We start from the raw sequence: 127,678 nt of genomic DNA, 5'->3' as shown, positions 1-127,678 counted from the left end.
ATGTTCGGCGGCTCTTAAGGAGTCGTGTTCATTCTGGGGGGGGGGGGGGGGCTGATGGCTATTTTTGTTCACCTTTCTCTGCAAAGTGTCCGCATAGAGCTTCCCACCCAGACGTGCAGCAAAACACAACGAGCCCATTTAAAGTCCAAAAATGAAAACCGGAATGCCCAGTTTATGCTTCACATGTGGTGAAAACTGCAGACATCACACCCCCTGAGTTCACTCTTAATATGTTTGTGTCTGAAAGAAGCATTTTATTTGTAGAATGTCACTCTTGACCCCTCATCACAGCGCTCACTTTGGTTTGTTTGTTTTGTGTAAAACACTGCATCACCCTTTATGTTCCAAGCCTATCCCTGATGCACATGCTTATTTTGATGATTTTTTTTTTTTGGGGGGGGGGGGACTCTGCTCTCAGGTGTTTGGCCCTTTTACGAATCATAAGCCAGCCTCATGAATCCTGAAGCTGAGACACAGTGCTTTTAGTAGAAGCTCGACTGCTGAAGTCAGGATTTCGACTTGATTGTTGTATTAACTCCTTCAGATTATTCAGGGGATTGTGTCTGCAATGTTTTACTCATTACTAACCCCAGACAGGCCGTCCCTCCCACCACATCCTGCCCCTCCTATGACATTTTTCACACAAGAAATTGACAAATTAGGGTTCTTCTGTCCCTTGCTGCATCTCTGTCTTCATGTTCCTCAGCCAGACCTGCCAGCGTGTTTCACTGAAGTTGACAGGTTTGCTGAGATGTGTCTGTCGGCTCACCCTCGGCACTCGGCATCAACTCAGTTACTGCTGTGGGGGGGGGGGGGGGGGGGTGGACTGGTGTCGCTTTGTACAGTGGAGTTTGTATGAAGATTTATAGCTACACTTTTAGCATGTTCGGGAACATTTTTGTAACCTGTATCAGTTTTGTAGAAGGGAGCCGCAGAACGCAGTTGTGGGCAGGTGTTTCAGCTTCAAAGTGTGTTTTTTTTCTTCTGTTGTTGCCATATAGGCAGAGTTGAGATAATGTAGCTTCTGTCCTCTTTTGTCTACACAAATGTGTGTCTCTTTGAAATCTCAAGATTTACCCGATTGTAAAATCTGTTGTAAATTATTGCAGTCCAGACGTGTAGAGACGAAAGATTTGTAGAGCAGTAGAAACTTTATTTTTCACTCTTTGAACCTGCAGCTAAGCCTGCCTGTATATATAACTGTCTATTTTTTTTCTCTCTCTTAAAGTGAACTCTACATTTAGACGAAATTGCCCTTAATATTAAAATTGCTGCATATTGTGAGCATAAAGTTTTTGGGTGGGGTAGAGTGACACGGTTAACTCTGGTAAAGAGTTCTTTTTTTTGTACAAAACCAACCAGTTCAGCATAACTTCTATATTGCCATTGCATTTCTTGTATTATTTATTCATATCAATGAGCAGTTTTCAGTTTTCTGAGTAACATTGAAGAAACAAGATTGCATATAAAATGTACTCTATCTTTTTGACAGATTGCGGCAATTCTAAAGAGATTCTCTTTTGTACTAAATAGAGCATTTCATTCTAGGTATTAAAGTAATGTTTTTGACACCAGCTTCTCCGGGTTGTTTTCTTTAAATTGCTGCGTTGCGGTTTATTATGCGATTAGCCACCAGCCTTTAGAATGATTCGATCCATTTTTCTGCTCAGGCAGGCAGAGAGGCAGGAGATGGGATGAAATCAAATCGCAAGCAAATCCCCAGTGGACGTGATTGTAAAAAATATTCCTCAACTGTTAAAACCACCAGACAGAATCTATTTCCACACGGTTGGAAGTCTCAGTAGAGTTTATATCGTTAGACAAATTTGCTTCGAGGTCTGCAAAGCATATCTGGAGCTTAACAGCAAAAACAGGCAAATTAGAATAGACACTTGTTTATATAAAAAATGTAAAAAAAACTACTTTGCAAATGATTCCGTACAGTTTGCGTGGTATAATCCAGTTCAAATCAATTGGGAATCTGAAGTCTTGGAAGAATGGAATCATGTTTTACATTCTAAAGTCCCCATCCTCATCAGTTGTTACCGGGACGACGCGGACTTGTTTGGTTCCAGAAATATTTTGCGAATGAAGAAGCTTTGCGTGGCCCTGAGGTTGAGAAGGCATATTGTTTTTCTTCCGAAGCAACGTGTGCATCATGGTTGATCAGAGAAGGACGGGTTTACGACCCCCAACTCACTCATACAAACTCCCTGGGATTACGTTGCCACCCTGACCCCTCCGGTGTTGACCCTTTCACGCTCACACACCCTTCTCACCCCCCCCCTGATCGAATCTAAATGAATCCAGGCATGCATGCATGCCGAAAGCACCTCAGATAAAGTCCAAGTAGCGTAAATCCACCAACGTTATCTTTATCTCAACCCCCCCAACATGGCTATATTCCCACTTCCCCCTGCTCTCCTTTCCCTCCTCCTCCTTGACATCCTCTGAAATGAGGAATGTCCTCCCGCTGTGATCGTATTCAACATGTGGAGCTGGCTCCTGTTTCCTGCCTGCTTACATCTGTTCCCTCCAGTGCTGATCCCAGATAGTGGCTTCCTCAACCATGGGAACCGACCGGCCCAGCTGACAGACGGACGAGGGGGGGGGGGTAGCCCTGCCTGCATCAACGTCCAAGTTCCCAAGTCAGTCTCTTCCCCACGGAGGCCAGACAGAGACAGTGGTTGTTCAGCTCTAATTAGAGTGTCTTACTTGACGGGGTCCTTCTCATGCAATCACTGGGAATGATAATGAGGGCCCATGTTTCATTTAGTGGGCTGATGTTTGTGATAGAATGAGGAAAGGGTTGGTTTAAAGTCAAATGAACTCCTCACACGGTTGCTGAGTACAGAACAATTCCATCTTTTTATTAGGTCGGCGTGCAGCAAAGCAATGCAAGCGTTCAGTGCAAAGTCAGACTAACGTCAAGCCATGGGTATTTCTTATAAATCTATTGTATGAGAAGCGATCCCCCTGGAAAGGCAAACCAGTCAACTTCACTTCCCCTCCCCTTTATATCTTCTACTTCATTTTTCCTCCGCCTTACCACCTTCTTTCTTTGATCATGCCTAAATACTTCGAATGCTCCTTTTTTGAGTTTGGGCTTAAGAAGAGCCACTTTAATATTTACAAGTCATGTCTCCAGGTGAGGGAGAGGATTGGGTTCTTGCGAATAGAGTCATGGCTTAGTCCCTACAACAACACCCACCCCACCCCACCCCCACCCCACTCATTCAGCAAGGCCCCATTTGATGACCCATGCCTACTCAGGCAAATATTTCATGGCGGACACATAATTAAAGTTAAGATAAATAAGCCGCTCTCATGACAAGCAGTGGTCCTGTGCTCGCTCCCCTTCGGCCCTCCTCCTCCTCCTCCACTGTGGTTTGTTGTTGCTTTTTTCAGACTCTTCGTTTGCTGCCTTTGCGAACAGGAACGGGGCGATTCCTGCTCACCAGTAACGCCCGCAGTGAGAACATGCATGGATAGGGTGTTTAAAAAAAAGCAATGCCTTTCAGTGCAAATTCTATTGATCAATTTGGAGCTCAATCCATTAATTTGAATGATGCATTTCTATGGCGAGGTCCAAACTTCATACATTTCCTAAAATGTATGACGTTTTGAACTTTGGGGTCACATTATATGCAAAATCAACAGATAAAAAATGTCTCTTTCACCTTTTAAATTTCAGAACTCATGAACCAGCCATGAATGAATGAGGAGCTTGAGTGTAGTTGCTATTTTGAGAAAATAAATGGCTGAGTTGAAAACCTTTTTTTGCCCAAACATTGCAAACTTATCATGTCACATCGATTTAATTGAAGCTGCTTGTGCTTTCTATCAAAGAGACCACAAGGCAGACTTTTAGAAGCTTTACAGATGAGTGAACGATGAGCCAGGATTAAGATACGTCACACCAGTACAAAAGAATACAATAAATACATGCCCTCCGCAAAATATATCCCATCTTCTCGCAATACTGTGGGGTTGGTTATGATTTGTTCAGGTGAGCTGCAATGTCTCCTCCCCTGCAGCAGGGGGGGGCGATAGTCTCCTCTTTGCTTCACCTACATCTGGAGCGGGTGGCCTCCAGGGCTTTCTGGTGCCTCCGTTTGTTGAACCTCTTGATGTAGTTGTTGCTTCTCAGGAGTCCGTCTCCAGGCTTGAGTTTACCGCCCAGGAGGTTCAGGAGGTCACTGGGGAGATGGCGCCTCCGATGGTAGATGTGGCCCATTATAATGTATCTGGAACCTTCGGAAATGCACGGGAGAAAAGTTCAACGGGGGAAATGAAAGAAAGAGTTGTTAAATTATACTCAATAATAAAGCCCTCGGTGACATGAAACTGATTTCGATACATCTCAACAGTCTATATAGTTTCAGGCTTTCGGGGGGGCGACTCTCCACTCACCGAGCTTGATGTCAGGGCAGGGCTTGCTGCACCTGTAGGTGTCCAGAACCAGGAGACGGACTTTGAAGAAAAAGCTGTCCGGGCTGACATAGAGACGACTCATCTTGTAGAAGCCGTCGCTGCTCACCATCAGCGTGATGAGGCGTATTCCTTTACGCAACACGTCTATGTCGTGGACTATCCCATTGACAGCTGTTTAAGGAACGTGAAAAAAAAATGCATGTTGAACCGTTGACAGGGCAGCGGTACCATTCCGGTGACACCATGCATTTATGGCTCGTTAGCTTAGCAAATCATTAGGTCTGGAAACAAAGGGAAACCGCTTGTCTAGCTATGTCTAAAGTTAACTCACATAACTAACACTCAGATGTTAAGCAGGTCGCATTTTATTTGTGTAGTTTGGACAAAGACCGGATGAAAAAATGATCAAGGTCAGGGTTTCTGGTGTGTGTGTGTGTGTGTCTGTGTGCGTGTCACCCCTGCATATCTTGGTGCCCCCACTTGAGCCACCCTGGTTAGAAGCTTAGCTACGTCCCTGTATACGTCAGCCTCTCAGTGGGTACGTACCAAACTCGCTGTAGCAGTAATGCTCTCTCTCCTCCTTCTCCCTCCTGCACTCGCTCACGCAGAAGGCATCGTGACTGAAGTCAGACTCTGCAGAGAAAAGCAACGGATTTCATGATGGACGGATGAGAAGAGGAGAAAGTTGACTGTCTGACATGCCCTGTAGCCTTTTTCCAAGGGTTGTCATGATGACACCCAGCCTTCACATTCCTCTGCATGGGACTGGAGGATGGTGTATATGCATGACAATCATTGCTGTCATATTAGCTGTTAGTATATGCGTTTTTATTGTTGTCCCCAAAAATAAAATAAAAAAAATATTATTAATTTTCTTTACATATTTTTTTTATGTAATTATTATTATTTATTTTTTTGCATTAAATAGGTTTTTAATTAAATAAGAAACAGGTCAGTTACACCAAAATGTTGTATTTCGTTTGAGTTATATTCGTTATAATTACTGTAATAAATTAGCACCAAAGATGCTTTTCCCAGATGGCTAAACTCATACATAATTTGTCTTTTGAAATACATAATACCAAATGGGGCTTTAAAGTCTGATGCAGTTCAACTTCAAACTCAATAAGTTTAAATATGTGGATAACTTTGAATAAATAAACAGGTCAGGCTCCAAAGCACAGCAAACCGTACCTCGCCTCAAGATGTCGAACTGGTAAAGCAGGCTGGAGGAACGCCGGTTGAAGATGATAGGAGGGCCGCTGTGGTTCCGGCTCACCGAACTGATTCCCGTCTGATAGAGGCTGGACTTCCCCGGCCGGTTCTCTTCTGGATCCAGCCGTCGGTTTGTAGCATCTCGGCGTGGGGAAGGGGCCGGCTGGTTCGGTGGAGCCTGGTGATGATGGGTGTTGGGTGGACCCCTGGGTCTGGAGTTAGGGTGCCCTTCTGGTTCACTCTGCACAGGAGGACTCGCGTTGGACTGGCTGGTCTTCTGCACAGTTCGGTTGTGGTGCGCGGAAGCTGTAGCTCCTGTCATTTGGGTTTTTGCACCCAAACCCATGACCTGCCTGTTTTTTTCACTGTTGTGCTCCACCAGACGGTCACTCTTGATGGCCTTTTTGCTCTTGTTGTGGGTATTGTGATGACGAGGGATTGGAGCCAGGTCGCTGTGCTTTGGCCATACGGCAGAGGGGAGAGGATGGAGGGTGAACTTGGATTCGCCGGTTCTGCTGCTCTTCTCGAGCAACTCGTTGATGGGGAGGGCCGACTCTTTAACCACAAGACGACTCTGGTTGCTCAGAGCTGGATCCTGAAAGCTGATCTGGCCCTTTTCTATCAGGGTGTACAGCTCTGGGTTGACACGCACAGAAAGAATACTTACAATGAAAACATTCCTTCATCTTCACACAGTACATTATCAGACTCCCTGTCCCCAAATGAAGCAATAACAATGGATATTACTAGTTTTCATCATGACTGTGCTACAAACTCCTTGTGGGCCAACCACGTACAAAAATTAAAAGAAGTCCTTCACCGAGGGAAAGTTGTTTTCTAGTCCACAAAACATTGACAGTATTCTCCCAGATAACTGCAGAAAATGCGGACTTGCTCTTAAACATAAAACATTTGTATTTTTTTATGAACATAAAATGATGCTCTTATGGTAAAAATCCAATCCTCTTGAAGATCCAAGCTCAAAATGAATTTGAAAGGACATTTTATTTACACCCCTTTTTAAGCTGAGATCTTTACTATAGCCACAGAGCTAAAGGCTTTAGTGTGCACGCCTGCAGAGGAGCATGAGATCTAATGTGTATGCATGTACTGCTCAGCAATCCTGCTATTTCTGTATGACTCTATGTGTTTGCTGAATAGCTATAGATATCACACACAACATAGAAGAACAATTACCACTGCCGGGCTTAACATTGCAATTTGTTTTATTGTCCTTTACATTTTAAAACAAGTCTATGTCCTTCTCAAGTTTTTTAAGCGAATGTCGCAGCACCATTTTGTTTCGTAGACAAAGAAACATTAAAATCCAAATTATGTTTGCATTGATCTTTAAAGAATATTGCATAATTTAGGATCTTTCTCTGTTTTCATGAATAAAGTATATGATAGTAAGAACCTGAGACTTTATTCTACACTATGATGCTTATTTAGCAGAGCATACTGTGTTTTCAAAAGTGTTTGCCATATAGAATAACCTGGACTTGATGGATGTTACATTAGTGAGAAAAAAATGCAAACTAATTACTCCCAATGCTGGAGAGCAAATCAACCACAGCATAATTAGTAGACCTGATTTTAAAAGGTAGCAAGGCTTATCAGTCTATTACAATTAGTTTGCTTCTCCAAGACGTTAAAATAAATAAATAATTTCCAAAGGATGGATAAAATGTTTACACTCACCATTAACACCATGCTCCTGTGTCTTGTAGTGAGGAGGAATGAGGAACAAGAGAAACAGAGTAATCCCTGTCATCCTGAATGTTCTGGAAACACATTACAGTCTGCTACAGAACTGGGATTCCTGGTATTTTTATATGGGGCGGTCAAGAATGGGATGGGGTGGAGAAGGAGTTGGTGGGATGTCCCTAAAACAGAAATAAACACTGCACTCATTCATAAATAGGTTGTAAAACGTTTTTCTTTTTCATGTGTTGTTGATTTACTGTGTGCCGGTCTTTCTTGTTTACTTAGTCAGATTTTAAAATTAAATTTACTGAATATTTAATATATTCTTTAATTGTGCTTTTTTAATATATTTACTTTTGCTGTTTGGGAGGTTTAAAATTTTGATATAAATATAAATTTTTATTCTTATCCGCAGAATCAGATTATTTCGAATTGTTTTCGTGCAATGATCCTTCACTTCCCTCTGGTGGTTGCAATGGGGAACTGCAGCACAACTGGCTCGAGATCCTCGCTTCCTGCCTGTCTAGGTAATCTTCACCGTGATTCCTGTCTGATGATTCAAACACCGCCCCCTACCGGTCGGTACGTCTAAACCCGAGATGATTCAAGCGAACATATTGATTTTATTTTTGTGTTGTTAATTGTCAGGTTATATTGTAGTTTTAATTTATATAGTAGTTATTCAGTTAAATTCGTATTGGGCGTGTGGCTATTCACTTGTTTAGTACGTGTGTGCTGTAGTGCATAGTGATAACAATTAATGGTTAGTATAATTTCCATTTTATCTTCAGATAAGCACTGTGACCAAAAGCCAAAACACATTCAAGATAACCCTGGAGAGGCAGGGGTCACGAAACAAATGTCATTTGAATTAATAATTGAAGTTCAACTTCGCAATTGTTCCTTTTTAAATTGTAGTATTTTTTTTTCCTTTGCCTTTTTGCTATTTCCCTTTTGTGTCTTTATGTTTTCCTTCATAATAAGCAATTCAGGTCAATATGGATTAAATATTGCATTTAATGTTCTCGATAAAAAGGCGAATTCCCATTAAAAAAATTAAAATAAAACCAGAACTGTACAGGAAAATATTGTAGGGAGGCTTCGCTTTTTTTTACATAATAATAATGTGCTGAAACGGGGATATGTACTGATTTCCGGGATGGCCAGTAAGAAATTTACGACCCGCATTCTAACTCATACTTCGAATCAGTGAAAAGTTGACTAAATGCGACCCAGATGGGACTCGAACCCACAATCCCCAGCTCCGGAGGCTGATGCCTTATCCATTAGGCCACTGGGTCAATACGCAATAGATGGCGGAAAGTAAAATACATTAAACGAACTAGACGTGCTGAAAACATCTGGGTCGGGTTCTCTTATCCAAATCCGCAGTTGTAGCGTAACGCCTGGTTTACTCGTTACCTACGACGTTACCTCCGCATTTAAAAAAAAAAAAACATTGCTAGATATTGCTTTTTTCAAAATGTTCATTCATTACAAACAAATTACTTGACAGACTGACTTTTCCGAGGAAACCTTTCAAGAACTCAAGTCTCGCAATTAAATTACACCATTGTGCAGTGGGACAGATGAGCATCCTCAGTATGAGCTGAATGCAGGTGTTCACCAGTCTGCTGTGCCACCACAAACCCAAAATCCAGGAAGGGGCAGTCTGGATAGTGTCCAAAATCTGAGGTTATCAATGCTGGCCTGAAACCCATCCCTTTGGCAATCCTCCAACATGTCACAATGCCAAAGCAGACATGAAACAAAGCTGGGTCGTGGCAACTCTGCTTCAAAATGGTGTGGTACACCAATTTCACCATTAGGTGGCACGCGTCCCTCTCTCTCTCTCTCTCTGTTGTTTACTGGTGCAGGTTGTGCAGGTAATTATAAAATGTCTTAGTTAAAAGCAGCCTCTCGGATGTAGTGAAGCATAAAGTGAATAGATGTAGACACTATGATTGCATCTATAATGTAGCTCAGTTCATTTAGTTACTTTGTTTCCACTGTAGTGAAGATCAAACGGTTCAAAGGGCTCCATGATTCTCCTGCAACATTGTTTCCTTTACTTCCTGCTTCAATCGTAAAGATGGATCTTCCTCTCTTCCAGACCGGCGTGTCTCCATCATCAGACGAAGCATTACGCTTTGCAGGTCAGGAGGCAGTCCCAGCTTTGTTGGTGTTCATCAGTGGGTTCAGATATTTGGTTAGAATAGAATAGAATAGAATAGAATAGAATAGAATAGAATAGAATAGAATAGAACAGAATAGAATAGAATAGAATAGAATAGAATAGAACAGAATAGAGCAGAATAGAATAGAATAGAATAGAATAGAATAGAATAGAATAGAATAGAACAGAATAGAGCAGAATAGAATAGAATAGAATAGAATAGAATATAGTCTGGGAAAATAAATTTGTTGTCTGAATCGAAGATATTGATTGACGCGACTTTTATTTTGGTAAGACTGCACCGGATGTACTACCTTATTGGCTGCGCGCTTGTCTGTTCCACAGGATAGCATGAACCGTGATCACAATCTACAGAGCAGACGCGTGTGCGGATGGGGAGCGAGCTGCCGCGACCACCGGTTCAGTAACCTGGTTTATGGCGTGAACGTCGTTTCGGTAATATTGCTATTTATTTTATTTTTTATTATTATAATAATATATGCATATATATTTTTTTTTTACTGAGAACGGGGTAGCGTGTTTTTGAGCATGGTAACATTAATGTTATGTTGCTGTGCTGATGCTACAAGCTAACCTCGAGCTAGCAGAGGGACTGTTTTGGGAGATGCCCCTTTGAGCGACTCATGCGCTGACAGAAGCAGGAGACGCTTGTTTTATGATTTTACATCAGGCTGGAACACGAAGGGAATGTCTGGCCAAGGAGCTCGGAGAAATGGCCCAGTGAAGCTGCGGCTGACAGGTAAGCGACTTTAACCCCCCCCCCCTCGCCAGCATGTTAGCATGTTAGCCAAGCTGGCTAACTAGTACCTCCCGGTTGTATTTATGTTGTGTGATATATGTAGCTGTTTTTGTTTTTATTGAACTTTAATTGTTTTTATTTTACTTCATCAATGGGAGTACTATCATTGAGTAGCGCTGAAAGATCGCCCTGTCTGTCACGAACCTTGCTCATTAGCACATTAGCTGCTAATGACTTGGGTAGCTCACTTGTTTATCCCCTCTGCATCGGTACTGATGATTTAATACTTTATATAATTAAACTTAAATAAAGGTCTGTCCCAGTGCATATTAATGCCGTAGCTGTTCAGCACTCCACCAATTTTATTTTGGCAGATTAATAAATGATTTCAGTGATCATTAGTGGCAGCTATTTCAATGTAGGATGGCACACTTGACATGAATGGACTTTATCAACAGGTTTCTTTAACTCAAAAGATAGAGACTTGCAATAAGGACAAATTAGCCATCAAAGTTCTGAGCCTACCCAGCTGGCCTTCCTTCACCCCCCCCCCACAGATGGGGGAATTAGTCTAAATGGGCTGCAGTGGTCTTCAGACGGTATCCCAGGAATGTGAAACCTCAGAGGAAATGTGTCTTTTCCAGTCGTAGACACGTCTTCTGTCTGTCCTTCACGAGAGAGAGAGGATGATGAGAACTGAGTGTGGTTTTGTGTGCGAGTGAGGAGAGATCATCCAGAAATGTTCCTAATAGCATAATCTGCATCAGACGCTGAGTCAGCATGTAAGCTCGTGCATTCGTTCACACTTTGCTTGTATGTTTACTTGTGACCATGCTTGATTCATGTGTCTGAAACGAAACTTTTAAATCTGACATTTCAGAGAGAATTGAAACTGCGGACTAGGAATTGTTGTTGTGCATCACATTTATTTTTCGCAAAGGTTTTAGAGCAGCTAACTCAAAGAATTAATAAAATACACCAGAAGCCAGGAGCCCGGGTGCTGTCCATAAACACCAAGTAACGTCAAGCGGCACTCAACAAATATTGTGGATGTTACACAAGACATTGATGCTACTTTTTATACATGGCACCTTTTCCCTGACGGAATGCCATCATACTATTTAAAGTCTTGAGTTCTTGTGAGCGATGTTTGAGCGCAAACCCAGGAAACTGGTGATTAGGATAAAGTCCCAGCCTTGGTCCAGGATTAGGACGGGAGGAGAGTGCATTTTAGGAGATGTTATCAGCCACAACCGTCACGGCGTTCATTGTCAGTGCTCAGAAAGTACAGCTGTGTGTGCGCGTCTGTTTGTCTACAAGCACTTTGATGTGCACGTACGCACAGATTTACAGGATGTAATGTCGGGATACAAAGCGGAGCTAAATTAGGGCTGTGAATGAGTGTTTGAAAGAGAGTGCACTACACTTATTGGACGAGAAACCAAGAGCAGTTTTAGGTTATAATGGCCATGCCTGCATGGCCTGGCATTTACATTAGCAACCACTCAACGTTGCGCATGCCCATCAGTTTGGTACGTTGCCCAGTGGGTGCACTTATAATTGTACCCCCCCCCCCCCCCCCAAAAAAAGCAACAACGTCAGTGCGTGGGTATGGACCTATAAAGAATGCTAAAACTACAATACAGATGTGGAACCAGGATTTGACCATGTCGTAGATGTCTTTCAAATTTGACAGTATGCCTGAAATTTCGTAGACCTGAATTTAAAAGCTAATTTTCCGCTAAGAGAAAAATTCCGAACATATTATATTTTCTAATGACTTATCTACCCCAAAGCAGGATTGAATGGTGACTGCGTGTTTTGCATGTACTGGGCTTGTCTCTAAGGAATCCCTGATACTGCCGTGTACTGCTCAGACTGCATTCCTTACACATGAATGGAGACATTATGAGACACGACAACCTTAAGTAGGTTTGACCTATTGAATTTTTTTTTTTTTTCCCATCCAAAAAAGATGCTGTGTTGCCGATTCTACCTGTCTCTTTGTCTACTCGCACCTATAAAATATTACTGTGGTCGTGGGCGAGACATCCAGTTCGACCCATGTTAAATCAGATGTACTACAGTGTTGCGGATTGAGTTACTTTGTTTCGTCATCTAGCCCTCTGAATATTCGGTAGAATCTGTACTGGCAAAATGCTGCCGCATTCATAGTGGCAGCATTTTGTCAACACAGCAACGTGTTTTTTGAGGGATATTGGGAGGCTGTGATTCAGTATTGAAACCTGATGCACAATGTCTCTCCCATAACTCTTCTTTACCATCACATGCACAGAGATGAGAGGATTCTCATTGAACTAAACCCTTTGAGTACATAGAATATCTGATTTGGCTCAAAGCTTGTCCCAGCGAGAAATAAAAAAATGTTTGTGTTGTACGGATTCATTTGTTGTTCTGTATTGATTTTTGTACAATCATCATATTTCCCCCAAATTTGTTTTTTCCTCAAGATCGCTTTTGTTCGAAGGCTAAAGTTGTCTGAGTCAATCCCAAATTTTATCTGCTTTTCAGATTATTTTTGAACTTGGTGGCGTCAGTGTAAATCCGAGGGGGGGGGGGGGGGTGGAAATGGAAAGACTGAACACCTCACCATTGCATAACCGTCTCTGTGTGGGGAGGGGGTGGTCTTCAATATGCCGAACACATTAAAGTTTCCAAGTGCTTAAGGGGATTCTCCTGTGGAATACGTTGGTGAAATATCGCCTCCTTTCTTCATACGTTAAGAGAATAATATAACGGACAGCATCTGAGGATTTTGAGTGGAATTGAAACATTGCATTTCAAAAACTAATTTGCAACAAGTGAATTATCAGATATTATAATTGTCAATGTGAGTTTTTAGTGCCGTTACCCCTGCTTTTTGCTTTCTCCTTCCTATCCCTCCTCTTTTCACTGCCTCATCTATTTCTGAAGCCATCATGTAATATTTTCAGTGTCTTTCTGTTTTCTTTGTCAACAGATGTTAATCATCCCTGTCGTTTTTCAATGTGCGATAGGTGTCGGATGCAGTTACTGGGGTGTGTTTATTTAAGGTGCGTGTCGCGCCAAAACATCTAACAAAATTCAAATAACGGCCAGATTGGCTGGACTGATGGTGGAAAAAAAGGTTGATGCATTTCATTCACAGCTCAGCCAGTGGATGCTGATGCAGCATGGTTAGATTTTCCTGTCCTTGCTGTGCTGTGGGAGAATTCATCGAACTAATGGACCACAGAATGACTGCACTTGACCGTGGCGTTGGCAGCGTACAGTCATGCAATTATCTTAAGATGCTGAAGTTCCAAAGCACAAAACCTTGTCTCGGGAAGTAGCCGAGCTGTGTTTGATTTGAGGCTCGAGGGCATGGTGGTGGGGTCAGTGTGGGCGGTGCAACTCAAACTGTTGTGAACTTGAATAAAGGTCATGTCTTTTGTCTTTTCACCCCCTTTTTTTAGGTACAGTGATTTGACAGTACCAATATTTGAGATGTGAAACGTCTTCGGCCCGACTTAAACAAGTCCAGTTGATTCTTAGTTTTTTGCTCTTCGTGATGAGCCAAAGGATGTGATTTATATTTGAACCTCCTGATGTAGAATGCTTTTGCTTATCGCTAAGCTGTTGGAGCCACCCAGAAGATTAATCAAGGAAGTGATCCGTCTTTCCAGAGGCTTTTGGCCAATAATAAAAGGGAAAGAGAGAGGTCACTCGTGCATGTGGTGATATTGGATCCTTGTTGTTACCTTAATTGTGTTGGGTTTCTGTGCCGGTGCTCTTGTTCTGCTTCGTCACGTTCGATAACTGTCACAGGGTTGTCTTGCCAGCTCCAAACGAAGCATTAGCTCGCCTCACTTCACGAAGACCTTTCGAAAACACTATGAGCTATGCAGGAGAGAGATTTAAAAGACATCAGCGAACTGTCTCTGCTTGGAGCCATTAATTGTATGTTGCCGGTGATGCAACCCCACAGAGGCTTGCTTGTGAGAGGAAAGTGCTCGCCTTCTCAATATTTTACAAGGACCGACTCTTCAACTAGCTCCCCTGCTCTGTTATGAAACGGTGAAAATGGACACGCCAAAGCGTAGTCAAAATGACAGGAGTACATCAACATCTGTCAAGTTACACGGCATAGATGGGAATTGAAGAATGATAATATATTTCAGTTTTCAGGGTTTTCACTAAAAAGTATTGCCAGCGCGAAATATTATTCTTCCTCGCGTCACAACTGTGCAATCCAGCTGTAACGATGTTACCTTTTAACATATTTTTGAGTCTGATATAAACGGTGTCACGAAGATGTGAAAATAAAGATCTTGTAATGCATATAATGGTTACATAAGCAGACAGTATTATACCCTTCATGACACACTGATGAGGAGACACAGTGACCCTTATTAATGCGTATTATAAGTATAATACGATAATAAGTAAAGGGTAATGTGGCTCCTGTTTATTTTAAAATTAACTCCAAAAGTAAATGGTAAAACTGTGTACCATTGGAAAGCTATGTAGTTTTTGGCGTCCACATTTCTTTAGCCTGATGGTTTTACTTTAAAATAAATCTAATTTACGCACATGATGTAATTATTAAGCTGTCACTAACCAGACTGTGTATGTCTTCTCTTCTAGTCCTTTGTGCAAAGAACCTGGCAAAGAAAGATTTCTTCCGTAAGTAGGACCTATTTTTACACGCTGCTATTCCTGTCCCATCCCCCCCCTTGTAGTTTGGGACTGGAGTGGCAGCTCGCTGGGTTTTGAAGCCCTGCTGTAAATTAAGTCCCTAAGGAACTTCCTTTTACACACACCAAGAAGACGGGCATGTGCAGGGAGCCACCGCTCACCTAGCTTCTAGAAAAGAATGAGAAGAATGAGGAGCTTATGTTTTTGATGCCGTTTGTCTGTCTGTCTGCTCGTCTCTTTGTTAGCAGGATTACGGAAAACCTGCTGGATGGATCTTGATGGAAAAAAAACAAAAATCTGAAGATGGGTCTTGGTCTAACTTAGATCCCGTTAAATTTTGTGAGCGATTTGATTTGCAGAAAAAAGACTTCTATTTCATCAACCACTAGTTTAGTTGCTCGCGTCGGGAAGCCCGCCTTCTGCCACTGGCATTAATGGGTGGAAAGATGTATAATTTAGCGCAACTGACGGTATGTTGTTTTCGCTAAAGAAACCCCCCCAAGCTACACACATCCTCTACCTTGATTGGCAGTTTCGCTCTTGAGAAAATAACCTATTGCACCAGTAGTTGGTTTCTAGCTGGAAGGCATGGAAACAGATAATGGTGTGTTCCTACATGTTTACACACAACCAGAAAAGGAAGTAACGGAACAGGTTTGACTTAAGTTTGAGTGCCTGGAGATATATACTCTGTGTGAATCTTCTAAATTGAAGTTTCACACACACACACACCTGAGAACGCCAGATTATCACACCAACAAAAGTCCCTTATTCACTCACTTCCCATACATGCAGAAATAGAATCCGAATGAATTAAATATCAAATTTAAGTGAGTGCAATCTCATACATGTGACAAAAGGCTTCCAGCATGTCACACTGTCCTCATGCGTTTCCTCCATGAAAGGATATTGGTGGTCTTCGTAGGTTTCTAACGAGCTTTTTCCTCTCACCATCTATTTTCACAGGGTTGCCAGATCCTTTTGCCAAAGTGGTGGTGGACGGCTCAGGACAATGCCACTCAACAGATACTGTGAGAAATACGTTGGACCCAAAATGGAATCAACATTATGATCTGTAGGTTAACAAGAAGTTTTGTGAGCAGTTTTCTGCTGTGTGATAATTTATGGCTCATTAAGAAACAAAAGTTTGTGTTGAAAGGTGAGAAGAACTATCGCTTACAGAAATACAGCGTTCTGTTTTTCTGTCTTACGCTTGTCTGTGTGAAACTGCTGCAGCAACGCATCTCTAAATCCTTTGAGATGATCTACAGAACATGTAGAATAAAACTTTAGACCTTCCATATATCGGGCCTCTCTGAGACATACTGTGTGTAATGAGGTTTTATAGAGGGCACACATTCTTTCTCAAATAATAGATTCTTCCTAATTTGGCTATTGAAGACTGGGGTTTGCTGAATCGCTGTGCACTCCCGAACAATGTCCTGTATGAATTGGAGTTTCTTTTTCATATTTTTTCAGACTTCCTCACTTTATTTGAGCTAAATGTCACTTTCCATAGACCAACACACATTTAGAGTTTGAAACGAGCCGTTTTGTTTTTTCCCCCTTTCTGTCAAGGACGTGTTCCTTTCACTTTCTGTCAGTCAGAAATAGGCATATGATTAGTAATCTGGATAGCGAGAGAAATATTCAAGGATAAGTCTTGATTTATGTGTTCATTATCTTCAGCAACTATTGACTGAAACATGACTAGACCACAATGACTATTACCCCACAATTGCCCCTACGATGTTATGTACTTGAGTCCCGATAGGAGGGTTGCTTCCACTTGTGGCTGTGAGGGCAGAATGTTCCTATACTGAAGTATGTGTCGGCACTCCATCACGAGGAGTGAACATTCCCAAGGACCCACTGGCAGAAAAGCTTTATGTAGTGGTGAGGCGAAAGGGAACCGTTGGAGAAGGAGTGAGGGGGAAAAGGAATCTGAGAAAACGTGTGCAAGAGAAGGCAGGAACCGTGAAAAGAATGTCGGAAGGAGTGCATGGATTAAATGACAAATAATTAATGACAATAAGTCACTAATTATTAATCATGATTAGTCTAACGACCCCTCATGCCCATTTCGTCATTCAGAGAACCATTGATAGAAAACTGACAGAGGATTTAGTTTTAGCCCTGAAACTATTTTCCAATGTCTCAAAAATATGCACGCAGCATATTTATGTAATATGTAAATGCGTAAATGCTCCCCGTGTAGCTTTGGCAAAGGATTACGTGGCTAAGAGGGAGAATGGACAACATGATCAGTGTAGACGTTCTAAAAGATCTTATAAGCGCGCTGTTACACAGCTGTCTCGTGTCCACATGATTGTAATGGTTCATCGATCATGTTCCTCAGCCACAGATGCATCACGCCTTTCCCGACTAGGCACCTACCACTTTGCACTGCTTTTTGTGCCCCGTCAACGTCGCATCCCCTCCTCTAACATAATCCTATACCCTCTTCCTGATCCCCACTGTCTCGTAGGAGTGTTTCCTGCCAATGGCCCCTGGTCTCTCTCCGGTTCAGGAAATGGCGAACATGAAAGCAGATTAGGTTTGGCAGATTGCAAGCCGGGCGAACCCCCCATCACCTTCCTCCAGCTTTTAGGCTGCGGGGTCTTCTCCCATATAAAGCTGATCCTGCAAGGGGCCTTATTTTTGTTTTGATAGTTGATGTTCCGTTGCTCGTATGGAGGTCTGGTTCTGGCATTTCCAGACTTTTTCATACGCACTAAGTGACAACTTTGAGGTTCACCTCTTTAGCTGTTCATTTTCGGTCTACACTTTAACAAATCAGTGTAAACCGCTGCACCGCACGGATCAGAAATGCAACCCAAATTAATTTGAAAATGTTCTTCTGCTTTCCCAAATGCGCTGTGAACTCCTCCATATCGAGCCCATACGTTTTATGTTTAGTCGGGAAACCTCACTCTTTGCTAGTGATACGATACGCATAACATGTTCATGCCGTGACTGCAGGTTGTAAGTCTGTGGGTGTGCTTGTTGAGTGTTGAACTGTGTTTTCTGTCTGCGTTTCAGACGGTTGGCGTGCAGATCATGGGGACTTCCTGTGTTTTCATTCTTCAACCACGACTAGACTGGCCACAGCTTTGCTAAATCTGCACAAGCACAAGCGCAGCACACACTAGTTACTGCAAAATCAGCCGATTGGTCTGACTGCACACTGAAACATTACACCACTTACTGCAGTCGCTAGTTGGAAAAGAAGGCACAACACAAGTTCACGTTTCTTTACTTCTTGTTCTTTCATGCTTTTTTCAGTGTTGTAAATGTTGCTAATGAAGTCATTTAACATTGTTGCTTGTTTTTGTCTTTACATTGTTCTAGAAGCGGACAAAAGACAACAACACATCCTTTTATTTAACCATTTAAAATTAGATGCATGTTGTCATTGACCAGTTTTTTTTTTTCCACTTCATCCTAGATATATTGGAAAGGCAGACTCAATCACCATAAGCGTATGGAACCACAAGAAGATCCACAAAAAACAAGGTGCAGGTTTCCTTGGCTGTGTGCGCCTTCTGTCCAACACCATCAACAGACTCAAAGACACTGGCTGTAAGTATCCATTTGTGTTTGGTAGGCTTCTTGTGATTTATGTGATTAATATTTTTACAGCTATACAGTCACATGGACGAGGGTACACAAGAGTTTGATCTGGTACTCAAAGTAGTACCTCAAGGGCCAAGCTGTAAAACCTCGGACACCAACTCCTATTTGTACACTAGAGAACTGAGAATAGTTTTCACAGGGTTATAGAATCGGTGATGCCAAAGTCACCTGACACTTTTATAATGATTTATTTGATTATTAACCACAAAATTGATTGACATTTTTAATGCTTGTGTTGCTTTTCATGCTTTTGTCTGTTGAAATACATTTCTACTGAATAAATGCCCACAATTGATCAGAAATGTAAGGTTCTTTTGTCAAATAAGTTTGCACACACTTGATCAGCAACATTTATTACAGAAGCATCTTTGAGTTTCTAGGAGAGAAAAAATAATTGTATTGTCATGATGTAGAAGTAAACAATGCTCGTGTTGGGCACACAATCTTTATTTGTCTCAATATAAAACATCTTCATCAAACAATAATGATCTTGGTGCGATCTAAAGTTTGCCGTAATAAAATTTTAAGGTGTTTTGGTTCTGGTTGCATTTTGGCTTATTCCAATGAATTTTAATCTATAGAAATAATAAATTAATCTTACCATTTTCTTTTGGGTAGTTTGTGACAGCATTTACTCATGTGCCACAGCGACTACTAATGACTTTTGAATGAAACAAGGGGTGGTTCTAACATTCCTTCACAGCAGCCAGACTGTTGCCTGCAGATGTGTCTGACTCTGTAGACATTTTTGATTTTAATCAGACTCATGAGCAGATTTCTGCCAATGTCGATTATCAAATAATGCCAGAAATGTGCCTGAGCCAAAGGACTCATGTTTGCCCGCAGCTTCTAGAAATAAAGTTTTTATACTTTATCACACTCACAGGAAATGGGCAGGGAAACATGATATATGACACCAGCACTCACACATCCCTTTTAACTTATATTGCAGACACGTACACAGCGCCTAGTCTGTGGTCTGACCAAGATGTGCATACACTTACTGTGCACAAAAACAGATAAGAATACACATACAGATATTTTAGAATGCTGCCGCGGTTTGAAAGTAAATATGGTACACATAGCTCAGCTCACTGCATCATCCAACACAAACACAACTCATAAAAAGCCGTCTCATTTGTGTACACACAATTTTAAACCAGAATGGTGATACAACATGATTGTCTAGTTTACTAGAAGTCCATCTCACTCTGCACTGAGCTTCACTTCCTGTAACATTGGCAGGCACATTGCTTAGATTCTCTTTCCCTATTTCTGAACATACAAACTCACAACATGCACTCCCCCATTTCTCAAGATGTATTTTGAGTATTTGTATTGCTTTAAAAGCAAATTTTAGATACTAGTTGTTACACTTCTTTTATGACTTCACATATGGAAACGTATAAAACATTTAGAGACAGATATCAAGATTAAATGAATGTGCAGTGAAGAGACTCGGATCATGCACATCCACACACACGTTACCACATAGATTGTAACAAGTAATTTTCCTCGCTTTGAGGAAACGAATTGTGCGGTAAGAGTTTGTGGTTAAATGTCTGTAAACAGTCTTTCTCTCTCTTTCACTCTTCTCTTATTTAAGAGAAAGATCTGCTTACTATTCAAGCCATGTAAGGCTTAGACCATTGCTGTTTAGTCTGGACACGTATCCGGTACATATGCACGCGTACATGCACACGCACACACACGTTCTATCAGAGAAACTCACTGATTATGAGAACCACATGGTTGTTTTTTTTCTATCAAGCAGCAAAAACATTGGAGCATTAAAACATGGTATGGTATGTGATGTATTGTGACTGTGTGCACTCTAATGTTCATGCAAAAAAATAATATTGTGCCATCCTGTATAGCGTTCTACAGACCTGCTTAGTCGACATGTAAACTGCCATGTTTTTTAATTTCAAGTGAACAAGTCATATCGGAGAACTATAGTCATTATGAATCCAGTCTGGAAAAAATGGCCTGGCTCAAAATGTTGTTAAGTTAGCAATACTTTCAGATGCAAACCTTTACCATTGGTCCATGACTTGATTATGTGATTTATCTCGTACCTTGGACAAAAATGCTCTTATAGTTTGGCAGCATCTGTCTGACGTGGTGCATTTTATTCCTAGGAGTATTGACCTAAGTCTTCCTGGATAATTTTTCATGGCCTTAATGGGATGGCTTGCTCACATCTGTAGCTAGCTATTTGTTTTCAGATTCAGTAATATAAGAAGTGGCACATCCTTTTAACATCTCTTTCATAGATATGAATGCGGTGGATACTGAACCAATGGGTTTTGTTTGTTTCTGTCCCTGCAGATCAGAGACTGGATCTGAACAAACTTGGACCCAATGACAACGATAGTGTGAGAGGTCAAATAGTTGGTAAGAGGCCCAATGTTATTTATGCACAATTTCAGGACCGTCTTGTCACTTATCCATGTTGCAGGAACAAGGCATAATCATTTGACTTGTAGTTGATCATTTGTAATAAGAAGTGTCTTATATGAAAGGCAAAGGCCTGTGGACCAAAATAAAGTATTTCATCATTGAGTTTTATAGTTTAATTAGGACAGACGGGACATATTTTGCTTGGACAAAAGTCCCAAAAAAATAATAAGATAGAAATTATACTTGTATTTTTTACGACTCCCATGTGTTTGGAGGACTGAATCCATACATCCATATGGCAATGACTTATTGATGACGCCATCTAGAATAGCACAGAATGCAGTCCTGCAGGACTTTATAGAAATGAGGCAATAACATTTTGGGGATGTTCAGAGAAACCAGACTTTGATGGTTTGGTCATTTTGAGACGAGAGACAGGGGACTATATCGGTAGGAGGACGCTGAGGATGGAACTGCCAGGGAACAGGGCTAGAGGTCGACCCAGGAGAAGATACATGGACGTAGTGAGGGAGGATATGAGAGTGGCTGGTGATGGGGAGGACGATGCAAAGGACAGGGTGAAGTGGAGAAAGTAAATTTGCTGCGGCGACCCCTCACGGGACAAGCTGAAAGTGTATTGGCAGTCCTGCAGGACTTCCAGAGTTCATTAAGATTGCTTGAGTTCCTCTTCCAACCCTCCTTCATCTTGCCTCTGACATGAAATGTTCATGGCCGATCCTGGAGCACCTTGACCTTCTTCGCTTTCAGGAACTTTGATGTGGAAAAAGTATGAGGTGGAGTGCCATCTTGATGGATAGTTTTCCCTCTCTTGTGGATTGGAATGTGGCTTTTGATGTTGCCATCCACTCTGCAGAACTTTTACACAACCCCATACAGGATGTATCCCTAAACTATGATTTATTTATTTTTTCCCCTCCACCAAACCTGACTGTTATCTTGTTGCGATGAGGGTTCCCATTGTGGGATCAATACATTTTCTATCTTAAACTGTGTTTAAAATCTGATATTTCCGGTTCACCCAGCTTTTTTGTTTTTTTATACAAATGTAACTAATTATCTTATTATGCAAAACAAGTGTTCGCATAATAATTGTGACAGCCCGAGAGCAGAATACATGTAAAATAAAAATGGATAAAGTGCAGTATTGAAAGAGGAATCCACAATCTATAAACAGTTTAAACAGAATAATTGAACACATTTTGATCCACAGTGTGTGAGTAGGACAAATATTCTTGATCTACAGTGTCTCTTGTCTTTGTTTATGTGAAGTAAGTCTCCAGTCCAGAGATCGCATTGGGACAGGAGGACCAGTGGTGGACTGCAGTCGCCTGTTCGACAATGATTTACCTGATGGGTCAGTATTGTAGTTTTCCATTTAAAAAGGGGTTATTAGTACACACCACTTTGCTATTGTTCAAAGTCTTTCTTTTTCCGGAACTGCTTAGATCAACCTACATTAAGGACTAACTAGAACGGGTTTTTATCTTGGTGGTAAGCTGGTTACTCTGAGTGTGTAAAAATATAATTGGTCTTCACTTAACGACCGTTACGTTTGAAAGACCTCATTGCTAAACTATTTCATTTAGCGAAAATATGTCCAGGGCTGTATGTCCATTGATGAGATGATTTGTGTTATTGGTGCAGATTATAGGATGCATGATCGGTGGTGTTATGAGATGGGGATGTTTACATGGATGTTGAAAATGTTATTTTTATTATACTTTTTATCTCATGTTTGTCTTGGTTTCTCATGAAACAGCTGGGAAGAGAGGAGAACGGCCTCTGGAAGGATACAGTACCTGAACCACACCACCCGGACTACACAATGGGAGAGACCTACCAGGTAGATTTGCACGCTTGGAGCATTAGTCAACTTCATGCTGTTTATCTCAGCCAGACATTCAGTCTGGTTTCACAAGAGGAGTTGGTTATAATAAGGGAATGCTTCTGACATCATGGAATTGAATGTGATTTGAAAAAAAACTTTCAAATTTATGAAAATGAAATTATCTAACTATCTCATCATTAACATCTATCTCACATTCCCCTTCACTCATATTTCAGCAGTCTCCGTAAGACTGCCAGCCAGTGCTTGGGTCAGCATAAAGATAACTTGTGCGGCCTTTTAACAGTCTTGAGACGAGATTCTATAATTGTAAATCTGCTGCCATTCTCTATTTGTATTCGTACAAACCAAGCTTTTTGAAACCCAACTATCTAGAATATACAGGGGATGTCTGAGGGCTGTGGACCAGGAGCGATGTGTCTATCATCCATTCCTGTCAGAATAGGCCGGTTGATTTTATCCCTCCAGGCTCAGGTTTCCCAATAATAATATCTACATAAATGCACTCAGAATCTTGAATTCAATTCATCACATGTCCTGCTGATGTTATTTACAATAAGGATTTTAAGAAGTAGGGTGGATTGTTTAAAAGAATATTCGGTTGAACCCAACAATAATGTTCTAGCAGTAATGACTAAATTTCTGTTAAGTCAGTCACCACAACAAACACGCACACGCGCGCGTCAGCAGACTCGCCAGCAAGGCGTGCAGCCTGAGTTTACTTGGCCTCTGTTCCTGCAGGAACGAGTCCCACCTTCCTACTTGGCCCATATCAGTGGATCCGTTAAGGGAGCTAGCAAACATTAAGCTGGGTACTGTTCATTAATTGGCAAAATCTGTAGTGTGGTCCATGAGCTACTTGTGGGAGGGGAGAGTGTAGTTATAGATGGTGGTGGGGGGGGGTGCTAAAAAAATACCTAAAAAACTGAAAAGAAGTTTGAAATGACTTGAAGGTATCAGGGGAAACGTGGAAGAAAGAGGAAACGAGAGGGAGGGAGACTGCATGAACTGGGGAAGGGGCGTTTCGTTGGTCGACAGACAAGGGAACAAGGTTTGAGATAACAAGGCGTCGGTGACGGCTGTTGCCAGACAGTCGTCAGACATGCTGAACAGTAAACGTCAGTCTTCCAGCCTGTCTCTGTCTCTGTTTGTGTCTGCATATGAGATATCAATTGATAATTCCTGCTGTTTCCCAGCAGTCATACAAAACAATCTACTCCAGGGTGTTGTTCGATGCACTCTGTCCCTCTCTGTAATTCTCAGGAATGAAAACGACCTCAAGTTGGTATTATTTAGCTAAAATTCTATTTTAAGAGTATTCATAATTTATACTTGCAAATGGGACAGAACTTGAGTTCACACCACAATACACACATACGAGCATGCATGCTCTCATACACCTAGAATTCTCTTCCCCAGGCCAGCATCGGAGTATTCCAGCCCAGGGCGTCCGTTGAGCTGTGTGGTCGACGAGAACACACCAGTGATGACTCCTGTGAATGGGGCTGAGGCCAGCGGCCCCCCGGCTGGCCAGCAGGTCCAGGAGAGGCGGGTTCGGTCCCAGCGACATCGCAACTACATGAGTCGAACACACCTACACACGCCACCTGATCTACCGGAGGGTTATGGTGAGAAACACTTTTTTTTTTTTTCGTACTTTTGTACATGACAAGAATAAAGCAGTATTGGAGCGTGCAGCATTCAGGTCAAAACACTGGGGAGTGTCTCAAAATCACAGGTGGAACAATCAGCCAAGGTTAGGGACTTCTTCAGCACTTTCCAGGCTTGGTTATTCTGATTTATTTTGGCTATCAAGGAATAATCCATAACTATAATTATTGGGTTTCAAAATATAGTTACGTCTGACTGACCTCGGTTTGGTCTTTTTTCACACTAGATGCATTTGGTTCATAGACTTTGTCACTAATGTTCACATTTTACATATTCTACGTTAGTGAAAGTATTGTGTAATGTTGGTGGTCCAGTCATGCTGCATCATAAACACACTTCTGTCTCTCACATCAAAAAGACAAGCTCAGGTGAAGCACTGGTTCGTAACGCATCATTACAAGGTCTGCAAATTACAGACCTGATGAGTTGCTCTTTGTTTCTTGTTTATTGCCTGGACCAGTAATGGATGTTTTCTTCGTAATGAATGGTGAAGTTGCTCTTTATTCTCCCTTTCCGTTCTCCTCCTCCTCCTCCTTTGATGCTTTCCAGTGTTTTTGATTGTCAACAGATTGTTCTGCATCAAATGAAAGAGAAAGCAAGATATTCATAGCTTGGTGTTTGGTGAGAGACGGCAGTTCTGGTTATTTATTACCTCTGCCGAGGAGGTCATGTTTTCGACGGGGTTTGTTTGTCCGTCCGTCTGTTAGCAAGATAACGCAAAACGTTCCGGACGGATCTTGATGAAAGTTTCAGGAAATGGTGGGAATGTTACCAGGAAAAGATGATTACATTTTGGTGATGATCCAGAAGAGAGAGATCCTGGATTATGGATCAGTTTGAAATCTTCAGTAACTTGCAGTCAATGGAGCTTCAAAATTTGTTCCTCAATATCTCGGTTGATTATTGTACAATGTTGATGGAATTTGACAGTCATGTAGAGTGGGGGGGGGGGGGGGGCTCTATCACACCACCCAATTTCATCTGGATCTGATCCTAAATCTTCTAGTTGACTGTTTTTTTTAGCTCTAATTATTTTAGGTATGCAGAAGCATTTGGAAAATAATGCAGAACATCTCATCATTTTTTATTTATTTTTTTGGTGGATAAGTGCACTTTTCACAGTCGGCCACAATTCACTGCACAATACCCACAAAGTCTGCAAAATAAATAATTTTTCAAGTAGGTGCTGTATACCAGCAGTTTTCAATTGGAACTGTGCCCCTTCTGAAATGTTCTGCTGTGTTCACTGAGACGGGCTGAGGTTGAACAAAATGAGTGGCTGATGCCCGAATGGGTCATGAAGTTTCTTCCTCAGTTGAACCCTCTGAACTAGAGACTGGGTGTGGTGAGAAAAGAGGGAGTGTGTGCAGGGAAATGGGAGACAGAGAGGTTGGTAGGAAATTAGTTTTGCCAGAAGGAAGTAGGGGGGGTAGTGATGGATTAGAGGGTCAGTAGACGCGCATTAACACCACAACGCTGCAGCACGCAGACTCTGTGCCAACATTCACACACTTTCTCCATTCATCCTTGAGCTGGATGGGAGCAAATAGTCAACCACCCAATGAGGAACAATTATTTTCTGATTTCTTTTTGGCAGCCTCAGTTCTGTTACTTGTTTTTATTAAATGACATTTTTCTTTCCATTTCCTCTTGAGTTTTATAGATTAATAGGGAGGCGTGACTTTCAGAGCCCACATTTGTAAGAGCGGAAAGTATCTAGGATCCGTCATCGAACTCTGTGCAAGGAAAAATACTAATTGAAGTCTTTGTATTCATACCATGATGTTGTCTGCATCGTCTTTACATGAAGTCACTGGAGAGGAACTAATAGATGACGTAGATGACACTTGAAGAAACTCTCAAAATACTAAATCTCACAATACCTGTTTGAGCCGACCTGGACTAGACTAGACAAGAGCTTCAAGCGTGTTTCAGGACTGTTTTCAACTCTTTTTTTTTACATATTAATTTTAATAAATTAACTCTGTTATAGAACAAAGAACAACTCAACAAGGTCAGGTCTACTTCCTCCATACACAGACTGGAGTCAGCACCTGGCATGACCCCCGTGTGCCAAGGTAACTATTTTGTTGTTCTTTGTTTTCATCTTTCTATCTATATTTGCATCTTTCGAGCGTTTTGTTTCTTTTGATACATTTCAGGATTTCCCCTTGCAGGACTAATACAGGAATATCGTAACTTAAATGTGATGAAGAGCTATACGTCAATGTCATGTTAAAATGCCTTGTAGTGCCAGCTGCACTTTGAACGCTGATATCAATCCACAGATTTGTCCAAACTAATGACCCTTGATTTGTAAGAACATTTCTGGACCGATGCAGAGCTGAACGCACGACGGGCCAGCGGTTCTGCATTCGGTCAAACGGTTTAATTCACCAGAGGTTTCATTCAGCGATTGGATTACATTCTTAGCTACGTCTTGATGAAACTGCCTCTTGGCAATGAATAACACACATTTAACATCCGGCTAACAGCAGCGATCCGAGGGTCGGGCCGTTTTGAGCAGGGGTCCTAAGGTGAGCCAATATGTTGTAATGGCATGTGTTTTGTCCCTGATTTGTGTCCTCACTTCGCACAAAGACAAAGCGTTCACATACACAGGCAGTCGTCTCCTGCAGGCTGCGTGTTTGTTCCAGATCAGGATTTAGGTTTCTGCTGACAGGAATGTTGCCGCAAAGAGAGAAGGCGAGCCAAGAAATTACAACAAGTACTTTGTCAGAAGGCTAATGGCGATGCTTGTTGACGGTCTTGGATTTTCTGAGTTCTGGTCTAGTCCTCTAATTGGTCATGTGACCCTGCCGTAAAGAGAAATGGATACGTATAACTATGTAAATGTCCATCACAAACACCAGAACTCCTGTTTTACCCAAGGGAAAATATTTATTTGCACAGGTTTATTTGAACAGGTTTATCAAAGTTGTATGTTAAAAGAAACATTTGCTGCTTAATATTACCACTAGATCAGATGGAAATGGGCCAAGTCAAATATTTAGTCGTGCCTCGTTATCCTGAAGTAGTTAAGCTAAGCAAAGAGGAATGATCCGTGTTGTTTTGGCCTGTCTGTTTTATGCAGTTAGTACATATTTGTATTGTGGAATGGCATAAAATTTGTATTAAGATTGCTGCAAACTGTTTCTATGTTTTGGTTTAGGGACCTAAGCAATGTGAACTGCGAGGAGCTGGGGCCGCTGCCTCCAGGCTGGGAGATCAGAAACACGGCCACCGGTCGAGTCTACTTTGTCGACCACAACAATCGGACGACACAATTCACGGACCCGCGGCTGTCTGCTAACCTGCACCTAGTTCTCAAGTAAGTGCCAGCAATGTTATTTGTCCAAGCATCAAGCATGTATTGATAACGTTCTTCTGTTTCTAAAAGATTCCCAATAATGGAGGTAGAAACGCAGAAATGAGCTGTAATTGCAGTCAAATTCCATTAACTACGTATTATGACTTTGAAACCATTTATATAAAGTAATACTGCTTATAAAGGTGCATTAACATGCTCAAATTATCAAATCGCTTCTTATTTGCAAACACTGGGGAAAAAAAGTTATTGTTATAAATCAACCAGCGATGATTGTCTCACATTTTCACTTTCTTTTGTTTTGTTGCCATTTTCTCTCTCGGGTTCTCCACCAGTCCAAATCCAAATGGAACGCGTGTGGCCGTGGACGGCCAAAACACTGACCTCAGGTAACCCCAAACATGCGCTCACACACACACGCACACACACGTATACATACTTGCATGCAGACAACAAACTTTATGGAGACACTCTTGCTCTATACAATGCAAAGAATGTAATTATCATTCACAGATTTAAGGGCATTTTTATTCACTTACTCCAGCCAGCTGCATAAACACTTCCAGGCGCCAGTCATAAATCTATACATGCACATTACCAAAATAAAAAGCCTGGCCATGATACTTTTCCACAGGGAAATGTCCAGGATGTTTGTATTTGTGTAAAGAGTACTTGTATCACGTTCCTTCCATTCAAGTTCGTATCCAACGCACACAGCCTTGCTGTCCGTGTGTCTGAAGATTAGCTCCTGGCAGCAAACCCAAGAGTGGCCTGGGGAAGCCGAGCACCTCTGGAAAGACATGCTAAATATCTGTTAGCACAGCTATTATCTTTACACCAACTGGTAAATTCTCAAAGAAGACAAGCGGATTGAATACATTAGCTGTTCAAAAAACAATTGTAGCTGCTAATGTGTGAGGCTGGAATAATTTGAAGGAGAAATGTAGACGTGTAGAAATTATTCCCCCATTACTTTTTTTTCCCTACACTACCATATTTGGGAAATCAACATAATTTGGTCAAATACCATCCGTATGTGTCAGAGCAGCCACTGGTTGTGAGTTCAGGTTCAGGTATGCTATCCAGTCGACATCAACTGCTTGCCTGAGTCCTTATTAGGAGAAAATGTATGGAGTCGAGGCCTTGAAAAGGTCAAATTTAAAAAGGTCGAACTTTTGAGTGCACTTCCCTGACACAACCTGATGATTAAAAACGAAATTTAAGTGTTCTCAATATACAGTTCCTGTCACAGTGGCTTTCTTTTACCTTTAGTATCATCTGCCAAAGTGTTGGTGGAGATTCTCATTCACCCAGGTAGTGGTAATCCTTAAACGTAGACTGGGAAGCAACAGAATTCCCAGAGTTGGGTGTGTTGGAGTTGCGGCTCATGTGGTTTAACACCAGCACACGAACTCGACTCTAATTTCAGCCCACCTGCGCCAGCTGCTGTGGAATAAAGAAAAAGTAATTCCACTTATACACAAACGTGGATCCCCGGTGCCCCAGAACATGGACCCTCTCCCCCAGTGTGCCTTCTATCCTTCATTTCCCCTGTTTACGAGTATTTGTTTCCCTCTGCTCCTTCCACCCTGATATAACCATAATGAAAATCCTCTGGCTCTTAAATTTCAAAGTTTAAAGTGTGTTTGACAGTGTATTTCACCCAAACTGTCATAAAAATGAGAACCAGCTCTTTCTTTGGGGTCTGGTCCATTTTTTTTTAGCTTTGTTGTGCATGTATTTTACTTGTTTACCATAAAATATGCCGAGGTCGTCCTGTTCTGAAATCAGAGACGATGAACTATGTTGAAATGGCTTTAATTACAGACGGAAAAAACAATCCTGCTGAAATTGCATTTTATTATAAAGTTCTTAAAACTTCCAGCCAAGAGCAGCTCATTCTATTTGTTTTAATCTTTTCTTCTCCTCAACCTTCCTCCAGGGATTTTGAGACCTGCTCTTTTGCAGTCTTACTCTCTTTGACATGCTAGAAGTCCTGATATCTGGTGCAGGGATAGACTGGCAAAGGCACTGCACTCGTATAGTTTAGAAAGGCTAAAGAGATGTGGCAGTTTTCAACGATCAGAACATTTGGTTTTTTTTGGGGGGGGTCTCTTCAGATTTCCTGCTTCTTAGTGTGCCGTCTCTGATTGGCCAGCAGCAGCCTTGACACTCCACTCCCGGCAAAGGGCAGCGGCTTGTGTTAAAGAAGACCGCCGCTCTTCATCGCTTCACAGCAAAGTGAGGGCTGCTGGCTGTCCTGTTGATGGGAGAGATGCATTATGTTTCTCCCTGGCCCACCCAGGCATCCCGCCACCAACACCACAGTGGAAGAGCCTAGGGGGGCACAGATGTCAGAGCTGGGGGGATGATTTAGGATTGAAGAGGGGTTGACTTGAGAGGAGCTCTGTGAAGGAGGTCAAATACAACACAACAAGCCATCCGGTTGAGCTCGCCTCCAAAACTATCTTTTCTAAATTTACTTCCTTTGTGTGTTGCTCTCTCGCTGCTTACTAGGGATTCGTCTCCCTCTATTTATTCATGCCGGTGATGTTTACTGAACGTCTGGACAAAGGCCCAGTCTGTCCACAGGTCTGGATCAGATTTACTCTCGTGATCCGGCTTCTATTTGTGCTCATCGAGGAACTGGTTCACACGTGTGAGGCAGGTGGAGGCTACAGAGGGGAATTTCTGACAAAACGTTGGTGGTTAGAGGATATCTGAGATGGAAGGGAAATCCCGACGGGACGTAACCCTCTATTTGTTTTTGTTTTTTTATAACTGTTTCCTCCACTGGAGTCAAAGCGCTGCAGAAGATAAATGACACCAAGCAGGAAAGAGTCCGGATTGTCTGCCACAGCTGCCTTTCATTCAAGGAAAACATCAAGTTATCCCTGTTAGCTGAATGTAACGTGTGTGCTGCACTGTTTGAATTAACAGGGAATCGTACTGACATGACTCTCTCAGTTGAGCCCTTCTTGATCTCTCCTGGACTATTCATCTCCCATCTCCTCTTTGACCCCCCCCAGTCGTCCTGCAGAGTTGAACGACCAAGGCGCTCCTGGGGTTCCTCAGCAACCTCTGTCCCCAGCCCAGCTGCCTGAAGAGGCAGAGTGCCTGACTGTGCCCAAATACAAGAGGGACTTGGTGCAGAAGCTGAAGATCCTCCGGCAGGAACTTTCTCAGCAGCAACCCCAGGCCGGCCACTGCCGCATTGAAGTCTGCCGTGAGGAGATATTTGAGGTAAAACAAGCGCCTTTGTAATGCACTTAAAAACTGCAAGAGAAACACTGTATTCTATAATATGCATTGATTACAATCCATCATAACCTTAAAACCTAATTCTTATGAAATTCTCCCCTCCAGTCGTGCGCTTGTTCATCGAGAAATGATCTTGACTCTTGATCAACATTAAATGCCCTTACTAGGAATTTCTGAAGTGGTCGCTACCCTAAAAGGAAACGTTATCTAATAGTGTAAGGATATCCGAGCACAGCTGCAAACACATGGACATAAATTAGCAACACGGTACCGACCATGCGTTTGGATGCATGTCGTTCATCATATGACGTTTGTACACTGCAAACCCTGAAAAGAATAGCGGAATGCTTCCAAACCACATATCTTTGTATTTTAATGGGATTCTTTCCTCGCCCCATTTACGATGTGCAGCAGAAAAAGGGCCAGAACCGGTACTCGGAACCGCTTTACGGTTTCCAGGGAAAAGAGGAAAAGACGGGCCCACAGCGCAGGGCCACAAAAAAACCATCTCTGTTCATTTTCTTTCTCTCCTTCTTTCTCTTGCTCCAATTCATTTGTTCTACCGAAGCAGGGCATTCCTTCGAGATGATTTCAGCAGCTAAAGAGATGGGAGGGGGGGGGGGGGGCTGAGGAAAGGGACTGAGGCAGCAGTGGCAATTATTCGTGGGCCAGACATAACTTCATAACTACAAGTTGAGCATTGAAAAATGTGACTTCATCCTCCTCCAATGTGACAGCTGTGGAAAGGGAAAGCTAAGTGTGAAAGCCGGCCCTGCGTGTCCACTTGAGGTTTACATGCAGGAACCAGCGCTGCAGTTTATCACTTCGTTTGTGAGTTCCTCCTCTCACCCAGTGAACAGGTTTACGGTGTTTGGTTCACTTGAAATACAAATGTTTTTGCTCACCAACATGAGTAACGTGACCGTAGCATATCTGAAGCACACGCACCGTCATTCGGCGTAGATCTGTAGTTCTATCAGTCGCAGGGTGTTTGGTGTGCGAGTTTTGAAACACACTGTCCGACTCAAATGGAGGAAGGCATACAATTCAGACCAGGGCAGGGATGAAGCTATGAGTTAACAGGATGAAATGGCAATATTGATTATTATATCTAATACTATAATGGTCACGTTTTTGGTTTGATTTCAGGCTCGAGTGTTTCCCCTTTGTGCAGCGAGCCCGCACCAAGCCTCAGTATGTCGGTGTTCTCAGGCCCAGTCGAGCCTGAGCCGAGTTGCAGATGTCTGCTGCAGGAGTCATTTCTCATCTCTTGCCAGTAATAACTTACCGCTGTAATCCTAGAGCTTCTGCGACATTGAAGCAATGTGTTTTCTTCTCGCTCGCAACATGCTGAACCTTGATCTTAAGGAGGAAGTCGTGTATATTTCTCCTAAACCCATCAAGCCCTTCATGTTGGCTCTATAATCAAAGCATTCACCCTCGGCTCAGTCTAACTAAATTGTTGTGACACTGCACGTGGAGCCGGACGAGACATGCTGCTCGAGTTTATTTGCGTGTAGGGCAAAAGAGTTTCAGGAATAACCTCTTGGAAGTTTTCACTCATCCAGTGCTGTTCTTCAAATTCTGTTGTAGAGGCATATTCTGTGACATTACAGGTGGTGTAAATGTGTTGCAGGAATCTTACCGGCAGGTGATGAAGATGCGTCCAAAGGATCTCTGGAAAAGACTGATGATCAAATTCAGAGGAGAGGAGGGACTCGATTATGGCGGAGTAGCGAGGTACTTTGTCACAATGTTGTGTTTATATGTTCATCTTTATTCTGTGGGGCCTCGTTTTAATTGCATAATCCCACTGTGTGTGTGTGTGTGTGTGTGTGTGTGTGTGTGTGTGTGTGTGTGTGTGTTAGGGAATGGCTGTACTTACTGTCCCATGAGATGCTCAACCCCTACTATGGCCTGTTCCAGTACTCCAGAGATGACATCTACACTCTACAGATTAACCCAGACTCTGCTGTCAACCCGGTACTAGTACTAGTACCGTACTGTCGTTGTAGTAAAAACTGAAGCTGTATATTTTAAGTTGTGAATGGATTTGATTAGAGGCCCCCCCCATCCTTATACCCACTCTCAATGTGCAGGAACACCTGTCGTACTTCCACTTTGTGGGTCGCATTATGGGAATGGCGGTGTTCCACGGTCATTACATCGACGGCGGCTTCACGCTGCCCTTCTACAAACAGCTGCTGGGCAAACCGATCACGCTGGACGATATGGAGTCCGTCGACCCCGACCTGCACAACAGCCTTGTCTGGATCCTGTAAGGCTATAAGCTACACGTTATATTATTAATTATCTGTTGATTATGTGTGACACATATAGTCCTGATATTAGTAATTGGGGTTAGAAAAGTAGATGACCCAGTTACATGTTTTTCTCTAAAGTAGAATTTTATTCAAACTAATTTTCCTACTTTAGTGTTGAATCAGTAAAGATTAGAGTTACTTCTTCAGAAAGCAGTTGATGTCAGGGGGCAGATGTGTAGAGGAAATATCCAAGAAAGTCCTCTTCTCTCCGCAACGTCCTGTGTGTGTTGCGCCCCCTACTGTCATCAGAGATAATGAGCACGAGCGGTCTCCCTGGATTTGCGCATTTTCTAGCATTTTCTGGCACATGAGTAAAAAATATTTCAAAGAATGCCAACACTGCGATGACTCGTGAAAACTTCCTCTGCCGAGTCGTCTTTGACCATGTGAAGAGAAAGGACAAGAAATGTTATGTTATGAAAATTACTCTTAAAATAAATTGCAATATTATTATATGCAAAATTTTACAGTTTCTACAGTGCAAAGTTATTGCAATCAAAAACTGTTTTTTTTAGATTGATTTACATCTGTGTGTGTGTAAGTTTGCACTAATTATTTATTTGAAGAACCTTGGAACCGATAACCGATAAGTACTTAGTGAAATTAGCCACCTATCTAACCTGCCCTTCCTCTTTCAGGGACAATGACATCACTGGTGTCCTGGATCACACTTTCTGTGTCGAGCACAACGCTTATGGAGAAATCATCCAGCATGAGCTCAAACCCAATGGCAAGAGTATGCCCGTTTCAGAAGACACCAAGAAGGAGTATGTCAGGTAAGAGAGCAACACGTGCAGCTAAAGTCTAATAGCTAAAGGTATTATCTTTAATGCCGTCAGGATGAAGTGTCTATTTGCTGTCCCTTGGGTTTATATCCTGCTGTGTTTCCTCCCCTTCATTCCTCTGCCATGTTTCTCTGCAGGTTGTACGTGAACTGGCGTTTCCTTCATGGCATCGAGGCTCAATTTCTGGCCCTGCAGAAAGGCTTCAATGAGGTTATTCCTCAACACCTGCTCAAAACCTTTGATGAGAAGGAACTGGAGGTGAGAAACAAGCAGTCCTCTCTGTTATAGCCATGACACACATCTTACATGCACTCCGATATGTGCATAATTTTTTTTTTTTGCTGTTTGAAGATAATTAATTCACAGACATTTAATATGTACATTTCTGTGTACCTCTTTACTTTAGCTGATCGTGTGCGGCCTAGGAAAGATTGACATCTCTGACTGGAAGTCCAACACCCGTCTGAAGCACTGCACCCCCGACACCAACATCGTCAAGTGGTTTTGGAAGGCTGTCGAGTCATTTGACGAGGAGAGGAGGGCGCGGCTGCTGCAGTTTGTTACCGGTTCATCCAGAGTGCCACTGCAAGGCTTCAAGGCTTTACAGGGTATTTATCTGGCTCTGTGAGCAGCAAGCCGTTCTTCTGGCTGCACCACTTGTGGGATTGTACATACTCTGCTCGATGAGATGAGCTGCTCTGTTTTAGCTGCGCCCGCCTTGGACAGATTTGCACCCAAACACTTTTAGGTCATCACTGAAAATCGCAGCGTAATAAAGGGTGTAAATGTCTTTGGTTTTTAATAAAATAATTAAAGTTGTTTGTGAGAAGTTTTTTATTTATTTTTTGCTGTGAAACTCAAGAAATGGGTTCTAGACCAGGGAAATGTTACCTTGGTGTGGGGCTGATGGATCCTTTCTGTTTTGACTGCAGGTGCTGCGGGACCCAGACTCTTCACCATTCATCAGATCGATGCCAACACTAACAACCTGCCCAAAGCCCACACTTGGTATGCAATACACACGCACGCTATCTTCATGACATCGGATCTCATAGCTTTCAATCTGTCTGAGCTTCACTCCTGTGAACTCTCTCTCTTCTCTCCAGCTTCAATCGCATCGACATTCCACCTTACGAGGGCTATCACAAGCTGTACGACAAGCTGCTGACGGCCATCGAGGAAACCTGTGGCTTTGCGGTGGAATGAGAGGCGCTGAACATTTTGTGTCTGGACATGAGGAATCTCGGGGTCGTTCGGAGCGTCGCACGTGCGTCTCCAACCGGCCTGCACTCTTCCTCCGTCACTCCTGTTTGAACAGCTGCTAGAGAGTCATCCCGTCTTTTATTTTCTATTCCTTGTGTGTCCCTCCGCCCGCGTGTGTATGAAGCAGAAAGCAGAGTAACGGCTGTCACATAGGACACGCAGCATTTCTTTGGACGGCGATGAGTTTGCAGTCGGGGAAAAACAAACGGCCCAATCATCTTGCTTAAAGTCCTTTCAAATCAGGAAGTAGGAACTTAAAGTCTGACATCTTGCAGAAAGTGTTTCTTGACTTTCCGGAGACGGTTGAGAAATGGCGAGTCGCCGTTCTGTTGCGATTTAAACCGATTGCCATGACCCGTGTCGTGCTACTGAATCTTGCTATAGGTAGCCATAGTAACCATCTTAACCTCATCGAACACACCCCCCGATCCTCGTGGCTGCAGAGCGGGCGTGCTTCATCTTGTAGGAGCCCCACAAATTCATCCTACCTCAGTGTGCAATGCTTTGATATTTGAAGGGTTTGAATCCAAAATGCTATCTCCGTTCTGATTGAACATGAAAGGCAAACTCACCAGTGCTCCTTGGTTAGTTTATCACGGCAGCAGTCATTTTTAAGGAGAAAACTATGACTGTGGGTGTCTAACTTTGAACTCGTACAGACTGACTCAGATGTGCGTCTGATGCTTTATGGCGTTTATGGACTTGGTTTTGTGGTGCTTTTTTTTTTTATTTTTTTTATTTTTTTTTAAAGATTGGGGACAGACTCTGGTTCAGAAGGATATTTTTTTTTCCCCCCGCTACAGTCACAGCTCTCATGAACACGACTGTCTTCAGCCGTTTGCTCATTTGTCAGGAAGGCGGACGGTTCATTGAGGAATTTCCCGTCACCTTCTCTGGCACGGTTTCCTGTATCTGTATCTGCAGAGCTTCCTTTTGTCTTGTTTACACGTTTGCCTGAAGTAGCTAAAAAAATCCGCATGTCTATATTTTATTTAACCCGGCACACTTCCTGTCCGTGGGGCCGAGCTCGATTTAAAGCCGCGCTTGTTCAGTCACACGATCACCAGGTTGAAAAGGCATTTTCAAAGTTTCCATCTTTAAAGCACTTTATAAAATGAGCAGTGACAGCAGGAGTGCTTTCTTTACATTAGATTCAAATATGCCATGTTCCATTTGCTTTATGACTATGTTAGAGATATACAGAGTAAAAGTACCTGTATGCCTGTAATCTTTGCGTATATATGTACAAATGCATAGTTATTTTGTATATTGTTGCTTGTTCTTTCTGTTCATTTTAAATCAAAGCATGTTTGTGTCTGTCACAGACCTCTTTGCATTCTCAGGAGAAGTTGACCCTTTCTTTTATTTTATTTTGCATTTATTGGGCCAGTATAGGAGGTGGGATAAAACTGGTTTAAGGAGAAAATATATTTCAGAGGTCCAGTTTGTACTCCCTCAGTTATGTTGAAGTTGGTGTCACTTTCATGTGTTAACACCCGCATGCCTTCATAGAAGACTACAAATGGCCATATTTGCAGCCTGGAGGTCTTTGTGATCACTGTGAATACAAACAGCACCGATGGGGGGGTGGGGGGGGGTTAGATAGTGGAAGGAACTGAGTCCTGGTCATGACTTCAGGACACCCGGGAGCTTCCAAATGGCTAAACTCTTCATCCAGAGAAACGCCCTCTGCTTGAATGGATGCTCCAGAGTTAGACTATTTATTTGCTCGATGTTTATTCCCATGGCATTGTTTTGTTTTTTTTTTGATGTGTGCTGCTTGCATTTATTTTTTAACTGAACATATTTTGTCATCAGACTACCGGTAAACAAAATTGAAAGATAAAAATGGTCTTTGTATATTTGCAGAGGATCTTTTTTTATTTTTTATTTTACCTTGACCTGATGTTTTTTTGCTTGTTATGCACACTTGGGCTCTAAGCTATAATCAGACGCTTCCTTCCATTCACCAAAAACAAAACCGAGGGGCTGATTTTTGTAATGCACAACACATTTCTATTCCTCTCACTTCCCTCTTCTTCCTCGAGCTTGGGTTTTCTATCGGGCGTGGGACTCTGTGTGTTTGTCGCTCTGCTGCACAGAGACCTTGGGTGTTGTATGGGGAATGTGGTGATGTTCCTTGGCGGTGGGTCCCATTAAATCACCGGGTCTTCTAATCCATACTCGGACTTACAAAGGACCGTCCATGCACGGCCTGCAGAGCCTCTGTGTTGTCTTGTAAATGTGTTTTTTTTTTTTTTCCCCCACCCTGGTACGATTTCTTGACGCCAGCCATTTCCTCTGTCGGCTGATGATGAATCCCACGGCTCTTCTTCGTCATCACCCGCCGCCTCCTGCTGCCCGAGGTTTTCTCTTAGCAGATCATCCTGCCCTGCCGTCTTTCTCATGATGACTACTTCCTGCTTCATCCTGTACACCGATGTGAGTCTGTGTCTCTAGAGTTTGCTTTAATCCATCCTGGACCAAACTCTCATCAAACCTTTGTCGCTGTAATTCCACTAATCTTGCTTTACGCCTTTTTGACCTCGCCTTCCGACCCTCATTTACACTGTGGGGTGTGCTTTTCTCTTTTACCACTTTGAACTAAGGTTAGTGGCATTCTATCGATTCAGTGTTCTCACTCTTGTGCACGTGTGAGTTTGTCCACTGCACACTCTTCACTTCATCAGTGTCTTTATTTCTTTCCTCTGCAACTTGTTTGAGCAGCTTCATCTTTTGTCTTTGAAGGTTTTTGGGTTTAAGTACATCCAGATGAAGGGAATCTTCCAGACACGCTTTTCCCTGATTAAGTAGAAAAATGGGCTATAAACCCTCGACAATATTTCAGGTCATTGTTCTGTTGTTTCCAAGCTTTTAACATGTTTAGTGAAGCTAATCTGTGTCCAAACCTTAATGTTCAACAGCCTCTTCCCCCACACTGTGTGTAAATGACTTTTGAAATCAGCACAGAAAACAGATTTTTTTTTTAAACTGCACCACCTTTTATTTCCTAGTATTTCCTTTCAGTTTTGTATTTATTATTAGGTTGTGTGTTCAGTTTTTCACATCAGCTGCTCTGTAAGCTTGTAACTGACACCTGTGCAAATGGACAGTAAAGAAGCAAACTAATGCACTTCTTTCACCCTTGCAGAAAGTGGAGCAATAAAACGATGCTGTTTGGACTTCACGGCATTATGTTTGATAGAACTATGTGCATTACTGTCATTTTTCCTGCTGAATTTAAAGGGGGGAAAAAAGAAGAACTTCATGAAACAATTTCTTTCCACTCCAAGGTTTGATAATTGAAATTGGTAATCACATCCCTTTAATCAAGCTTATCCATAAAATCAACAAGTAGTTGTTGTGGCATGTTGGTACAGAAATACAGGTAAATGTTTTGTGGATATATATATATTTACCTGTGTGAAATAGAGCTTTGTGTGGGGAAAAAAAACTATGCCCTCAACTTTTTGCTTTATTAATGACATTTACGACCACTAGGTGTCGCAGTAGAGCTTTTGGCCCTCTATCTGCGTTCTGCCCGTCCACGCTCTAGCTGTGACGTCATCTGCGCTGCACTAGAGAGAGAGAGAGAGGGAGGGGAAACATGTCCAGGACGCACAAGCGCTGCTCTGTTGTTGACTGCACTGATCAAAGCAGATCTTTATTCCAGCTACCAGCTTCAGAGGACAGAAGGACAGAGTGGATAAAGTTTATTTTTGGTGGCGATGCTCCGGCGAAGAAAGACAAGAATATTTTAGTGTGCGCTAAACACTTTGAGCAAGACTGCTTCTATAATCACGGACAATACAGCGCCGGGCTAGCAATAAAGCTTCGTCTGAGAGACGGGGCGACACCAACTCTCCGGGGGGGGAGTGGAGGCGAGGCGGCGGTGAGTATTTTACCGTTTGCTCTCTCCGCTCGGTTAGCTGTGTTGTAGCTTACTAGCTACACCGGTACCGCTGCTACATCCGAAAGTTTCAGGTTACGAAGTATCTGAATGGGAAAATATTGCCTCTCGTTACGAAGGCGTTTCAGGATACGAAGTCAAAAATACAGTACAGTACGCGCTGCTGTTCGCCAGCTCCCAGAGTTCCCCGGACGTAAACAAACTTGTAGCTGCTCTGCCATTGGCTATCGCCTAAAATCTGCCCGGCAACCCGTTGCGCATGCGTGTATCCCAGCATGCTATTCGCGTCCCCGTCCCCGCTCTGTAAACAGTCTGTGGTACGGCACCGCTGCGAAGAGCTGTCGTTCACAATGGACCCCAAAAAAGACATGCAGAAAAGTGGACGAGGAAAAAAGAAGAAGAAGAGACTTTTTCTGGAAATAGAAACAAAGAAAGAGATAATAGGAAGGTATGAAAAGGGGATGCGTTTGAGCGATCTCGCAAAACAATATGGCCGTAATATATCTACGATCAGCACGATAGTAAAACAAAAGGAAGCCCTAAAAGCTACGGTTCCTTCCAAAGGCCTCTCTGTCATTTCCAAGAGGCGGTCGGCAGCGAACGATGAGATGGAGAGGTTGTTACTCGTGTGGATAAAAGAGAAAGAGATCGCTGGCGACGCAGTGACGGAGGCCATAATTTGCGCAAAGGCAACCGCCATCTTTACCGACATAGCGAAGGAGGACACAGGCGAAAGGAATTCGGCAGGAGGACCACGCCCGGAGTTTAAGGCATCGCGTGGGTGGCTCGAGAAGTTTAAAAGGAGGGCCGAACTTCACTCTGTCGTTCGCCATGGCGAGGCATCTGGCGCCGACCACGAAGCGGCCGCCGAATTTGTACAAAAATTCAAACAGTTGATGATCGATGAAGACTACGGTGCACAGCAAGTTTTTAATTGCGATGAGACGGGCCTTTTTTGGAAAAAGATGCCACGCCGCACCTTCATTACAATGGAGGAGAAGAAAATGCCGGGCCACAAGCCCATGAAGGACCGCCTTACGCTCGCCCTTTGCGCCAATGCCAGCGGGGACTGCAGAATCAAGCCCCTGCTGGTGTACCACTCCGAAAATCCCAGAGCATTCAAGACTCACAAAATAATAAAAGAAAAACTTAAGGTGCTATGGAGGGCAAATGCCGAGGCCTGGGTCACCCGACGATTTTTTGTCGACTGGGTTAATTTGGTTTTTGGCCCTGCTGTTAAGGGGTACCTAGAGGAGAACAATCTCCCCTACAAGTGCCTCCTCATTCTCGATAAGGCCCCCGCCCACCCGCCCGGCCTCGAAGATGATATCCTGGAGGAGTTTTCGTTTATTAAGGTGCTGTACCTCCCACCTAACACCACCTCTATCCTCCAGCCCATGGGCCAACGAGTCATTGCAAGCTTTAAAAAACTCTACACAAGACACCTGTTCAGGAGATGCTTTGACGTCACTGAAAGCACCCGGCTTACTCTTCGTGAGTTTTGGAAGGAGCACTTCGACATTGTTGTTTGCCTCGAGATGATCGACGCGGCCTGGCGGGAGGTGACCACACGTAGCCTTAATGCAGCTTGGGAAAAGCTGTGGCCCGATGCCGTCGCCCCACGAGATATTGAGGGGCTCGAGGCGGACGGTGAAGTTGACCAAATTATTTCGCTGGGACGGGGCATGGGTCTCGAGGTGGACGAGGAGGACATCGACGAGCTGATTCGGGTGCGCAGCGAGGAGCTGTCCACGAAGGAGCTGCGGGAATTGGAGGCGATGCAACGCACCGCTGTGCAGGAGGAGTTCGGAGACGAGGAGGAGGAGGAGGAGGACGCAGCCATCGTTCCACCAGCCCAAATTAAAGACATTTTAGCAAAATTCCACGAAGTCTCGGAATTTGTGGAAAAGAATCACCCGGAAAAAGTGATGACGAGTCGGGCTATTGCTCACTATGATGACGTCTGCCTCGCACATTTCCGACGGATTGTCAAAAGCCCGCAGAAGCAGACGTCGTTGGATCGGTTCTTCAAGAAACGCGTAAGTAGAGGCACCACTGTAGCTGCAGTGTCAGAATCCGCGGGGGGGGGGGGGCGTGGCTTGTACGGTATATAAAGGAACAGGAATGCGCTTTACGCGGAGCATCGCCGTTTGAAAATGGCAAAGAGACAGGCGTACCAGGCGCAGTTTAAGCTGGAGGCCGCCGGCTTCGCGGGCGAGCACGGGAATCGAGCCGCCGCCAGAAAGTTTGAGGTCAACGAGTCGATGGTTCGCAAGTGGAGGAAGCTGGAAGACGCGCTCCGACGGGTCAAGAAGACGCAGCTGAGCTTCCGCGGGCATAAGGCGAAGTGGCCCGAGTTGGAGAAGAGACTGGAGCGGTGGGTCACCGAGGAGAGGGCGAGTCAGAGGCGCGTTTCGTCGGTCGCCATCGGACGCAAAGCGGTAGCGATAGCGGAGGAGATGAACATTAAGCATTTCATAGGAGGTCCGTCTTGGTGCTTCCGTTTCACGAAACGGTGCGAGCGTTACGCCAAAACTGCGGGAGCGCACGATGAAAAGCGCCCAGAGAAACGCGCGCAGCCCAGCCGCATCAGCAAGATGGCCGCGGTCCCGCTCGCTCCGGACGTCCCGGTGAGTCGGGGAGCGACACGGGAGCGGCACGGGAGCGACGCGCACAACGGGGCACGGAAAGCCTGCCTACTGACTCCAGATTTTATTTTATTTGTTCTCATTAAGTTGATTGCTAGCGCGATCTAAACGCTCCGTGCGGAACTAGCGGCCTTCCTGGGTGAGTTTCCGCACGGACGCCTTTGAGTGTCGGAACACTATTGCCTGAGGGGGAGGAGCCGGAATCGGGGTTACAGCCAAAAAAGTTCACCTTTGAATAGTTTCCGCTGTTTCCCTCTGGGATTATTATAGTATTCTGATTTGTCACATTCAGCCTGTTGCTAATTGTTCAAAGTTCATAATTTTAAGATTTTTTTTAATTGTTAGAACACAATAGTTTTAAAATCTTTATCACCCGAATAGGCTGCTTTTATTTACACAACGCTACTACGGTAACGAGATATTTCTAACTTCTCTCTCAGGTTAAGCCTCTGCTGCAGGAGCAAGAGGAGATCAAAGCCAGAGACGAGCTGATGAAGGTGAAGGAGAGACTGCTCAAGCTGGAAAATGAGCTAGTGGAGGTGAAGAGGAAACACCGACAGGTAAATATTTCTATTTTATATTTGCGTATTGTACAAGATGGGATGGACACATTTACTCGTATTGTAATCTAAACCTCTGTAGACAGAGCAGAACGGCTACACGCTGATGGCTCAAATAAATCTGCAGGATTTCAGCAGAACCTGCAGCTGCCGCTTGGATACGTGTTCAGATTCCAATGACCTGTAATGTGTGTCCAACAATGCGTAGAAGTATGCTATTAAATGCGTTCTAATAAACACATTCAAATTAAATTAATAAATTCAGATAGCGCTCTGTTCGTGCACCCAAACCCAGTTTGTTCTTCGCATTACGATTTTGACCCCTGGGAGCAGACAAGCTGTACGCTAAAATGAGCAAACACATTTCATTTGGGAAGAATTAAGACATTTAATTGTGATTTAAAAAATATATATATTCCTAGACTGGGTCCGCACTTTCATCTACCAACCCTTTTTGAAATTGTGTCAGAATCAGACATTTACATTGATTAGCGTTTGACAGTTATAACGTACCGTTGTATTGTAGGAACAACGACGGCTGTTTCCAGGACGGTCCGACTAAATCTCCCGTTCTGACTTGCGGAGTTAAAACACAAACATTGCACGTACGAGGGTAAAGAACACAGTTCAAGCTATCTGCTCCAATATCAGCACGCAGACCATAAAAAATAAAATATTCTCAGGTATCAAGTATTAAAACCCACGGGAGGTGGGGACGTAGCATTGAGGAGGCGTTAGCTCAGTGAGCTAGCAGCTACATTTTGTTCGAGTGTTCACTTCGTTAATAATCAACGGATTAATCTGAAGAAAGATCACGAGGAGACGGTTCAGCTCAGACTCCGGAATGTCGTAACGTTAGATGCTAATGGGGGGAACGGCATCCTCCTCTGATGTAAACCCAGCTTTGATCTTCCTCCGATGTAAACCCGGCTTGGATTTAGGAGCTTATTGCGCGCCTCCGGTCAGTGCAGATGGCTAGCATCGCGTTGGAAGGAAGCCATCTTGACCCGACTGCGCAGCCTCTGGACCTCCAGGTCCTGGAAATGGTCGTCCTCGTCGTTCTGGACGATGACCTCCTGCAGCTCGCCGATCTCGCGCTCCATCCTGGAACGCAGTTCTTGCTTCATCTTCAGCAGAGCCTGCAAATGCAGGCAGGAAAACGGTGAAAGGCCTGCACAGTTCTGCCTGGAAGGCTGATCCAAAGCAGCGAGTAACAAAGCTAATATAATATTAGGCCACCGGTGAACAGTTAAAGGTTGAATTTGATGCTTTGGACTTCTCCCAGAAGACTCCTTTCATTCAGCTACAGAATGAAAGGACGGCCGTCGTAAAGTTTTACCTTCTCCTGCGCTCTTTTCTGAACTTGGAGCTCCTGCCGCTCTTGTGCAAGTTTTTCAGCGAGTAGAGAAAACTGAAAGAGAGAAATCTTTTATCAGCCGACGGTGAAACCCGATCGGGTGTGTTAAAGTGTGTGATCTTCTGGTCTTCGGCCTACTTGGTCTTTGTAGTAGTTCTCCATGGACTCGATCTGATCCTGACGTCGTCTCTGATGTTCCAGCCGCTGCTCCTTCGCGTAGGCTCGTTGCTCCCTCAGCCGGGCTTTCTGGATCTCCAAACCCTCCTCGTACAGCTGCCGAAACATCTGCACGCGCACACACACACACACACACACACACACGCACGGGTTAACGCCTCATTGATCCGATTGATCCCGTATCTGTTTCTGCACAAAGCAATAAGAGGAAAATGAGAGAAGTCCACGTGGGCAAACTTCAAAATCAATCATCGCCCGGTTCCTGCTCCGATTCTGGCGCCGTTCTCTTTCTTTGGACCCCAGAGAGAGACCCGTGAGTCGTAAAGCCGTCGGCACCCACCCGCTCCTCCTTGGTGCGCGCCCTCGTCAGCCGGGCGCGGTGCTGCACGTGGTAGTCGTTGTGGTACTTCTTGGCGCGTGCGATCTGCTGCCGCTGTTCCCTCAGCCGGTTCTGGGTGGACTTCTGCTGCTGGACGCGTTCTTTGAAGTCCCTCTGAAAGGTGAACACGCCCCGCTCGGTAACGTCTCGGCGGTTCCCTCCTCGTGTGTCTGACGCGAGTGTTGCTGCTCACCAGACGCCTGTTGTGGGCTTGCTCTTTGCGGATAATCTCCACCAACAGGTCGTGTTTCTTTTGGGCTTCCTCCACCTGGAAGATGAAGAGATGCATTTTATCCGTCCGGACGGAAATGATCCGTTCGGTTCGGACCCACCTCGCTGGAGAGTTTGCTGCGCCGCCGGCCGCCGCTGGAGGACGAGGCGGCGTGGAGCCCGTCCGCCTGCTGCATCTGCTGCTCCCACATTCGACCGAGAGCGTGGGGGGAGATGTGGAGGTGGGGCAACTCCTCCAGGAGCACAGGGAGGAGCTCGTTCTCCTTTACTTTCACTGGAGAGAAGAGAGAGGCATTCGAGTTTTTAACCGTTGCCCTCTTCTCATTTTATCCCGTCCCATCGTCCGCCATCTTGTTAGAGACGAGTCTGTCGTTCCCTGAATTAGGGTTGATGTTTTTTTGATTGTAGATTGATGATCACTACTTTTCTAAGTTATTGTCTAACACCGTTTGTCGTACTTTACAGCTAAAAGCTTCCCGGAGAGCCAAAACCAAACCGCCCCGCCAGGACGGCAGTGTGGGTGAGTGATCCGCGCCAACGAATCTGTTTTAGAGGAATGTGTGGGAGAGAGAGGAGCTCAAAGTAGCCACAGATGAGTTCAATAACGTCATTAACAGTTGTGTTTGAGGCTGTCGTTCTCTCTCTGTGCGGCGTGTTGCGTTTCAGAGCCTCATCGGTCAATAAGCGTTAGTTAAAAAAAACTGCTACAAGAATTTAAATGATGACATCGAGTATTCAAACTGTCCTCGTTTCATTCACAGAGTATCAAGTCGATGTGCCTGAAACATCCACGACGGCTGTGGAGAAGTATGTCCACAAATAAGCCACAAAAAACACACATTATACAAACAAATAAAAAAAACCCGCTAGGAATACTAGCAAAAACCAGAATGCTGAGATACCCCATCATTAACATTTCGCGGTTCTCCTTTTTTGCCCCTCAACAGGCCAGATCTGCAGTACGTTGTTGACGAGGAGGCGATCCTGCAGCTGATGAAGAACTGCCCCGTGTGCAACAGGAAGTGCCGCTGCAGCAAATACACTCACGGCTCTTACTTCATCGTTAACCAGAGCTGTTACTCCTGCCATTATCGACGCAAGTGGGCCAGCCAGCCGGGAGCGAGCGCCATCAGACGCCCGAGCAGAAGGGCAAAGGTTAGAGCGTGACGGGGTGGGGGGGGGGCGACGAACGACCTTCACGTCAATGACTCTCTCAAGATTCCAGATCATCGTTTGAGATGCTCGATGAAGACGACTCATTTTGGGATGTTCTCGGTGGAGTTGTAGCTCATAGTTTGATAATAAAGAACAATTAAAGCAAACGTGAAACGTGGATGTGCTTTAATGTGATTGAGGTTCCACAGCTCTGAATATTGAACTATATTTAGGTACTTTAGTAAGTATTCCCGGACTCGTACTACTGCAGTACTTTCGGCTTGTCCCGTCAGGGTTCGCCACGTCACTCTGTCCTTTGCATCGCCCCCCCCCTTCACTGCTACATGAATGAATGACCTACGTGATGGCGCTCTCCGGGGGGCCTCCTGCGACCTCTGACCTGCTGGGCTTCGACTGTTCCTTTGGGACTTGCGCTGGGACGGTCTGCGCGGTTGGCACACGTCCTTCAGTACGGTCTCTCTGTACCGCCGCTCCTACAACAGACCGGTAAACTGGCTCAAGCGGCCGTCACGGTAACAGCATTTTACACTCAAAGGAGTGGGAAGAAGACTTTAGCATTTGAATGTACCCCCATGGTGTGATTCTACCACGGGGGTACGGGGGGGGGGGGAGTCGTCTCCGTTGTATTCAAAGAATACAGTTATGCTAACGAACTAGCAATGACTTACAGCTTCCTGAGCTTTGAGCCGTGCCCTGCCGAGCTTTGCCCGTTCTTCGTCCTCAGATCTTCTCAGCTCCTCTTCATAGGCCTTGCTCTGCAAATACTGAGAGACACGGTCTATTTGAGAGACTCTAATTCAGAAATGGCCGACGGCAGTGTGTCGATGCGTCTCTTGTTGAACACGCACCTCCCGCGTTCTGTGTTGTGCCTCTTTTCGTCTTGAATGAGCAGCGGCCGTGATGCTGGTTTGTCTCTCGTCATCCAGACTCATGGCCTCCGCCATGGCTTCTCCTTGCAGCGAACGGCCGTCCGGCCGAGGGGAGGGGGTCGAGGAACGAGCCTGGTGGGTGGATTCTGGGCCAGATGTTTTTGAAAATAAATGTTCAAGTTTCATACGTTTAAAAAAATATATATATAATTGGTGCAATATTAGAATCTATCAAAATTCCTATATGAGGTACTATGGTTTATAATCCTCAAACCATACCAAGTTGTTTTTTTTATTATGATTCTTAATTGTGAAATAAACAGCCAGCAGTTGTGGATTATAGCTTAAATCGTTTGTCCTGTCATTAATCTTGATCCCCTTTGAAGGCGTCAGGCTGTACGGTCCGTGTACCTGCATGCCGAGTGGAGGCTCCCGGACACTCCCCGACGCCGTCGCCTCTGGCTTCGGTGGACTCTCCGCTTGTATTTAGAACTCGTTTGAGCATCTACAGGAATCACACGACACAGCTACGCTAATAACCAGTACAACCGGAAAACTTCATTTGTACGACACCGTCGACGTAGAAACTGTTTTATGTTTGGGTTCAAATCCTCGTATGAAATCCCACTCATACACGGACGCTTTGGTGTTTAACGAAGCTTGGAAATGCATCGGGGATTAGTAATGTATCCATTTCCTGCTCCAGTTGCATAAAACACACCTGATCGAGTTCCTCCAGTCGATTGGATAGTTTCTCAGATATGCTGTGCAGCTCCTCTTCGGCTTGCTTGTTCCTTTGTGTGCGATACAACAGAGGCTCCTCCGTGCGTTCCTCCTCCGGCCGGCTCCTGTTCCTGGAGACGGCATCCCCGTTTAAGATCGTTTCCACGCCGCTGCCTCTTTGAACTCCGCCTCTCTCACCTGATGCGTGTCCCGTTCCTGTGACCCGCCCTTCTGCCCGGCTGTCTTTGCCTGCCTCTCAGGTCCTCCTCATCTTGTTCCTCCTCTTCAGTGTCTGGTGGAGAAGGGGTAATGGCTGCCATCTCATCCTGCAGCGTGAGCAAAAGGATATCTGGCTGTGTGCGAAATAAAACCCTCCTGGACCCCCCATTAGTTGGCTGTGATGAGAAGAAGAATAAGGGGGGGGGGGAAAAAAGCTAAATGAGGGATAAAGACGGAGACATGAATGTGGAACGCTTTTAAAATCAAGGCCCAAAGTTTACACGAGATTAACGAGGCATGTTGAGCCAAATTAAGTCTTCTCACCTTCAGCGCCCCCCCCTCCCCCTCCCCCTTAGTCCCGGTTCTTTGTCGACTGGAGGAGGACTTCTCACTCACAGCTGGAAGTTGAACAGAACAGGAATTTAGCTATCCGTTTGAGTACTGGACATTCTGTTCTCGTGTTTGCTGTACTCACCAGGAGACTGAAGCCCATTGGTAACAGGCGTCTTTGCGGTGGCCGTGAAACTGTCCCGAACCTCATCGGGCTCCTCTGTCGTGGCAGGAGCAGCTTCCTCCGCTGCGGGCCGTGGGTCGCGACCATCATCTGCAGGGGCGTGGCTGGGTGAGTGGGGTTCCGTGCCGGGTCGGCCGCGTTTGTTGCTTTGGATTGGCGGTTGCAGGGCGACGGCGATGTGCGCCGGTTCAACATCCGGAGGGCCGGAAGCGTCGACCGCGTCTGAGGTTTGAGGAGTAACAGTAGGTCCTGTCCGATTTATCAGGAGACGGTTTTATGATTAAAACAGTTAATCAGCCAGAGAGCAGACAAATGGCTGCACTGTTTATTTTAGCTCACGCGAACGAGGTTGTGGTTTGTTTGGCAATCTCTGATTGTTAATGCCAAAATGTCTGAGAGTTTCTTTGTGGTTAAGAAAAGCCACATGACGTAGTAAACATGACCAACAACTTAAATCATTGCCTCTGAAAACACGACCTCAAAGACGGTTTAAACGGTTTGAAACAAAGAGAAGGAGATTAGAAAAGTCTGGACGGACCTGTGTGCGAAACAAAAAGCTTTAAAGCAAAGGAGAGAACAGTTACAGGGTCGTCTGCAGACCGCCGGGCCGGAGCGCACGGTTTGAGTAAAGCTGCTGCTGCTTGCCGTTACCTGGTTGATTGGCTGTGAACGTACGAGCTGAGACTCCCAGCCCAATGAGCTCATTGGCTGACGTCACCTCCTCTACGCTCCAGGAGTGGAGGGAGTGTTTACTGGAGTGGACAGAGGACCTGAACAAAAACACACGCCGTTCATCTTTAAAAATATTACATTTATGGATGTTTACTATGTTTTAAATGGTTTACATTCAAAAATTATAACCAACATACTCAGAAGTACATGAAGTTAAGATGTGTGCAAACCACGAAAGAGATAAGTCATTAGGAACAGATGTTAAAATATAGTCTTAAGCGTTATCCAGAGCCTAAGATGAGGTTGTAGGAGTGATTTTGTGCTCAGACAGATTAGAATATATTGGATATATATATATACACACAATATATATAATTGTGTTATGATTTCTGCTAAATGTAGCATGAATAAAAGCACCAGCGGTGCCACAACCTGCACCCAAACAGGGATGTCAGGTTCACACGTTTGACCGTCACTAGTTTCATCATATTTACAGTGCTGACCAGACGTTAGCCTAGCATGCTGTTGGGTCAACAGGATCCCAAGCCTGGCTGATGGGTGCTCGCTGATGGATGCCAGAGATCTGGTTCATAAGGAAGACGTTACGTTCTCTGGTTTCCTCCCACCTCCAAAAAGGTGCGCTTCAGATTGATCGATCACTTCAGATTGACTGTAGTGCATGAGTGTGTGCGTGAACGGCTGTCTGTCTCTGTGTGGAGTCGGCTAAAACGTAATAGATCCGTAGCCATGAGACGCTTTAAAGTGAGATTAAAATAAAGTAAAACATTAGCATTACTCTCTAACGTAATTCGTGATGTGTTCAAAGAATATGAAGGGAACGTCTTACTCGCCACTGGGAGATGAAAATACTCCGTCCCCTCGACTCTCCTTGTGCTCTGTGCTCATGGAATCTGTTGGCCCTTTGGCTTCAGCAGGAACATTTTGATTGCAGTCATGATTCAGTTCCTCTGAAGAAAAGAAAAATTGAATAAATACTTAGACAAACTACAGGGAGAGACGGAACCGACGACAAAGACGAAGAGAATGCACTACTTGTGATTCTAATAGAAATAAAGTGCATGAAAAAAAATTACGTTAATAAGAAAATTAAAGTTAAAAGAAAAAACCAGTCATACAAAAACACTGCTGAATAATTTGTAGTTCAAACAGCTCTAAATGCATGTTCTGGCAGTTTATTGCTGGAAAATGAATGGAGGAAGCTCCAGCGACATTAATGAAAGGCATTTCACATATTAAAGACATTATAATGACAGAAAGCTGGTTGAAAACTCAACAAATTCACCTTTAAAATACTGTATTATCACAAATTATTAGGAACAAATGTGTGCATGAAGAGAGTCATTATTCGTGTCTAAAAACACGATTCAGATCCATAAACATTAATACCTGCATCAGAAATAATTAATAAGACAAATCATATTATCTGCCGACCATCATTCTGCGACTCCTCATTCGTCTCCTCCTTCAGATATTCCAGGAGGCCATCAAAGATTTCCAGAAGGTTCTTAATAGACTCTCGGTTCCCTCTGACAACGTTCTCTCCTGCAAAGACACCAAAAAAAAAAAAAGGCTTTCAGCATCAAAGTCTTCTTTTTGCTGCAAATGTTTTGCATATTCTTTCAAGACGGAACGGGTACCGTGCCTTCCAAAAATAAACAGACCTGAAATAGTCTAGAATACCCCGTGGATCCATTTTGAATGTTCAGTCAAAACAGTGAAAATGTCAATCAATACCTGTGATGTGTGAGAGACTGATCTGTAGGTAATCCAGGGAGAGTGAATCAATCACAGACTGGACATTATGGATGTCATCTTCTTGACTGCTTGGCACTGCAATGTAATCTAAACACACACACACACACACACACACACACACACACAAATGTCTATAAGCAGATCGTGAGGTCACAGAAACTGCGATGTTAAACTTTAAACCTATACAACACTTCCTAAAATGCTTGCAAACACGCCATCGGGGGGCCGTTTTTGCTGTCGGGTTCTCCCCTGCATTGTTAATAAGTACAGGAAAGACAATTTGGAATGATAATAATCTCCGACTAATTTTTGTTAAACTAAAAGAGCATTTGCATTGACATTTGCTTTACATACAGTTTCACGTTACCTGGAACTTTCTCCCCCAGGATGTTTTCATACAGAGCGACGAAAATACTCGCATCGCAGTCCGTCAGCGTCCACACCCTCAGGCCTAAGTGACACTTGCTGAGGAGATTATTCGCCACATCGACCCAGTCTGTGGAGAAGAGGGGGAATGATCCTCTTCAACATCAAGAACTATTCTTATGAAGTAAGAACCACTTCAGCAATAAAAACTAAAAACAAAAGTTTTTTTTTTTTTTAAAGAATGACAGCTATTGACAGCCATGATAAACATGCAAATAAACACAGTGGATTTAAATCCATTTTTAAATTTACTCTCTGCAATAAGAAAAGAACAGAATGCTTGAGAGAATCTTTCAAGATTCAAGATCTTGAATCTTGAGAGAATCTTTGTGGCAGAAAGGGAAAACTTAACCTCGTCAGAGAGACAGAAATTGGTCAAATGTAATAGAATATCAAGAATCAAGAAATGTTATTGTCACTCCAACACTTGCATGAAAAGTACGAAAATTGCACTCTGGTCCCAGTTCGAGGCGTATAAGAAGGTCATTCAAACAAACACAGTCATTCAAATGCAATCGTAAAATATATACACAGTAGGAATTGCACAAATCAAAGATATTTGAAAAATGCAAGATCTTTAACAGATTAAGATTAGTTCACTAAAAGTTAATAAGGAACAAAAAAAACTTTCTATTTTTATAGGACAAATCACCTAAACAAATTTTCAAATAAATAAAGGTGGTTTTCAACACCGTGTAAGCAGAAAGAAACGAAATTATTAAAAACCTGAACACATCAGTGTACGGCGTGTGAAATTATTTTGCCTCTCATTTCGTTATCATTTTTCATGAATGAATTCCTCTCCGCGGAAAACGCGTGTTTGTGAGCGGGTATATATCTTGTGTCACACAAACTAAACACTTTAAGTTAGCGTGGCGTGAAACTCGGAGGACAAAACAACGAGCAAACCACGCAATAACGACACCTGCCAGATTTAAGACGCAGTTTAAGCCGTCAGCGAAACTTTAGCTCAGTGTTGACGTAGCAGTTGCATGCTAACGTGGCTAGCTCGGGTGTGTTGCTAACAGGAATATTACAACAGAACATGAAACTAACATTAATTACTGAATTAAGGTCCATATCTGAAATAAAGCTAGACACAAGTAGGCTATGTCGGGCTCGGCTAGCCCAGGGCGGTGACAATAACATGAAAGATTAGCTTAAACACGGGTCGAGAGAACAGCCGAGGCTGCCTTACCTCTCTCCCCCTCCTGGGTTCCCATGTAGCAGCTGTCGGCGACGAGGAAGCGGGAAGTCAAATGTCCGACTAGCGACACAAACAGTCTCGTTTATCCCAGCGTCCAGACCCGAGCAGTCGGGTGAGTCTTAATGTTATTGTTGGTCTGGGTGACGAGAAGAAGGAACTATCTGCTCTCGTTTAAAAGCGTAGTCTTCTTTGATTGGACGATACGCTCTTTCTTTGTTTCCGGAAGTTTCTGTTTGAGAGCTAGGTAGGTAGGTACTGCCCTCTTCTGGTGACAATGCTTAACGCAGGAATAGATTTGTAAACAGTGAGCGAAGCGCAAACTGTACATCTCAGCTTCGCACATGCCTTAATTATCACGAGTAGTTTTGAACTTTTATATTGTCTATTTTCCTACAAATTTGTAGAAAATAGCGCACGTTAGTGTTTTACTAACGGGCGCTAGTGTAATGTTCACAGATTGTCATAATAAATGCTGAAGCAGGCTAGTGCGGCTATCACCTTCCCGTCAGACCCGAGCAGAAGTCAGATAAGAGTTCCGCGCTAGCATACAGGCGGAGTTAGCTTGCTGTAGCGTCACGCTATGTCAGGCTGGCTGGAAACCTGGAGGCACATTCCTAAACTAAATGGCTGATGGATTAATTGGCTGTCTTCGTCTCATGCCGGCCTCGGATGTTGCAAGCGATCGTTAGTTTTCAAACGTTAGCCTGTCCGGAGAGTCATGCCACATGCTAGCCCACTAACCACATGCTAAACTAGCTTTCTGCTACCTGCTTCTAAAGAGGTTTTTTTTGTTTTTGTTGTTGTGAAATGTGGTTTGAATGTGACCCAGTTTTCTAATTTACGTAACGCCGGCATCAACCAGATCCAACACGGGCAGCGGGCACCAGAGAAACTGGAGTCAAGCAGCTCTGGGTCCCAATCGGGAATGGAGTTAGCCGGGGTGAGTAAACCTGCAGGCTGCTGCTCTAAGGTCATCACACATCTGTCTGTTTCAGGGGGGAGGCATCTATTCTTTAGATACGTGCACAGATAGTCCAAGAAAATATGTATTACAGTACATGGATAAATTATGGTAAAACAACGTACTGCGTTCTGTCTATTACTGTGAATAAAATTCTGTTCTCACGCTTGAAAGTTTGAATTAAAGTTCAGGGTTTTGCTCGAAATGAAATAAAATCCAATGTTTTTCACAAATTTTGAAGATTTGATGTGCTGCTCCATCAAACAACTAGGAGAATATGGAGAATCATAGAGTATTGATGACCTAAAATTGTGTGTTAATGGAATTCTGCTGCATTTGTGTATTACAGTATATCCATGGGGACATGTCTACATGGCTAATTATTACTAGGAGACTTGCGGCGAGGAATGGCTGTTGCTGCTTCAAGTTCATAGACAAACATTGAATGTGTTTCACAATCCTGAGACCAATCCTTTTATATTTCTCCGTCTGTCTGTCATCATCCTCAGGCTCACCCGGCTCTCAAAGCCTTTATGTGTGGCTCTGTCAGTGGTACCTGCTCCACGCTGCTCTTCCAGCCTTTGGATCTGGTTAAGACCCGGTTGCAGACCATGCAGAAGAACGCCAAGCCAGGGTGTGTGTTCACATCTAACACACAGGCACATGTGTCATATATGAGGATGCCGAGATGCACGTGCATCAGCATGGCCCCAGGTGTAATGTTTCGGACTCCCTTTGACTTTTTCTCACACGCAACATTCTCACAGAGACGCGCAGAAAGCGGCGCAGGACAGAATGTGCAGACGGTGCTAGCTGAATCTGATTACAGTGTGTGTGGCCTGTATTCAGTCACACCAGCACCGTCTAATCACAGTCAAGAAGCTCGGCTGCAATTAACTCCACTGACAGCGGGAACAGGGACTCTTCAGGGCTGAACGTGGATTTGTATTTTTAAATGCACCAGGAAAATTCAAACGCTGTTGTTTGTGTTTGAATGCCTGTATAACTTTATTTATTTATTTTTTTTTACATATGTGCGCATACAAACGTGCATCTGTAACCATTTCTACATTTTGTCCTGCAGTGCACCGAATGTGGGCATGGTTCCTGTTTTCATCCACGTCATTAGGACAGAAAGATTCTTCAGTCTGTGGAAGGGAGTCTCGCCAGTGAGTAGCTGAGCTTGTTTGTGGACATTTGTAACGTTTCCTGTTGTTACTAAATATTTTTTTGCATGTATGTACAATTACATACATTGAAATCTTGCTTAAAGCCAAGCGTGAACAACATGACTTCAGCCTGAAGCAAAATACAACTCATGTTTACCACCTCTCTTTTTATTTTTTCTCTCTCTCTTCTGCCTGACAGTCTTTCGTGCGCTGCATCCCTGGCGTGGGAATCTACTTCAGCACTCTCTACTCTCTGAAGCAGCACTTCTTTTTGGACCGGGAACCCAGTGCTGCTGAGGCCGCTCTGCTTGGAGCGGGTGCCAGGTCTGTGGCTGGCGTCTGCATGCTGCCATTTACAGTCGTCAAGACCCGTTTTGAGGTAAGCAACACTTTCAGTTTGTACCGAGAGACCTCGAAGTATGAACGTTCTTAAATCCATAAATAATTTTCAATAGGAATTCCAGAGTGACAATTTTTAATACTCTTTAAAAAAAACCTAGTAATTTCTAATCAGGTGATTATCCATTTTCTCCCTGCTTCATAAAGCAACGGTCTTAATTCTTAGAACTCTGCTAATTTGACGTGTTTGTTTCTTTTGTCAGAGTGGCTGTTACAATTATCTGAGTGTGGGAGGCGCTCTCAGGAGTATGTATGAGACAGAGGGAATCAGGGCTCTGTTTTCTGGGCTGACCGCCACGCTGCTCCGAGACGTTCCGTTCTCTGGCATATACGTCATGTTCTACAGCCAGGCCAAGAAGTGGGTCCCTCCTGGTAAGAGTAATATAATCCAGTCTGATTGGCTCGCCTCTCTGATCCATATTTCATGCATAGGTTTAAGCAGCCAGTCTTACATACTGCGCATTCTTCTGAGGTAGGCAGTTAAGACTTCTGTTAATTCCCCTTGATGTATCAAACGCGATCAGATATTTCTGCTTAAGAATAGATCAGGGTTCAGGGCGCCAATGACGCAGGCGGTAGTGTAGGTCACCTCGTGGTTCGACTCCTGCTCGCGTCCCCTTTCTCTGCATTTCCTGTCGCAAATCTCTTAAGCTCTCAGGGGAAAACTTTCATGCAAACTCCCGCCATTAGATTTAACAAACCAAAACCAGTCACATGACCTCCTTGCTGTAGGGGGGGGGGGATTGAAATGCATCGGAAACACACTCCTAGTGTTAAATGAGTAAGCGGGGATTCATGGTGTGTGTGGTGCGTGTACGTGACGATACATATGGTCTCTTCTCTCAGGCGTGGCTTCATCGAGCTGCGCCCCGTTGGTGAACTTCAGCTGTGGAATGGTGGCAGGCATCATGGCGTCGCTGGTCACGCAGCCTGCTGACGTGGTGAAGACCCACATTCAAATCAGCCCGTCTCAGAGGAGCACGACAGAAACCATCCGACACGTCTACCAGGTGGGTGTGGTTAGTTATTTCTTCTCAGCGCTCATTCTTGCTGGCAAGAAAACAAAAAAAGAACAAATTTGCTCTATCCTTTTCCTCAGATAAATGGAATTGGCGGGTTTTTTCGGGGAGCCGTACCCAGGTCCCTGAGGCGCACTCTGATGGCTGCTATGGCTTGGACTGTCTATGAAGAGCTGATGGCTCGGATGGGCCTCAAATCCTGAAGCGTGCCGGGGCTTCAGTAAAGCAGTCAAGGCCAAGAAAAGGCACGCAGCATGTTCCCGTGGAGTTCCCCCCGTGCGAGGAACGAGGAAGATGAGGAGCCACGTGGGCAAATGGGAATAAAAAAAAAAGACGTTGAATTAGCACTCCCCAGATTTTTAAACGAGGAACCAGGTTGATAAATGTATAGGGAAAAGAACGTGAAAGTGTGTGCGTGCGCTAATATTTGATTATTTGTGCCTATTTATATCTGTAGGTGAGTAGGAGAGTTGGAGATTCACCTGACAAATGACACTCTGCAGTGAACGGAACGTAACCCTCAGTACTTACTTTGGGGCGCCCTGTTTTACGGCTGCCACTAACGATGTGTAGCTGGGGCTGGTAGTCCCGTTGCTTCCGTTGAAACTGTTTTAAATGCTGTGAAGATAAACGGGACTTTTAGCAAAGTGTTGCATTAACTGAGTTGACCAAAAAAAAAAAAAAAAACGAGCACTGCAGAGAGAACAGCTCCAGCTTCTGCTATGTGAATGAAATATGGGCAGCGTCTTTATTTGCTCAGACAATCGGCCACACTCAAACCGGCTGTGTTAAGAATATCACCACAAGGCCTTTGTTGCCACACTCCATTCTACATTTGAAAACACCTGTGATGTCATAATAAAGCTATGTTTGCTTTTTAAATAAGTAATAATAGTCGCATCTTGTATTCAGTCCAGTGACAAGATTTTGTGAATTTCTGTTTTTGTCATTTAAATGTTGTTTTTTAATGGCAAATAGAAGCTAACATATATTTTTTAGGACCGGGTGAAACTAGAATATATTTTCATATTTTGTTGGAGTGAGTTACAATCTGTGAAGCAAGTTTAAAGCTTATTCTCACAACATTGTGAATTTAATCGCTGGGCGTTGTTTGTTCGATTTATTAGGAATCAGTATCGGCACTGGAGAATTTAGCTTTTTTTTATATTTTACAGCTTCTTTGGTTTGCAAATATTGTTTAAACAGAATTGATTAGTGGTTGTATTAAGGGCAATGTGCTCTTGTTGCCTGTGGAGCATGCCCATAAGCCTATATATTATTTATTTTTGGTCAAAAAGTGATTTATGGAAAGTAATGACATGTTTAAATAAATAATTGCATACAGCAAAATGTATCGTTTTGAATCCCAGACGTTTTTTGTGTTTTATTTTATTTGGTACCAGAATTAGTCACTGCTGCAAACTGAAATTTTAAACAGAAAGGTCCAACCATTCATTTATTTTCTGTCACTCCATTTCCGGCTTGCAGAAGTCCTAACTACTGACCCCCAACCTGATGGGAGCGGTCCGCATGTTTACAATAGAGAACCATGACCCCAGACAGGCATTTATAAATCAGGAACTGATTTATAAATGCCTCGGTTTTGCGTAGCGCAAAGTGTGCACTGAAGTGTGTTTGCTCAGAAGTGCCACCAGCATTGTTTATAACAAATAAATTGTCCTCTCTTTTTTTATATATATATAATTTTGTCCTTTTTATTGTGTAACTTAAGGAAGCTCTGACTAGCATTGGGTTTAAAGTAATTTTACATCAGACGTTATGAGCACAATATTGTAACGTCGGTGCAAACCATGAATCAGGAGAGGAGGAGGAACAGTACAACACAAACTCTATAATGATAATCCCCTAAGGATCATTACACTATATTAAACAGAAGTTCTACCCTTGTTGATTATTTGTTGCTTTTCCACCCTCAACTTGTTGGACACAACAACTGATAACAACACAAATAAAAACCTTAACATTTGCAAAACAAACATTTAACATTCTACCTTAAATAGCATAAATAATTTAATTTAAGAGCAGATAAAGCTGAGTTTGTCCCTGCAGTCCCAGCTCTGCAGGTGTCCGTCTTTGGTTAAGACTCCGCAGCGATTCAATGTTGGACAGCTGTCAATCAGCTGTATTTCGTCGAGCAGAAAATCCACATAAGGCTTCCCATTCATCCAGGACCAGTGGTCAGCCATGAAACGGAGGCCAATCCATACCTGCTCGTTTCTATCAGAACTCTTGTGCATGATTGAAAATCTCTTATTCACTGAATCCAGGCTGAAGATTGCTGTGTGTTTTTCTCTGCAGTAAAGTGCTGCCTCTTCCCAGGTCATCTCCTCTTCGATGATTAACAAGGCGGAGCAGAAAAAGGGCAATTGATCAGATCGTGCGACATTGCGCCAACCAGTCAAGGTGGAGCAATTGTGCCAACAAACACTACAAGCCTGTTTGTCCATATCTGTGTCCGGTTGGTCCTCACCCCATGGTATGTTTTCTGCCTTTGTTCCTCCTGACCACTTCCAGGTTGTTCTATATTTGTGAAGACCAATCCAGAACTCCCCTTCGACTTTCCCAGTTGTGGCAATTTGCAGTCTCTTATCCTCCTCGGCGGTGAAGCTGGAAAGATCGATGTAATGAGTTCTGCAGTAATCTCGAGCTTCAAACCAGTCATATGCAGTTGGCACATAGACATGCTCTCCGTGCTGTGGGACAGTCACAATAAAGAGCATGTTCAAAACCGTAGTCTGCATGATGGTGGAATATAAAAGCGCGTCTTCACCGAGGTAAAGCCTATGCAGCAATGCGATGAGAGCCTTTTGAAAGATCCTTGGTTTTGCCTTGGAAATTTATTTTCATTTGACCTTGTGGGAGGTCCTTAGAGATAGGGTGAGGAGTTCAGTCACTCGGGAGGGGCACAGAGAGGCACTGCTGCTCCTCCTCATCATGAAGAGGTGATGATTGGGGAGAAGGAGGTTTGGACTTCTTTGCAGACTTCTGCTCCTTATGTCCCGGACCTAAATAAACACAAGAATATTAATGCAGGGATAAACAAATGAAAGAAAGAAAGAGCAAATGAATGAATGAATGAATATTCTTTGAAGCATATTCTATATGTGATCAAAATCATGAAATGTGTGTGAATGATGGTGAGGCATTGCACTATTCTCTGTGCTACATAAATCAAGTGCATACATGTGTGGTGCCCTTTAACATTTTCCAGTATCTATATTTGCCATTTGCTATATTAGTGTTGTAGTATTAGTACATTTATTTAGTCACGGGGGACTTTAGAGATAGTCATGCTTCATAGCTGCATTCGGCTCACACAAACATGCCCATACCCAAAATGCATTAATAATTATCACATATTGTGACTATTGTACAGGGACCATTTTATTTTGTATTATCTTTATTTGTTTTATTAGAGTGTGCCTTCATGTTTTAAAGCTACCGTCAGTAGGATTTCAGATTTGACTGAGTTTGCAAATCATCAACTGCAGTCAGTGAAGCCAATACATTTTCTTAAACAGTTTTACTGAGGAAGTTTATTTACATTTGACCTTGACAGAGTAAATGAAAGCAAGACGTATTCAAAGTCAGTTTCTATCTGCATTTTGGCTGTAAACATTTTACAAATGAGCTGGGCATAATACAGAGCTACTGTGAAGTGCCAATATCATATAAGAAGCTTAGGATGATAAAGGATATTTCTCCAAAAGACCTGAAAATGAATGTTTGAGAGACAGTGGATACGTATGTGTGTGTGTGTGTGTGTTGGCCTTGTCTGTTCCATGGCAACATCATTTCCTGCTTTTCATTGTTGAGATTTCACAAAATTGAAGGTATTATTAGATATATGGGAAGTGTATCTGATTCAGTGTTTTACATAAAACTGGTGTTTAGTTGTCTCATTCTCATTTTCTCACCGCTTATCTCACTTATCTCAATTAAAGGACTATTAAAGGCAATTTAACTCTTTACAAAATTCCTGTTAATTAATTGAGACATTTCAACTTACGTTTAAAATTACCATGGACGGAACCGACAAAGGTGGTTTAGTCTGCTTGAATTAGTTGAACGTCAGAACAAATCTTCAATTTCTTCAAAATGCTGCACCCCAGATGGGACTCGAACCCACAATCCCTGGCTTAGGAGGCCAGTGCCTTATCCATTAGGCCACTGGGGCAAGCGCAGGACTACGAGAAACTACACCCATGAATTTCTGGTTTTCAATTGGATTTTTTCCCATTATGTCTTGTATGACATGTACACTTTATGAAAAAAAAAAAAAAAAACGTTTGTTGTTCTTAATTCTCAGTGCCCTGATCTGTTACTGGGCATCCACGAACACTTTAATGAATGAAGTGTTCCTGTATTATAAGAAAATAAACGTCTTTAGAAGAGTATTTTAGGCTTCCTGCTAAATTCGAAATTTCCCTCATCCTTCAATTAGTTTTAGGCTCAGATAAGAACTATTATTTTAAGCTATATTAACATTTATCCCAGAAAAGGCTTTTAAATATTAAAGGAACATTTACCCGTGCCTTTAATTTGAAACGTCAAGGGCGGAAGTAAGCCATCGCTAACCATGTATATGCTAGCTGAGCTAACGCCAAGATAAGGCGCTCGTCATTCTCCAGAACTTAAGAGGGAAGCGTTCAACTGAAATTGTATCATATCCGTCTTAAGTAAACTTTCTTTAATGTTTTTTTTTCAGCTATGTGGCTGGTTTCATTGAAGAATGAAAGTAGATCGCGGCTAACTCAAACCAAACGTTAGCAACGAGCGTGCCTTGTGTTTACATCGAAGCGGTTGCCAAGGCTAGTGGTAAACAAGACGGCTCGTTTCATCTTCAAGAAAGACTCGTCAACATGGTAAGATGATGTTTGTTTGTTTTCTCCATACCTCGTGATAGCAACATTATCACTGCAGCCTCATAAATCATGGTTAAAACCAACCTATATTTAAAAAGGTAAATGGATATTGACGTCATTCACTGAAAATTATTTAATATTAAAATTCATAATGTTATAATTTGGCAGATTCTCTCGCGTACAAAGCCAGCTGTTGGAGGAGAGTCACCAGCAAGCATCAGCGAGAAAAAGAAAAGCAAGTCAAAGGTTCCCTCTTTGGAGGAATACTTGCAACAGAGAGACTACCTCGGGGCCTTGACGTTGTTAGAGGTACTTTTACACACAACACAACATTACTTACTTGTATTGTAAATATATAATAATAAATATTTGTCCTAAAGCACTTATTGCTACTGGCTCTGGGAATTTGACAAAAACAGTAGGCTTCTCTAAGATTATATAAATGCAGTTCTGCATTATTCCTTAATCGGTGTATAACAACTGATGCATCAGGTTTATTGCACTTATATATTTTATATTTTGTGACCCATTCATTTAACAAAATTAATCAGCTGGATCTGGAGAGCTGAGATGGATTTTAATGGAAGTGCTTGCGTAACTAGAATAAATAATTGTTGTGTTTTGACAGAATGCCTCCTGCATATTAGCAGTAATGCCCTGAAATTAAAGCTTCAGATACAGAACTGTGTCACTGAATTACTGAAGGCCGATGTTCTATTGCGGATGTTTTGTTGTCATCTCTAGTTTAAGAGAAGCATTGGCGAGAAAGAGGAGCATGCGGACCTCTGGATTGGCTACTGCGCCTTTCACTTGAGTGATTACAAGAGAGCTATGGAGGTACGGAGGTTCGCTGTCTATGTGTGAGGCTGAATGAGTGCGAGTAGCAAGATGTTCACATTCAATTTAGTAAACTCCATATTTAAGTACAATATAATGGATAGCTGTTGCATAAATAACAGATGTGATCAATAATCTTTTTTTATAGGACCTGATCATGCTTGTAATGTTTTCTGACCTGACAGGAGTACAAGTCTCTGACGAACAAGCCTGACTGTCCTGCCCAGGTGTGGGTGTTCCTGGCCTGCACCCTGTTTTTTCTGGGCCTGTATAAAGAGGCTGAGGAGGCAGCGTCTAACGGTAGGCTTCCCACTGCCTGACCTACATTTTGAATTTTTTTTTTTTTTTAGTTTTTGCATTTTATTCATGAAACAATCCGCCGGTTCACGTGTGCATTGCGGTGCTATTCAGAATTTGATGGTTTTATGAGGGTAAATAAATTTGACACTTATGTCCAATTTGCAGCTTGTTGAATTACTAAAATTGATATCACTTGGTCTCCATAGCACCCGTTTCACCGCTGCAAAACCGACTTCTCTTCCACTTGGCTCACAAGGTTTGTAAACTCTCGCTCTGGTAAATTATTATTTACGATTATAATTATGTAGTATGTCAGCGTTTGTACTTTAGAGTTTCTGCTTTTTCATTTCATGTGAAATTTCATCTGAATAGTAGTAGTTTTATTTCAGTCAGTATCTTAACTCAGACATGATTAACTTAAAAAAAAAAATGAAACAAACATAAAACAATGACTGAAATGGTTTTGACTGAAGTGAAACACTTATTAAAGCCATAGAATGGGCCGCAGATCAGGCCATTGAGACTTCTTAAAAACACGTTTTCTCGCACTCTCTAATTACCAGTTTTCAGAATTTATTTTATGGACCGGCTTGTATTTATACGTGTTATTATTTTATTTTCTTCCTTTCTCCCACTCTTTTTTTTTTGTGTGATTATAATTCTGAAAAAATACTTCTTTTCATTATCTTGTCTTTGTATTGCGTCTCAGTTCAACGATGAGAAGAAGCTGATGGGATTCCACCAGAACCTGGAGGATGTGACAGAGGATCAGTTGAGCCTGGCATCCATCCATTACATGCGCTCCCACTACCAGGAGGCTATAGACGTCTACAAACGCCTTCTACTGCAGAACAGGTCTGTGTTTTACTCTACTAAAATAGCTTCACTGTACTGCAGCAAAGCCGTACATTTCAAGAGGGGTCTGTGTATTTTTTTGGTAATTCTATTTTTGATTGAGAAGAGGACATCGAGAAATGAAAATGGGTGGCTATTCAATTTTTTACTTGAGTTCTCACAAATTATGTTTTAGTCCTTCCCTGGGGGATCGGTTAATAGAAGATGTACTTACGTCATGGCGCCAAAAGCCCCTGCCTGACAAGCAGATGGGGAGATCCTGAGCTTATTCTGAATGATGGCTTGATATTAGCAAAGAAACAAACAGAAATATCTTTGTCCAGTTACTGTATAAAATAAATCTATAATTGAGTTTCACATCCTTATGAAATCTGCCTTTCAGAGACTTCCTGGCCCTGAATGTTTACGTAGCGCTGTGCTACTATAAGCTGGACTACTACGATGTGTCTCAGGAAGTGTTGGCCGTCTACCTGCAGAGCATGTCCGATTCCACTATTGCCCTCAACCTTAAGGCCTGCAACCATTTCAGACTCTACAATGGCAGGGCAGCGGAGGTACTCGTTATTTCACTGTTGGCTGCTGCATATCTTTGCTGACATTTTTTGTTCCTAAGGAATATTTGCATTACCTTATACACATCTTGTGTCAAGACTTGTATTGTCTATGCAGGAATTGATTGCCCAAAAGGTCAAAGTTTACGTAAAAAAAAATATTTCACAGATATTTTTGAAGAGATCCCAGATTAAAAGAGTTCAAATTATTGTTTCTTTTCACTGAGAATCAACTCATGCCATTTATTTTCACTGGCGTTAGGACACAGTATTTGTGCCTTTTTTAATTGTATGTGTTTATTACCCGGGCCTACATGATCACCTGGTGTTTTGGTGTGTTTGACGAATGTATCCTCTGTCCCGGCAGGCTGAGTTGAAGAACTTAATAGACATCTCCTCCTGCTCCTTTGAGTTTGCTAAGGAGCTTATCCGACACAACCTGGTAAGCTCTTCGCTCCCTCTAACTGTGAGTGTGCTCACACTCGTGACTTGCATGCTCCTGTGGACTGCAGGTGGTGTTTCGTGGTGGTGAGGGAGCGTTGCAGGTGCTGCCTCCCCTGATTGATGTGATTCCTGAGGCCAGACTCAACCTGGTCATCTACTATCTCAGACAAGGTTTGCTGCTGAATACGATGCATAATAAAAACTGTATTTTCCCCCTAAAATACAACATGCTGGATTTGAGAACATGAAATTAAAATTAAATATTATTATTGTTCCACTTTACACTTCTAGATGATGTCCAGGAAGCTTACAACCTCATACAAGATTTGGTGCCCACGACACCTCAGGTATTATTCAAAGGGATGGGTCTTCAGGGTAGTTTACATATCTACATTCTATACCTTCAGCTGTTGTAATGACTCATAGTATGCTACAAGAGAAGAGTCAATGCAGTATCATAGATTATGCTTTCATGTGTGAAGTTAATGGAAGTACAGTACAAATGAGTTCACTCATAATGCACAATAGGAATGGTAAATATTTGTAAAAAAAAATCAGCAAAATGATCAATGGTTAAATGGAGACTTGACGAGAAGGTGCATTTTTTTATTTTGGTCATTTATTTTCTAGGAGTATATTTTGAAAGGAGTTGTAAATGCTGCACTGGGACAAGAAATTGGATCAGTGAGTATCCTTTTAATATATAGATACATATATACAAACATGATAACAGGGAGCACAAGTCAAAAGCCTGTACTTGAATCTTTCAGAGGGATCACCTGAAAATTGCCCAGCAGTTCTTCCAGTCGGTCGGTGGCTCGGCCAGTGAATGCGGTACGTTTAATAGATCAGGGGTCAGGTCAAGGGCCCCTATATTGAAAGAAATGTTACCACAAGCCCCGAATTACTATTTCCATACTTGTTGTCATGGTCCCCATTTTGATATACAATATGAATATTATGCTTTTAGAAAAATTGATTGCAGAAAATGTAGGAAACTCATTTCCAAACGAGCCACACATTATATCATTGTTCTGTCATGCATGAACTTTAAAAATGTATTATTGTCTCATACCCAATTTTCCTGTCACTTCCTGATGAGCCTTGGAAACCCCTCAGGGGCCCCTTTCGGTCCCCAGACCTATCTTTGGAAACCACTGGAATAGAAATTTGAGAGAAAAAAGCAATGCTGTGTGTGTAACTAATATTTGGCTCACAGATACGATCCCCGGCAGACAGTGCATGGCCTCCTGCTTCTTCCTCTTGGGACAGTTTGAAGATGTTCTCGTATATCTCACCTCAGTCAAGGTTAGTGTTCTTCTGTACGAGGCGCATATTGCATGGTTTATTTCTGTAAAGAATGATAGCGGTGTTACTTAACTGTCGGGCCAGTATGTAAGTTGGTAGCCCACACACGATGAAAAGCACTGCAGAAATAATGCTGGCACTTGTTCAAGATTCAAGATACTTTATTTGTTATTATGCGAACATAATAAAATAGTAGTTTTACATTGTTAAATAGAAACAAAAAAAAACCCAGATACAAAGTGACTATATACAGCTCATACAGCTTAATGCAAGGCTGCATGATTGCAAACCTGATTTCAGCAGATGCTACTTGCACCTGTTTTTAAGATGAAATAATCACAGAAGGAATTATTAGCATGCAACTTGTCTGAAATGAGGACATGTACATGGGCCTCTAGATGAGATGGGATGTCAGCCCACAATCTCTGCATCTCAGTGTTTAACAATTTCCTGAACGTCACACACAACAGAGAAGAGTCTTTAAGAGCCACTTTATGATCAAGTGGTAAATTTCTTTTTTTAAATTTTGCGTGAGCTGAAACATTTTTGTATACCGTAGGTATAATATTGCTTTACTTTTTTTTTTGCAGGGTTACTTCTACAATGACGACGCCTTCAATTTCAACTTTGCTCAGGCTAAAGCAGCACTAGGCAACTACAAAGAAGCAGAAGAGGTACCTCACTTCAGCAAACACATCCACAACCTCTAACCCTTAAGTATGACAAGTTGGTGGCTAATGTATTTTAATTTTCTTCATTTCAGGTTTTTCTGCTGATTCAGAGCGACAAGATCAAGAATGACTACGTATATCTTAGCTGGCTGGCACGATGCTGTATGTACTGTCGAACCACTGAGGACAATCTTTATGCAAGGAAAATACACCTTTATGGGACCTTCTACTGAGGGTCACTCTCACACTCAACTAGTGTTACATTCAACAGCTCTATGAATGTCACCATTTTCCAGCTTTATCTTTCTTGAACAAAACCTGCCCATATCGTATTAATATTGTATGTCTAAATCTATAAAGGTTCTAGAAGCAGAACCGGTGAACGATTGATTATTGAACCGTCACCTTGTTCTTCTCAGACATAATGAACCAGAAGAGTCGGCTTGCCTGGGAGCTTTATTTGAAGATGGGAACTTCCTCTGATTCCTTCAGTTTGCTGCTGCTCATTGCAAACGACTGTTACAAGGTGACGCAGTCATCCGTCTGCTGCAACATGCTTGATCTGTGGTGCCCTCCTAAATGGGAAATATGTGTGAATTACACTAATGTCAGAAAATCAGTCAGCAGCAGATTTTCATTATCAGTTGTTTTATTTTCTTTGATATGAGATTTGCTTTTTTAAATTATGACACAGATCTAGAAGTCTTCATCTTGGGTGCTGAACTATCATAGTGGAAGTGAAAAAGTAATGTCGCGTGTTTAACGCCGAGTCATTATCAAAGCTTTTTGTTTCAGATGGGACAGTTCTTCTATGCAGCTAAAGCGTTTGATGCACTGGAGAAACTCGACCCGGACTCCAATTATTGGGAAGGCAAGAGAGGGGCATGTGTCGGCGTCTTGCAGCTCATTCTTGCAAACAAGGAGTCTAAGTAGGTCTATTTTTTTCCCTGTGCTGTAAAATGGGTCATTATATAATTACACACAGTATGATTTGTCACGGAAGTCTCTCATTACCCGGTAAATCTGAGTACGAGATGAATTCACAGTTCACGCTCCAAGTGGCCGTGATTTTTAATTAAAAGAAAACGAGACAGGCTGCATTCTGGATCAAATTGTGGTGCTTTACACATTCTGTTTGTGTTTTAGAGAGAAACTTAAAGAGGTGGTGCCCCTGCTGCTGAATTCAGGAAACCCCCAGGTTGAATACATTGTCCGAGTTATGAGAAAGTGGGCAAAGGAAAACAGGGTCCTGCTGTCATGACAAAACGGACCTTCAACTCCCTGCTCTTCAGCAAGAATGGCTTAATCTCAGACATTGTTTTACTTAAATAAATTGTATGTATCTGTGCCCAAATGCAGCAAATAAATCTTGAGCCATTAATGTTGCTCTGCAATTATGTCTTCTGTTAAAATATGTCCAATATTAATTGCATTATTGATGTCTATGTCAATGAAAAATATATATTTATGAACGTTTACTTATATAGATTATGATTTCTTGTAGTGCGTTAATTCCCAAAAAAAAAAAAAAATGATGGGAGGATATAGTCAACTGTTTGTTTAATATTATAACAGGTTGGTTTTCATCATTTTGGCTATTTGAAACAGATCCAACAAAAATAACTTTGCAGTATATGGAGGGTTTTTTGATGAGTGTCAATGTACAGGTGTGGTCAAGTCCGCCTAATTTTTGTGAGTAATTTTGAGCCTTTTCAGGGACAAGGCTTTATATTATATTTTATATCGTTACATGTCGATGATTTATGTACTGAGGACTTTCAACGGAAATAAGACCGGAAGGGTTTTCTTGAAATGCTCCTCTTAGACAGGATGTTCGACTGTACTTGTACCCTAACATTCTATATATTCATCATCATCATCATCAAACGCATCCCAAATGATCATTCTTCAACCGACTCATAGATATAAAAAAGTAAAACTCTCAGATGTCTCTTAATCCATTGAAAATAGAATAATCTGCACCTTCCGAACTCCTTTTGGATCGGAACGCTGTTATTACAGCCTGCTGTGACGGAGGCGGGTTTAGGATCGGAACGCGCCGTTGATTGGACGAGATGACAGCCCACTTCCTGTGACGGCGCTTCCGCTGTGTGCGTAGGCGCAGGCGCAGCGACCCCTCTCTTCTGATATGTTATTTACTCCCGAAACCCAAGATGGCTTCTCTGTATGTCTCGGTCCCATAGAAAATCGAGGATGCAAGTAGCTTCCGAAAAAACAACTTCCCCCCGACCGTCGCATCCCCTGGAGTTCAATTCGCCCGGTGCGGAGGAGGCCCCGACATCCACGTAGGCACCGAGCGGGCGTTCAATCCACCGATTTGGAGTAGCTTCGCGAAGTAGCTCTTCTCCTAGCGGTCGCTTGTCTGTCCGAAGCGAGGTTCAGACACGCAGCGCTGCTCGTCCAAATGGCCGAACCGAGAAAAGTGCAGTTTGTCACCCTCTCGGCCTTCGCAGCCGGGGAAGCCTCGGAGTCTCGCAAACGCCGGCTGGAGGATGAGGCCGACTTCAACTTCGGGAGAGCAGCGGAGGTCGAGGCAGCGACCGGGGCGGGAGGTGCTGCCGGCAAAACCGGCGACAGCGACGGGGTCGGAGCCGATAAGCCCGATAAGCGAGCGACGGTGCGGCTCAGCCTGTCTCTGTGCGAGCCCGACGACCTTTCCTCGGTCGAGTTTAATTACGGCGAGCTCATCCACAGCCTCCAGGTAGGGATGCGCCATGTTGCCTGACATTACCGTGTGAAGTGGGGCAGGATCCGGAGCTGATTCTATTGCTCTTCAAGCGTTTGTGGACTTGTTATTGCCGGGGAAAGCGTGGGTGGAGTGCGGCTTGTCCTTCCGCGGACTCGCGTGGCTCACACTGTTAAACAACACAAAACGACAGCATTTTGTGTTGTTTTTTTGTTTGTTTTTTAGCCACGCAGCCACAACTTCTCCTGCGCTCTTGCAGATTGTGTCTTCACAGCCAAGCGACCTGCTTCTAATGAAGCTGCTCGTCCTGTTTGCCTCAGACTTGCCCAGCAACAGCCCGGATCATTCAGCCATTATAGCGTTCGTAAATGCCACATGCAGCTTGGCCCTCCGGCTGCGGGTGATGGATGGAGGGCAGCGCTGGTGAAAGTACCGGGATGTAAATGTCAGCGCTGAGAGACCACTATATAATGAAATAAGTCTTACTTTAACCCAAATGTGCACTTCAGCACAAAATTGTGCTTATTTCATGTCTGAAAAAAATAAATAAAAATCTGTGTATTATTATTATTCTGCTGGTTGTGTCCTGAAAATATTGTGTATTTTTTATTTTTTTTTACATTGATTTAGTGATATAAGCTACCACTGAGGTTTTTTTTAATTCTACCTTTTGCAGCTCATAAACTGGATTTAAAAAAAAAATAATTTTACATTTTATGCATTCCAGGCAAAGAATAAACTTCCAAGTGTGACTTCATCTCACAATCTTGACGAGCCCTTCGGTGATGATGCGAGAGAGCGCCTCCAGGTCGAGGCCCTGGCAAAAACGTTTGCAAATAAATATGTAAGTTATCTGTTTATTTTTAATATCATCTGCATTTGTAGTGTTTCTAACGTTACACGGCCCAAACGACACTGACTTTATTAGACTGATACTAATACTGTTATTGAAGACTTATAAATCCAGTACTGTGTATGAAGTTTACATCTATACTGGCCAAAAAAAACAAGTAACATGCTGGATGTTTCAAAGACAACGATGAACCGTAAGGGGGTAGGTTGCAGCAAATGTTTATTTGGAACCTACCGCCTTTCTTAGAATAAATCCAAAAACCTTTTTTTCTTCCCTTCTCCTCCTCGGGACTATGTCAACAAACAATAACTATTTTTATAACAATCCAGTTCTTTAGGAAATAACCCATTATAATTCACACAAAATGTTTCTTTTACACTTTATTTAAATGATAAATATTTGTTAAAATAAAGATCCCATGTATCTTACAGAGGATTTCTGGTGGGAAAACTATGAACATGTGACCTGGATTTGGAATGACTGAGTCGATTTCTTTTTTTTTTAATGTTGCATTTAGAAGAAATCTGAGCTTTATCGTAAATGGATTCTAAAGATTAATATTTGGTATTGTTTTTATCTAATGCAACAGGGTGACATAGGAAAGAAGAAAAAGAAGGACAGAATGCAGGATCTGATTGATATAGGCTTTGGTTATGATGAGACAGACCCCTTTATCGACAATTCAGAAGCTGTGAGTAGCTGCTGCTGATTGTTTCCTGTCTGCCATTTCTCAACTGCTATTCTCAAGTCTCATCGCTTTATAACTCTTATTGCGGTAGATAGCCTTCCTCTGCGGTTAAAAAATGTATTTTCTGACTTGATGCTTTAATACAATATGTCCAGAGGTGCGTATAAAGATAGTCCCTCATCCCTTCTTTCAACCAGCCTCAGACGGCTCTAAAATTATCCCATGACTCATAAATGTTCTCTCGGTGTCCAAACACGACTATATCCGGGTTTTTGGTTGGCATTGCTTATTGCTCAGTGTTCAGAACATACAGCGTCACTTTCTGTCTGACGGTTGCTGCTCGCAATTATTATTATTATTATTAATTGTGCTCTTGTTTTCGTTGCCGTCGTCTCTGCACTCAGAAGTTACACCACCTGTTTAATCCGTTTTTTTTTTTTTCTGTTTTATTGCTTTGTAATGGAAAAAAAAAGTTCATTGTGACCTGGAGCCACTGGAATTCATTTTACAGAGTTGTTTATTTTGTTACACAACAAGTAATCAATATTCACTGTCCAATAGAAGAGCTCTATTTAAAACGTGGCGATAGCTTGTGTGGAAATGCACAGAATACATCTAACTTTCTTTGTCTCTTATGATCTTATGCCACAACCTGTCTTCTTTGTTCTTTTTTTTTATACCCCCCCCCCTCAGTATGATGAGCTGGTCCCGGCGTCTTTGACCACAAAGCTGGGAGGATTTTATATAAACACTGGCACGCTGCAGTTCAGAGCCGCCTCTGACTCGGACGGAGAGGATGACAAGGTGAGGCTGCCATAACACAAGCATAGCAGCATGACATATGTTTTTATGTAGGGCTTCCAAGTTGCATTATCAGGATTGGAAATGTAAATTAATGTTGTAATTTTTTGGTTCCTTTAAAGCCAATGTTATCTTTTACCGCAGCATGCGAGCTTCACACAGTTCAGAGATCTATGTTCACCGCATGAACCAGGATGGAATTTCTCCTCCCTTTATTCGGGTTAAGTAAGGCATGTGCTGTAATTCCAGAAGCCAGATGACAACCAGGAGCTGATGATGAAGAGAAGAAAAACAAAGGACGTGAGCAACTTGGAAGATAAGAACACCGTGCCGAAACAAGGGTGAGAATGGTGGTAGAATATAAATATCTGTGCTCATTTACTGTAGATTTAAAAAAAGACTGTGGTACAACACGCGTGTCCTCTGCTCTGTGTGGCTTCCTCATACATTTATCATGAGGCAGAGGTGCTGACTTTGTGACTTGCTCTTACTTGGCGTGATAAGCCAACCGCCCTCTAGAAAACTTTCCATTATCTACTCTCAGATAGGCTGAATAGTAGCGTTGCTGTCCTGGAGTTACACCGTTATAAAAATGATGACGCCATGGACGTGTGTGTGTCGGATCCTTCAAAGCAGACTGCAGGTTAAATCCCTTCGGATCGACCGTTCCCACGTCTCTGGGTTGCCTCTGTCAGCACGCGCTGATGCCACAGTTTTTAGAAAATGTTCGCTGTTTGGGTTCATGTTGATGTTTTGTCTCCACCCACTCAAATATATCTCATTAACTATAACAGGAATTGTTATTTTTCATTTTTTCTTTATGATAATATCTCAGATTTATTCAAAAGTTCATATACAGTAAATTGGCTTTTGTTTGCATTCAGTGACAATTCTACCGCTTACTGCTAACGGTCCAATCAGAGCTAAAAACTAGACAGAGTACATCAATACAGCGAATTTTAAATGCACACTCGTGTCATGGCTGCGATCAGTATCCCTGCTCTGAGCCCTTGCTTGTAAACACAATAACAGAAACCTGAATGTTCCAGTTTCAGAACTTAAAAACCAAGATAATGTGGCATGTAAATACCTTGTCCAGGCTTCTGATCATTCGGTACAGAACAAACCAGCTGAGATCAAAGTCAAGATCGACTGGTTTCATGATTTGAACAATGGTGTTCATTGTTGGTGTTTAATAACCAAATTTCACGTGTTTGGTGTGAACGCCCCGTCCTTTTGTACACGTTGGTGTTCTCAATGTCAGACACAGAATGAGTGAAATGAGACCGAAATGCCAGTGCAGTCTAATCAATGCATTGCTGCTTTCCCCTCCGACAGAGTTGCAGCGCTCAACCTCCACCGGCCAGAGAAGAAGAAGAGGAAGAAGCTCATGAAGGATTCGTTGTATCTGGCGGCCATGCTCCGCCGCTTCACCCGGGAGAAGGAGGATGCGACGAAAAGGAGCCCCAGCGTGGCTAACTCTGGCCTGGCTGGGCCTGAGCCTAACAATCCTCGCTCTGCAACCTCGGCAAACCACCCGCAAGCCTCCAACGCTGCCCGCCTGCAGGGCGGCGCCACCGCCAATGACGTCTCGGTGGCGGACCTCGCCTCGGACCCCGCTGTGATGTCACTGATGGGCTCTGTCAATGAGAAGGAACTCCACGACCTCCTGGGTGACCTGGACTTCGCCCTGTTGGACACTGACCAGCATGCAATGGTTGCAGCCCGGGAGAACGGCGTCTTGGGCGTTGGTGTTCCAACCCTTAAAGCAGCAGCAGCAGCAGGAGGAGGAGACGGGGGCCAAGGGCGAGGCCCGGGGGCTTCAAGTGGGCTGTTAGCCCCGCCTCCGCTGCCTGGCGGCCTGCCTGCTCCGCTTATTAAGCGCATCGAGGACCTGAGGGCGGTGAGTCAGCGATAGCCCGTCTGTGTTTTACATGCAGATCCTCTTTTACTATAGATAAACTCAAATATCAATCAACAAAGAGATTATTAGTATTTAATCTCACAACAAACTGAAGAACCGCTCTGCCAAAAAGGAAACTTCGGTCGGCGTCTCCGTCAGCACCGCGCTGATGCCTCAAAGCACGAAGAGCTGCACGATCTGAGACATTAGATCAACAAGAACTTATTATCTCTGCCGTAAAATGTAAGGCTCGTTCTGAGAGGCGCTTCCTGCCGCGGATTCGGCAGAGCCTCCCGGTTGTGCGTGACACGACATCAGGGCAGCCGGTAGATTCTGAGGTATGGCGCTGACCGGGTCCAGACACTTCCTGCGTCTTTCCATCGGCATGTAAATAAAGTCAAAAATGACTGAATCTGACTTGAATACGTTTTTTAGGATGAACTGCCTTTAAGTCTAAAGTAATTAAAAGTCAGGTAAGATGAGAAGGATGCGTGTTTCTGTCGGTCCCGAGCTCTCAGCGAGCATCTCTGCTGAATGTATGCTATTTCGACTGTATTGGCCGAGCTGGCATGCTGACTCGGCGTTCTCTCCCACAGGCCTCGCAGCAGTTTGATCAAGAGGGCAGGAAGAAATTCTTCACTTTGGACATGAATAACATTCTCCTGGAGTGAGTCGGACAGCTTTTAAGTCAGCGTCAGCCTTTCAGCAGATTGTTCTCCTCTACCCGTCTCCGAGTGCTTTATGATTCCGGTTAACCTTCTACCTTTCATTTCCTCTCCTTTTCTTTTGCTTCCTCATTTCTACCTTCATCCTCCCTTTATCACTTCCTCCCTCTCAGCATTGAGTTGCAGGTCCAGGAGCAGCCTCCCGAGGTGCGCTCAAACATCTACTCTCACATGGAGGCATTCGTTCCGTGCAACAAGGAAGCCCTCCTCAAACGCCTGAAGAAGCTCAGTCTCAACATCCAGGTGAGCGAGGCTCACCTGGAGACAGAATGAGAAATGCTGCAATCTGTTTCAGAAGCACCTTTGCCTGTTGTTGTTGTTTTTTGTAGTCATTAATAGACAGATTCCTGAGATGGTCAGACAGAGAGACAGCAAAAGTGATTTCTATATAAATGCTGTCTGTTAATACCTCACCATTAAAGAAGCATTGTTGACAGGAAACATAAACGATAAACTTACTCTCCTCTTCTCCCCCTGCTTCTACTTCTCCGTCTTCTTACATCTCTTTTTATCTTTTTATTTGACCATGTCTCATTTCTCCCCCCCCCCCCCTCCCTCAGGATGATCGAGTGCGGACGCCATTGCTGACGCTGAAGTTGGCGGTGTGCAGTGTGATGCCAGAGCAGATCTCCAAATACAACATGGACTGCATGGCCAAGGTCGCAAAGTAAGAAAATCTTTTTGTTCAATCGATCGACTGAAACAAAACAAGTCTGACCTTTTCACTAACGCTGACCTACATCTGAAAGAAAGGAGCCAGTAAAACGTTTGAACGTATATTCCCCACTCAACGTAACGGTCGGGTGTCAACGCTTGTTTGGTACAAACGCTGCGTTTTTTTTTTTACATGTTTTTGTTGTTGTTGTGTTTGTCCGTCCTGCAGGCAGCAGTCAGAGGAAGGTGAGAAGAACGGCTCCGAGGAGGAGGATGAGGAGAAACCAGGGAAAAGGGTGATGGGTCCACGCAAGAAGTTTGTCTGGGATGAAAAGCTCAGGTGATGCTTTTATGTGTGTGTGTGTGTGTGTGTGTGTGTGTGTGTGTGTGTGTGTGTGATACTCCCGGTTTTATTGATTTCATTCATAAAATGATTGTGCGAAATTCATATTACGTTGCGTTGGGACATTCCTAATCCCTTTTTTAACTGTATTTTTAGCCCCTCAGCCGTCGTTGAGCTGAAACTACCTTCATTTCTTCATTTCTTTTATGCTGCATGTGTCCTTTTCATAGTAGCAGATCCCCCCCCCCAGACCTGCGAAGAGATTTAAGTTACCGTTGTTCTTTTGAAGCCTTTATCATTGAATCATTTGTGACCGTTTGTGCAGGAACCTGCTGTGCAGCTTGGTGCGAGTGAAGCTAAGCTGCTATGAGCTGGAGAACCAAGGAGCGCTGTCTGTGGACGACTACCTCAAGGCCTTCTTAGACAATGAGGTCAAACCACTGTGGCCGAAGGGCTGGATGCAGGCCAGGTGTGTGTGTGTGTGTGTGTGTGAGAGAGAGAGAGAGAGAGAGAGAGAGAGAGAGAGAGAGAGCATATTAATACAGTTTCCAGAGTATATCAGCCATGTGTTTATCTTATTCTCGTCCAGCCATTGTTGTCCCCTGACATTAACTCTTCCTGTTTCTTATTCCTCTCTGTTTCCTCTGCTCAGGATTTTGTTGAAGGAGAGTCTTTCCGTTCACGGTCACCTCACGGGAAACCTGTGAGTATTTCATCGGCCCGACAGAGTTGATGTTTCTCCAGTCTTCTCGGGGGGGGGGGAATTGTTTGGAAACTTGGCGTAGAAATTTAGAAAAGGCTGAATATTTTTGCTGCTGTCGTTTCACTCAGAGTCAAGAGGAGAACGTTGCCGGGACCGAAGGTCAAAGCCAAGGTGAGCGGCATCTCCGTTCCGCTTGATAATATCTAACAATGTACAGCAAAGACGACTTTAATTCTTATTCCGTGCAGCGTTGAGGAAGGAAGCAACAATATAACGGCCCTCCCACATGATTCCTGCATGAATCGATGCTGATCGCGTGTTTTTTTGTTCCTCAGGAGGGTCTTTGGATCCACAAAACAAACGTGACCTGCATCCCGTCTTTACCCACTTCCACCTCCACTCTGACCTCAAACCGCCAGGCCGTCTCTTTCTTGCCCTCGGAGCCCATCTGTCTGTCGGACTCTCTGGACGAGGACCTGACTGCCCCCACTCTGGACTCCATCGCCCACGCGCTGGCCCTCCTCAGCAATGCCGCCAAGGGCCTGGGCCCCTCAGACAGCCCCTTGTCCCCGCCTCCGTTGCAGATTCCCACCACTTCTCCTCCCCCCGTTGCCCCCCACTACCCCTCAGCCCCCCAGCTCTCTGCCTCGGCGTCCGCGACGCAGCAGCATTCCCTCTCTAAGGCGGAGGCCACTCAGCTCGCTGTGTCCGCTGGGGCGACGGCGGCGACAAAGCTTCCAACCTCTTCTCCTACCTCGTCGTCCGTCGTCTCCTCCGTGGCTCGTGTGCAAGCGGCAGGCTTGTCGCTCGCATCCAGGACTGCTAACGGTCCCTACGGCCCAATCAAAGGTTCTGGCGCCGTGGGTCAGACCCACACTCAGAGGGTCGCTACCACGGCCTCAGCCAATCACAAGCCGAGCTTGTTGATGACCTGGAGCGGCAAGATGCATCCGCACCCCTCCGTTTCACCTCCGAAGCAGCGGCTTCCTGCCACGGCTTCCCCGGCGATCCCCCCCCATCAGAAGGGATTTGTGAGCCTGGTGGGGAGACTGGGAACTCTGGGAGGCTCCCCGGGACTGATCAAGAGCGGCGCCAAAGCCGGCGGCGTCGGCAGCAACGGCGGCACAGCGGGCAGCAGTGCCGCGCCGTCTTCCTCCCCGTCCCCTCTGTCCCGCTCCAACATAAAGTCCTTCTGCCCCGCCCCCCCAGTGGCCTCTTTGCCACCCCCCACCAATCAAACGCTGCACTCCTCTCAAGCGAAATCCCACACGCAGCACCACCACCAGCCCAACTTCATCACGCCCATGCAGGCCACCATCACAAAGTCGTCCCACAACAGCAACTCCTCTCCCGTCATCAAGCTCACCCCCCGTCCCCCCGCGCCGACCCCGTCTCCCTCGTCCTCCCCTTCCCCGGCGTCCTCACCCTCCCAGCAGCTGTCCCATCAGATGCTGGCCAGTCAGCAGCAGCAGCACCAGTACGTCCCTAAAACCTTTCGACCGCCCTTCAGCGGGTCGGGGGGTGGGCAGGCAAAGCAAACGCAGAGCGTCTGCAGCTTCGCCGGCGGCCAGAAGCCTCAGTCCGCCGCCAGCAACAGTAGCGTCATCAACAGCGCCCCCAACAGCAAGGGAGCGGCGGCATGCAGTCACCCGGACAAGACTCCCCCAACGACTTCTGCACCTTCAGTCTCAGCCAGTCACGGCCAGAGGCAGAGGATGGTGGGCGGGGCTAACCAGAGCTCAAAGGCGGGAAACGCTTGGCCGAACTCTGGGACTTTGGCCACGTCCGCCACAACGTCACGCCTCTCACAGGTCGGTTTGTCTGGAACAGGAACGTACGAAAGCATGTTGTGTATTGAGCTTGGTCAGCGGAATAAAACCAACATCCTGGTCTTTCAGGTATCAACAGCAGGAACGTCCCTCCTGGGCAGCCCCTCGGCTCTCCCCCTCGGCTTTGGGCTGTTGGGAGGCCTCGTGCCCATCTCTCTCCCCTTCCAGTTCCCCCCATTGCTCAGTTTTAGCTCTCCTGGAGCCGCTGGCTTTGGCTCAGCCCAGAGCTCCAACTCAGGATACCCTCTAGCACAGAGCGACCTAATGGGTAGGTGGAACAGATCAGAAACATCAAGTATTTCAAAAGCCATAATTTCTCTTTATAATCCGATTTAAGATTACTGGATGATGTTGGAGAAAAGGCGCTATGGATCAATTCAACATTTGGAGAATAAAAAATGGTGTTTATTTGATTAGGCTGAGATATTCATTGGTTTTAGTTTTATAATCCTCGATGTTTTAGCAGTAGACCGTTGCTTTTGCAGATTTAATTAAATCTCAAAAATGTTCTATATTTTCTGGAACACACCTTTTGTACTTCACTGCTAGATCACTTTGATCCTCTTCTCTCTTTTGATGCACATCGCTATTCCTTTTTTTTAAGCATGCCCCTTACTTTTGCATTGTCTTTGTTGTTGTTGTTTTCGTTGTGGCGATGGTTTTTGTCGCTGCCTTCTCCTCTCTCATCCTCCCTCCATCTCTCCTCAGATCTGTATAAGAGCCTCCAGTCAGGGTCGCAGGCTGCCCTACCTCCTCACTTGCAGCTTGCTTTTTCAGGTAATCTGCATTTGTCTCCAGCTCCTCCTGTTAGCGTAACCAGAACAATGTCTGTTATTATAGGATCAGTTCATACTTTTTTACTCCACGAGTCATTTGTGGGAGAAGTTTTGTACAACAAATCGGCTCTGAGAGAGATGATTTACACTGCAAAAAATCTTTGTCCACTCCTCTCAGATTCGAACCAAAGCCAGGGCGGAGAAATGAAGAGGAAATCCCACTGACCAATAGCAGCGCGCTGACATCACAGCCTCTTGGACACAATAGGGATCTTCACATGGACCGACATCATATGAGGGGGTGGGGGCTTCCCTGCCTCATAAAATGGACCTAATGGAAAGTTTATCCTCGCTACAAACGGCAATGATTCATTCATTTAGCTGTGTTTTTTTTAAAGAATCCGGGTACGAGAACAAGACTGAGTGAATGATGAGAAATACGTATAATTCTTTTTGGGTTCAGCTCATTTTTATTTTTTGTCAACATGTTTACATACAAGCGACCTTGATCACTGTGGAATGAGCGTGAGCGAGGGGCTGGTGCAGATGAACAGTAGGAGTATGCTACGTAATAGGATTTGTATTTAAGCTTATGTGGAATAACAGGAATCTTGTTCTTGCAGTAAAAAAAAAAAAAAAGAAAAAACATTTATTTTTCTGTCAGATGTGGGAATTGTGTCTGTAGAGATTTTACCATTGGTCACCTCTGCTCCTACAAATGACTGTTAAATAGTAGCTTAAATTAATATTGTTAAATTATTTGTAATCTACACACAGGGAAAAATACATGTGAGTGAGTGAGTGTGTGTGAGAGAGAGAGAGAAGATTTGAATGCGTGTATTTACAAAAAGCATAAACAGTGTACTGTTCCAGAATATTCTGTGAATGGATCCCCTTGTCGGACTGTTGAGTGGGTTTAAGTTAATACCCCTCTCTTGCTCGGTGTGTTTTTGGTGCTGTTTAATCACACTGGACCTTTTCTGGAAAAAAGACTTGAATGGACGATGTGTCGGGCTTCTCTGTTGTAAAGAGAGAGAGGGGAGAAATGTCAAGACTGTAGCATACTTGAAGCGTGTATGTGTTCCTTTGTTTAGTTAAGATGTTTACTAATTTGCTTGTTGACTCAAATCAACTTGATATAACTCGACGCCTTAGTTTGTATCGGAAAAAGTATCACAATGATCTATGCAGGATTGTAAAACGCTCAATGCAAAAGTGCAAGTTGTCGCTTGGCTTTCAACCTCTTCTCGACTTGTCAGTAATTTTCCGGAGTTGTGAATGTGTGTAGATGTTTATTCTGTCACTTCGGATTTAATGTGTTCAGACGGAGCGAAACGAAAATGTTTTATCACTGGAAGCGTGCGATTGGATGCGGGTTTGGCCTGGACAGCGAAAAGGCACGGGTTGCAAATGTTGTAACGAGAAGTGAAATAATTTCGCCTGATTGGCCGGTTAAGGGTTTACCACTGATGGAGCCCCGACACTCTTCCTCAGAGTCTTCCACAGTCGACGGGCCTGTTTGAAATCAAACGGAATTATTTTCTAAGGGATGACCATCCTCTGATAACCAAATGTAGTTATTGCTAATGTAATAGCAGAGCTATTCTACTAACTATTAATGGTAACGGTTGTGATGCTGTCAAAATTACCATTTAAATAACAGCATTTCACAATAAAAGCAGGAAAACTCAAACCGAATGGACCCATCTGCTGTATCAACCCATTATATTCAAAACATAATCAAAGTTGCTAGAAATAAAAATTTAGCCCTCCCAAAAAATGGGTAAAGTTCTTTGTCTGAACACATCGGTAGAAAATCCTTCCTCCTGCTGAATACCTCTGTTAACCAAACTGTTCTTCCCGTCTGGCTTTCTGACTGGTTCCCCGGCCTCCTCCAGGTGTGTTAGAATGATGACCAGCCACACCGAGAACGGCGCCAAAGATTGTTCTGTAGCTCACTTGTGTTAAAAGGGGGCGTTGCTGGTCTGTGTGTGATTGATCTGACCCCCCCCCAAACCCCCCAGTGTAAACCCCGTGAGTGTCGACGTGTGGTTGTTCAGGATGTCATTGTAAAGTCATGTGACTGGAGCAGCAGGTGACGTCTTACAATTAGTGCTTTCTTTGGGGTGGGGGGGGATTACAAATGGCATTTTGTGATTAACTGGTTACTTAATTTGTTTTTTTGTAGATTATGTTTGTGTGTCAATTACAAAATTAAACAAAACAGGTGGTTTTCATGATGACTCTTCTGTAATTTTCTCCCATTCCCCAGAGGTAGGGTGGATAGATGGATGTTTGTGTGTGTGTGTGCAAATCTGCATTGGTGCCATGACTGATGTAGGAAAATGTACATGGCAGAGAATTTTGCCAACAACATTCTGGCACATAACATTGAGTCATTTCACCATACTCATGGTTTGTGTTGTGCTGTTTATATAAGTAGATTGGAAATAAGGACAATGAGATAAACATTAAACACTATTGACCCTGTGTTTGGCTCAATCCCTTTTAATGTTATTTATATTTGGTTTTATAGTACACTCAACAGTCCCAAGAAAATAATTTTGCCAGCTATTCTAAGAACTGGAGTCCTTAAATCAAATATTTTTGAACAGCTTCGCATCCTCATCAGCTGTTCAGAAGAACGCTGCATTTCTGGTTTGCTGTGACGCTCCAGAAACATTTTCTGTATTAGTCAAAATTAATTTGCCCCCCCGATGAATTACTCTGATTTTCCTGTTTTGTCCCCTGGTAAAAAAAAAAAAAAAAAAAGCACAAACAGCATCAAAGCTACAATGAATGTTTTATTTTTAACTTTTACAAAAAAAATAAAATAATACTGTCTAGAAATACAGGCATACAAGAAATAATATGATGGGAGTATTTGAAGGTGAATGGCTGCTTGTCACCAGCCAGCTGGATTATATTAAAATAAGAACGAGTTAAATACTTGTAGATGATAAAGCTTCCAACCAAATGAAATCCTGTGCAGTGCGTGATTTCCTAAAATGACTTCAGAACCCAACCGTCCCCTTTGAGTGGGTGAACAAAAGGTCTCTGCTCCTTAGTCACACTGGAATACGGATTTTGACCCAATCAGGTATCATGAACTCAGAGCTACACAACAGATATGATGCGAAGCACAGCAAAAATATATAAAGGATAATTAAGCATGTACTCGATGTACCGGTTTCGTCTCACGAGTCTCTGTTTCACATCTTTGCCCACTGATGTTCTTATTTAGTGTCGTAAGGCACTTTCAAAGAAACACACTGTTCAAATTGGAGGAGCAGCGCAGATAGTCGGTTTATTATGGGGAACCAAACCTGGCAGGTATTTTTCTCACTGCGTGGGTTAATGTCAGTAGCCTTACTTCTCTTTGCTAAGAAATACCTTGGGCTACAAATGGAACAATACACTTATTTTCAGACAACCTGTGAAGTGCAAAGTGCTTAAGTCGGGTCTGTGGGTCGTCTGAAGAATCCAGGCACAAACTGGCCCGTTTGCTCCCGTTACATTCTAGTCTACTTTGATGTCAGGGGGGGGGGGGGGGGGCGTTTACAGCTCCTCCGAATGGATTTCTAGAAATCCTTTGAAACGCTTTTAGGCATCGGGATGACAAAATATTTCTCTAGTATAAAAAGAAGATCTTGAAAATTCTGGAAGGACTGAAGAAAACAAACAAACAGAAACTAAAATATTTGGTTTCATGTTGCAACAAAAGAGTCAAAACCCGAACTGGTCGTTCAAAGGCAGACGAGATGCCCTCAAAATATAAAAACCGTTAAACCCAATTATGAGATGCACACTTTAGGGCCCTTCTATCGACAACATCCGAATTCATCCCGATGGCTTGGAAGGATTTTCACGGTTCTGGGAAAGCCTTCAGAACAGGAGTTAAATCAGGCGGTAACTATGCCCGACCTCTGAGAAACAGAACGACTTTCAATCTGTTTCGAGTTCTCATAGAACGACACGTCTAATATAAGCTGCAACACTTCCAGTAACAGCCCCCCCCCCCCCCATCGACTTCCAGTTAAAACTCATACTAGCGTCTTTGCATCGTTGGCATCTCCGGCTAATCCACAGCAGAAGGATGACATCCTTCAGATCCAATTGAATTCCCAAACAGTAAAAAAACAGACAAACAAAAAAACAGGTTGTGAGTTTCCTGAAACAAATTTCTTCACTTAATGTTAAGTTGAAGCAACAGAGAGAAAAAAAAAAAAAACACCTTCTTTTTCACAGTAATAATACACTTTGAATTGAATTTTCTGCTGCGTGTCCCGAGATGTTAGTCGTTCCTGTGGTGAAGAAGAAACAGCCTGTCCAGAAGCAGCCGGCAAGGCCGTCCAACGACCACCGTCCAGTACGAGACGGCTTTTACATCGTCTGGGACAGGAATGTTTACAACAACCACCACCAGAGCTAAATTCCTTCCCTCCCCATGCGGAGTGTGTTCACATACGCTACATAACGGATGCGTGGAACATCTCACAGCCCCCGCCTGCTTCACACAGATGCAGGGATTCATATACAACGAGCACTTTGCAGCCGCGTATGCAATCTCTACAAGATGAGCTGATATTAGACGGCTGACGGCTGGAGGTTTGGTTCTGGTGCCGACTCTGAGATGATGAGCCAGAACGAGCAGCGTGGCAGAGAGAAGCTAGAATTAGCCATCCCCCCCCCCCCCCCCCCCCCCCGTGGCTATCCAAGAAGAGAGGCGTTGCCTCAGGAGGTGGGGGGGTTCCTCCCTGCAGTGGTAACTGATTAAAAACAAAAAAAAGGTGCCAGGCATGCACTGCCTTTGCTCCAATCGTCTGTGTGGGCGGCGGTTTGAAAGACAACGCCTGCCAGTCACAGAGGACTGGGGTGGGATGAGGGGCGAGCACAGGGGAGAGGTGAGGAAGAGGAGTCGCCGTCTTTACTCGGTGCTGGAGGTGGGGGTGGGATGAGGGGCGAGCACAGGGGAGAGGTGAGGAAGAGGAGTCGCCGTCTTTACTCGGTGCTGGAGGTGGGGGTGGGATGAGGGGCGAGCACAGGGGAGAGGTGAGGAAGAGGAGTCGCCGTCTTTACTCAGTGGTGGAGGTGGGGGTGGGATGAGGGGCGAGCACTGGGGAGAGGTGAGGAAGAGGAGTCGGTGTCTTTACTCGGTGGTGGAGGTGGGGGTGGGATGAGGGGCGAGCACAGGGGAGAGGTGAGGAAGAGGAGTCGCCGTCTTTACTCCGTGCTGGACGTTGGCGTCTCGTTGAAGTCTCCAGCTCGGCTGTCGGCGTCGTCGTCCGACATGTCGACCGAGGCGCCGTCCAGATTGAGGTTGCGTCGACCAGAACGGTTGGAGGAGAAACTGCCGACTGGACCGCCACGCCTCGTAAAAAAAAAAAAAAAGAAAAGGGATGAAAGAAAATCAACCTCTTCTGCTTTATTAAGGCTTGAATCAATATTTGGCTAAATTCACGGATGTTCTTCTTCGTCTACCGCCAAGTGAGAAAATCAATGCTGCTTCGATTGGCTGTGTGCCAGGAGGAGATTAGCATAAAAACTGGGAGCGCGGAGAGAAAGTTAGCATTCCTAAGGTAAACAAAAACAAAAACAGCCACTCAGCTCCTCTCGAGGTCATTCATTGGAGTTTTCTTTTATTTCTGTGCGGGTAAAAACTCTAAACATTGGTACCATCTAGTTTTTACATCCAGCCAAGCCGTTCAGGAATCATCCTCATTTCTCCGTCACGCTATGAAGCGCTGCTCATTATTTACCGGAGGCGGTTCTTTAGAGAGTTGACCTCCCGGGTCAGACCCTCGCTGGCCTCCGTGGCATCGTCCAGCTCCCGCTGCAGCTTCCTGCGGGAGGCGTTGGCCCTGGTGGCCTCCTCCTCCGCCTCCTCCAGCTGACGCTTCAGCTGCTTCATGCGGGAGTTGGCCTTCTCCATCTGACGGGAGCGCAGGACACACGGCGAGGAGGTCGGAGGTCGTGGGTGGTGGAATGAAAAAACACAAACCGGAAAACCCATCTGTGTCGGTACCTGCTCCTTGTACTGGTCCGCGTGCCGACGTTCGTCCTCCACCTGCAGCATCACCTCCTTCAGTTTCTTCTCCGTACGTCGGATAATTTTGTTGGCCGCTGTTTTTTCCCTGGAATAATAAATCCGGACGGGGAATAACAGGAGCGCGATCACATCTGTTCGACTTTGTGTAATAAGAGCCGTCCTCTTACGTCCGGCCATCTGTCTTGACCGGTTGGGTTGAGAGAGAGACAGAGGTAGACGTCTTACTTTGCTTCCTGCTCGAGCTGCTCCTCCATCTGCAGGGTCTTGGCCTCCAGAGCAGTTATGGACGCCTTAAACTTCGACCTCACAGATCCCTCCAGTTCTGCTAGCTTGGCTTTCAAATCCTACATTCATAGTATGCGACTGTTAGGATCAAGGCCTTTAAATTAAATATGAATCTTATGCATGCGCTCCGTATCATCAGCGCCAAAAATAGACCTTGTTCTGCCGCTCCATCTGCTGCCGAGCATTCTCGCTTTTCTGCGCAGCGTTGCGTTCTCCAGCCAGCTCTGCGTTCAGGCCGTCCACCTGATGACAGAGATGGCGGCGTGGGAGGGGTGGAAGAAAGATGGGTGATGTCTATCATCCCACGTGTACCGCGTTTACCTGCAGGTTGGTCTTCCTGAAGCGGTCGTTGAGCAGCTCCATGTTGCCCTGCTCCTCCTCCAGCTCCTCCTCCAGCTGAGAGATACGAGCCTCGAGCCTCCTCTTTTCTTCCAGCAGCGATGACCTGAAGTTTATTTTTTAATTCAAATCTCTCATTCCAGCTCCAGTCTGGTTATTTAAATGGACACTTTCTCACTCAGGTGCAGAATACAGAGCAGCAATTTCTCTAAAATATGTTGGATATTGCCAATAAAATAATCAAAAGCATCGTCATGGCAACACTGACTTTCCAGAAGTGCTGTTGGAGATCTCGTCGGCCAGCTCGTCCCTCTCCTGCTCAGCATGTCGTCGGGCCCTCTCTGACGCAGCATGGTCCTAAACACACAACACACACATGAGAACGAGTATAATTACCATACATAACTAGGAACATAGATGATACCTAATTAGCTCCGCCAAGGAGGTTATACTTTTGATGACGTTTGTCTGTCTGTCTTTCTTAGCAGGATTACCGAAAAACTACTGGATGGATCTTGATTAAAAAAAAAGAAAAAAAAAAGAAGAGTCTTCGTCTAAAAAAGAACCTCTTGTGAAATATGCATTCAATTCACTCACCAAAGATTACAGTAATAAAGAGGTCCGATATGAATCATCATGTAAAATGTCTTCTGGATCTGATCCAGAATGACGTTGGGAAAAAAATAAAATTTCAACATTGAAAACTCCATTTACGGATTCAAAAATCTATTAAAAAATACACATCAACTCCGAATCACTTTGACTTTTCATGGTTGGTGTGTAAAGATACAAAGAATAATTTAGAACCTTTTGGTGATGATCCAGAGATCACCATGAGGATGGTGTGAATCTAATTATGAGGGGATCGAGCTGCTTGGGGGAGGTCTACGCTCTCTGAGTGTATTCTGACCTCCTGGAGCTGCAGGATTTCAGCCTCAAGGCTCTTGAGTTTCTTCTCATTCTCCTTGGACTGGCTGAAGATCTCGTCCCTGGAGGCTCTGGCCTCCTCCAGCTCCCTCTGATAGTCCTTCATCTGTGCCTGAGGAACAGAAACAATGTGGAGCAATTCAAACAACGAAGCAACCACCCAGGTTTCAGACTGTGTGTGTATGTGTGTAAAACACAACATGATGGTTGTTATTGTAGATCGATTAAAAGTGACTTGAGGTGCTAAAGGAATTTAAAGCTCTTAGTGCACCACATGCAGAAAAATAAGAAAATATTAACAACTTTTTCAGTTTCTCAGTTTAATTGCATAAAAAAGATTGTATGCACATTATTTCAAAAAATAAATTAAACTCTAAATTTAATATATTGGATCGTTATCCCTGCATCACGTTATACATACACATTCACAGGATATCATTTCCACACCGTCTGATAACAAAAAATAACGCTCCCTTGTTCTTGCTCTAGAGATACAGGAGGTGTGTTCACGTACTTGTAGCTTTCGGAGCTGTTTAACGACCTCTTCTCTGCCCTTATTGGCAGCTTCGATCTGTCCTTCCAGCTCGTTCAGGTCCATCTCCAGCTTCTTCTTCGTGGCGACGGACAGAGTTCTCTGCTTCCTCTCATCCTCCAACTCGGCCTCCATCTCTCGCACCTGGAGGAGTGAACAACACACAAAAAAAAAGGTACCGTATATTCCATCAACAGCGTGAAGGACGTATTTAACTTGAATACAAACATAAAACATATGGCGCCGACCGATCATCCGTGCACCCTACTTGTTTGACAAGCGTCCTCTTCTTCTCCTCTCCCTGCTCATCCTTGGCCTGCAGGTCTCGGTCAAACTGGGCCTTCATGGCCTGCATGTTGACCTCCAGACGCAGTTTGGCGTCCTCTGTAGCCTGGAGTTCGTCCTCCAGCTCCTCCAGCTGCGTTCTCATCTCCTCCACCTGTTGCTCCAGTGTTCGCTTGGACTTCTCTAGTTCGTGGACCTGAACACAACATTGGGAGAATGAGAACGTTTCATTTCACATAGAAATGAGATCAAAACTCCTTCAATCAGCACATTTGTTTACAAGTGGAAAAAAAAAAAAAGATTGCAGTCTCAAGATGTCAAAGGTCGCTCACATTCTTTCCCACATCATCCTTGGAGCTCATCAGATCCTCCATTTCAGCGCGGAGCTGCTTGTTAAACCTCTCCAGTTCCTCCTTTGCCTCCAACGCCTCCTCCAGAGCTCTGGTCATGGACAGAGCCTTGGTCTCCTTCTCTCTGGCCTCCGCCTCTGCCCGGTCCCGCTCCTCAGCGTAGCGGGCCGAGACGGTTTTCTCCTCAGCCAGCAGCTAATACAGAAAAACAATCAGGGATCCTCGATAGGCTGAAACATCTCTGTACTCACGCCTGGGACATTTCCATAGTCCAGTCTACCTGATCAAACTTCTTCTGCTTCTTCTCGAGGTTCGAGACGATCTGTCGCTGTTGGTCCAGGTCCACCATCAGGTCGTCCAGCTCCTGCTGCAGGCGGTTCTTAGTTTTCTCCATCTTGTCCATGGACATGGTCTTCTCCTCCAGACGCTGGCAGGTCAGCTCGACATCCTTCTGGAGCTTCCTCTTCACCTCCTCCAAGCCCTCCATTGCTCCCACATCCTCCTCCAGCTTCTTCCTTGTCTCAAACAGCTACACGAAGACAATAAATCATGAATTATCAACAATTATCTTAATGCTGTAATGCAATGCAACTCTGACTATCAGTGACAAGATGTTTGCTGGTAAACAGCTGGACACGGCTGCCGTCGGAACATCGTTGTGTACTATTAGTACCTGAAAGGAGTGCCTGTCCTCATGGGTCGTGTGTAACTGAGGTTTGTACCTGAGCATTCACTGCCTGCAGCTGCTTCTCCAGGTTGCGTCGTGCCTCCTCCTCCTCCTCCTGCTGCTCCAGCAAGTTATTTTTCTCCCCCTCCAGTTGGCGGATTTGGCCACTCAGGTTTAGTTTCTGACGCGTCTCCTCCTGCCTCATCTCCTACACCCCAGACCACAACCAGGCATGACCATCAAACAGGGGGATTACCTCCGTTTCCATTTAGGGACATTAATCATTTTCATCTTTTCTCTAATTATGCTTAAAGAACTGGAGGAAGAGAGTTTCCTCTCCGGTCGTTGTACAAGTCTGCACTATACATTTTATATATGGAAACTGTTGAAATGGTGTACTACTTAATATAAATTAAAAAAAAGCATCAACTAGAGAATATCCGCTTCGCACCAATTAGGAACGATGCAAACAGTATATGAAGAAAAGAAAAGATAAATGTAGTTTATAGTCGGCATCTCCTAAAACCCAGTATTTATTTCTACAGATGTCCTGAGGCTGTTCATTGACTCAGTCGTGACGTTCTTGCCTCTAAATCTTGCAGCTTGCTGTTCAGCTTGTCGACTTCCTTGGCCAGTTTGACGCCCTTCTTCTCAGACTCCTCCAACAAAGAGGACACATTGTCCAACTCCGTCTAACAAAAAGACAATAAACTGCGTTAGAAGAAAATAAGCAAACAAATCACACCGGGAATACCCCTCACCTGGAGCTTGTGTGAGCGGTCAGCCAGCTCGCCCTTGGCTTTCTCCACCTCGGTGGATCTGCACGTTAACTCCTGCAGCTGCGCCTCTAGTTTCTTCCTCTTGTATTCTGACTCGCTCTTCGTCTGCTGCAGACTCTTCACCTCGCAGGCTATCTCTCTGTTGTCGCTCTCCAGACTCTGCTTATTCTTCTCTAGGTTGGCTTTGAACTGCACGACGCAAATAATAATAGACATACTTTAATGCTTTTTGTGATTTTATTGCACTTGTAGTTTTGAAAGGGATCTTGTTTAATGTTCAGAATTCTGGCTGTAGTGATTATACTGCAAATGCAATAGTAATACTCACATAGCCTTATTTTGTAAACTTAAGCTGTTGCTGGGATCCTTAAAATAATCTTTTCTATGTCTGCATATCATACAACTGATACAAATACACGCCAGGTGTGACCCACTCACCCGCTTGGCCTGCTCCAGCTGTTCAGAGAGTTCCTCCAGAGCCACGGTGTGCCTCTGTCTCATTTCCTGGATTTGAGCCTCGTGGTTTTTGGTCTCCTCATCTATGGCCTTTTTTAGCTCAGCCACCTCTTGCTCTCGTTTGGACCTGGAGTGGAGACACGAGAGGAGAAGGCTAAGAGGAGAGGACTTCTAAGAAAGTTCAGTGAATATTGACTTTGAAACCAGAGCGTTTCTGTAAACGGCGATGTGTCAGCTGCAAACCGTCACCTGAGCTCCTGCTGGGCAGCCGTTGTGTCCAGTGTGTCCTCAAGCTCAGTCTTGAGAGCCTCAAGCTCCTCACTCAGGTCCCGCTTGAGTTTCTCAGCTTTCGCTCGACTCAACTTCTCCAACTCCAAATCCTCCTGAAGCTCAGAGAGGTGGGCTTGCAGCTCCCGGACCTGCTTCAAGGCGTTGTTCTTCTGGACGGTGTCCTCGTCACACCTTAGGAGAGACACAGAAATACAAAGGTCTCAGACGTGACCGTCCACCTTGTAGATGAGACTATTTAAAATCTTGAATATAGCTGAAGCTTGTTTTTAATTTGTTTGGTCTTCAAAATAACAGGATAATCCCAGTAATGTAATACATAAATAAAACAAACAGTGATGGTTATTGAATTTAATCGGTGATGTCATTTTCCAACCTGGGACGAGGCCACAGGTGCCCACAGGGTGGCAGTGTGGTGCACTGCTGGGCGATCAAGCTGTCCACATTATGCATGTGTGCGATCTGTCAGAGGATTACCATGGTAACAACACTGCGGCTTTGTTTGCTGCTCAAGGTGAAGTCACGGTGGTTGTAACACCACTAACATCCACCGGGTGTAAAAACAAACAAACACACACCTGCGTGAACACTACACAATAGATTCCGTTATATATATAGTTTTGATTCAAGTACTCGCAGCTCCCATATGAAACAAAATATTTACCCACTTCCCAAACAAAGTGAATAACCTTGTTCTCAGACTAGCTGCTGAAATCAAAATGAGACGCATCAAGTGTAATGAGAGCCTGATTATCTGGAGCTGTGACTAAAGTGATGATTTCTACCTGTGAAATTAAACCGACGTTCGCCCTCGAGCCGTGTCGTCTGGACCGTTGGCTCGCTTTGAAGAGGAAACTGCCGTGAAGCCACATTAAATAACCTGAACTGACCTTCAGAACAAGAACCTCCACAGCTGCTAACCTCATCTGAGCGACAACTGGATGGGAAAACAGTTGAATATGACGTGTGTGTGTGTGGAAAATCAGGATAAATATAGTTGTGAACGTAGAAAGTGAAATATTTAATAACGACCATTTCACCCCAGTTTGGTCGTAACATAAAAATCCTCTAAAGATTAAAACAGGGATTCATCAACAGCTTCTCATCAATGTGAAAAGGCAGCCCGATTCGGCCCTACAAATTGCTTCACGCAGAAACTGCTGCAAAGCCCGAGGGCGTCAATCAACACCAGCGTGTCTGTAATCAGATACGGCTGCTTCTACCGATGAAAGAAAAGGGCTCAGCCGATGTCACCGAAGGAAAACTCTGCAGCTGTGAGCCGAGAGGAAAGAAGATGCCGCAGCATTTAAGAATGCGCCGCTTTAAAAGAAACAAAGAGGAGAATACAGAACAAATGGAACAAGAAAGCGCTTAATAATAAAGAATCAGTTTTAGAGGATCATACGACCAAAATGTGGCATGGCTTAACTTCTGGAGGGATGCTCGTGATTTCAATCTCAGAATAACTTTCTTTTTGCCAACCACTAAGTGAGATTATTATATCAGATTCTTCAGGTCATTTTGCAGCGGCAACTTTTGGACATTTTTGCTATCATAATAATAAATAAATAAAAAATCCAGCTAGTGTAAAATTACTGTTGCAGCTCTTACATTTAGTTCAAGAAAATTAAGTATTTGAATCATTTGCTCTACCCGACTTATGTCACAACACAGAGCCCACAATTCTGTCACATAGGTCCACTAGATGCAATACTTGATTCTTTAATTTATTTCTCTTTAAATTAAATCTCCCCTTCCTTTTTTTTCCAGCATATGTATTATTACAAAATTATTTACAAAATGGGGAGAAGGCTTAGAAATTGACAGGGGTGTACCCCGCCTCTCGGCCATAGCAAGCAAGGGATAGGCTCCAGCAACTCCCGTGACCCCAAGGCGGAAAAAGAGGGATAGAAAATGAATGAACGAATAACCTAAACAGGTAAAAGCCGCATGTTTGGATTTCATTTTCAGTGTGAATGTGCCTGATGCAGTCCTCCTAGTGTTGCCAGTCATTTTACTTGACTAGATTCTTAGGCGCCATCACTGACCGGACCATAGCAGACTGCAGCTCCTCCTCTTTTTTGGTCAGCTGGATCTTCAGCTCCTCTATCTGAGCTTGAAATTCAACAACCTGGTCCTGCAGGTCAGTTGTCTCGGCATCCAGTTTGCGTTTGGCCTTTTCCAGCTCCTGCCGTGTTTTCTCCTCCTTCTTTAAACGTCCTGAAGAGACAATCAATCATATCCATCCTAAAAGTCAAACACGGCCAATAATGACAACGCATGAACCTTTTGGCTGGTGAAAATGACTTAAGGTGGGTCATGCAAATTAAAGATACAGAATGTTACAGGCCACGCATCTAATTGTCAGAAGCCTGAAAGAATTGATTACTATTAGATTAGCTCGTTAGCATTCACTTTAACGATATTGCATAATGTGATCAGAGTAATAAATGCCACAAGAGTGACTTGCTGAGAGCCCTTACCCTCCAGGTCAGTCATCATCATCTCCTGCTTATTCTTGATCTTGCTCAGGTTCTTTGCTTTTTCCTCCTCTTCTGTCAGATGGGAGTTCATCTCACCAATCCTGTCCTCCAGCAGCTTTTTCTCCTGTTGAATACAATCAGTATGGATAAGACAGACATTGCGATACCTCATCTATCCACAGTATACTTTAATTGATACTGATGCCGAGGACTTGCACTGCTTTCTGGTTCCTGCTGAAGAACTCTGTCCACACGTTAAGGCTCTCACCTTGATGAACTTGGAGTTTTGGTCCTCCAGCATTAGAATATCCTCCTCCATTTTCTTGATCTTTGCCTCAGCTGTCACTTTTTCCAGCTGAAGCTTCTGCCTTGCAGCCTCCTCCTCATCAAGCTGCTCCTCCAGGTCCTGCAGAGAGGAAAATACATCCAATGTAGATTCACGGCCAATTTAATGTAAAGAAGATGAGATTAAAGCTCATGTATTAAACTATTCAGTGTCCCTGAACTGATGTATGTCGAGGTTAAGTGCAAGTTTGTGCAGATATAAACCTGGATGTGTGACTGAATCTTCTTCTTCTCATTCTGCAAGCTCTGATTCCTCTCCTCCTCTTCCTCCACCCTAGATTCCAGGTCGTGAATGATCTCCTCCAACTCCTGCTTCCTCGACAGGAGACGGACTCTCATCTCTTCGGTCTCAGCGAACAATTCTGTCTCAGCATGGAGCTGCTCTGCCAGAATGTTCTTCTCCTCTAAGAGCTAAAGGTTTAGGGTTAGATTACAATATGAATAAAGGTGTCTATCCCATCTTGTACAATTCGCAAATATTAAAATTCTAGAATAAATATTTACCTGTTGGTGTTTCCTCTTCACCTCCACCAGCTCATTTTCCACATTGAGCTGCCTCTCCTTCACCTTTATCAGCTCCTCGTCTTTGGCTTGCATCTCCTCCTCTTGCCTGGTGACCTGTAGCAGAGGCTTAACCTGAGAGAGAAGGAAGAAATATATTGTTTCTGTAGTGTTCTCAACACTTACTTGAAGTACAAAAAAACCCAATTTCATCACTGAACTAGATCTGGACACAGATAAGGAAAATAAAACTTACGGATGCACAGAGCCATTAAAAAAGATGATACAGCTTTAATTAAAATAAAGCAGATTGTTGGTGGAGGCAGCTGTAAGGGTTCTCACCTTGGTGAAAAGCCTCCACCACTGCCAGTGTCGCAGCTTCAAGTACGCAGCACAGTTTCTCTGGAGCACCTTCAGGGCACTCAGCTGCTGCTGCTTCTTCATAAATGCTCTAAAAGAAAAAAAGAGACAAAAGACAAATGATCCTTCCCTGCAGGTCTTTCCCTGCTGTGCCTGCAAAGTGCTTTGAGATAACTTCCTGTTATGATCTGGAACTAAATAAATAAAAATGAATTTAATTTAATATGTTCATATTTGAACAACAGTCTAAATGAAAATACACAGATTTGACACCCACTTCCGAGCCAAATATCCACGACACACAGACTGGAAGTAGATGATGATGTCAGTGATCTTCAGGTCTCTCTCTTCCTCAAGGTGAGCCAAAACACCTGTTCTGAAGAAGATCTTACTCTGACCGATACGAAACAAGTTGGAGTCCAGGTCCAGAGCTCGTATCTAGAAATAAAAAAATAAAAAACAATTATTAGTCATTTTTAATTCGACATAGGACTATTTGTTAATCTTAAAATTTCTTCAGAAGCTCAGGAATTTAAAGATGAAAATGGAAAACTGATATATCATTCCAAGATTAGTTCCTGAGATTAAGTCCACTGTAGGTGGACAAGGTCAGTCCTTGTCGCTACTTGGTTGAATTGGACGTATAATCTCATATCTCAGCAGTTCTTTTTTATTTTTAGGGTATAAAACTGATAGATGTGAATATAAAAGCACAACCATTCTTTCACAGGCTTGTTTCCCATCCATGAAGCCCTTGGGAATGGCGTTTGGCGTCAGGATCTCATATCTGTCAACAGAAAAGCACGTATATAAATAAACTGAAATTGAGGCCAACTTTTCTGTTGTGTAAAATTTTGCATTAGAGCATAATTTAGAGTTACAGGCACACAAAATGACTTTGTTCTTTCTACAGTACCTCTGTCTGAACTCCTGGAAGACGATGCGGTTGGGGAAGCCCTGTCTGCAGATGCGAATGCCCTCTAGAACGCCATTACACCTCAGCTGGTCCAAAACCAGATGAGGCTCTAGTTTACCTGCCTAAATGGAAATACAACTATACCATTAAGAATGGAACAAGTATTTTAATAATTTATTTCATTTGTATACTAATTTGATTGTGTGTGGAACAAAGCAAAGGTCAAAGACCAGATTTCCCTGGAAAAAAAGGAAACATCTAATTCTGCAATGAACAATGAAAGACAGGCACATCATGAATTTATAAAATAGAAATAATGATGACATTAGACACAACATGCTACAGAGATAATCAATTACAATACAATAAAAACAATTATACTGAATATTTTCCAGCGCTTGACACAAACGCTGGAAAAGAGCAAATAGTACATCTACCCTTTTTTCATGGTTGGGAATGATGCAGCGGACAAAGTTGGGGTTAGTGTTCCTCAGTGTGGCCATGAGCTTGGTGAGTGACTCCTTGTAGAGCTGCCCCACGGTACGAAACATGCCCTTCTTCGTTTTGTAGGTGGCACCAAAGGCCGTCTCATTCATCCCTGCCACTTGGTCGAGGCCCACGATACGGTCGACTGGTGGACAAATGAAGAGAAGTGATTAGAGTAGAACATCTCGGCGAGCGCCGAAGCTCTATGGGAATAAGAGCAGCAGCAACTTGGCTGCAAATGAGCGCAGGTGAAATGACAAACTGCCGCCAAACAACAGCAGTCCAGCAAAGTAGCGTTCAAAGTGTAGCGCCACCGCTAGTGTGGATAGAGATGGAGCATAAGGGTCTTTACACACACGGATCTATATGTTGTGGCACCTGGAGGAGAGAGGCACGATGTTTAACATGCCGTACTTAATGGCCATCAACACAAGTAAACTGAAGTCCCAGTCCTTGCTGGTAACAGAGAATGTGTTTTTACCATAACTTTTTTGGGTTGTGCGCTACTGCACGATATCTGTGGGAAAATAACATGTAGATCAATCAATAGAAAATAATTGTTAGCCGTTGAGATTTGTCGTGTTTGCGGAATTGAGCCAAGTGATAATATGTGAAAAACACATTCACTAATTAATCTTTTTGAATTCTGACCTTGGCCGTTTCATATTTCTTTTTTTTTTGGTATTATATTCATACAATGGTTGGAAAATAAATTCCTTAATGGTCGTCCCTAAAAATGCTTATTCAACAGATAGATAGAATTAATGTCAGTTACAAATAAGTTATTAATGATACCCTTGTTAGAATTGCAATTCTTGACAATTGCCTGGAAAGAAGTTCAATCATCAAAAATAAACATGCATACATCCCCCCTGATAAATCCCAGGCCAGCGCAGTGCAACACCCGGTTCAAAGTCATTTCAGGCGAGGGAGTGCGCACAATTAACGTGACTGAACTCCGTCAGTCCTTCCAATAAACATGTGGTCTGGAGACTCAAAAACCGGAAGCAAAATGAACACTTGGAAATCAGAGTACCGGTAAGTAAATCCTGCCCTACACGCAGAAGCCACTCCTCCCACACTTTCTTTGTGGAAGGGGAATATCTAAACACTATTTCTGCTTCAGGTAAGCACTTCACTATTCGACTTGAACTTGCTCAGGCACTACTTCCTATGGCTGATACAAATGCGTCATGCAACCTGGAAGCAAATGGAAGACATTGTAATTATCAGAGACACAGCACCGGCTGAAGCATGAAACATACAGCCAGATCTGGGCGAAAATAGGCCAGCACACGTTAAAGAAGTCAGCCTGCTTGGGAAACATACGAAATGTTCCAAGAACCCCGAGGTGCTGGTTTTTTTAAATCCAAAATTTTTCATTTTCAGCCATTATTATTTTGGCCCAGGTCTGCAATGACACGACTCAAGTCATTCACCTGCCGGGTCATCCAGACTAGGGTCATTATCATAGAATGAAGCCCTTTGAATGCTTTGAATTTCTACAACACAAAGAAAGAGACAGGGAGGGAAGGGTAATATTAATGAACAGGCCTGTGTTAACGATGGCAGCTATTAGTAGGCTCGAGTGAAGCAGACATCGGCGTGTTAACCGATTAACAATAAAGACTCTCAAAGGCTGCGTGACTTAAATCTAGTCTTTCTAAAATCGAAAGCATTTTTAAGAGGCGCCATCTTACCATCTTTCCACAGTTCATGTACAAATTTGTCCGTTGACTGATGCAGAAGTGTGGCCACATTGTCATTCAGGGGGTCCATGTTCTTCATTAGCCACTCATCTGCCTTGTAGTCCACCTGCAACAATCAAGCAGGCCAACTCAATGATATGGACATTTTCCAGCTCCTTTTGAGGGATCCCAGACCAGATGTGATAACAGGTCTCCTAGTGCCATGGAAAAGATAAGAGGAATCTGTATTACCCTGACCTCAGAGTCATTTTTTAATCTGCGTTGCTACCCCCCCCCCCCCGGTTCCTGTGCCTTTTTTCCAAATTCGTGAGGAAATTATTAGTTAAAAAACTATGGATTCAGGCTGGAATTAAGAAACTGGTCTAAAACACAGCAAATGTGCCATCAGGGTGTCGCACTGTGCTATTCACCATAAATCAGTCAGTGGCAAACAGGAGCCAGTGGCTAGCGGATCAGCTAGCATCACAAGACGCTGCTATTCTTGTATTTAATTTTGTATTAAAGCTGCCTTACATGAACAATAACACTTCACTACTCAGAGTTGGTGCAAACATTGCTGTCTGACTTTTCAAAGAGATAAAACAAGCATACCCTGCCAGCATAGTGGATAATGCAGAAGTCGGCTTTATCTTTAAGCTGGCGGGGCTTCTGGAACTTGGTGTGTGTGCCCTGTTCCTGGATCAGCTTGTCTACAAAGGTCCTGTCCGTAGCCTTGGGGAACCAGCACTCTTCATCCAGGAGAGCCAACACGCCCGGAGGGTTTGCCTGAGGTCAGAATGAAACATTTGAGAGCGCACAAAGAGTGGCAATTATTTAACCGATTATATTTATAGCATAGCTAGATAATTCAAGAATAACTGGAAGAATTAAACTCAAGGAAATGTTCCCCGAGAGTGATTCTTGTAATTGACACTGACCGGCCTCTCAATGAGGTCAATGCAAGGTTGAAGGTCGAGGCCAAAGTCAATGAAGCTCCACTCGATGCCCTCCCTCTGGTACTCCTCCTGCTCCAGGACGAACATGGTGTGGTTGAAGAGCTGCTGCAGCTTCTCGTTGGTGTAGTTGATGCACAGCTGCTCAAATGAGTTCAACTGTTGTAGGGGAGGAACTCAATAAGAACAACGCTCTCAGAGAAAATATGCACAGACGATGAGGCGTTAAAAACCTCAAATGTAGCTATTGAACAACAAAAGTTATGACATGCAAAACAATAACGTTAACGTTGAAGCTATTTAAGGACAAAACAAATGAGAAAAATGTAAATACTTAAATCCAAACCTGGAAAATCTCAAAACCCGCAATATCCAGGATGCCGATGAAGGAAGCGCCTTGCCGTTTGGTTCTGTCGAGAGCTTTGTTAATGCGATGGACCAGCCAGCGGAACAGACGCTCATACGTTGCTTTAGCCAGGGCTTCGACTGCAAAGTCCGTCTGGCAGGAAAGACAGGACAAGATTGGAAGTACTGCCTTTTCAAATGACAACAAAAACCGCCACATCTCTAAGGAGATGTTTCTACACCGCAACGTCCCAGAATGCAAGCAACAGAAATCAACGGGAGTGTTCTGAACTGAGCGGCGAAGAGAGAACGATGAGAGGCAAACTCTGTCTGCGCATCTTTGATGTTTGGTGATCAAACATGGTCAAAGTTAAGCAACAATGTTTCCCAGATGCAAATCGTATTACAGTCTCAGTCTTGTAGATAATTATTTTAACTCTGGGGTAAAAAAAAATCCTTGTATTATTTCCTTGGTACGTGATCAGCATGGATACAAATTAAAGTACCTTATATACTGATGTATTTTATTACAATTATAATCCCCTGTGGAAATGTTCCATCTATGTGGCATAAATGCAGCAATATGATTCTATCACCAAATAAAATAATTTATTTGCATTGAAAAAGAGCACATCAGTTGCGTTATTGTACAATAAATCGTGATCATGAAGTGCTACCGATGCTCTCAGCCTGCGACAAAAAAGATTTCCTAGTGTTAAGAATAAAGTTCAGTAACCCGACCTGCTCTTTAGTCTGTGCTTTCTGGACGTAGTCTCGTCCCACTTTGATCCTTGGGGTCAGGATGGCTCTGGTAAACTCCATTACATTAATACCCAGCAGGTGACACAGCTTCTGAGCAGCTGAGATGAAAAGAAACACACAACATGCTTTTAAAATTAAAAAGGTCTCCTCAAGACAAGACATTCAAAAGTAAGGAAACATTGCTTTATTTCTATTTTCTTTATTCCATAAAGACAAGGAGCTCGTGGAAAACATGCAAAGTCTCATATAAAAAACAATGTTGACCTGTAAGCAACAACCTGTGTGTGTGCGTGTGTGTGCGTGTGTGTGCGTGCGTGTGTGTGTGTGTGACACCTACCGGTATTATCAGGCATCGAGGCTTGGTCAGTGTTCCGCTCCTTCTTAAAGACAATGTTACCAAACTGGAGCACTGAGGACACCACCTTCAACATGGCTACGGACGGAAGAATCCAGACCAAGCGTGACCAGAAAACATGGAAGAAATCATTTGGAGTAGATCTTATCAATGCTCGATCAAATCTAACATTAAAATGAACATTAACTGTTTATTTTCTTCAAATGGAAAGAATTAAGAAATACACTACGTGTTCTATTATCTCTTAGAACATGCGCTACATGTTTCAAAGCATTAGTTTAAGTAAAAAATATTTTCTTCTGTCTTCCTCTAAAATGCTAAAATAACAGCGAGGACTTTGATGTTAAGATGTGTGTTTGGACAAACGGAATGTTTGGAGGCCGACATATTAAATTTACTCTTGACCCTCATGCATGGATATCAAGATTCCCTTTTCGTTGTTGTTCCTTATTTGCTAAGTCAAGAGATCAATCAAAACATCCATGCTACAGTTGAAAGCCACCTTGGTATGTTTATGGGAAGCATTCATACCCAGAATCTCTTCTTGGGTGAAGCTCATGATGTGCATGGCCTCCATGGTCTCCTGGAAGTTGTCTTTGTCCTGCTGGCCTGGGATTGCAACATGACCATTGGACAGGAAACGATAGCTGTTAAAACCTTCCAACAGCAGGTCCGCTGTGGAAAGAAAAATGCAGAAACATTTAGCAAGTTCTTTCCCCCCCCATTCAAAAGGAAAGGACACAGATGAGCTCTGTTAATCTTTATAAGAGAATATTTCTGAATTGTTGGTGATGCTTGACATGGATGTGAACAGAGAAGTTTTATATTGGATACCGTGAAGTTATCCGTCTGCACAATAAAACCGTCAAAAGAGACGACTATGAGACAAAGACGCAGCTCGATCCTATAAGCTACTTACATCCGAGATGCTCCCCAGCTCCAGTCAACAGCTGGTAAAAAACATGGAAGGTGCGTTCATCTTTGGCTTGACGAATAGCTCTGGATTTCTCCAGCAAGTCTGACACAGAATGGTCAAAGAACGATGACGAATCAAAGTTTAAAACACTAGTTCATTCATACATCTTGTGAAAAAAAAAAGTCAGTTCTATTAAAATAATAACAAACAAATAAAAAAAAGCTAAAACAAGCCAAATACTAGTAAACCACAAATTAAGATACAAGTTTCAATATTTGCTCCAACGATGTATCCGGTGACATCAAAGTTGATCCGGATGAATTTCCCCTGCAGAGTTGAACAGAAGAAAACTTCTCAGTAAGCGCCCAAGACAGATGAAGAGAAATCCATCTGCAACACGTCCCTTTTGAAAAACACTCATGAGGCCTTGCGATGATTTCATGATTTCAGACTCATGTGTGTCAGCATGAATCCGCCGTAAACATGAACACTGACACAGAACACATACAGGTCCTATTTTATAAAGAATAAAACTACATTCACAAGATTTATAGTCAACTTTTAAAATAAAATAAAATTGACTTTCTGTTCAAGACATAACAGTATTTCCATACTGGGCTCACATAAACACATTTAATGAAAGTACTTTCTGGATAAATGTACTGAGATACACACCAGGTCTTCAAATTCTAAAAGATGACAAATGATGAGGGCTATTTCTTCTGCTCACAAGGGTTCCCCCTTACATTTGACTTCTTAATTCATTTCAGTAATTCTTTACTTGTGCCTCTTGTTCTACAACACTGTTAAGAAATCTGCCCAGTGGAAGCAACTCCACTCTGGAATGGAAGTCCTAAATTAAGACCAGGCAAGGGTTAGGGGTTAGAATGCAGCCTTGCTTCAAGAATTTTACATACTTACAAAACGTGACGAATTGTCATTTTTCACTGTCTTTGCATTCCCAAAAGACTCAAGGATGGGGTTGGCCTGCAAAAGCTGGCGTTCCAATTCACCCTGGGTAAAAAAAAATACAAACTAAATCAGAAGATTGTTGCTGTGTTAATTCATGACCACATGACAAGTAAAGCACAGATTTTCACTGACAATTAGAAAACTCATGACATATAAACATGCAGACAAAGACCTCCCCTTCATGGCCATCCCTGTCTCGGTGAACTGAATGAGGAGACTCGTGGTCCCACTATCTATCCTCAGAGGTAGCTCACGCACACAAACATTAAATGCAGACGCACTAATAGTCTTATCCACCCCTGTTCTAACAACATGATTATACAAATACTTCTAAAAATATAAAAATTAACAATAGAAACAATGGATGAATTAATCACTGACATCCAATCCTCCCAACGCAGGTGTGGGTCAGGTTTGTAAATTCTAACTGGACAGCTGTTATTTGTATTTAGTTTATAGCTCAAGCAAAACATGAGAACTAATAATTTATATAAAAAGGGAACTTAGCCTAACGATGATCATGTTGATCTGTTGTTATAATTACTGGAAGCACTTTGTATTTTAAGTGTGTGTATGTGTGTACAGTGCTGGACAGCATTTACAATGTTATTGAGATAGAGAGAACTTCATTATTTCCTGGATTTACTATGCAGTTGTTAAAATGTATAATAAGCTAAAGGACTGATTCTCAAGAAAAGTACGTAATAAATAATAAAGTACTGTAGCTGTTTGGTTTCTTAGCCACCTCCTTTATATTTTACTCTTAATAGTAACGAATAATAAGATATTTGTAAAAACCACAGTACTAAAATCCCTCCTGGGCAGTGAAATTTAGGTCTTTTCCTCAAGTGCATACAATTTGAGCTAATCCTATAAAGATGGTGATCACAAAACCATCCACATACTACTAAGACTCATTTGCAGAAGTCTTGTATCTTAAAGTTGAAAGAAGCAGACACATTCTCTTACTGGATGAGGAGCAATGATGGAAAAAGTGTGTGTGTGTGTGTGTGTGTGTGTGGGTTGGGGGGGTTGGGTTTTCCGTCAGCCTGGACACCAGGAAGAGGCTGAAAAAATAAACAAGAGACTTATGCAGATGTTTGCACAGCTGGCCCACGGTTTCCATTCAAACCACATTGTGTGCTTTGTCATGACCAGAGAATCCGATACAACCGAGAGAAGAAAACGACTTCTGCTAGGCTGCTTTTGCAACACTTTTCTTGTGGCTGACCGGACTACTTTCCCATTACGTCCAGAATAGCTTAAGGTTTAAGGAGGTATTTCCCCCCCCCACACAATAGGGAATTCTGTGGGATGACAAATCAGCACTCTGAGGCGTGATCTTTGGTTGAGGAGCATTATGGGCTCATTTTAATTGAGTTGTTAAGCGGCTGGACCGACACAAGGGTGAGCTGGGTCATGTTACCGCTGCAAAGAACAGGTGGAGTCCGCACAGAGCAGACGATCCAAACCCTTAGTGTGTAAGTAAACGCAAGCCTGTGGTGCATCATGGTACTTAAAATCGCTCAGCGGCAACCTCTCCATCTGTGTGGCCTGCCGTGAGCGCATGAGAACAAATGGCAGATTACTAATACCAGCAGGGGGGCAAATTTAGCAGAAGGTGACCCATATTGCAAAGGGGGTGGGGTCAGACATCCGACAGACAACAGAACTGTCTTCTCCACTGGACACAGCCTATTGTTGTGTAGTTGTGAAAACTGGATTCAGATTCCTCGATACTACTGATCGGGACATTATCAGCCAATACAAATACACATTTTGATGCTGAAAATCTTTATCTATTTTTTTTTTAGACTGAATTAAGTGAAATCAAAGAGGATCAGTCAAAATTGTTCCACCAAATCGTATAAGGCCAGTAGTCATGGATGTGTATTCTCTTGTCAACATCTGATCCAGACGTCACAAGTCACGACAAATACTAGTACTCGTACTAGTACTCGTTCTACAAGCAAGAACAACAGAGAACATTAATTTGGAAGTGATTCACAGTATTTACATCTTCTCCAACAGAGGCTTCAAAATGTACTTGAAGGTTGAAAGAGATCAACGCACATGAAGTGGATAAGATGAGCGTAAAGGTGATGAGGTTGAACCCCAGTGAGTCGCATTCATCCTATTTGTCATGAATATTTGCTTAAGATTCTGTCGCATATCTATTATGTCCATGCATTAAACAAAAACTTCAACAGCATCCAGTAAAGGGGAGTTTTATTGTGACGCAGAAAGGGAAGATTTGCTTCAGCCACAGTTTACTACACGCATGAGCCTCAAAGCAAATGTGATGCAAGTGAAGAAAGTCAATTGTAATCAGTTAGAGGACAGGAAGAATAGATCATGCAATGCAAACGTTAAAGCACAACTACAGCAGGCAGATTAATGTGGTTGAAAGCGTCCACCACCCGACTTCAGGCAACAGCTCAGAGGTAATTGTTATTTCTGAGGTTAAAGACCAGGTGGCAGAGTGGGCAAAGCGCCCCATGTACGGAGGTGAGAGGTGAAAAACTACATTCTACTCACATAAACCAAGGCTCCACTCTGTAGGATATGAGGAGAGTCAATTATTATGGAAAATATATTGAATTAATGTCATGGATACAATTGCCTATTTTTTTTTTTTTTTACAGTATCTTAAATATACATGATTCAGTCACAGGTTAGGGACTTATTCTCATGCAGACCAGGACAGATCTAATCCATAAACTGGATCAAGCTTTCTGAAAGCTTCCATTTGCTGGCCTGCATGGACATCATAAGCATAAAGTATCCTGAATATAAGTCTTACAAAGATAACAAATAGAATACTTATAGCTGAATCATTCTCGAAGGAAGGAAAGACTTAGTCATCGATACCATTTAATAAGGCAAGTTGAAATTTACAAGAATTACAAATTGAGTTACTTAAAGCTCCGGACAACAACTTTTACTTTTTGAAATTACTGCCTTCAGTGCAGCTGATAAAAGGCATACTAATGAAAGGATTGATTCAAGCTCCAAATCTCAAAACAGACTAGAAGATAATTTTTCATGCAATGTATAGTTGACAAAGAAGTTACTTGGAACTTCATCCAGGAAACACGTTTGCTGCAGTATTGGAGCTGGAGTCTGAGCCAAAGTGCAAAACAAAAATGATGCACGTGAAATGTGGAAGCTCTGTTAGATGAAAAAGAGCTGACAGACTGACCGATATAGCATTCACCAAGGCTGAGCCTCGCTGTCAATAAACTCAATATGCCTCGATATTAGACACGGACGTTTTCCACACAAGATAATCAGCCAAGTGAAACATTCTTGGCGAAGATCAAGCTTTTTCCACACCAGGTGGAGACGACATGCTCATCCCACATCCGCCTAAAATCACACATGCCTCACGTCTTCAGGGTTTGATTGGCCAGCTTTCAATTTACGGAGCAGAATGTGAGCTGCAGCTGCGCTCCCTCTCCTTTCAGATGCAACAATTACATCCGGATAGAACTACGATAATCTGCAGTCGGATGCACTTTCTAGAAAAATATTTCAAAGCAGGCTACAACTAAAGCTAAACTCTGAGGGTGCGTTTTAAATCCACACACACAGGGACTTTCCCACAGACTACCTTTATCTGGAGCAAACACCACAGCATCCAACGGCTTGACGCGCTTGTCGCTGCTCAACACAGACTGAATCTCAAGTTACAAAAGGTTAAAAACTTTCCAAAAAAAAAACCAGACACTTCCAGACAATTTTTCACAAGCATAAATGGTGGAACTTGTATTGAGAGAAATTAGATGCTAAATATATTGTTTTTAGTGTACTTTTACTGAATACAATCGATTACACAACTTTTATTTCTGGTGTCCATTTCACAAATCCAAATTAGACAAAGTTTATCCAGTTTGTTTTCGTCAAGAGATGCGAGTGTAGCATGCACACACGTACGACGACGAAGACAGCGGTCAGACTTGCCTGTAGTTTCAATGGCTTTGGTGATTCTGGCTGTTTATTAAAGACAGACAAATGTAAACAAAACCAGAGTCAACGTTTTAATCCACTTAAAATTACGATTGCATATTTAGATTTCAACACATTTCTACTGGGACAATCACTTCAAGGATTGCTAAACAAAAGTAGCGATGACAACGGGCGACACGTACTGAAATGTTGTGGTCTTTCCTTCCTTTGTGGGAGGAGGCAACGTGTGCCAGGTACTGAATGACCTTTTTGGTGTTTTCCGTCTTGCCTGCTCCCGATTCACCTCTGTGGGACAAAAGAAGACACGATAATATAAACAACAACACATATTTCACTTCACTTTTATTCATGTGTAATAATATTATATTCACAAACATGTACAGACAACAATGGATGTTGGCATATTGAACATATATAACAAAGAATAATGTAAAAATACTTTAAATAAATGCTTTTGCAGCATGAAAAACAAAATTCATGTAGAAGTGAACTGAGCTTTAAACTCACGTGCAAAGAATGGACTGGTCTTCTCGATCTGTGGGAGACAAGGAGGAGAAAAGGAGCGGAGGATGGAGGAAAATAAGAGTCAATCGCAAAAACGTTTGGCAGCACCATAAACAAAGACATTTATTTGGTATTTAAATGTCCATTCCAAGATAAAATATGTTAGAACATTCCACGATATAAATTATGCAGATGGGGTCTCCAGATGTTCTAAAAAAAACAAACATGATATGTTTTATCTGGACTTCTGATATATTAGTGCCCAAAGTTCAAGAAATAAAAATCATTCTGTGGAAGAACTTTTGTAAATGATAAATCTCAGACTGCCAGATTGTGTTGATGGGTTAGGAGGGGGGGCTGAGGACACAGCTGGGATGGCTCACCAGGGACAACCTGGGTTTCCTGGCTTTGACCATGAACTTCTTGTGGTTTCATACTTGAACAAGGGCAAGTTGCTCCACATGCATGCGTGCCCCCCCCCCCCCCACACACACACACACGTGCTGAAGCTACTCGGGTCCCTCAGGATTTCTCTCGCCACGACGCCAGCTGCTACTCTCTGCATGGCGGCATACTCTCAGACACAATCAGCAGTCTCTCTTTATGGTCGCATCCCATTCTGAGTCAGACACGAACAGGAGGCTGGCGTCGCCGTTAGCAGACTGGCTGCAGACAAAGTGGCAGGATATGATTCAGTCATTGTGAGCGGGTTCACTTTCATTCACTAATTTTGCGAGTGCTGCGACAGACTGTAAAGCTCGTCCAGATGGAAATCACTCAAGTTGAGGCCGTTAGTTTAGTTTTAGAAAAATCGCTTGATGGGTCATAAGAACTGTTTTTCTTCATTTGTTAATGTTTCCATCTTCAGCTGTGGATAAAAGTACTCTTCAGTACTCGGATGAGCTGCTGCTAAATATTAAGAGGCCGTCTCTCTGTTCACAACCGCAGCACTCATTGCAGGCCGCTGGGCCTCAGCATCAGTCTGCCGCATGACAGCTGCAGGGCAAACATTCACTTCAGAACGCAGATTTAGCTGCTATTAAATTATCACAAATTCTGTGATGACAACAGGAACGCATCAACATGAAGTCGACGCAATCAATACTCCGATGCGGTATAATTATCAGGAGGAAATGGAGTTTATTTCTATCCCGTCAGTGAAGAGAGGGAAATTAAAATGTTACCGAAGATCTTTTCTTAGGTTTACAGTATATAATAAGCCATTAGCCAAGTCACCTTATGTACTTTTCAGAACTGTACACTGTTCATTATTTTACAAGAAAAAACCGATTGAAAATGAAATACTCTTCTATAATTTATCCTTCATACAAAAAAATGCTGAATCAGCATGATTTGTCGGCGCCATAGGATGATGTAATTGGCAAGAATGGAAACTTGAACAACAGAAGTGTTAGGCATGGTTCGAAGCATTCGTGGTAGAGAGGCTAACACTGGCTGAGCATCGAGGGCAATTAGGCCAAGTATTTGGACCACTAATCAATGACAGATGTGCAGAGAGATCCGGGGGTCTGCCCGACCCGTCAGTGTTAAGTTCCACCTCAGCCCCGACTGGCTCGGCGGCGATGATGAAGTCATCGACACGTCCCTGTGAAGCTCAGACACCCTTCAGCCGTGAATGTGAGCCGTCAATCCGCTCAAAGGCCAAAAGCATTCTTTCCCATTCAGATGGCAACTGTCACAGCAAAGTCTAAATTCATAAGAAATGTGTGCTTTGATTCTGCTTCCTGGTTTCAAGACAGTAACAGTTTGACAGTGAATCAAGAAAAGAGTCCTGATGCAGCAAATTAGAGAGCGAACCCATGACCTTGTGAAAGCAGCAGGGACCTTCCGGCCCAAATTGCTTGTCTGTTGAGCTGGATCTACATTATATTAAGCAGGTTATTGAAATGTTCAGGGCAGCAGCTTAGTAGCAGCTGGTCTCCGCTAATCTCCAACCTACAAACCTCCTTTTCAACCACAACACGGTCAGTTCTGATAAGACCACATATGAAACTGGGTTGCAGCAGCAGTGCATCAATAATTACAGGTCAAGCATGCAGACGTACAGTAAAGCACAAGATTTCACTCTGCAACCATGACAATCAATGCATTGCTAAATGACAGGTGTCCCATCCTTTCCTCTGGGTCTATGGCTACAAGAGCAGCGTACAGAGAGGAGGTGGTGTAGATGTGAACCGATAACACTATTCAATAACCAATATCGTTAATCTTTAATGAAAAATGTATTAATATTCATAATTGGGACGACATAAGAGAGGCGGTTGGCATCCTGACAGTCAGACGGCCACTTGCCGACACAACGGAAACTTCCTCCTGTCAAACAACACAAGTGAAAAGGACTCAAATGACTGCCGGGACTGTCCGGTTTGTCGCCTCCCCCCCACTGGTCGGCCCTCAATAATCACACAAGGAGCCTATTGTTGAACACAATGGGGTCAACATCTCCGCTCTCACCGGTCGGATCCCAGTCAGTCACTGATTACCGGGCCTGGAAGCTTGCCCATCCACCCAGGGAACCAGATTTTATGTTCCTAAGTGAAATGAACGGTCACATTAACTCTGATACTGAAGAGCACATCTGTGGACGGGGACCGTCTTTAAGCCACTGGTCCACGGCCATTAGAACTGAGGCGCTGGTTCTTGGACACGTGAAGCAGAGTCGAAATGCAATACTGTCATAAAACATTTGAAATTAATAAACGAAAGGTTAAAAATGATCAAACTATCAAAAGCTACTGACAGTAAATGAGAGACGGCTACTTGATGTTTAAAAAAAGAATGATGTTGACACAAAACATTAAATAACATGTAATAGATTCAGAAAAGCGTCTGAATACGAGACGATTACGATCATGTGTACTTGGGGGAAAAAAAAATCTTTACATGGAAAACCATCAAAATCATTAAAATTATAATATTAACAATACAGAACCAAAACAACCCAACGACATGCAACAGCTGTGTCCGCTATCAATCTGCATGCACGGGAAAACAAGTCAGAATTGTTACCTTTATAACAAACACAGTAAATCGTTTGCGTACTTGTACACGGCAAAGAAAACGCACACGACAATGAAAGCGGAGAATCCAATGGATGAGAAGCAACCATTTAAACGGCAGTTACACTCACACTTACCTTGCAGCATGCATCTGTATGCGGATTCTGAGATGGCATAGATGTGGGGGGGCATTTCATGCCTCTTTTTGCCCCTGTACATCTCAATGATGTTGTCCGAGTAGATGGGTAGGTTTTTGTAGGGATTTATGACCACGCAGAAGAGACCGGAGTAGGTCTACAAAAAGAGAAGAAAACAGCGTCGACCATTTGTTCATCACACGTCAGCTATTTTATAGCTGGAACAGATCTGATCCGATATCAGTATCTGGTACTAATCCTGACATCATGCTAAATATCTCTGGAACATCACATGACTTGGGTTGTCTTTGGAATCACATACTTGTGTACCATTCAGTTAAAGTATGACATCAAAGTGATAACAGAGCATTTAAAGGGCATCGTTATTAGATTTTCTACGTGAGAAATGCCCGGACGTATATAGATTAGCAGGAACTTCTAAGTATATGGAGGAGCTTACTGCACATTCAAACCCCAGAATGCATTGCATCACACATTCATTCCATCTATCTATCCAATCATGATCATATATAAATAAAAATGACAGTAATGTCTCCAAAGCCTTTTTGTCCTGCCTCAGTGGAAAGGATATGATAGTTAAAACTTTGGATGTAGTTTTTCCACGTTTACAATGCAAACCTTTCTGAGCCATGCTCTTTTAACAAGATAATAACGAGCATGCACCTCCACCAAAAGGCAGCCAGAAATCTGTATCATGCCATTGCACCTAAAAGCAAAGATCCCATGATAGGTTGAGCCTCACAGCAGGTCTCATCGCTCATTAGAAACCCGCACCTACTGTACATTCAAACAATGGCAATGGCAACAGATGGCCATCAAACCCCCTCCCTGACTCCTCGGTGTGTGCAGACGCGCTGCAACCCTGCCACTTTTAGATCTCTCACTCTGGAACCACCAGCGGTAACAGCGTTTGTTACAGAGACAACATTCACAGCTTTGGAACTGGAGCTCCCCATGAAGAATTAACTTCACGCAGCGCAGAATGAACTATAGAAATGTCGAGACAACATCCTCTTATGTTGAGGCATAGGGCCAAACAGATGGATAAGTGCCACAGACACAGGATGGGCACCAGGCAGGGGGGGGGAGGGGATGACTCAGCTGGTCGTCCTTAATCAAGGACTAATTCTAAGAGATAAATAGTGATCAATATGGGCTTGAGAATACATTTCAGAACTTTTTTCGACGAATTAAAAATGTTCCAACATCTATGAACCAGTGCCTAACGCTATAATTGAGAAATTAAATCTGGTTTCTCTGCTTACGCATGACTCAGCGGCCTCCATTCGGACACTAACCGGGCTTCACCGCTACTTTGAAACAATGCATGCATTATTTGTTTCAAACTCCGAAGGATTGCACAACGCATTTTAATTAGTGCGTTTTTCTCTGATTATAATCTAAAAAATTCAAACAGCTTTGACACATGGGAGGGGCATAGATATCAGCTGGCCAAAGGTGTAGAAAGACAGACGCCACCACGTCAAAGCAAACAAAACAAAAACAAGACTGAATGTAAAATAAGCAATGAATACATTTGGTTCCTCCGAGAACGACTCGCGATGAATGAGTGCTTGAGTTACATCATAATCAAGGTTGTAATGAAGCCCCCCTAAAATAGGCCTAGTGACGCCACTGGGGGGGGGGGACACTTACATAGATGAGGCCGGAGTAGTAGCGGTCCTTGAGGTTGTGAAGCACAGAGGCTTCATTCAGGCAGGTGAGTTCAGCCATGTCCTCTACTTTACTGAATTTGGGCGGGTTCATCTTCTGGATGTCGTCTTTGATAACCGCTGCCTTCTTCCCATTCTCTGCCAGCTCCACCACCACCTCATCCCCACGTTCTTCACGAATACTGGCAGCCTCGAAGCCATGGCGTTCTGATGGGATCCACACTAGCCTCTTGGCGGTCCAGTCAGCCTGCGCCGCCGGGTTGTAGACGACAGCGCGGTCTACGAAGAGGTACCGCTCTGGGTCCTCCTGCCCGCTCCTCTGTGACATCTTTGCTGGAGACCTGGAGCAGAAAACCAGTGTTCAAAATATAAAAAGGGTTACGATAATAATTTATGAAAACGACAACAACTAATAAGATTACCGCTGCGAGTTACACATTCCGGTTATTTGAATATTTTTACCACAAGAATTCAAAAGTTTTACTATGTTCATGGCAGTTTGCACACGGGGTGATGTTAAATCAAATAAGTTACTGCAACTCGATCGAACTAAAACGATCCTACCTTTTATTTTCAGTGACCGATCTACAAGAGAATGGATGATCATTATTCAATAGTCAATAAAAGCATGCCATTATCTTGAATAATCAATTTACAACAGAAAGAACTTGATGCCTTCAACAGCCGACGCCAGAACAAGTCTGAATGTCAGTCGTTCCAGAAATCACCGTTCGGCTTCCTACTCATCAATCTATGGATTAGTTATGGATCGATACATTCCCCAGTTCTGGGCCAGACAGCTGCATCGAAAAGGCTAGCTTGCTAACGTTAGCTCAAAGTTGGCGTGCCGTGCTTCTTCACATCCCAGCCGCCTGAAACGACGCCTGTAAAGCGGACAGCTCTGATGCACAAACCTCACACGGCCGGCCTTTATAATGGCGCTTCTGATGTTTCTAACTATTTGGATCGTGAAGACAGAATCCTAAAAAAAACAAAAACAAAAAACCTCTTATTTTCATTGTACGGAGGAGTTGAGGGATGAGCCGAGCAGCCTCCGGCCAGAATCCCATCCCGGGTGAGGGAGGCTCAAAGACGTCTGGGTGGGGATCCAAGCAAGCGGACCCGTCGCTGTTTCGTCGTTTTACATCGTAGCTACAAGAGATTAAACTCGCCAAGACGCCATAGAAGTCTCTCCTAAGTTAATATTATACAAGCAGCACGCTGGCTCTGCGGCGGTGGCTAATACCTAGCAAAGCTGGATGGTCCTCCATCATCCAGGCACAATAATCCGCTAGCCGAAGGTTCGCTAGCCGCACACATCCCCGCCGCTTCCTTCTGAACTTACCGCGCACAGTTAGAGGTAGAAACTCTGCCCGGATGTTTTACAGCTGGGAAAAGATGAGAGTAACAATGTCCGCTCTCTCCCTCTCTCTCATCAGTGGTACTCCCCCCACGGCCAAGCAGCAGACTCTCAACCAAACCCTCACCGGCCAGCGAGGAGGACGCGCCGCAAAGCGGATTCTTTTTTTGGGGTGACGCCCATAACACATCATTGTAATATGATTGGTTCTTATATTCTGATGCCTCGCTTTGATTGGTCTTGAGGATATCAACACCTGCAGACCGGTGGATGCTGCTGGAGTGTCAAAAAAAAAAAAAAAAAATGAGAAATGTCATTTCTTAATTTTCATATTCATTTAATTGATTTTGAAACTGGGCAGCATAGAACATCATATATGACACTACATATTTGAAAGCATGTAATGTATATTGTTATAGCATAAAGAACAGTTTAGAAGAGAAAATCTGAATGAATCAAAGCATCTTTGAATGGTGTGTTTACAAATAAGGACAAGACAAGCCTTATGGTAACTGTCTGTTAGAAGTCTAAACATTCACACCAGAAGAACGAATAGGCATTATACAACTATATAAACGTAGGTAATAGCAAACTGTATATTTTCTTACAGAATTTCATGAATAGATTCACATTACATTCCGAATAAAACTCATCCTTTACACCCTCTATTGATTCCATTTTCATCTCTTTTGCACGTTTTTTATGTTCAATGTAAACAGATTTGAACGATGATGTTTTAAAAACAAAATAAAGAGGGTGACAAAATGTAAGTAGAAAGGAGATAAATGAATAGAGATGTATCAGGTGTTGTTTTACTACATTAAGTTGCGTTCTTTTTGGTTCCGATTTGCTTTCCAGAATGGTAACACGGTTTTGTGTGTGCCCATATCGCCCTCTATTGACCATGTAAACTCGTCCGATGCTACATTAACATGTGTTAATGTAACATTATCCCTCCTGTTATCTTTAGGGTCAATTTACCCCATTCAATGTTTATCAATCAAAAAATAATATTCACTTTTTTAACTTTATATTTCATGACTTTTCTAATTTGATGCGTACAATTGATTAAGCATACATTTATCATGATGTTTTTTTAATGTGCTGAACACGTATTGCACTCATTGGTGTTCCTGTGGCATCAATTTGTGTGAGTGTGTGTGAGAGAGAGAGAGAGGGAGAGAATGTGACAGTATCCACATTCCAGTGGTAAGATAGAGATGGAGTGCAGCTCTACCTCATGTTATTTAAAGTGACAGCAGAGGGCAGCAGCAGTAAAGATAAAGCTTTGCAAATCTCAAGCGCAACAAAAATCCAATTCAGGTTTGTGGACAGCAGTTCTGTACAAATGCTAATCACATATTTAGTTTCTGTTCAGGTATCTTTCCCCCTCTAGGTACTCTAACAGTATCACTTCATATTGCCACACAGACTATAGTGCTTTCTAAATTTGATATCACCTACTGAGCATTGGCACAGACTGAGTGACAGATGCAAGATGTCTGAGTGAATGACAGAGTGACACCCTTTGGTGTGGTGCCTTTTGTAAAATGCTGAGACAGCCCCATCTCTCAATTGTTGTCTTCTCCAGTTGCCTCTGTCGCACAATAGACCTGTCATCAGCATCGTCCTCCACCGTCCCTATTCTGCAGTTTATCAAACAGCTTTTTCTTTTCTCATTCTTATTCCTTATTTGTTCTCATAGAGCAGATAAGGAATGCCACATGTGTCGTCTTCAGTCCCACAAGAGACGAACATTGGACCTCCTAGGTTGACTCGCATTCTTTTTCTGTACATCTGATTGATGGAAATGCTTCTTCTTAATAAGTCACTTTTGTATGTCATTGAATTCGTATTTTCTTGCAAAATAATGTCACATATTTCCAAAGTAAATAATGTTGCTTGAAATATTTTCTACAAAAGAATAAAGCATCACTTGGTTTTATTTGTAAACCTGTACTTTTTAAAATGATAACTAACACTCTCAGTGTAATCTCTAATGTAAACATGTTAAAATCTGAACTCTACTGTTATGCATCATTCCTTTCAGGACTAAGGAATCTCTGAGCAGAATCATTTTATTTACACATCGCATACATATTATATACATTTATGCACACAAGGTAGAAAGCATGCACCTTTACAAAATGCAATGGAACTCCTAATCATAAACCCTATAATATATATATATACAGAAAATACAGTATATAACGTAGGTATTGAAAGTAACAATTTCAGAAATTTGACTCCATATCTGGTACTGATTCTGTTGTGAAAGAGGATTGGATGCCTGTATAATTTCAAATCCCCAGGACGGCTAAACTCGGTCTCAAACTTAATGGTTAAGCGGAATACATTTTGTAGACTCAAACAAGGAATATTTTGAGGGAAAAAATAATGAAACATTGTGATTATGTAGCAGCCTGTGCACGGATAATAATTGCATTCTAATCTGTCCCCCCACCCTATACCAGTTTTCTTTTTATCAAGCAAACTGCCTGCTGCAACACCCAGATTTTGTGAAGGAGCGGGATCTTCTCATTGTGTCAAACCATATTCATTCTACAGAACACAAATAAAGAAATATACACATTAGCTTGTGTGTTCTGGCAATTGCAGCTGCAGTTCTTTAAGTCAACTACTTTTAAACTCCTTGTCTTGCAATGCTTCTTTGCAATGTTATATATTGTTAATATTCATTTAAATAATGTATTCTGGCAATACATATAAGGGTAATCTGTGAATAGAGAATACTACATTTAAAACAAAATTGCATTTAGACAAGAATCGTGAAAAATGAAGTTTAAAAAGGATTTTATGCAACTTCTTTCAATATCCATCCAGTCTGTTAAAAAAAAAAACGCCATCATTTCACCAGCTTCATGTATGCCAATTGTATACATAAAATCATTTTTTACGTATATCTGTCTGTGTTGACTAGTGTCAGCAGGTCTGTGCTGTCAGTGTTTTGGAACAAGAAGGAAGTAGTTATCATGGCAGGGCCAATTAACCCAGAAATCTTTTTTCCATTCTTATTTGTTTATATATCTTTGGTTTATTTGGAGTATATTGGCACAGTATAATTTATTTTCTATGTCAAAGATATTTGCAGTTTCATAGAAAAGCATAATCCATATAAAAAAAAACAATAGACAGCTTTAATAGTAAAAAAACAACAACAAAAAAGGCACAGGGAAATGCATCACAGGCAGGTAGAGAATGAATGCTACTGAAAACACACAATTCTGATTTAGGGCTCCTGGAGCATTAAACCAATCACTGGAGCGTGTTAAGTATGAAAAAGGAGGGCAAGTGGAGTCGAGATGAGATAGAAGATGGCAATTTTCCAACAACATTGACTCGGTACGGGCGGTTATTACATCTCTAAGACGGGCGAGGCCAGCCAATGTTTTCCATGTAGAAATCATCAGATCACCAGTGTAGAGATTTAGAGCAGAGTGGTAAATTAAATCTACAGCTCACAGCATGTCGACATTTGAAATTCCTGTAACCAGGGCTGTGAGAAAATTGTTTTTTTTTTTTACATGTCAGAAGGGTGCTGCTTCCATTTCTGCACGATTGGCCAAGCATCGCCTGCAACTTACCAGCAAGATCTTCCGTAATATATTAAAATTCAAGTTTCTTATCAAACCACATTGTAATTTCCATCCTTTTGGATAGTGTTAAAATACAAAAAAATATTAATTATATTTTTTGTATTATAAAATTAAGATTAATGAGGCCATCTTAGTGTGCAGTGGGTGCAGGGGATAGTGCTCTTGCTTTGCAGCAGGAAGGTTGTGGGTTCAATTCCTTTCTGTGCTGAGTTTGCATGTTCGGCCCGTGTCTGGGTGGGCTTTCTCCGGGTTCATGCATTTCTATTCCCCTTCACTCTATAGAACACACTATCATTTTCAGAATCATAATTTACTGAACTACAGCAATGTTACTGGTAGTAAAAAGTGACGCATTGTAATTGGGGACATAGTCATGTGACAGAATAACTATAAAGTTGTGTTCTCAGTGACTAGTCAGCAATGCAACAAAGAGTATCTTCTTCTTTGAGGCAACGCTTAAAACAAACGACACATGCAGAAATAATGCATGCCCACAATAAAAGTCAAGGTTTATGCATGCATTGTGTTCAAATGTTTGCATTTCACTGTTAGGTGAAAATGTGACACACATATATCTAACTCGCTGGGTGTGTCTGTGTGAACTCACACACGTGCACGGAGACAAGTCGCACAGTTGTGTGTTGGGAGGGAGGAGTGTAGAAACCCTTGACACTCTCTCTCCCTCTTTACCTCCAGCTCTCCCCACCCCTCTCTCTCTCTCTCTGTTTTTCTCCCAATCTCACACTCAGGTCCTCACAACACACACACACACACACACACACACACCACAGACTCTGAACGAATCATCTCCTCCACCAGAGCTGGAGGATCAGAGACAGAGAACAGCAGCATCTCTGGCACGCGTCTACCTCACCGGAGGCGAAAGGGAGAAAGAGGTGGAAAGAGGGCAAGTGGAAAAGAGTGAGGGGGAAGAGAGAAGAGAGAGAAAGAAGTTTTTAGTTGGAGGGAGGACAAGTGAGGGAGAGTTTGTAGTGAGAGAGCGTGGTGGGTGGCAGAGGGGGGATTGGGAGCTTCATTTTCCCTCTTATCGACTGTGAACGCTGCCTGCCTTCTCCCTACTCCCCCCCCCCCCCCCTCCTCCTCCTCTTTTTTTCTCCTCTCTGCTCCTCTTCTCATCCTGACACTCCTCCAGCTCCCGCCGTGGGGTCTCCACTCTCCGTCTCCCTCCCCCCCTCCCTTACTCCCTACCTCCCACGGGCCCTCCTGGGAGCCTCTGGCCTGCTGCGCCGCAGGAGGATGTCTTGCAGGGAGTCTCCGCCGCCGCCTTCTCCTCCTCCACCTCCGCAGCTGCTGGGAGTGCGGAGGGGAGAGATGGAGTGCGAGGATCGTCCTGAGCGTGCGGAGCCTCTGTCTGACACAGAGAGGGAGATCATCCAGGACACGTGGGGTCACGTCTACAAGAACTGTGATGATGTTGGAGTGTCTGTGCTAATCAGGTAAGTTTTGTCAAGCTGTGAAATCAGATTTATTTTTTACTAATATTCCTAGATTCGTCTTCTTGTGTGCAAACTTTTGAACAACAGTGCAGTAGAGCTTAAGAGTCTCGCAGGCTGTGTATGTTAAAAGAAAGCTTTTATTGTTGTTATTGTTAATGAAATTACATTTTAGCCCTAATATGAAGGGGCCCCTCTAAACAGATCAACACCCGTACATGGCATGGAGATATATGTGCGTGTGTGTGTGTGTTGTGTGTGTGTATAAAGGGGGCATGCGGAGAGGGCATAGGGTGAAGGCGCCGCTCCATGCCCGGAGCAGTTGGAGGGGGTTGGTGTCTTGCTCAAGGGTACCTCGGCAGTGTCCTGGAGGTAGACTGGCCCCTGTCCAGCCACCAGCCCACACTCTAACTACTCTAACTACGAGCTACTGTCGCCCCATATTGATGATGCAATGCTACGAGTACAGTTTATATGATGCTTCAACCGTCTCTGTTTGTTTCTTTATATGTTTTAGTTAGTGGATATTACACTTCCTATATCGATTCACCATCCTGGATAAATAACTGGAAAGGAGAGGCACGGGAAAGTTGTTCTAATTATATCTTCTGGCCTCGAAACTCATTTGTTTTCCAATAACATTTTGCATGTTTACAAAAATGATGATCAATACCTGAAGGCAAAGGAAGAGAGGTGTCACTATAACCAAGCGAATGCTCAATAGAACGGAGCAAAATCAAAAGCAATGTGTGATTAGACAGAGTGCAAACCTTTCCCATGCAGTTTCTCCATTCATTCATTGCACTTTAAATAATAAGCTAAGCTCGTTAATGGCTGACCCTCATAACATGACTTTAGAATCCTGCTGTCATCATTAATAGCAAAAAGGAAAATCAACTTTTCACCAATGGTGCAGTTCTTCTGGATCGAGCTCCAAAAATCGAGTTCATCACTCTGAACTGGCTTTGAACATTGTTTTGTTTCAGTTTTTATCTTTAAAAAATAATAATAATTCACTAAACCTTCTACATGCCACTACTGAGCACTCAAGTGGTGTCTTTTGCAATTTAGGATTGGCCTTTCCTGAGTTAGTTTGACTGACTGTGGATTTTAGATTTGCAAATGGTATGGCATTTAATGAGCCAATGCGGTTTTATTAAAAAACTGGCAAAAATGAATAAAGCGCAGTTTCCCTGAAGTGCATGCACGCACACGCACACGCACTTGCACAGAAACTCGCTCAACTTCTCTCACAAATCGCTGAGCCGTAACAAGTGTAGTGAAGGAGGGAACATCGCATTTCTCTCTCATTAAGATGCTGAATAAATACTCCATAGCTCAATGCGCTCTACAGTCTGACAAGGCACCGACATTTCTGAGGCTGTGAATGTGTTGAATTTGTGTCCCTGCATTTACATTTAGAAGACAGCTCATGCCTCATACATTTTCATCTTTGTGTATCCCGTAAGTGCCTTCTTGATTAATTATTCATGCTGGTTGCTCAACCCTTGTTTCCTTCTGCTTAAATTATCAAAGATAGCCATAACAATAAATAACCTAAAAATGTCTTCACCGTGTGGTTCTGATGATTGAAGGTCCTCTGGAAATTCCAGGAGATATTTTGGCATGGCTTGACGGTGTTTTTTTTCTTCCTTCTTTTCACACGTATCATATAAATTACGAAGTGAGTGAATTTGAGGTGATGAGAATTCCTGAGGAGAGCAGAAGGGACAGAAAGCATAATTTGCATGGGTTTATATGACTTGTGTCTTTCGTCTTGTGGAGGACAGCAACAAGGCTTTTCACTGAAATGTCTCTCTCCAAGCCTCCTGCCTGTTAAACTAATATTCATTTTCCTTCTTTAATCTCAGTTGGTTGTGATTTCAATCAGTCCTGATTTAAAAAAATGTTTTGTTGCTGACATATATCAACAATTTCAAACTTCTTGTAAAGGGGAACAGCCCACGCACACAGCAATGACAATTACAGAATATGCATGTATGTTTGGAAATTGACTTATTCCATTTATTGCTGCATTTGTCCATGTTTAACAAAATCCTTCTACAATCACCACTAGGGCTCACTTCATAACATGTATGTGAGTCGAATCACTGCTATATAAATGTACAATTCTGGGACTGTGTGATTTATGATTTATGCTACTGCTACTCTTCAACACCTGCAACATCTTCATTACCAAATACATTACATATTTACATTACATTTTCATTGTTCTATCGCTGTATGGTGTGCAAAGATTGCGATTGTCAACAGATCATCGGTTACCTAATATAACCCGAGGCGGACACTGGGTCACAATCTTGCATCACTGAGATCAATGCACGGCATCAGTCATGTGGACATGGGTTTGCATTTTCATGTCAGTCCATGTGCCTCAATACATAGAGAGAGAGAGAATACACAGTGATATTTGTCCCATTTGATCTCACCAATGCATGCAAATGCAATTTGCACCAAAGACTGAGAACACCCAAGGCTGCAGAAGAACTGTGAATAAGGGAGCTTTGTGATTAAACTCAATCCCTGCACACAATTCATCCCCTTAAATGTGTCTCCCTCAATTTCTTCTGTGTGCAACTGTACTATCAGTGCTTGTGTATAAAAATCTCAAATATTACAGAAAACGTCTGCATATCAAATTTATTCAAAATTGTGATTTCACACTCATTACCTCCAATGTGGGTGGCATGGTGGCGTAGTGGGTGGCGCTGTTGCCTCACAGCAAGAAGGTTCTGGGTTTGATTCCTTTCTTTGTGCAGTTTGTATGTTCTCCCAGTGTCTGTCTGGGTTTTCTCCGGGTTCTCCGGTTTCCACCCATCTCCAAAAACATACCATTTAGGTGAATTGAGTGTGTGTGTGTGTGTGTGTGAGAGTGAGTGGTTATCTATGTGTGGCCCCACCACGCGCTGACGCTGTGAGCCGCAAGGCGTACAAGGTGGCTGTAAATGAGAAAATTGAGGTTGTCTTGTCTACAAGAAAATGGATGCATGGGTGATGGCTGGATGAATGGATGGATGGATGATGGATGCATGGATGGATGGATGGATGGATACATCAGATGTTTGGTTTTCTGAAGTTGCTGGACCCCTCAGTCTGACTGCAAGGAGGTTTTAGTCAAAGTCCCTGTAGATAAATGAGCCGAACATATTGAATGCATTGAGAAGTTAAATAGAATTTGATACAAAGTCCTTCAGGACTTCTAGCAAGCTGTAGCTTGTACAAATACAAGCGTGTATTTGGATGTCGGCTCTTGTTACAGCGGTGACATTCTCTGTTATTCTGCTGCAGAGTTTGGTTTCTGTCTGGCAGAGCCACACACTCTCAAGTTGTTGAAAGCTGCAGGAGCAGATCTTCTCTCCGGATTCCTATTGTGGGAAAATGGAGAACACACCTTGAGTTCATCAGCTGAGGCCTGAGGTCAGATCCTGCACCCCCCTCTTGGGACTTAGCAGCCCTTTTGAGGGCCCCATTTGAGCCTATTGAGTCTGTAGAAATGAAATTCCTTTCATACAAAGCAGGATTGCCTCTCACTCTGTTAGGCCAGTGAGTTAAGCCACACCTGCTCCATCTGTTCCTCCACAGATAGTTATCGATCTTCTTAATGTTATTTTCAGCTGAGATTGTCACATTTATCACAAGTGAACTCTTGTCAACAACCAATGTGTCTGATTGGATGGGAAAATGATGCTTGTTGGCCTGGAACTTCTGACCCGACTCATTTATCTAAACTAACTCCAGAGATTTGGCGAATTCTAATCTATTTTGGTGCAGATGTTTCTGCATACTATCCCAACCACTTGTTTGGGCCTCTTGTGTCCCTGGTGCAGAGATGCAATGGATGTTCTCCTCATCCTAATCTCATTGTGTAGCCACTATGCAATGACAATAAAGGCTTTCTATTCTATTCTCATGGCTTTGCAAAGCAAATTTCTTCTTTGAGGGAGTCGCTAATGAACAATTGTTACAATATTCTTGTTATGACATAGCATGGAAAACCTTTTCTGTCCCAGTTTAGATGGCATTGGAAGAGGTTTGTTGATAAACCAGCAAAATCTTAAATTCGTGTGCCGACTTTGAAGGATAATAGGACCCTTTTGATAAAAAGTGTTTCTGTGCTCGGTGAAATGCCTGCTGCACATATTATTATAATGACGTCTAAAATCATGCCTAGGCCACAGGGGAATCAAACAATTATTATTCTAACACAAGAAGACAAGCACAAAAAGAGCTCTTTTTTTTCCTCTCTCATAGAATCCATCAGAGCTGCACTCGGGTTTTATCAAGGCATCGCTACTGACTTTCATGTTTGTTGAAACAGAACAAGAGCTACTCGAAAGTATTATTCCCGTCACCAAGAAAAACAGAGTGCATGTATTGTGACAGCTGGTGGAGCTGACAGGCAAGCAGCGCCTTTGTAGGCCTAGCATGACACAGGATCTAGGCGATGTGGATGCAGCATAGCAGGGCTGCCGAGGGCCAAATTCCAACTGAGAAATAACTGTAAAGCAATTCAAGTCAGCTGGAGCCCTGACAAGATTCAAAGTGGGTCAGAACAGAAGTCTGAGTGCCTGTGTGTGTTTGCGTGTGTGCATGTAAATAAATCCATCTTTCAGTTCATTGTTTTTTTTTTTACTCAACAATCATACTTTGTGTTGTTATATGTGAGAACTTAAATCCAGACACATTTCTCATAATTCTAAGCTCCTAGAAAGTTTGAGGAAAAAGTTTTTCTTCATACAGCACCTTCAACAAGAAATCACCATGCCATCAACTGTTTGGAAAACAAAGTTTACATGTGCTTGCACTCAAAGAGCTGGACAAGCTCAGCTCAACTTTGAATGTACTCTGCTCGCTGAAGAGAGAAAGCAAGACAGTGGCAGGGAGCTCACGCGGATGAAAATGAAAGGATATGCTGTTTCTGAGCAGAAGAGCTCTTCAATTATCCTTTAGTTTATCAGTTAATTACATTCTGGATTGGTTTCTCGAGTGCGGGCTAACGCAAAGGGTTCATTTCAGGTTAAATGTGCAGCTGCAGATCTGTTCTATAAATCTTATTAGGAATTTTTTTTTAAAGGCTGAATCCATGATAATTGGGTCACGGCTCACGATGCTTGGATGCTGAAACCATCGTACCCAGTCTTCTTCTCCTCCCAAGGGCAATCATAGCAATCCATAACCAAAGGAAACACTTTGGATTGGCATGTTAGGAGCAGGGACAGTAAAGAACGGACTAACCGTTGCCTCGACCAACAGTGTCAGAGCTGGGAAGCAGGTTTATGACCTGCGGACAGTGGAACTAACACTGTACCATTTTTTAATGGAAAAAACAAATCAGGGCCAAAAGCGAGTTAAATGCAGAGCTTTGCACCAGGCCCTGAGCTGCTGATTGGAGCTAAGTAATCGTCTGCACAATATATTAATAGTAGCATTACAGGATCATCAGAATCACATCTATTTAAGAGACCTGGCCCTAAAGTCAAAATTCCACATTCCGTACTCTGTCTAATACAGAAGCCTTTTCTTTTGGCACCCATTTACGTGGAAATGGATGTATGTCCGTCACCTACAATTCATTCTCTGTTGGCTATTCCATTTTGATCCATTATGTTCCACACTCACAGACCTTCTTGGAATAGTTGGATAATCAATAGTTGGCGCAGATGATTTATACTTTGAATTTGTTTTTCTCGTTTACTGACTTTTGTATTATATGAGACTGAGCAGACATTTATTTGAGTTGTAAGTGTGACGGATTGATTTATGTTTAGATTGCACTACTTTAACCCTCGTCTCCTTAACCTCAAACTGTCTCACCGGCTGTATTTACAGCCAACAGAAAATTACACGCCTTGCTTCTGTAATGGCTTTTTGGAACTCTACAGCAAATGGCAAGTTTAGCAGACCGGACCAAAAATACTCTTCATGTTGATTATTAGAGCAGGCAAGGACAGATATAATGCTGGGTCCCATCCTACCTATGCTGCTGCAACATGGGTACTTGATGATGGAAGAAGACAAGAGTTGGGTGTTTAAATGAGGATTTCCATCCAATTAACACACAATTCTAACATAAATCAACTGAAACTTCAATTAATAGCACTCAGGTGTACATTAATGCCTGGAAAAATTACTCGCCACATAACAAAGGCAATGGCGACATGATGCATATTAACATCTACATTTACAATTTACATTTTGAGCATGATGAACACAAAACGAAGTAACTGCAGTTACTTTTGCAGATTTTTTGTTGTGAAAAAATATATCTTTTATAAGTTTGGCTCACCGGTGTACTTAAACTTGTGTTGCTAGAGAGCAAAAGATCAATTTGAATTTTAATTTTTGGGGGGACTATGGTAGTTTGTGCACTTGATATTTATTGAAATATTTCAGTCTAGGCCTAAGTTTTGGTCGGTAAATTTTGTTTTCATCTTGCTACTATCCTAACTGAAAAGCAGTTTTTTAGATGATCCAAAATGATATAATAATTTTTATTTATTTATTCTTTTGGCTCTTCAGGTTCTTTGTCAACTTCCCATCAGCCAAACAGTACTTCAGCCAGTTTCAGGACATGGAGGATCCCGAGGAGATGGAGCGAAGCAGCCAACTACGGCACCATGCTCGCAGGGTGATGAATGCCATCAATACTGTGGTGGAGAACCTGCATGATCCAGAGAAGGTGTCGTCTGTGCTGGCTCTCGTGGGAAAAGCCCATGCGATCAAACACAAGGTGGAACCAATGTACTTCAAGGTAACTTAAACAAACAATCCACAACAAAGTTGATACTTGCCCAGTATCATCCTTATATCAGAGATGAGTTGTTTTCTGGTTCTGGCATGATTGTTTCAGGCTGTATCCTTGGAGACAACTGTTAAGCACAATAAGTCTTGAGGAAGTAGCACAGAGGAACTATTGTCTTGCTTCAGCAACCCCTTGAATTCAAAGTATCTCATTTTCATCCAAACAAATGTTCTTCAATCTAACATCACTGGGTATTATATTGCACATTAAAAATCTCAGAAGTCTTCATCGTGTCTCAAATCCAGCTATCCACATGTGCACTAAATTTAATTGTTATAAAGGCACGTCTCGTTTTAAGCACGTCTCAGAAAGAAAGCGTCTTTGAAAGTCCTTCAAAGAACTTTGGGACATTTTAAAAGGGACACATGTTTGGCTCAGAAGCTACAAGTTACTCTGAGAGCTACGGAGAGACGGCATAAATCAGGAGGACAAGAAACAATCCAAACATGAGCAGCGAGAAAAAGATGAACTACAACTGCACGCAGGGGCCGCTGACGTCGGCGCTGGCGGGAAGAATCACCGTCGACATTGAGGCAGGGAATCTGACTGCTATCCTGGAGAAAGCTGAACAACAGAAAGGTGGCACCTCCTGGCTCCTGGAGGAGCAGATGGAGAAGGAGAATTGTGAACTGGATACCCTGCTCAGACCAAACAGGAAAAGTCAGAGGAGATGAAAGGTCTGACGTCCCATCTGGAAACCATCACTGAGATTCTGAGGACGGATCAGACAAGCCTCGAGAAGCAGACTTCCTGCAGTGCTGACATCCAAGGCCAGCTGGACAGCATCAAAGGCCCGAGCGAAGGTCTGGGGAAAGATTTACAGCAGGAGAGTCGGGAACCTTTCTGACCTGGACCTTAGAAAAACAGGAAACTCTTGAGAAATAGTGTGAAATATTGATCCAAAGCACCTTGGAAAGAAAACTGAGTGAAAATATTTAACAATCAAGAAATTCCAAGATTCCTCTGAACCCTCTATGGTAGCTAACGTGTTTCCTGCGCTGCTGATCTTTCAATGAGGGGAAGCTCATTGTCGGCCTACATCATAGAATTTGTCAATATATTTATACGTAAATTCTGCCATCCTTTCCAGAGGGATCATGTTTCTGTGAATTCCCTGTGATTCCCCTTATTGGATGATTCACGACTCTCACCATGCCCCCTAAATAATAGCTCCTTTCCATTCAATAATGATAATGATCTTCACCAGATTTTTTAGAACAGAGGTATTATCCATCAATCCATTTTCTTGTAGACAAGACGACCTCAATAACGGCCAGTAATAAGTGCCATTTTTTGTTATTCTAACACAAAGAGTCGTGTGTATTGAGAAAGAGGTTCAAAATGTATTTACTACAGCAAAATAGTTAACATCATATGAGCACAAACTGGAGACATGACACAATATATATAAAAAAAAGATACCAAATAGCAGTCAGTGACAAGAACCCTTGAAGCAGTTGGAAAGATTTTCAAAGTTATTGAATGCAACCGTAAAATATTTTCTTCTCAGGGTGCCACTGTACATCAGCGCTGATTACCAGTGTGGACAGAAAGAGACAGACTCACAGGAATATCAAAGATCTAGTGAGCTCAGACCACGTCGCTGCATTTTCAGTGTGAAACTCCAATATGATTCGCTCTTCATCTAATTGAAGACTGGGAGCATGAGCTTCCTCCCCTCAAGCCTTTTGAGTGTCGTCTGCAGTCGGTTCATAAATGCAGCTGTGAGGGGAATGCGTTAGCACGCTTTAAACATCCCTCTACTGGCTTCCGAGTGCCTTTAGAATGCATTTGATCAGCAATTTATTACTTTGTGACTTTGCGCATAAATGGATCAGACCCACTATAGATCAATCACTTCAATGCTTAATTCCATATTCATCAGGGTACATATGGGATTAACCATCTGCTTTCACATGACACTAATTAAATTTTTTAATGTCACATGACAATGCAAACATTGCATCAACAGAACAACCTTTCTTATTCTTCGTTTCCTCGCAACAGCGTCTTCCTTTTTGCCCCCCCCCCCCCCATGCTTATCCATATTTTTTCCTTATCTGTCTTCTTCCCAGATCCTGAGCGGCGTCATACTGGAAGTGTTGTCTGAAGATTTCGCAGAGTTCTTCCCAGCAGAGGTGCAGATCATCTGGTCCAAACTGATGGGCGCTTTGTACTGGCATGTGACCGGGGCCTACACAGACGTGGGCTGGCTCCAGGTGTCCAGTTCAGCAGTGTGAACAGGTTTATCGAGATTCGACTGAAAATACAGTAGTTCTGTGAGGATGCTTTTACGGGCATGGATACGATTAACGTGGTAAACCGTGCAGCTCTGTATTTTATTTTAGTGGCATTTTAGTGCTAAACCTATATCGCTGTGGTGTTTCTACATTGCACTTCCTAGAAATAATTTGGACATCAAACAGTGTAGCCATTTAACTTTTCCCCTATTGGAGTTTTAGCTCGTGTCACTGGTACTTTGCCTTGTGCACTGACCCACGGACAGTATTTTACTGTGTATTCCAAAAAAATACATCACAATTCTACAAATAAGATATTTCCCATCAAAGAGCAACTAAACCTAAAGTTTTTCTGTGCTGGTAGATTTAAGGACGTTTCATTTATTGAAAAGGTCTGCCCACTTCAGTTAGTCTCGCTGGGCCTGTCATATTTGAACTTCTGCTTGTACAGTTTACACAGATAATGGTCAGGGATCGGGTAACTGCTAAATAGTGGTTACTTTTTTTTTTTTCAAGAAATGAAATAGGCAGGTGCATAATTCACATTTTCTAGCGGATCACTGCCAGCAATAGGTTAATAAAAATAATGTATTCAATCAAGTCATTACAAAAACCCTGTAAAAGATTATTAAACAAGACAAATAAAGCCGATAATAACAGCGATGTAATATTGTGATACGTGGCTAAAGGTACTATACATGTCCTAAATTGACAGTAACTATCTCCACCAGTTTTTATTTAGGTTTTTTATTTAATATATAAATGTAGAACACATGGAAACCAAGGCGTATTGAATCGTATCTTATTCCAGTCACTGAGCAAGTTTAACATTTCAAATTGGCCAAAACATTTTTGACAGAGTTGTGAAATTCAGCATCACTTGTGTACAAAGTGATGCAACATACCGTAGTCACATTCACACAAGTAAAATGTGGATTGCGCTGGATGTGAAGATATCATGAGGTTAGAACAGCTAGACTTAATCTACTATACTCTTAAAAAAGAGTCACAAAAAAGGAGAGGAGAGTCACAAAAAAGTCACAAAAAAACCAACTCTCTCTGCACCTTCACGTTTCTGCTGTGGTGTGTGGAAATCCAAAGCTTGATCGGTCTACTGCACCTGCAACAAAGTGAGGGTGTTAACGATCAGGCTCCTCGAGGGGGGCAGAAACAGGAACTGTTGTGTTTATTACTTTATAGAGTTAGTTTCTGTGAAAAACACATCTTCCATTTAAGCTATACAATGAATACACCTCGTAATATTTTAACAGATAGGTTAAGAAACACTAAAACAATTGTTACATTCCGAGAGGGAGGGCAAGCCAGTTGAAGCCCCGGCTATGGAACCATGGAGCTGGTGACTGTTAACGAAGTCCCTTTGTGTCCGACTACAGTATATCCTCGTGTATAGAGGCTCTCTATCGATGTATCATAGTCATGTTGAGCTGTCAACATATTAATGAGAGACGCTTCGTTTCTTTGCTTTAAGTCTGTGAGTAGTAGAAATGCTCTTCATCACGCGCATAACAAAAACACTCGGGAAAGTGAGACGGAAAATATCCACAGGTGGAAACGATCAGCAACCACACGCGTGCACATCCGTAGAAAGGCACACTATAAGTTCTCTCTGCTAATATTTACAGGACTGTCACTTAGCGTACCTCTTCAAACCCCCATCAGAGAAACGTGTTCCATTATGGGCTTTAGAAAGTTAGTCTTTAGAGCTACAGAAAAACAATGTGCTGCCAGTCGTTTTCTTTAGATGTCCGATTCATCAAACACAACTTGAGTTTCTGGTTTTTTTTTTCTTTCTTGATTTGCAGGCGTTTTATTTGGTGATCTGACTCTCCATAAACATGCTGCATACTGTTAAACTTTCCCGAACTGACTTAACCTTGTCATCCTGTCACATGGGATTCGGTAATCAGACTCTTTGGGCCGCATACACTCCGGCGAGCAGAATCCATCTACGAGCCTCTCTCCAGTCAATTCCCAAACATACACAGCAAATCTCTTTAGGATGGATATTTGATCCAATCTCCAGCTTGCATCTGCCGCTGTGACGTCCTGTATCTCCCATCTGACCATCCTTGGCATGGGCATCTGGCATTCATGAGCAAGCAATGAGTCTCCTGTGCTACCCATTAGATCATCCGTCTACTGTAACTTCCTATTGCTGCTGTCGGGACCACATCACTGTAAGCAACAACAATTATGACTGGACAGATGCTCTCAAAAAGCCTGCACCATGTCAGCCATTCACAGTGCTTTCTAAAATGTGTCTTCTACGTTCATCTTTTGGGAAACAAACACAGTGCAGTGCAGCCCCCTAAAATGCAAGTTGATGAATGTCATCGACCGAAAATAATTTAAGAGAAGTTAAAAGTAACAAAAATGTTATACAATACTAATAATCAAACGTAATTTTAATAATAATATTAATAATCCAATGAGTATCTTTAACCAGAATGTGACCGGTAGGTTTGTAAAATACAAATAGGATATGTCTGCAGTGTTTATCAGATTTTTTTATTGCATGTTTTATCCGCATCATAATGACTCTGTGTCCTCTCCGGAACCATTGCCTTAATATACCATTTATTGTCATAAAAATTGGAAAGAACTTGTGGTTGTATAAAAACAACAACATTAAATGCACTTCAATATTTGTACATTTTTAGATAGCTTTGTTGGAATCGTGCGCCACTGAGCAACAGAATTAGAACAATAATTGAAAGCACTTAACCAGAATTGCTCTTGGTATCAGTGGTGCAACAGTCATTTACTTTAAACTCTACATTAAGCAAGTTCATTTTCAAGTTGAACAGAAGAGTCATTAAAATGCACACTGCAGTGAAACATACCTGCGGCTAAAACATTCCCCCCGTGACTCAAGCAGCTCCAGAGGCAGGAATAACAAATGACCAGTTTTTAAATATTGTCTTTTTCTTTGTCATCATGAGCAGCTTGAGGATCAGGAATATTTTCTTCTGCAGAATTCCCAGTGGTTTATTTTATTTTACTAAACATTCTGTTACGCTGCAAGGTTACACACACAAACACACGCCATTGAAGCGGCCCATTTTCT

The 127,678-nt window shown here is 43.1% G+C and overlaps 9 protein-coding genes and 2 non-coding genes across 12 annotated transcripts; 6 read left to right on the top strand and 5 right to left on the bottom strand.

The window, feature by feature from the left end:
- Window positions 1-3,977: 3,977 nt before the first annotated feature.
- Window positions 3,978-7,423, bottom strand: LOC137906735 (UPF0450 protein C17orf58 homolog). The gene is made up of 5 exons (XM_068751024.1): window positions 7,351-7,423; window positions 5,629-6,285; window positions 4,981-5,067; window positions 4,414-4,605; window positions 3,978-4,254 (listed from the first exon to the last, which is right to left on the bottom strand). The coding sequence occupies exons 1-5, from the start codon at window positions 7,421-7,423 to the stop codon at window positions 4,067-4,069; spliced, it is 1,197 nt and encodes a 398-aa protein (XP_068607125.1). The 3' UTR covers window positions 3,978-4,066.
- Window positions 7,424-8,584: 1,161 nt separating this feature from the next.
- trnar-ccg (transfer RNA arginine (anticodon CCG)) lies at window positions 8,585-8,657 on the bottom strand. The gene has a single exon. It is a non-coding gene; the product is annotated as a tRNA-Arg (tRNA).
- A 1,583-nt stretch (window positions 8,658-10,240) lies between these two features.
- On the top strand, window positions 10,241-35,450 carry LOC137906358 (E3 ubiquitin-protein ligase SMURF2-like). Its single transcript, XM_068750611.1, has 20 exons — window positions 10,241-10,292; window positions 14,919-14,957; window positions 15,936-16,044; window positions 18,418-18,551; window positions 20,937-21,002; window positions 22,299-22,383; window positions 22,789-22,872; window positions 24,295-24,503; window positions 26,540-26,624; window positions 27,719-27,877; window positions 28,210-28,263; window positions 30,904-31,117; window positions 32,772-32,875; window positions 33,004-33,118; window positions 33,235-33,413; window positions 34,098-34,235; window positions 34,382-34,502; window positions 34,651-34,852; window positions 35,177-35,252; window positions 35,351-35,450. Exons 1-20 carry the CDS (start codon window positions 10,241-10,243, stop codon window positions 35,448-35,450), a joined length of 2,325 nt encoding a protein of 774 aa, XP_068606712.1.
- Window positions 35,451-39,108: 3,658 nt separating this feature from the next.
- On the top strand, window positions 39,109-46,285 carry LOC137906827 (uncharacterized). Of its 2 annotated transcripts, none has more exons than XM_068751117.1 (5): window positions 39,109-39,399; window positions 42,506-42,625; window positions 45,235-45,289; window positions 45,531-45,576; window positions 45,717-46,285. In XM_068751117.1, the coding sequence occupies exons 1-5, from the start codon at window positions 39,115-39,117 to the stop codon at window positions 45,934-45,936; spliced, it is 726 nt and encodes a 241-aa protein (XP_068607218.1). In that variant the 5' UTR covers window positions 39,109-39,114; the 3' UTR covers window positions 45,937-46,285. The 2 variants fall into 2 exon arrangements, with proteins under 2 accessions (XP_068607218.1, XP_068607217.1); XM_068751116.1 differs by lacking the exon at window positions 39,109-39,399 and adding an exon at window positions 40,985-41,456.
- On the bottom strand, window positions 43,005-52,469 carry LOC137906826 (centrosomal protein of 95 kDa-like). Its single transcript, XM_068751115.1, has 20 exons — window positions 52,343-52,469; window positions 51,086-51,214; window positions 50,698-50,805; window positions 50,395-50,505; window positions 49,790-49,910; window positions 48,922-49,040; window positions 48,232-48,519; window positions 48,081-48,154; window positions 47,736-47,932; window positions 47,536-47,662; window positions 47,226-47,319; window positions 46,790-46,981; window positions 46,614-46,723; window positions 46,286-46,418; window positions 44,871-45,043; window positions 44,732-44,806; window positions 44,500-44,652; window positions 44,121-44,267; window positions 43,965-44,036; window positions 43,005-43,764 (listed from the first exon to the last, which is right to left on the bottom strand). The coding sequence occupies exons 1-20, from the start codon at window positions 52,365-52,367 to the stop codon at window positions 43,588-43,590; spliced, it is 2,625 nt and encodes an 874-aa protein (XP_068607216.1). The 5' UTR covers window positions 52,368-52,469; the 3' UTR covers window positions 43,005-43,587.
- Window positions 52,470-53,276: 807 nt separating this feature from the next.
- slc25a38b (solute carrier family 25 member 38b) lies at window positions 53,277-56,102 on the top strand. Its single transcript, XM_068751316.1, has 7 exons — window positions 53,277-53,291; window positions 53,822-53,946; window positions 54,397-54,481; window positions 54,681-54,860; window positions 55,084-55,252; window positions 55,727-55,890; window positions 55,980-56,102. Exons 1-7 carry the CDS (start codon window positions 53,277-53,279, stop codon window positions 56,100-56,102), a joined length of 861 nt encoding a protein of 286 aa, XP_068607417.1.
- A 3,922-nt stretch (window positions 56,103-60,024) lies between these two features.
- Window positions 60,025-60,097, bottom strand: trnar-ccu (transfer RNA arginine (anticodon CCU)). The gene has a single exon. It is a non-coding gene; the product is annotated as a tRNA-Arg (tRNA).
- A 649-nt stretch (window positions 60,098-60,746) lies between these two features.
- ift56 (intraflagellar transport 56) lies at window positions 60,747-67,120 on the top strand. Its single transcript, XM_068750820.1, has 18 exons — window positions 60,747-60,785; window positions 60,954-61,094; window positions 61,530-61,622; window positions 61,808-61,922; window positions 62,129-62,178; window positions 62,632-62,777; window positions 63,160-63,331; window positions 63,696-63,770; window positions 63,841-63,943; window positions 64,064-64,119; window positions 64,403-64,456; window positions 64,543-64,606; window positions 64,992-65,080; window positions 65,671-65,754; window positions 65,844-65,913; window positions 66,171-66,277; window positions 66,547-66,680; window positions 66,898-67,120. Exons 1-18 carry the CDS (start codon window positions 60,783-60,785, stop codon window positions 67,010-67,012), a joined length of 1,671 nt encoding a protein of 556 aa, XP_068606921.1. The 5' UTR covers window positions 60,747-60,782; the 3' UTR covers window positions 67,013-67,120.
- A 1,056-nt stretch (window positions 67,121-68,176) lies between these two features.
- On the top strand, window positions 68,177-77,958 carry LOC137906904 (ubinuclein-2-like). The gene is made up of 17 exons (XM_068751204.1): window positions 68,177-68,473; window positions 69,186-69,302; window positions 69,901-70,002; window positions 70,693-70,803; window positions 71,050-71,141; window positions 72,139-72,703; window positions 73,300-73,370; window positions 73,542-73,671; window positions 73,989-74,095; window positions 74,312-74,422; window positions 74,751-74,894; window positions 75,078-75,128; window positions 75,257-75,299; window positions 75,464-76,939; window positions 77,027-77,225; window positions 77,666-77,734; window positions 77,912-77,958. Exons 1-17 carry the CDS (start codon window positions 68,177-68,179, stop codon window positions 77,956-77,958), a joined length of 3,732 nt encoding a protein of 1,243 aa, XP_068607305.1.
- A 4,998-nt stretch (window positions 77,959-82,956) lies between these two features.
- Window positions 82,957-109,424, bottom strand: LOC137907150 (myosin-10-like). The gene is made up of 44 exons (XM_068751463.1): window positions 109,080-109,424; window positions 107,403-107,559; window positions 104,249-104,276; window positions 103,924-104,026; window positions 103,721-103,765; window positions 102,311-102,328; window positions 99,722-99,814; window positions 99,064-99,127; window positions 98,804-98,902; window positions 98,416-98,559; window positions 97,867-97,962; window positions 97,509-97,627; window positions 96,769-96,921; window positions 96,408-96,581; window positions 96,082-96,255; window positions 95,482-95,596; window positions 95,221-95,283; window positions 93,733-93,926; window positions 93,296-93,417; window positions 93,097-93,166; window positions 92,657-92,817; window positions 92,362-92,470; window positions 92,023-92,154; window positions 91,723-91,929; window positions 91,442-91,579; window positions 91,174-91,297; window positions 90,739-90,910; window positions 88,652-88,864; window positions 88,385-88,529; window positions 87,929-88,135; window positions 87,755-87,859; window positions 87,223-87,375; window positions 86,781-87,029; window positions 86,483-86,695; window positions 86,134-86,346; window positions 85,848-86,009; window positions 85,317-85,445; window positions 84,675-84,763; window positions 84,389-84,512; window positions 84,221-84,310; window positions 84,008-84,126; window positions 83,759-83,867; window positions 83,493-83,665; window positions 82,957-83,104 (listed from the first exon to the last, which is right to left on the bottom strand). The coding sequence occupies exons 1-44, from the start codon at window positions 109,422-109,424 to the stop codon at window positions 82,957-82,959; spliced, it is 6,060 nt and encodes a 2,019-aa protein (XP_068607564.1).
- A 5,906-nt stretch (window positions 109,425-115,330) lies between these two features.
- cygb2 (cytoglobin 2) lies at window positions 115,331-124,590 on the top strand. Its single transcript, XM_068751217.1, has 3 exons — window positions 115,331-115,530; window positions 122,068-122,299; window positions 124,426-124,590. Exons 1-3 carry the CDS (start codon window positions 115,331-115,333, stop codon window positions 124,588-124,590), a joined length of 597 nt encoding a protein of 198 aa, XP_068607318.1.
- Window positions 124,591-127,678: the final 3,088 nt, after the last annotated feature.

Source organism: Brachionichthys hirsutus, chromosome 17 (genome assembly GCF_040956055.1).
Source record: "Brachionichthys hirsutus isolate HB-005 chromosome 17, CSIRO-AGI_Bhir_v1, whole genome shotgun sequence".
NCBI classification, from domain to species: Eukaryota; Metazoa; Chordata; class Actinopteri; order Lophiiformes; family Brachionichthyidae; genus Brachionichthys; species Brachionichthys hirsutus.
Note: the sequence above shows the minus strand (reverse complement) of the source record. Positions and strands in the feature narration are given on the sequence as shown.

What these genes read in the sequence shown, in the direction of transcription:
- LOC137906735 (XM_068751024.1), bottom strand. Translation starts at nt 7,423, where the DNA reads ATGACAGGGATTACTCTGTTTCTCTTGTTCCTCATTCCTCCTCACTAC. An exon ending in TTACTGCTACAGCGAGTTTG is followed by an intron (nt 4,606 to 4,980) that starts GTACGTACCCAC and finishes TTCCTTAAACAG; the next exon opens with CTGTCAATGGGATAGTCCAC. An exon ending in CTGCCCTGACATCAAGCTCG is followed by an intron (nt 4,255 to 4,413) that starts GTGAGTGGAGAG and finishes GCATTTCCGAAG; the next exon opens with GTTCCAGATACATTATAATG.
- LOC137906358 (XM_068750611.1), top strand. Translation starts at nt 10,241, where the DNA reads ATGTCTGGCCAAGGAGCTCGGAGAAATGGCCCAGTGAAGCTGCGGCTG. An exon ending in CATGACCCCCGTGTGCCAAG is followed by an intron (nt 26,625 to 27,718) that starts GTAACTATTTTG and finishes GTTTTGGTTTAG; the next exon opens with GGACCTAAGCAATGTGAACT. An exon ending in GGCCAAAACACTGACCTCAG is followed by an intron (nt 28,264 to 30,903) that starts GTAACCCCAAAC and finishes GACCCCCCCCAG; the next exon opens with TCGTCCTGCAGAGTTGAACG.
- LOC137906827 (XM_068751116.1), top strand. Translation starts at nt 41,103, where the DNA reads ATGGGTCTCGAGGTGGACGAGGAGGACATCGACGAGCTGATTCGGGTG. An exon ending in TGAAGAGGAAACACCGACAG is followed by an intron (nt 42,626 to 45,234) that starts GTAAATATTTCT and finishes CGTACTTTACAG; the next exon opens with CTAAAAGCTTCCCGGAGAGC. An exon ending in TCCACGACGGCTGTGGAGAA is followed by an intron (nt 45,577 to 45,716) that starts GTATGTCCACAA and finishes GCCCCTCAACAG; the next exon opens with GCCAGATCTGCAGTACGTTG.
- LOC137906826 (XM_068751115.1), bottom strand. Translation starts at nt 52,367, where the DNA reads ATGGGAACCCAGGAGGGGGAGAGAG. An exon ending in TGAGGAGTCGCAGAATGATG is followed by an intron (nt 49,911 to 50,394) that starts GTCGGCAGATAA and finishes TCTTTTCTTCAG; the next exon opens with AGGAACTGAATCATGACTGC. An exon ending in AGAAAAGAGCGCAGGAGAAG is followed by an intron (nt 43,765 to 43,964) that starts GTAAAACTTTAC and finishes CTGCATTTGCAG; the next exon opens with GCTCTGCTGAAGATGAAGCA.
- slc25a38b (XM_068751316.1), top strand. An exon ending in CAGAAGAACGCCAAGCCAGG is followed by an intron (nt 53,947 to 54,396) that starts GTGTGTGTTCAC and finishes TTTGTCCTGCAG; the next exon opens with TGCACCGAATGTGGGCATGG. An exon ending in TCGTCAAGACCCGTTTTGAG is followed by an intron (nt 54,861 to 55,083) that starts GTAAGCAACACT and finishes TTCTTTTGTCAG; the next exon opens with AGTGGCTGTTACAATTATCT.
- ift56 (XM_068750820.1), top strand. An exon ending in ATTACAAGAGAGCTATGGAG is followed by an intron (nt 61,623 to 61,807) that starts GTACGGAGGTTC and finishes CTGACCTGACAG; the next exon opens with GAGTACAAGTCTCTGACGAA. An exon ending in TGGCTCGGCCAGTGAATGCG is followed by an intron (nt 64,607 to 64,991) that starts GTACGTTTAATA and finishes TTTGGCTCACAG; the next exon opens with ATACGATCCCCGGCAGACAG.
- LOC137906904 (XM_068751204.1), top strand. Translation starts at nt 68,177, where the DNA reads ATGGCCGAACCGAGAAAAGTGCAGTTTGTCACCCTCTCGGCCTTCGCA. An exon ending in GTCTGGGATGAAAAGCTCAG is followed by an intron (nt 74,423 to 74,750) that starts GTGATGCTTTTA and finishes CCGTTTGTGCAG; the next exon opens with GAACCTGCTGTGCAGCTTGG. An exon ending in CAACGTCACGCCTCTCACAG is followed by an intron (nt 76,940 to 77,026) that starts GTCGGTTTGTCT and finishes CTGGTCTTTCAG; the next exon opens with GTATCAACAGCAGGAACGTC.
- LOC137907150 (XM_068751463.1), bottom strand. Translation starts at nt 109,424, where the DNA reads ATGTCACAGAGGAGCGGGCAGGAGGACCCAGAGCGGTACCTCTTCGTA. An exon ending in TGCAGGCAGTGAATGCTCAG is followed by an intron (nt 87,030 to 87,222) that starts GTACAAACCTCA and finishes GTCTTCGTGTAG; the next exon opens with CTGTTTGAGACAAGGAAGAA. An exon ending in AGCAGAAGAAGTTTGATCAG is followed by an intron (nt 86,696 to 86,780) that starts GTAGACTGGACT and finishes TTTCTGTATTAG; the next exon opens with CTGCTGGCTGAGGAGAAAAC.
- cygb2 (XM_068751217.1), top strand. Translation starts at nt 115,331, where the DNA reads ATGTCTTGCAGGGAGTCTCCGCCGCCGCCTTCTCCTCCTCCACCTCCG. An exon ending in GGAGTGTCTGTGCTAATCAG is followed by an intron (nt 115,531 to 122,067) that starts GTAAGTTTTGTC and finishes TTGGCTCTTCAG; the next exon opens with GTTCTTTGTCAACTTCCCAT. An exon ending in TGGAACCAATGTACTTCAAG is followed by an intron (nt 122,300 to 124,425) that starts GTAACTTAAACA and finishes TCTTCTTCCCAG; the next exon opens with ATCCTGAGCGGCGTCATACT.